Genomic DNA, 143,405 nt, shown 5'->3' with positions numbered 1-143,405 from the left:
TTAAAAACTAACAGATCTGGGTTTTCCCTCTACCAAGATTGTTTTCAGTACCCCCTGACTCACCAGCCATTTCAGCTTCAAGGAGAACAAGGTGCTAAAGAAAAACATTGTCCAAATCACTGGGCAGATGATGAGACCGAGCCAGAAGATTCTGGCTTCAGCTTCAGTTGAGGCAGCTATTGCAGGCACCTGGAAGAAAAAATTGAGACTATCAGTCACAAAGTCAAAACCCACAATAAATGACAAATTGACAGAAGAGGGAGATTTCACTTATCATATGCACAGAAGAAGATTAACTAAGAAGAGCAGTAGCTCGTGCCCAGTTTCCTTCCTGATGCCCTACTGTACACAGCATTTTCATCCATAGGGATTTATCTGTTGTTTCTAGTTCAGAGTGGAATTCTTAGAAAAGTGCACATTTCTATACATTTTCATAAAAAGATTCTGTATCTTAATTTGTATCTTGCATAAGCTTATTTTCCTATTATACAAACTATTATATATTCCTATTATATAAATCCTTGGTTTTGCTTCTGAACTCTGCTGACATTCCATGAATTAAGAACCATGGCTTTGAAAATGCCTCTTGTGTCATGCTGGAGTTGAGCACACTGTAACTGCAAGGGGCAGCCTTATGGTCTGTGCTCTGTCTGTTCTTCAGGGAGAGCAGAAACTTCAGAGCAGGCTGCAAAGCCCTGCTTACAGATTTCTTCAGGTCAACACAACTCACATGTTTCTATGTACACTGAAGGGCTCATCACACTTAAGAAAGAACAAAAAAAACCCCTTAAAGTAAGAGAATTGTTCAGAAGGCTCTGATCTTTCCAAAATTTCACTCCAACCCTCAGACCAATTGATGACCACTAATGCCAACTTCTGAAACAGAAGCATCACAATTGGAAAAGAAAACCCTCTGGACTCTTCCACTCTGAAAAGCATTTTTAGTTAATTTTCAGTATATTGAATTTTCCATGTATTCTGTCCTGCAGGGTTTCCTCTATTCTGTCTTCAGGCTTCCCTCAGTCTCACAGGAAGCACATTAATTTATTTGTGTTCTGGCCTCGGGGCACCCCGGAGCCACGGCCAGGGCTGCAGGGGGCACTGCAGAGGACACTGCAGAGGGCACTGCAGGGGGCAGAGGATACTGCAGAGAGCACTGCAAGGGCACTGCAGAGAGCACTGCAGGGGGACAGCAGCAGTGGCACAGCTGGCCAGGCTGGGGACACAGCTGGAGGGCTCCAGAGAATGTCCCTGTGAGAAGCCCCGGGTGCTGCTCTGCCAGGCTCAGTGGGCTGCACAGAGAATGTCAGCAAGTGAAAGCAAAACCAAGTCTTGACTCTGGCAGTGATGCCAAATGCCATTCTATTGTGCTTCTTTCCCTCCAATTCAGTGTGTCTGGGGGGCACTGGCAGTATCAGAATGCTCTGTGATCAAGGTTCTCTTTCCCACCATATTCCATGAAGGTGAATAAAATATTAACTTCAAAATACTAAATTTGAACTATTCAGCATTACTTTCCTCAAGAGGATTCTGTGTTGGGATTATCTATGGAAAGATGTGTTTATTATGAGATATTCTCGCTAGAAAATAAAATAGAACTACCAGAAACATTTCATACCATGCTATGAATATTTATTCTGCTATTCCATATGCTGACAATGTTGTGAGTCCTGTTTTGCCCTGAATGTTTCCTGGATGTGACAAACAGTGCTTGCACCTGAATACTGACATTGTTTTCTATGGAAGCTGGATAAAAAGTAACTGTTACAAAGGTACTCTATTTGTTACTATGTTTGACTTGGTACCGGCTTTACAAATTTCCTGTGAATTCTGTTTGCCTTGTGCCTGCTTCTATTAATATATTTACCCTTTTTGCTTCAAACACCCAGTGACTTTTTCCATCTTCATCAATCTGGTTCCACCAACGCAAACCAACCAAGAGTCTTCCTGTCACATTCTAGTGATGAAACCATTATTTGCATTAATCAGTAGCACAAGTCACTTGTCAGTATAACAGTTAAAAATAGAAAAAATTTAAAAGACAAGCATGTTCAAAAATCATCTTTTATCTAATACAAAAATTACTTCTAAAAGCTGTTCCAGCTTGAGTACAACAGCCATTAATGATGGGTGAAGTTACAAATTTAGAGGCCTCTTCTCTTTCAATTTGATAATAAGCACAATAGCACTTACTTAGACAAGAAATTATAGGTTGTATCTTTTTCAAGTCAATTATTGGGTGCCTGTTGGACAAGCACCCAATAAACAAATTTATTCAGTAAAAGAGGAATACTAATAACAGAAACACACTGGAAAATGGGAGATTAATGACAAGCAAATAAGCTGTGTAGGATCAGGGAAACAAACCAAGAAAATATTTCAGCACCTGGATGAACCAGAAGCTTTCAGAATACTGGAGGTGCATCAATGCTTCACTTCTACAGAACAAAAGCCTTGCTGAAAACATGGAACCCCTGGATCCTGGACTGGCCTGACCCACCTGCCTGCAAGGGATTAGGGCACCAGAGCTATAGCTGGGCTCTCAGGAGACTTCTGCAGCCCCTGCTGTGGGGTCTGGGCACAAGGCTGCAGATCCTGACATTCTAGGGCATCCATTGCTGAAAGCCAGTATTATTTTAATTTTTTAATTTATTTTTATGGGGGGAAGCATACAAACAAATTACCTATGGCAAAGCAATTTTCTCACCATATTAGTAGACCTTTGTAGTCAGCCATAGAAAACATGGTGCTAAATAACTAACATATGTGAACATCCTCATTAAAATGGGCTAGACATTTAATAAATAAACAGACTGCAATATTTTTGTCACTTCTGTCATTATACATATTTCAATTTTTTTGTTTTAATTAATGACAAAATACTTCCCAAGGTAATTACTATTCAGGGTCATCTTACCTTGACAGACCAAAAGTCAAAGGATAGAAGGAGGAGAATAGTGACAAAACAGGCAACAAAGCTGTTGCTGAACCAGTCACAGAACAAGTAGGTGACAATAGCACTCACTCGGAAAAACAGGTGGAAAAAGGTGGCCAGTGGGTGCCTAGAAAAAACAGAGCATAAATGAGGTTATGGGACAGGAGGGAATGTTACAGTGCTGGCTGACAATGTAGCACAGCACAGGTATTTCAAGTTTATAATGGTATTTTGGTTTGCAGCTGCTATTATTTCAGTGTTGGTGTACATCTTCATTAGCAAACAATGGTATTTTCAATAGCCAAGCTTCAGTCTAAATCTAAAATACAAATGTGGCGTTCCTGTCAAAACTTTCTCAAAGACAGAACAAAATATGGAGCCTTTCACCAGATTCTTTGGACCTGTGTGAAGGAATTTAGTGGCTGTGTGCAACACAGTACCATAAAATCTTTGTTGTTTTATTAAATGAATCAACATTGCAAAGCACAAAAGAATTGAGAGAGCTCTTATGCCTTTCAGAACAGCTTTGAAAACAAAATATTAACTCTAAAAAAAAATGTAGCTGTTTGCTATAAGACAAAATGAACTTTCATATTTAATGTCTAAACCAAACACTTCCTTTTAGGCAGAATGATTTGGGAATCTAACAGTTCTTCTGAATTACTGCTTATTAATTTCACTAGTATTTACGCTTTGCTCATTGAACAAATTTTTATCTGTAAAAAAATAAAGAGAAATTTCAGTGAAAGAAGCATGTGACATGAAATACTGGCCTGCACAGTAGGGTGGGGGCCTGGAGAATGCTGTAGTGAGCAAAGCACAATTTGCAGGGTAATATGCCAAGTAAAAATTTTACCCTGTGCAACTGTTTGTGTTAATTAGTTGAAAGTGAGAATTAACTACAGGCTCTTGCAGCTAAGTAACTTCTTCCTTGAAGCTTAGAGAATAAAATATCTGAAAAAGATATTTAAGTCAACAATTGTCTCCTTAAGCTCCTATGCCTCTGTGACCAATTAACAGTAGAACAGCCAATTAACAAAAATATGGCCTAGGGCGTAATCAACTATTTAACTATTAAATGTTATTCTGTTATTGTGTTTAATAAAATGAGACATGTAATATATACAAAATTGCTTACTATAAAATTATAGCTATATAAGAATAATAACTTTTATAACTTCAATATCCTTGTTGTTATATTATTTCTCTATAGCTGTTTAACTGTTCTGGTGTTTCTCTTTCTCCAGTGGTAATACTGTGTTTGTAGTACTACACATATGACTGGGGAGGGAAGGATGATGCACAGGTGAAGTTTATATTTACTCCTGGTCATGCCCATGTGAACTTCAAACTTTCCAAAAACTTCTTCTGACTTAGAACTGAACATGTGACATTTCAAGCAAAGGGGCTTTTTCTGCCATAAGCAGCCAGGCGGGTGGAGTAGGGATTGTGAACTGGCTAAATCAGGGCCTTGCTGCTTCCAGCCTTGATCTTGGTCAAGAAGATGCAAGAGTCAATGATGGAAGTGGTGCCCTTAGCAGCTTTCATAAAAGCTTGTGATCACAAAAGGTTGTGATCTATGAAAGCCCAGAGCACCTTTCATAGATCACAACCCCAAAGCACACCAGGGTTGCCTGAGCTTTTCTAATGGATCAGTGCTTCAAATGTGGCAGTAACTTTGGAGAATTCATGTTTCATTTTGGAAGGCAGATTCAGCAGTATGACTGGATTACAACAGGATTACTGTTTGGATGCTGAATTTGTTGCAATGTCAAACATTGAAGGGTATTTACTAAAATACAAACAAAACAAAACCCATGAGCAAGAAGCTGTCATTTATTTCAGTGCTGAGCACTTACTGAGACTCTGAAAAGGATAAAGGAAACTGCAACTCTACAATTGCTCAGCTTGGCATAAATTTGCTCCTGAAAGGACAAAAATCCACTTGCTTGGCCTTCTTGTTTTCCTGTTTCAGCTAAACATCCATGTGATGCACAACTGGAGCCTCCAGGCTCAGTGATTGCCATGAACCTTGTTACAATAACCTCTGTTCAGTCTGGGAGCATGATGCCTGTTAGGACAGGAATGAGCTGTAATCAATTTAGTTGCATCCCATGTTAAAGAATCAAATTTGGGTCAGGCCTAAACTGTTCCAGTGAACTACAGGAAAATCATTCCAGGTGCCTGCTCAGAAGTGCCACAGCAGTACTCTACATGCTGGCTTTTTTTTTTCCTCCTGTCTGATACTTCAAAATGTATTGAGGAAAATTTTGAATAAATGAGCTCTCTTTTCTCCTTGATCACTGTGTTTCCTGGCTGATTTGTAAAAGAAGCAATCATATGCTCCCTACTTCCAGATCCACAGTCCTGGTACTGCAATCTTTTTCCAATTTCTTAGGAAAGAGTAAGAATTTCTGATTTCCAGAACTTACCTATTTCCAGTTTCTTAGAAAAGTAGCCACTAACCTTTTGCTTCTAAGGAGCCCTTTTGCACATACCTCAGAGAATCACAAAAGCACAATTTGTCATAGCCATGCTAATTATAACCAAGTTCAAGATATATGAAATTGGAATAAAGACAAATGACTGGAACACCTTGTTATGCCCTTTAATATGATAACAAAATTTTGCAGCACCTAGGTGACTTCCAGGCTCATTTGCACAAGATTCTTCAGAAATATAAAAAACAAACATGTGTGAGCAGTGTAAGCAGTTTCAATTCTGCATTCTATAGCAGATGAATTTTCAATTTATCATCTTTTAATATTGTCTTGAGGGCCAGAAAGAAGAGCTGTCTCTAATGAAGCCACTGTCTACACAAAGTGGATCACAGAACAGTACAGTTTGCTGATACTTTACCTGTGCTGTACTACTGAGTAGCATGAATCAGGAAGAATCTCTAAGATCTCTAGAGTAAAGTGCTGCGTGCTGTAACCTTCTATAAACATTCCAGGGTGGTTTCACTTCATGCTACATGTAGACTGGTCCTTCAGAACCTGTGGCTTGTGTGATCAAGGTACTTCTAAGCTGTACTTCCCAGCTTAGTTGAATCCTTGAAGCTGTGTTCTCCAAGACTGCACCAAAATATAAACCTTCATTTAAAATGTGTGCTGTTGCTAAGGTGTAAAACCAAGGCAATTCTGGGAAGGTTAATCTTATGTCAGGGCTGACTAAGTAGTGACAAAGTACGAAGCACTGCTTCACCAGACACTTGTAAAAGTAATTATATTGTAAAGCTACATGATTGCTTTTTATCTCAGATAATGTTGTGTCAGGTTTAACATCTATTATATTTCTTTGTTTACACCTACAGGAAATATTATCATTGGAATGGACCAGACTAAACTGGGGCAAGGCAGAGAAAGCAATCGAAATCAAACCTGACTATATATATTATTGATCAGTGCATGCCTAATTCCTTTTGACATAAAACCTTCCCTTTCACAACTTTTGATTGGAGATTCTTCAAAAGCCACTGATTGAACAGCTCTGTCACCTGAGACCTCTGTGTGGCCAGAGCTGCAGAGTGACACCTCTAGTGAGGAATCCAAGCTTAGCCTGACACGAGATGGGTTAAGGCGTTGGATTTTCTAAGATAATGTCTACAAACATAAGATATTTTATATTCCACACAGCATCACATCCCGTGGTAGGAAATCATGACAGTTTTATCGCAGCTATCTGGCTGTTCAGCCAGGTGCCCACTGCAGTGCCTGAGCACTGCTGCACAGCGGGCTTTGCTGGAGCCCAGCAAAGCTGAGCACTACTCCAGCTCTAACTAAAGCACTGTTTGTTTGGGGTTTGGGGTGTTGGACGTGTCAGGTTTTCAGTTCCAGTGACCGGGTGATGCCGGGCAGCGGGGCCCGGCCTCGCCTGCTCCAGCCCGAGCATCTCCCGGACAGAGGCGCCCCAGCCTCCCCGGGCAGCCTGTTCCAGCGCTTGACCACCCTCCCTGTAAAAAACGGGAATGAAGTGTTTAAATGGAGTTTTCTGTACAGCGGAACAGCCAGGGCCGCCCGGGTCCGGGCGCCGCGATGCTGCGGCCTCCGCGCCGTTACCTGATCCGCGCTTTCCGCAGCGCCAGCTCCTCCTCGCTCCCGAAATCCAGGGACACATCCTCGGTGTCGTCCACCAGCGCCTGCTGCGGGAGCCCGTCAGCGCGCAGGGCCCGGGGAAGCCGCGCCCCGCCCGCAGCGCCCGCCGTCCCTACCTGCTTCATCCCGGCCCGCGGCTCCAGGCCCGCAGCTGGCCCCGGGAAAAGGGGCCGGGCTCCGGCCGGCCCTGCGCGCCTGGAGCGGGGCTGCCCCTCGCCACAGCCCGCGGCGGCTGCGCCTGACCGGGCACCGCCCGGGAGACCCCGGGGACATCTGCTCCTCCCTGCGGCCCTGCAGCGGGGTGCCTGTGGCCGGGGCCAGAGCGGCCGGGCGGGCTTTAGCAGCGTGAGGGGCCACCAGAGCCCCGGCCGGGCGGGCTTTAGCAGTGTGAGGGGCCTCAGGAGCCCCGGCCGGCCGCCCCTGGCCCTCAGCGCGGTCAGCTATCCGCCCCGCGGGCTCGCCACACGCACCGGCCGGGTCAGGGCCGCTGGGGTCTCATGCTGAATACAAACCCTGAAAGGAAGAAGGAGTAGAGGGAAAGGTGAACGAAGGTGTAAAATATGAGAGCACAGCTGCGTGTCACCGGCCCCCAGCCGGCCGGTGCTGTCCCCGCTGCCCGCGGCTCTGTGCCAGTGTGGGGGCCAGCTGTGAGGGCAGGGGTGGCTCCACAGCACCGCGCGTGTGCCCCTGGCTCAGTGCAGGTAACGCGGACCCTGAGGGCGGCTGAGGTCACTCGGCTCGTTCAGCCTGGAGGAGCTGAGCGAGCACCACAGTGTGGTCTTCAACATCCTCACAAGAGGAAGGAACGGGCAGACACCGATCCCTTCTCTGTGGTGATCAGTGACAGGACCCGAGCGAATGGCCTGGAGTTGTGTCAGGGGAGATTTAGCTTGGATATTAGGAAAAGGTTCTTCCTCGAGAGGGTGGCTGGGCACAGAAGAGGCTCCCCAGGGCACTGGTCACAGCACCAAGCCTGACAGACCTCAAGAAGTGTTTGGACAAAATTCTGAGGGTGTGACCTTGGGCTGTCCTGTGCAGGGCCAAGAGTTGGACTCAATAATCCTTGTGGGTCACTACTAACTCAGGATATTCTATGATTCCATGATAAATATTTTTCGTGCCTTAATTTAAAATGCACGTGGATTATGCAGCAGAGATAAAGAAGTGAAACAAGACAACCAAACTTCAGGATAGGGGTAAGGGTTTCACAATAATGGGGGGAAATATTCTGGACAGCTTAGTATTAAGTGGAGAGTCAAGGAAGATCTGATTAATCACAGCCACGTGTAGATCCGACTAGCTACTAGCATTAAATAAGCCTGGAAATAATAACTTCCTAGTCTTTTCCAAAACATCTAACTAAATAGGTTCTTGAGTCAGTACAGAAGCTACTGAGGTGAACTTTTCAAAAATATCAACTGGAAAGCAGTTTTGCACAAGACTTACTGGAACAAAGCAATACCTAATAGGTAAGAAAAACTGACACACTGTTCTTAGTAGGATTATAATTGTAAAGCAGGAAAGGTGTACTGACTAATGATGTTAATATGTTGATTGTCATATTTTGGCCTTGGTAGTGTTAAAACCACTTGTACAGTGTGCTAGTAAGTACAGTAGACTGCCACTAAAAAACTGAATAGGCACCTGCAATTTGATGGTATGGCTCACGATAGCCTGCAATATTAAAATACTGAAGTGAGCTTTCACACTCCAAGGAGATATGAAGAGAGAGCTCCCTTTGAGAGCTCTCATGAGATACAGTTATTAAATCTGTGCATACCTGAAGCTGATCCTGACTTCATTTCCTGTATCAACTGCACTTCTGCTTCCAAGCCATGAATTAACAGTAACTCAAACAGAGCTGGCTTCTGACTCAGAAGCAGCTCCCAGAAGTCACTGACAGAAGCCTCAGCAGTGCTGGGAGGTCTCACATCCTCCTGCCTGCCAGATCATTGACCTCAGCTCCTGCAGCAGCTCCTCTTGCACCTCTCAGGGCAGTTCTGCCAGCAAAACTGATCCTTTGAATTTAGTAATTCTGTAATGTTGCTGTATTGTCCAAGCCATTGCATTTTCATTCTAAGGCACCAGAAAATAACTGTGTCCTGTGTCCCTTATCACGTAAAACAGCACCTCTGTGGGAGAAGGGACAAATAGCCCGTCACAGCATTAGGTGTCTGATTTACTATACTGATTTCATGAGTGATGAAATAACTGGAAGCAAAACCTGCATTTTGTGTTTTGATTTTAAAACAGATAGATGTTTCCTTAGTTTTCTCTCCTTCCAGTGCCTATCTCCCCTGGCTCACTATAGGGATTATCTGCTTTCCTAACAAACTCTACTAGATAATCCCACAGGAGACTGTTACTGTACCATGCAAATAGTTTTGGTAAATTCTCTAAGAAGCTATATGAAATTATGCTGTGTGATTATTCAAGGTGTTGTATGGCTCATCATTTTCTTTTAGAGCAAATTGAGGGCTAGAAAGAATCCTTGGTCTCTAGAGGAATCATTGGTCAAATGAATTTCTTTCTTTGGGGTTTGCTAGAAAATTCTTCCTTGTTTTAAAATTAATGCATCAAAGTGAAACCTCATTAGAAGCTTACAGTGTTTTTTAGGATTTTACAGAACAAACTGTCCTATTTGCAACACTTTTTCTGAGTTGTAGCTTAACTACAAATTGTTTGAACATTGGAAATATTAGCAACACCCTAAAGATGATGTAAGTCCTCAAATACTGCTTCAGCAGCCCCAGACAAAGAAAACATTACACTGAATTTATGAATTATAGTTTGGTTTTCAGGTTTTTGCCCAGGAAAACCTAGACCATTTATTAAATATATTAAGATTTCACTTAATTGCTGACAGAAATATATAGCATAAAATAGTTCAAAAATACATCACATGCTGCTGTGTCCTTGCCATTACCTTACAGGGAATTCCCTCCCCACAATAAATAGTGACATTTCTATTTTAGAACACTATCAGAGTCTTGATATGAATATCTGAAAAATCTCTCCCGTTCTCTAATTCAAGAACAAATAGAGCTTCCTCTAAGATTAATATGGTGCTTTATTCACCCGATTACTGGGAAGTCAGCTGATTTCTCTTTCTCCTTGGAACACTCCCTAGAATCTTGCAGAGACTTATCAGAGTCTTCCCCTGTAAACTGCCTAAGGATATTGTGAGTAACTTGATTGGTTTTGCTGTGCTTTAGACCTTTCAGTGGCGTTTGTAGTTTAGTATTCTATTCCCCTGAATATTGGAAAATGTTGTTAATCCAGTAATAACTTTTACCTCACTTTCATTCATCAGAGATACACTTCAAAGTTTCGTTGGTGCTTCAATAAAATGTTTATATTAGGGTGTGATAGGGCAAATCAGAGAAGGCACTAAATAGATAAATTTCTAAAAGCATCACTTTATAATTCATTTGTCAAAGATGATTTCCTGCTTTGGCCCAGAACCAATTTCTATAGATTTTTTTGGCTGTACATACACAAATTGTTGAAATTGGCAGCTCAGTATTAACAAGGGAGAAGCCACAAGATTTACTTGAGGGATCAGGACAATTTCTTTTATATATAACAATACACTCTCAGTAGAGATCAAGTTCTGCCATCAGTAAGAAATGGGTAACAGAAAAATATGTCAAAGCTGAGGAAGTTTAGGCCCTAAATATAAATGGGGATTAAAAAAAATTATTGATCCTTCATTTAGTTATGCCCAAAAAGGTGAAAAATAATTTTTGAGTATGTGAAGAAAGGAGTATAAATTCCCATTATTGCACAGTAACTGGTTTTGATTCTAAGTGCAATAGCACTTGTATTCCTTCCAGTTAGGGAAAAACCAAGGAAACATTACATATTTTATTAAATACCTCATTTTATCCTCTGTAATACCTGTGTGGCTTTAAGGCCTTATTTAACTCATGCTGTAGAAATCTCTAGTGCAGTCACCCAGGAAATGAAAGGCTTTGAAATTATTACTGAGTTTACTTCAGCGTCATTTTCCTGCTTAGACTGTTCAGTGGTCACTTAGACACATCAAAACAAGGGCACACCAAGGCAAAGTCACCAGCTCTCTTCCAGCCTGGGGGGCGTTCCCAGCATTTGGATGCAGATTTTTCAATGGGTTTAGCTTTATATATCTCCTGATGTGTTCAAAGCTTCAGTCACTCTCAGCTGCACTTCTTGGTATTTGTTAATTTTGCAAGTCATTGGTCATTTCTCATATTGGGAACTCCAAAAATAAGGAACTTGGGCTGTCAAAAGTTTGGTTTAAACAACTTCATAGATCTACTGCAGTAAGCAGAGCTTATCCCCTTCCATTTCCCAAATCCATTTCCCAGAGTGGAAGTGATTTCATCAGAAAAGGTGCTTAGAGTTCCTTCCCTTCTTTGCTACATGAACTTAAAATACCTGTACATTCTCACACAAGTATCCAATAGCTCTCTTGCCTTAAGCCTCTATAATCTTACTGAGAAAAATAATAATAATAATAATAATATCTTAACCTATTAAATAAAAGACCCTAATGGCTATAAAAAATTGAGAAGCTTAGTAGAATAGGAGGTTGATAAATTGAGCACGGTTTCTTCTACTGGTTTATCTGCAGAAATAAAACTTAAGTTTGCTTATGAAAGCTCTAAGTTGCTTATTCATTAGATTTTTTACATGTTTCCTTTTTCTTTTGTTCCCTGTGAGTGCTAGTAGTACCTACACAGCCTCTCAGCTCCCTGAGAATCTTGCTGGACAGTTTTTCAACCACAATGACTGGCAATTTCCACTCCATCTTTTGTTGTGGAGGCTGTGGCTAAGCAGCTCTTGCCATACTTGCTTGCACTTGTTTTTCTTGTTTGTTCTAAACTGACATGAATAAAGGGAATTACTTTATCAGAAAAAATTCAAAGAGAATATAGACAAAACACAAAGTAAGAAAGGGTTTCTAATCTGGTGATGCAATGAAATTAAAAACCTGTACCTACAATTCTTAATTCTGTGAATTTTTCTGTGAGCATGTGAATTTTTCTGAAGCAGCCTGTGATGCCTACTTCTATAGCATTATTGTTTAATAGTATATTTCCTAATTTATTAATACTTCTTTTTCTAGTTCACCAAATAGCTTCAGCTTCCTGATATTCCTTGTACTCCTCAGTACATGGAGAACTTGAGGGGTTATCTGAGGTATTAAAGTTCACAAAATCCATACTATTTCTGTAGGTTTGAATGGTACAAAGAAGAGGAGGTGCTCTGGATTGGTCTGTAGGTCCCTAGATCCCCCAGATAAGCTGTAGGGACAGTAAGTGCTTTGAATGGGATCTACCACATTTACTGGTTGTTCTTTACAAGATGCACCAGGTGCTGCTGGACATAACTCTGAACCTCTCCTAGAGGCAGGGGCCTGATCTTTTGGCAAAACTGAAAGCAAAGTTCATGTCTGTGGCCTATGACCCCCTTTTACACCCAAGGCCATGATTTAAGAGACCACAATTTCCTCTATGGCCTGAAAGGTGACAAGCCTCAACCTCGCAGCCTCGAAGAGGAGGAAGTTCCAGGCTGTGCTGGACATCTCCACAGCTGTTCCCATGAAAACTGTTCTGCCTGACTTCCCAGCTGGAGAGTGTTTCTCCTGTGACTGGGCCTGAATTCATGAGGCACACACCTCTAAAATCTATAAATAATCACCAGTTTAAAATACTGAAATAAAGCTTGGATGAAGGGCAAGAACCCAAACCTGTTGGTTTCTCAGAGAATGCACTGTCTGATTTTCATCCTTCAAGCAGGGCAGAGCAGCTTCAGCAGAAGGGTGGGAGAGCTCTCCTTCTCCAAGTCAGAGCAGCCCAGAGACCACACTGCAGAACTGTGGCAACATGGATCTGAAGCTCCTGAAAAAGAAGATGGTGTGACCTTTCTGTGATACCACAATCACTTTGTGCAGTTACAGTAACAGGACAACCACTGGAATGAGGGTCATGGTAAGTGCTCCTTCATTCAACTGACTGATGGTAGAGCTGCTGTGTCTGGTGTGTGTTTTAGTTGACAAAGATCAGAAACGCTCTAGGGAAGCCCCTAAAATATGTGGTTTCTTCAACTGTCATTTTATTATTTTTACCCATTTTTTTTTGCTGCAATCTGAAACTTGACACAGGCTGTGGTTTTTTGCAAGCATCCTTTTCCTTGTTAGCTGGAGTTTGCATTTGTATGCCATTTCCCATTCTTGCTCTATTTTATTTCAGTGTAAGGGAAATTGCAGGGGGTTTATGTCACATGCTCCAGTGTACCAGTGTACTGGACTACTTGTATGAATTCCACTGGTGGTGAAAGGAAATGTACAAATTTCTTTTATTTTCTTTTTTTTTTCCTCTTAATAGCTCTTAGCTACAGATAAATGAGAAGTTCTGTCAAAAAGATGAATTCTGTTGTGCACTGCCTGTTCCAACACTAATGATAAGGGATTTGTGCATTTGTGATGTTCACAGACTACTTGAAAACCAGAGGAAGGCGTGAGAGGTTTTCTCAATGTCTTCTCCTCCATCTACAGGCCAGGCAGCTGCCAGCTGCTGGTGGAAATGCTTGCTCAGAGCTCCAGGACATGTGACACTGTGAGGGGGTACACTAATGGGAGAATGGTGGGCTGCTTGTGGAGAAAGAGCTCCTCTCCGTAGGATAGTTCCCTCCAGAAGCAGACAACAAACTGAGCAAACAGCTTGTGGTACATGATTGCCACTTAAACATGAGAAAAGCAGATTTTCTGCAAGTTTCACCCTTCAAGCAATTTCCACCTTCAAATGGTCCCAGGCAGTGCTCATCATGACCAGATTATATGCTTTTCAACAGAAACAACGGATTGTTTTCTCTGTTATGTCTAGATTGGAGACAGATCAAAAGCAAGATGGACTTTGAATGGGTGTTAAGATATAAAGATTTCAAGTTTGTTCCTGTTTTACTCTTCCCATGTGTTCTAAGTATTCCTGAAGAGTTTTCCAACAAGAGCTATAAGATCATAACAAGGAGGTAGCCTTGTTTCTATAGAGCTGTCCTTGGCTTTTGCTGGGCTATAGACAAACCAAGCAATAACGTGCCAAAACTACTCTGCTTTTGAACCCAAAGCTGATTATCTTGTAACTGAGGCCAGAATAAGGGAAAGGGGACTAGAGAGGCTTAAGCTTTGGTTCAAGTTCTGCTGCTACAGTCCTAATTTGCAATAATTAAATGTGATTTCTATTTCTGGTTTTGTTTTTGCATTTGTAGAAACAAAAAAATTTTCTTACCGTCTTGACACCAAAATCCACCATGGTTTATGACATACCCAAATGCCATTGTGCTGAAGGACATGATGTGGCCTACATTGGTACACTTTCATCTACCTCACTGCCCCTGGGAAAATAGTGCCATTAATTACTGACATTTTACTAATATAATCTGGGTTCCAAAATTAGCTGTAGACTTTACGCAGCACCGTATTTACTTAGAAGTGATACTTCCCTTCAATGCAGAGAAATCAAAAGCACAAGTTCTCCTTTTCAACTCACTTTCCTCTTTATAATGTGTCACAGCACAAACAATGTGTGTGAAAAAGAGAACTAAGTTGGGCCATACATTTTTACTGTTTGGTGTTTCTTATGTAGCTATTGCTTAGCAATAGCTAAGACATTTCCATAGCTAAGACCTGTATTTTCTTTTGGATTTTGAGAACACTACCATGACAATCCCTAAGAGAGACACAGTTGATGTGAAATATCTGTCTTATCTTCAAAAGCTGCATGTGAGTTAAAGAGAATCCATAGAACAGGAAGGGAAGTCATGCAGAAAAGCAAAGCAGTGAACTGCTGATGTCTATGTATTGTGCAGCTTGAATCATTATAATCAGAAAATAGGGAAATTTGTTAAATAAACTTTTCAGTCTATGAGAAATTGTTCAACCAGCAGTACCTCAAAGCTATTCACCCTGGACAGAAGGAATCCTGAACAAAAATTCTGCTGTGGATACCAATTTTTGGCCAGAGAGCTCAAAGACGGTAGCTGACTGAAAAGTCAGAGCTCAGATACAGAGCCAACATGAAAGGAATTTTCAAGGAAGCACAGTTCTGTGTTCATAATACAGTATTGAAATCCATAGGGACTTTGCAGCAATGTCCATGGGCTTTAGAGAACATGGCCCTCAGTGAATAAGCAACAGCCCATTCCTGTACTGTGCAAAGCAGGACTGCAGGAACATACTGTGGATGAGTCTCAGGAGCCTTTGGTTACCAATGTTGTGCCTTCCATCACTCTTACACATTCACACAGGATTTTCTCAGCAACTCCACCAAGGCTTGCAGCTCTTAATGCAAACGTTTCTATGTCTATTATGAAGCTGACTTCCTGTAGGTAAGTAAAGCTGTGATATTTTGAAAGTTGTTTTGAACAGAAAAGCTCAGTCTTTTAGATTGCAAGGGTGGGTTTTTTTCTCTAGAGCTTTTTTTAAAAGCTGTCTGATCAAACCTTTTCCTTGCTTGCCCACCTCAGAAACTAGCTTTGCTTCAAAGTCCTCCAGCATCCATCCACACCTACATTTCTAGTATCACCCACCATATTTCTTCCCAAATGCTATGAGGAGCCTCTGTAATGCAGCATGTACACTGCAGGTGAGACACACCAAGATAACACTCTGCAATGCTACTGGTCACACCTGCAGCTTCCTCAGAAGGTCATTTTTGTAAGTGAAGTTAGGAATTCAGAAGGTTCAGAATTTCCAATCTAGTAGATGCAAAGACAGATTATGGCTTCAAATATTTGCGGTCATTCAGAATTTCACCGGACTTTGGACAAACATTCTCAGAGAGCTGAGGGAGCAAGACTCAAAAGGACAGAAAGACTGAGCATACAGAATAATTAGTATGAGAAGTGAGGGAATCTTTCAACTAATAGAGGATGGAATACAAATTAATAAGAAATCTATGTAACTTGTAGCCAATGAACAATCACGCCTTTGTTTGCCAAAATGTATTAATAATGAAAAGTTCTAATAGCTGTGGTGCTGGTTTTGTGAATTTGCCACCCAGCCTCCCTTTCTGTGCAGAACTGTAAATAAACCAAATATCTTGACTCTGTGTAGGGATTGGCCTCACTAACACCAGATGAAAAGAACATTTTGGGACAGCAAAGGCATGGATGAAAATACAGGAGGAAATCCTCAGGATACAAATTAAGATAGTTCATGTGAGGGCAAAATACTGACCTCTATCATTACACACATTCAAATTAAGGCCAGGAATTCATATTTTAAATGTAGAAAACCATAGAACGTGGCCTGGTATCACTTATGCCAGTGCTTCCAATACTACTGAGCGTGTTCTGTCCCCTCCTTTGGCAGTAGGGTAGTGTCCCAGTCAACATCAAAGCAGAAGCTGATGGTCACCTGAAAAGCTTAGGCAGTTCTCAGCTGTCTCACAGCCTCTTCTTTTCCAGTCTGCTTTTCTCTTGAAGATCACCTTTATAGACTACTCCACTAGATGAGATATGATTTGCTCCAGCAATTCCTTTCTTTCCAAGCACCCATGGATGTTGTACAAAAAGTGGACAACCAGTCTTTGCTGCAGTCATGAACTGGAATCACAGTAATAAGCTGAACTCTTGTTCCCCAAACTTTTGTTCTTGATGTGTATAGGGATTGCCTCATTTCAGCCTCAGAAGCTGCTAGAGATCTGCCTGCAGGGCTGCTGAAGGAGTTTATCACCCGAGGGGTTGTGCTGCACATTGGAATAGAGCTAACAAAAAGCCATGTGAAATTTTGTACAGATTTCTTATGCAGTGATTATTTTATTGTCTACTGTCAAAACAGACCACTAAAATACAGAATCTGTATTTGTGCAGCCTTTCATTATTTTCTGTGTTGTTAGTAACATAGTGCTGTTATTCTGAGATGTTGCTTTTCTTCAAAAGTGGACGGAGGAGCTCCAATATAGCCTGGGTGTGGGAGAGCCTGAAGAGGGTGATGCCCTGCAGCACAGATCAGGCCCCATGTCTGTAAGTGCTGCAAAGAGATCAGCTGCTCCCAGGGAGGAAACAACTTTGTCTCTTCTCAGTGAGCATATTACCATGGAACCTGGTAGAAGTGGATTTCCTCTGCAAAGAGAAAATTCTTATACAGGTCAGCAACTGCTTTGCTTATAGGAACTGCTGTCTTGTGCAGGAGCCATTTCTTACTGACAGCTGATAAAAACCTTGCAGTCTGAAGCGGGGAGTCTGGATGTCATTGTGTTTATAAAATCCTATTGCCTTTCTCCTTCAGCCTCTGGTGGAACTTTTCTTAAAAGCTATAGCCAGTGGAATAATAGTACAAGAAGTATCTGTTCACTCTGGAGTACAGTCTCCTTTAAAATTAATTTCTAATTTGTGTAGGTCTATGCATGATTAAAAATAGAAAACTAAGCAAATAAGCTTGCAGATCACCACAAAAGCAGCTATAGGCATCATGAGAGGAAGCTCGTGAATGAACTTGGTTTTCAAAAGGTTGTTTGTCTTAACACCAAGTAGGCATGGCAAGGTAAGTGATGATTAGATGAACAAACATTCTGTCGGATGCTGCTACAAGCAAACTGTGAACACCATGTGCAAGCCAAGCAAGCTCCTGTTTTATAGAACATCCTACTTGTCATTTTGGGCCAATGGCAAGAGACCTTGCCTGAGATGCAAAACTTACTTTGTGTAGACAGAGTCTGTGAACATGTGAGAGACATACTTTCACTTCTGATGCACCAAGTGGAGCTGCAAGGTAAGTGCCCACATGCTGCTGCCTTTATTCTTACTGATGGACTGTTTAACAGCATGGCTTTGGGACAGATTTGAACTGGAATGGAAAAGGAGAGGAAGAATTTGGGAAGCAATGAAAATTGTTACTGCCAGCTCTCATCCAGTTCTGGTTTCCAACCAAATAAATTGATCTTTTCCTAATTAGTGACAAGATCAAACTCTTCTTATCAGGGACAAATGACCACTGAAGGTATCACTGCTTCTTATACTGGGGCTGCTAGAAGGGAGGTTCCTCTTGGTTTTCCTCTTTGGAATTCCCCCTCTGAGTGTTCTGGTCTTTCTTATTTCCTCCTTTCTGCTGTCACTTTCTCTTAGCCCTGGACAGGGCTGTAAGTTCTCATCATTTTTTGGTACTGAATCCAGAGTGAAAGAGCAGGAGCTGTCCAGTTTCTTAAGGTCAGTTTTTCTTCAACCCTTGAATGCATGCTCTTTTTCAGGGTAAATTCATCTTATCTTGCTTTTTGTACATATTTGTAATTGCAGTGTGTCAGTATCGACTTGTGTTGCTTCAAATATTAGTGGGATGATGTCTAAATGTGGGTGAAATTTTAGAGAATTTTTTGTGATTTTGTTTTGTGGCTGGCCGTGCTACTTGCTCAAAGGGTTGCTGTAGTTTGTTTAAGACTTTGTTAAAAATATTCTTTTCTTGTATAAACGTTGTGCCTATGGAAAGTGAAACTGAGAATCACTGAAAAAAAAACTGGCTTATTTCCATTTTTTCACAACTCTGGCAAAACAACCTAGAACTTTACTTTCCCATTGAGGAGGGCTGAAATCCTGTCCTGAAGAAAGCCATTGAGTTAAAATGTAGACAAGTGTCTGCTGTGATCTTTACTTTATCTCATAGCTGGGATGAGAGAGCTGGGCACAGCTGTGACACAGGAGGTGATACTGGACATGAAAGGCAAGTTCTGCTCTAAATCACAACTCTGACACCTGCAGGGCACTTGTTAGCTCTGCCTGAACTTGTCCATCTCCTACACCAGACAAGTAATATTGTTGGTTCTGAGCTAAGCTCATTGAAAGGCAAAAGCTTCTTTTACCTGATATTTATGCTTTATTAAACTCTTTTTAACTCATCTCTAACAGACACAAAGGATAACAGGTTCAGATCGGGTTCTTTATCAGCTTCATCTCTGGTTTTCTTTCATTTTAGAGTATAAATTCTGTGGAAAGTAACACCATTCCATCAGAAAGATAAAGACTCTCAGGAAAAGTAGTATCTCTTCTTGAGCTGGGTAATACAATGGAAAAAGTTAAACTGGCTTTTAAACTGTTAGTTAAACTGTAAGTTTTTCACAGATCTGAAAGAGAAACTAAAACTTCAAAGCTAAATATAAATTGAGCTCCATTACTTGCATTTTACAAATAATCTGGGCATTTCTGAAAGGAAAAATCTGTGTGGTACCTGTAAAGCAGAGGAATTGTTACTCATTTATTTGGGAAGAGGAAAAGGATATAAGTGATTGGAACGTGGAGAGAATTTCATCCTTGCCCACCTCCCAGATAAGCTGGTCCCAAAACACTGTCTGCAGCAAAAGCCAGGAAACAGCTCTGCCTTTGGGGGAGTGCTTTGTACACCTTGACATAACCTTGGGGCGGGGGGGCACAGAAGATGAGAGAAAACTTTCTAAAGTTGGTGTAAGAAAACAAGGCTATAAAATTGTGGCCAGCAATATTGAGCTTTTCAATCAAAGTGCTTTTAAATCAAAGTACTGGTGTTTCACGGGACTCCTTTTTTACAGCTTCATATAACCTGCTGTTTGTCAGCTTGTTTCACTCAGACTCATGTGTAGCACTTAATGGGTCTGGGGTGTTGCAGGAAAATAGCATCTGTTCAGCAATCTTTGTATGTCATTTTTCAACTTCCTGTCTTCACAGAAGTCCCACTGTTCCATTTTTCTGAATTCTAGGAGTTGGAATGTTATGCGAGACTTGGATGTTATGTCATCCTCTGGTTAACAAGTGTGTGATTTGCATGGCACTACTACTCTTTTCTATGAATTATCCTCAGCTTCCTAAACTGGTCCAAAAGTTAAATTAGAGGGGGATTTCCTCTGTTCCTAAAATGACTTTATAAATTTTCATTTTCTTAGCCTCTGTACTCATGTGGGAGACTTATTGCCTGTTAGTTCATATGTCAACAGAGGTTTAGGAAGGAAAGCCCCTAACAGCTCTCCTCAAATCTTCTCTCCTTTACATTATTATTGGAGTAAATGTTGCGTTTTGGCCTTTATAATCCTTTGTTCTCTAAGATAACATTTGATTTAAATTAGTAGCAGACCCTATTGCCTGGAATTTTTAATATGTTGACCCTTTAAAATATAAGGCACAATGAAATCAGATTATTTGGGGAAAACGATGAATCAAAATGACCTCCATTGCCTTTAGAAATCTAAAATGCCCCATCTAACTCTTATGATTAATATGTGATTTAAATGAACACCTACTCCTTCTTTGTCCTTTTACAGTGATGGTCACTGTTTCTTTCACTGCTTTTCCAGCATTTTTAATTCATATATCACTTGAACTCTAAAAGAGCACTGAAAAAAAGCATTGTGAGTCTTGGAAGTGAACCATATTGTCATGCCATGTGTGCAGGATGCAGAGCTGAACCAAATGCATCCTGAGTAGAGACCTGGCAGTATCAGGTGTGCCCAGAATCACTGCCGAGGTGTCACAAAGGGCACACAGGGTGCCAGGTGTGGCTGTGCAGCTGGAGCATATCGGCTGCTGGGGAAAGGAGGTGTTATTTAAGGATTTAAAGAACAATATTTGTCTTAACCAGTGTCCGAACCACAAAGGATTGAGCTCTCTGAATGGCATGGAAGTACATTTGGAAGTCTGTCCTTCCTCGCCCCCACGCAGCTCATGCCCTTTGTGCGTGGCAGCCTCGCAGGTGGCCCTGGGGACTCCTGTCCTGCAGGTCCCTGCAAGCTCTGCCTTGCTCCTGCTGAGAGCTGCCACTGGCCTTCACAGCCCTAACACAGAAATCATCACAAAAGTTGTTATTCCTCTGGCATGAGACTGCCAAATACCCATTTTGACAGCATTGGGTCTCATGAGACCCCAAAGGGAATGTAATATCAGTAAATGAGATTAAAAATAATATCAGTAAATGAGGTTAAAATAATGTATGAAACAACAGAGGAAGTGCTGAGCAGTACAGAGCTTATTCACCCTTTACCTCAGACAGGACGGCCGGGATGCTGTGACAAAAAAGGGGAAGCTCTGGGAAAGGAGTTGCTGCTGTAAACAAGTTTGGTAAAGGTCTGGTTTCATTTTGTGTCCTTCAGTTGCAATATGCAGCAGAACACTTGCTGTCCCTGATGTGTAGTTTTCCTTGCCTCTGCCTCCTCTCCATGTAGAAATTTCCATTATTCAAAAACTTGCTTCATAATTCACAGTATATTTTCCATGGTGGCACCATATTTTTAATGCAGCAGAATACAGCTGTTATTAAAAATGTTTCAGTTCAGATTAGAAAGAAATCCCAGGATCCTAAATCCAATGTAGTCAATAGAGAGACATTGATACAAAGATTTGTGTCAAAACTAAAACAATGAAGAAAACATACCAGAGTAGGGTGAGGGCCTTTCAGACTGGTGTAGCAAATAAAGGCAAGCAAACAAGTTTTTCATTTTTGAAAGAGTGGCAATCTTCATCTTGTTAAGGTAGAAAAGTGTTCCTCTGTGCACCTGAGATGTACCATCTTTTACATTCTAGTTTTAAGCTCTGCAGCCAGACTTGGCACTGCCAAGACTTTCCCTTGGTTGTTTCCTGACTTCTTGACCATTGTAACATAAAACATTTTTGCATTTCTTATGTGTTTATCCATAGAGAAATGCTATTGAAAGAAAAGTTTAAAGATGGAAAAGCTCTTATGACTATAAATTAATTAAAGCTTGGTATTTCCATGAAGATTAAGTAGGCCTACTCCAATCTCCTTCCCTAGGACATACTCTTCTCTAGGTGCTGTAATCATGCAGTTTGCCAATCACTGAACTTGGAGTGATAGATTTGTCTGGTTTGCATTCCCCTTAAGCCTTCTGCCCAATTTCTTCTCTGACTCTAACCCCAAAATTATATTGACTCAGGGGTAGTTTTTCAACAGCTTTATTCACAAAGTCTGGCAGCTTGGCCTTTTGAAAGGCCCTATTTAGATTTTCTGTTAATTTAACAAATGGAAGGGGCAAAACAAAGTGTTGCAACAAACTGAAAATTAATCTGGTGTGTTTATAACCTCATTCTTGGTTCTCAGGCAGGTTTCTCAACTTCTGCTTTCCATTTATAGCTGCCAGGCAATAATATCAAATTTTTGTACTCTTGGTAGTGTAGCAAGGCCATAAAACATGAAAAAGGAGAACTATCTTAGTGCAGGCTACTCCTGTTTATGGATCCACACCATGTTCCCCTACTTTTCGAAGTCCTGGCTCTAGATTTTGGCATTTTCTGCAGCAAATGCAGAAATACCCATTTCCAAGCTATTCAGAGGGACAACCCCATGGAGGGGTAAGAGGAATGAAGATGAGTTTAAAACAAGCAGCACGTGGTATTGTGTGATGAGGTCTGCTCTGCCTTCTTTCATCACAGCTGCAGTGTTGGTTGTTGTTGATTTTTCCCTGTTGCAGGCAGGTTTTGTGGTACAGCAGTTGCTCTCTGTTTGCACTCCTCAGGAACAGAGATGGATGCAAATAGGGACATCAGTGGTCTTCTGCTAAGGGCAGAGTATTTGAGAGCCATTTATTAGATATTCTTCACTGAAAAATATGCTGTTTGATGCCAAGCTGAAGCTTTCCATGGTTGTGGAGTGTGGACACCTATTTTAACAGGATAGAGTCTGAAAATTTTGCTGGTTGTTCTTTTCATCCTGGTATTTCAGTATTATGCTGGAGTAAATAATTTAGATCACCAGCTCAGGTGGCATTTACACCAGTGATCTATAAACACTGAAGAGCCAATATTTGGGTTTGAAATAATTTGATAGAGATGATGAATAAGTAACACATAGTGTTATTCTATACTTGTGGAATATCCAGGAAGAATGTTTAAACGGATTCTAGTGTCTGCTGCAGTAACTGGACAGAAATAGAAGGGAATTTACAATTATGTGGAGGAAGAGATAAACTTTATGAACAGATGTGGCTTCTGGATTCTCCCATCATATTCACTGCAGTCTTCTAATTTCCCTGATACCTGCTGGATTTGTGCATCATTTATATCCTGATAAGATACCAGGGTTGCCACTTATTCAATACTTGGCAGTTTTGGTTTGGTCCAGGTGGTCAGACTGCAGTATCCCACTCCTCTCCCTGGAGTAACCGATAGGTGAGTCTCACTGCAAGCTGTCTCTGGATCTCTAAGTAACTCAGGGTTATAACTCAATGCAGGTCTTGGTAAGAAATGCCAGCTTTCCAGCCTCAAGATCTGGGTCTTGTCAACAGAAAGCCACAGTGCAGGACTTGTGGATTTGACTGACGAAAGCTGTGGCTGTGTTATAGCTAACTGCTGTGCAATTTGATTTCAGACAAAGAGACAAACCATGGATTCAGTATTTGTGCCTGAAAATGGCTACCTTGATTTACTGCACAGTGATATTGACCCAGTGCATCTGTGTACTTTCTTTGATCCTAAGTCATCTGGAGATGAAGAAGGTGACTTCTCTACAGGTTAGTAAAACACTAAAAAAATACTTGACTGGTTTATTCCTCACACTGTAAGTTATTGCCATCTCCTCTCAGCTCCAAAGCCACCTCATGGCTGTTTATCATGGGGACTGATACAAGCACTTTGATGGTAGGATGTGGTTAAGCTTGTCTGTACACACAGTGACTGCTTCCAGAAACTGTCATGTTTTTAAATTGTACATATTTATAGCATCCTGCTCAGTCAGTCTAACAAAACACACTGTACTGTCCCTCATCAGGGCATGACAGTGTCTTTCATTTGGATATCATTCCTGGAAGTAGTTTATTTGCAAATGTTCCTGTCATAAGCTGGCCAAGTGTAATTGTCAACACCTCTGTGGCTTGAAGCCAAAAGTTTTGCTAAACAGAGACTTTTAGATGAGTTTGTGATGAACGCAGTCCCTGAGCAAACAGCTTTACATTCTGAGATCCTAAGGCACCAAAACAATGGAGTTTCATTACCAGGTGTCATTTTCCAGCTTTTTGGGACACAGTGATTTTATAATTCCATTACAAATGAGAAAGCAGAAGGGCAAGAGTATAAAGTTGATAATTTCTTGCAATTCAGTTCCTACAAGTAATCAGATCAGGAGGTTGCCCTGGATCTCAAACTTTGTGCTCCTGAATTTGTGTGGAAATTGTGGACTGATCTGCTCTCCCTTCCCTGAGTGTTCTGTTATGAAAGTATGAAAGTCTATCTGTGGTATGGAGCATTAGCTGAGCTTATGTTAAACAAATGAGCTGGACCATGGATTGAGAATGGCAATGAGAGGAGAAGAGCTAGTGTATGCCAGGCATGAAGTCTCACAGCTCTGTGCCAAATAGGTGGAAAATATTACCAATTTGGAGCAGTGTGACTTTCATGAGTGACCAATGCCAGTAGGCACATGGGCAAATCAGTGGAGAATTGAGCACCAGAATTATCTTTATGATTGATCATTTCCCAGGCTGGACTTCTCCCTCTCAGTTTCTGACTGTTAAAAACCGCTGCAGGAGTGTTCCTTACCCCATGGCCTCACATGCTCAGTGACTGAAAGTAGGATGAATTAGGGGTCAGGCACTGACTCATGCTATCACATGTTTCACTGATTGGAATACTTTTGAGCCTTGACAATGTCTGAGATGATGCAGGTAAATCAAACATCATCAGGACATGGCACCAGTCACTGGAAGCTGGGCATCTCTGCTGCGAAGGTGTTAGCATGGTCCCTGGCCAACTGGCAGCTTCACAGGCAATTTGCAGTGCAATTCAGGGGTTAGCATGAACACAGCATTGTTCTGAACAGGGCATCTGGGTGATACCACCATATCCTGAAGGATAAGAAGGTTTAATAAGCTGTATGAGTCTGGGCTTGATCATCATAGAATACACTCAGGAAGTATTTTGTTTACTAGGAGAGATGAGGTCTCAGAGTTCAGCAAAAGAAAAGTGCTGATTTCCAGGTGACTGTGAATTACTGAGAGTTCAGTTCTGTTCCTTCTTAGCCAACACACAATGAAAAGCCAAAGCCTTCTGCTGAAGTTACAAATCTGCCTGTTCTGCATGTCCTGCTATCTGCTTTTTTATGCTTGGTTATGGCATTCATTGAGCCAATGCATATTCCTCATTAACTCTAGATCTTGAAGTTGATGCCAGCAACTATGAACAGTTAAATAATATGGATTTCCCATATGAAAATGGAGATGGGTTCTACCCCTGTTGCAACACCACGGATGCTTATGCTAAAATAGGTATGAAAGCAATTTTTGGTTTTTAAATCATTATTTTACAATCATTTGCTATAGCTATTTCTTATAAACTCTATTCTCAATCTAAAGCCATGGTATTTACTCAAGTAGCCTTTCCCTCATGTGTGATAGATCTGATTTAGAGTATCTGAACCTGTGCATTGGGGGGAAACTGATTAACAGTAGCTTGTGGTTGTTGGGGGAAAATCTCTCTATTAATGTCTCCTTCTGCTTAATACTTCCTTTCTCTACTTCTCTTTTCTTGTGATCTTTATTTCCTGAACAACAACTTACAAGAAAAACTTAATTTAACTCCTCCATTTTACTTACACTGCAGAGTTCTGTTAATGAGGATAAGCTAACTAGTCGTTTGCTGTGACATTTACTGCATCATTACTGTGTTCCTCTTTTGTTTTTTTCTTTTGTTGCTAGCTGAATTAGTAGAATATGTGCTCAAGGATCAGCAAGAGAAGCAGGTTGAAGACATTTTTGGTAAGATTGATATGGCTAAGAGTAACTTTCTCCATGATGGTGTTCTGTCTAACATGTGCTTCATCCCCACCGTTTGAACACTAGTAAAGCTTCTCTACCTCTGGTATCTTCTTCTTTCCCCCTGGGTACAGTGTCCTAGGATTTTCTTGGAAAACTTGAGGATTTTATGCATTTTTGCAGGCCTTTCTCACAGATGGCCGTTTTGTCTCTGACCAAGCTGCTGATCATGTCGCCATGCCCATAGAATATGCACAGCTTCACTGTCAAGGGCATTAATAGCCTCAAGTAGCATCACACTTACCCTGAGCACAGCAGGGATGATACACATAAGTCACCAGAGCACTTTGCATGTGTATAAATACAGTTTACACACACTGATTTCTGTCAGGATGCACAGAGCTGCCTGAGGAAGCGTATCAAGTTTTACTTCTCACCCTGAGTAATGCAGCAATGCTTATGTGTATGTAGTGATTCATTCTTTCATCCATTCTTGACTGGAGACATTGCTTGGCTTGTGGTACCAAATCATTGTTTTGGTGGCAGCACAAATGCTGCTATTTACTATTCCAGAACAGATATATCAATAGGTGGCTGTTGAGAAATCCATAGAACCAGAAGGTTCACAGAATATCTGTATATCCTATTTTATGTTTGAGCAAAATAATTGGGACTAATTTTCCATAGGTCAGTATTTCCCTAGAATAATTCTAGCTGCAGGAAGCTTATATGGCTTTTCAAATGTTATATACTGCTTCCTCATGTGTTTATAATTTGCACCCAATTGCAATATTTTTATTGGTTTTACAAAAAAACAGAATGCAATATTAGTTCTTAAGTATTTTCCGGTAGAAGTATGGTGTGGATGACTTCACAGTTCTTGCAGCACAGAATATAAAATCTTTTTAGAACCCTTTATTCTGTCTCTTAAAGAATCTAATCCCTTTAGTACATAAATTGAGTAGTACTGAGATCACACTGTGACACAGCTGCAATATTTTATCCTTTGCTCATCATTAGAGCATTGAGAAGTACTTATGGTTTATTAGCCACTGCCAGTAGATTAATAGTTTGCAGTTCAGAAATTAACACAGGGTGACAAAGTCTGCACTCAGAGCTCTGTGGGCTTTTTAAGTCATATGGATCTGGGTACATCTTTTATCACATTATTTGGTTTTTGTGTTTTATTTGGAGCATATTTCATCTTTGCTTTCTGTTGGTGTGTTTCCCTTGCTTTTACTCCTCTCTGTAATTTTTTTAGGAGAACAAAGTTTGACATTGGACCATATTTCATATTTTTAGCAGGGAACCTTATTTTGGATGACATAGCTGCTGAAAACACTGAGAAATTTCCTGACATAAAGATGCAGTCATGTCTTAAACGAAGTAAGTGTAAGCAGTGAGAATATGAAAGGCTTTGTGCCTGAGTTCTAAACTTGCATTCCAGCCCCTTGGCTTTAGCACAGCCCCAGTGCATTTGTCATGCAGCTCTTCAGTGACACCAGACAAGCTTCCTCTCCCTTGGTTCAGTTTTGTGGGCAGGAACTGAAAGCAGCTCTTCCAAGCGTAGAATTTACAGTTCGCGGAATTTGTTTTCCTGTAACACAACATTAAATTAATGTTATATTTCTTTGCATTTTTGTCATCCTCATGGCAGTATTGACTTTGTTTTCAGTGTATCTATAGCTCAGTGAGCATTGGCTGAACAGTTGCCTTTTTAATTGCAAGAACAACAGCAAACATCTTTAGCACAATAATCTGCAGCCTAAATAAAACTTCACAGAGCAAAATAACATGAGGCTTTTCACCTTCATTTTTATACATTGGGCCTGTACAGTTCTGAAATAGCTGAATTGAAACTGGCAACACCCCCTTCTATTTAAAATTAGTTTCATGGGGTAAATTTGAAGTTACCAAAATGTTACCACTTACTATGACCTTGCTTTCTTTCAGCTTTCTTAGGCTCTGCAGCAGAGAGTTACTGTGATGCTTCAGAACCCAAATATAAGAAAATTGGTAAGTCATTGGCTGAATAAGAAAAGGTTATTGAACATATATTGTCTCATGTTCCAAAGTCTCATCCTCTGTTAGGTACTGTAACTCTACCTTCCAGAAAAGTTTGCTCTCATAGATTTGGTGATTTTGATCATCATGCATTTTCATGTTTCTGCAAAAATCACACTTTTAGATTCCTCTGACTAATTTATGGTATAAAAAAATCCATGTCCTCTTATCCATAGCTATTAAATTGTGGAACTTAGGATGAGCTATGTGGTAGCCTAAGAACACTTGGATCCTTATGTTTCAAAAGTACATCTTCCTGCCAGGTGACAGGAAAATTGCTTGCTTAACATCAGCAGAGGCACAGTTGACCTTTTCTAAATCCACAGGAGAGAAGAAAGAAAAATAATGGAGACCTGGGTCAGTGCCAAATTCTGTAAATTTTATCACGTACACCTTTTTTTTTTTTCACTGGATTTTTGGAAGATGTCTCACTTAGAACAAAAAGGATCAAACCCAGGAAATGCAGAGCTATGACCTGAGTCATATTACCCATCAAGTCATAGCTCCACATGCCCTAGGTTTGATCCTCTTTCTTCCAAGTGTGACATCTTCCAAAAGTCCAGTGAAACATCCTAGTGAAAATAATAACTGTGAAGAGATGATTTCTTGGCCTAGTCCATGCTATAAAATCTTTTAAACCAAAGAAAGAAAGGGAGAAAGGGAAATTTCTAGGTTTTGCACATTGTTAGACCATCTACAAGACAACACCTGGGGCCAGCAGGCAGGCTGGAACTTGTCCCCCTGGTGTAAACTGGTGCTAATGTTCTCACCCAACTGTAGCCTTAAGGGGTATCTCAGGCAGAGCTAAACCAGCAAAATACTCTTCCAAAATCCAGGTGAGAACAACCTGTTTTAGCAGCAATAGTTTTAACTATTTTCTATTGTGTTTTGAATGGACATCTGGCTCATTTTATATCAGCACACCTCCCAAGGCTCCTAAGGGGACTCTGGGTGTCCCAAAGCCCAGGGCCATGTACATATTGGGGGGTGGCCAAACCAGTGTATAACCTAGAGTCCCATCCAGAGTTCTGGGATCTGGGACTGCACCTCAGCACAGTGCAGGTAAGGAGCTGGCACAGACTGCCTGAAAGTCTGAGAGAATATACGTGTACACCATGACTGCCATCCAAGCTGGTTTTCCAGTGCTCTTGTGGAGTTCTGAGGGAGTGGGGAGGGAGAACTGAGCAGAAAAAACATGTTTGCTAGCTCTGGGAATGATATCAGAGTTTCTACTGAACTGGTACCTGCTGACTGTAGTTTTTTGGACACAGGTGAAGTTCCTGGCAGTTAGTAGCCGTTAAAGGTGGATTCCTTTCTATTTGCTTAAGTTCCTTTACAGATTCGGCACTTTTAAAAGCCTATATTTATGTCACTCTAATAATAACAGTTTGCCATAAGGAAATGGCACGTCAGTTCCAAGTGCCTCACCCTACAGAATCTGCATTCCAGATGAAAGGATCATCACAGAGCTAATAGGTGCTTTGTGAAGCTGCACCCATCCTTTTGCTGGAAGTCCTCAGAATATTATCAGTTTTTCTACTGTCCTTGACCCAGTGAAGGTGCTGAGACATATACATAAGACAGTATAAGTGCTGTGTAGAAAAATCTAATTGACAAAAATATGGGCTACTTGACAAAATCAGGAGTTTCTTTAACCTGTCACGGGTGTCACAGTATGATCCTGCAAAGGCAAATGCATAGCTCTTCAGAAGTGCAAGACTACCTACAGCAAAGAGAATAATGTGTACTAAAGTTTAAAGTCAGCCAAGGATGAGATTCTTTCAAAGGAATTATATGAAATAGTGGCACAAACCTCAGACAAGTTTGTAGCTCCTAATAAAAACATCAGACCACAGAAAGTGATGAATTACAGACTTACTTGTTGCAGCTAGACAGGAGAGGGAAGGAAAAAGCAAAACCAACTCTGAGAATAGGGGTGTTGTAAAACCAATGAAACTAACAGACTAATTCAAATAAGCAGGTGTGTCTTACTTCATCTGTAGGAGTCTTTTGATAAGATGAAATTGTACAATGCATAAACATCTCACTCCATTTGTTCTATTCTTGGAGGGAAAAAATATGCTGCAGAAGAGATGCATCTTTAAAAGCTCTGGTGTTTGTGTCTGTTCTTTGGAGAACTTAACACACACTCTTTGTCCTTACAAGCACTGGAGTGTCTAAGTAGGGAGTCAAGGTTCCCAGTTTATTTCTTGTGGGCCTCTCTGCTTTTGTGCAATATTGAGACAGCAAACTGTGCTTGGGAAATCAGTGCAGCCAATGTAAGACATTGTTATGTCTTATCTGTCAGCCATCCATGTGTAGGGTCATGTACATCTAGATACATCTGAAAATAAGTGAGGCCAGGAAAGATGAAGAAAAAGAAAATTTAAAGAGAAACTACTAAGAAGAAAAAGTGATCTACTACAGAATTTAATAAATACATTTTAGATTTTAAGAGCTAAATTGTTTTCAGAAAGCTGTTGTGAATTGTTCTTGTTTTCGGAAAATCAAAACACAGCTGATCAGAATCAAGTGGTTTATCTTATCCACTGAGACCTCTTCTTTGGTTCCTTTAAATTCTATCAATGAGATAACTTTCGCCTTTTGTTTTGCTATTTTATTTTAAAGTGGAAGTCCCTGCAGCTTCTGCGGGGAGTGGCAGTTTCTTTGCTATGCCTCTCAACAGCCATCCAGTGAGCTGCACCTCCCTAACTAACCAGCACATGTCCTGTTCTGTTCCTGCTGCCCATGGGCTGGAAAGGAGCCTCATCATTCCTGGTAGGTAGAGTACAGCTGTAGTTGTGCAGCTGTACACAGGCTGTTTTACACATGGGGAAAACCCTCTTATCAATCTTGTCTTTGACTATGAGCAATGGCAGGAAAATGGCAGGTAAGGCAGCTCCTAAAGGTGTGGTACTCACTAAAAGAATGAAAAATATTCAAGGGAAATTAAGAGGGCATTGCTCCTAATTGATTAAAATGAATCTTTTATTTAATTGGTGCAGGTTATAAACAGTTATTTACTGTTCTGTTATAACCTAAGTAATGCTGTTATGCTAACCTAAGTAATTACTTACTTGTCTTAAGAATAGGAAGTCACAAAATTTTTCATTATTAAACTTTAATTTAGTTCCAATTTCTTTTTCATCCAGAGATTTGTAAAGGACTGAGGGATAATTACATTTGCAGCAGTAGAGCAAAATCTAGGCTATGATTTAGCTCATGAAAAGTGAGCAGTAATCCCACTGATGGGCTGTGCAGGCACCTGGCCTGGGCCATGCTGGGTAGCAGAAGATGCTCATGGTACCCTGAGGAGTGCCAATGACAAAGGCACAGTTCCACACCTTTCACTGTTAAGTCTGTGCTGGAAAGGAACCAAAACCAGTGTGTAAGTTGGGAGTCTTGAAGTACCTCATGCGAGCTGAAGCAGCATAAAGTAGCAGAAGAAATTCTGTTCCACTTACAGAAACTCAGAGCTATGGCTGATTAAATTGCAAGCACTGAATCATCAAAAAACTTTCCCAGTGTGGGTTGAGAGGGAGGGTGCTTGTACAACCTGCATGATGTGCAGTTATTTGGGAAGGATGTAGTGCAAGGAAGGTAAATTTAATGCAGATACATACTATTTACACATTTTCTCTTCTCTGGATGTTTGAGTATATGTTTACCGACTTTGCCTAAAACACTTCTCCTTATGATAATAGAATTTCTCTTTAGACTGTTGAAAACAGTGGCTGCTAAAAGCTGGGTAATCCCTTGTATTTCATGCTAATCATACCTTGTAAGAGTTCTTTTTTAATGGGTTCTGTGGACCTCATGTAATCCTGTGAATTCTCCACTGGGAAGATTTGCCTATGAGCTGCCAGAAAGTACTGTTAGAAAGCTTTTTCTCTCTGATAAAGCTTTAGAAAGCAGAACCCTTTAAAAACAGAAGAGTAATTCTTCTGCATTCATTTCAGGATTGTCGGAACCTTTGACCTCAGAGTACCTACCAGTCAATGTGAAAGGGTACCAAGAGAATCCAGGCTTGGCAGGTGCTCCTCAGCAGATATTTAACTTTGTTCTTGAAAATGGCACATCTGATGTTGTAGTATATCCAGGTAAGAGCAATAACTTTTTATCCCCATAAAGAGGCATAAAGTGCTAAAAAAATCAATGCTGCCAACAGCAGCATTGATTAAATTCAGTTACTGATAGTTATGATATGCTGAAAACTATACTTTGTTTCTTGCCAGTGCTGCCATCTTCCATGGAAACATTCATGTCTCCAAGTTTTCCAGTTAATTTATGTGGTAAGTAGAAAATTGGGATTTATTGGGGCAGTAGTAGAAAATTGGGGTACAGCACTTGGAACTGGGAGAGAAACCATATCGCTTCTACTCAAAGCCAGTTCTCCCCTCCAGGCTTTACCCATATTGACCTTAAAAAACCAAAAATGGATGGTATTTACTTTTTTGTGTTGATTGCTGGCAGCTTACTCTGATCCAAAATGTACAGATAGGGGAGTTGTAGAGCTTCAGGTTCAGCAGCCAGTCCCCTGTGTTTGCTATGACATCCAGTTTCTGGAAGAAGTCAGGTTTAGTTAAAACAATGCAAAGCCCAGGGTGCTGGAGCACCCTTAGAAAGTGGGAGATGATCTGATGCTGGCATGGTCTGAGCATCTAAATGCTCATTGCTGGCAGCCAGACTGCAGCCAGCTCCCATGGAAGTCCCAAAACCAACATGAAAGCTCCCATGGAAGCCCCAAAACCAACTTATTTAACTAAGCAATACTGAAAGCTAATGCAAAGAATGGTTTATAATGAAATCAGAGCCTTGGTCAGGATTTAACAGTCCTACTTCAGGTAACAAACTTTCCTGAGACACTTTCCTTGCAGCCCTCAGAGGGCTGTTGGAACCCAGAGTTTGATATCAGTGTTGTTGCTGGTCCCAGTGCCCAGTGCAGGAGTTTGTTGCCCTCTGGTGGCTTCCATTACCCCAAAAGCAAAAGTATAACATGGAGATTAAGAGGCAAATATCCCTAGGTGTGGGGGAGTCTTTGTAAATGGTATTTACTTTTTGTGTAAATAAACAATGCCAGTAATTCCAACTGATTTACTGCAGCACAACATACATATGCCACAAGCCCTGGAATTCCAGATGCAGCAGCAGCAGGTAAATTAGCATGTAAGATACCAAGCCAGTTTCTTTTTCTTTTTTAAAAGTTCTGAACTCCTACCTGCTTTGAACAGTTTCCCATCTAAATGTCTCATTATAGTGTTTTTTCTGTTCTTCCACGGTGTTTTCTTATTTAATAAAATAAACAGTAAATCAAAAACAGATCCTTGCCCAACCCTTCTTTATGTAGTATCTTTCTTACTGGAAGCCTGTGGTGCTTCCCTTTTAGAAGCAATTCTGAACTCAAACTATTTTGAAGGTTGCTGGCATGCAGGGTAGGAATTACTTTCCAGATCTCTGAAATGGTAAGATTTGTATTTCTTTTAGATCACATTCTACATCAATATGATCAAGATGATATTCTGGTATGAAAAACATTTGTGCATATTTAGGGAGATTAATCTGTTTTGGTTTAGGTAATTTTTTGCACATTCTGCTGTGTGAGGTTGAGTTTGTTACAGCCTTTGTCAATTTAAATTCTGTCTTGCATCTGCAAAGCTTTTCCTACCAAAGGTTTTGTCAAAACTGATACTCTGCAATTACCAATCTGTAGAAAATGTGTTCTCTCTGAAAAATTCCCAATTCCTTTGTGTAAAGGAGACACTGTTCACCTGGCCCAACTGCAGAAGTCTGCAGTAGTTTGAAAGCAAACAGGTGAAAAGAAAGAAAATTGGACAGCAATGGGACTTTGTCAGGGAGAGTAATGGGTAAACACTGGTACCAAGAGTCACTTCTCTGGGACATTCATCTTTACTGCTTGGTTACAAGGTGTAGAATAAAAAAAAAGACATAGAGAAGAAGACATAGAGAAGCACTATGTGTGAACATAGTGCTTTTGAAGACATAGAGAAGCACTATGTGTGAGCATGAATTTATGCAAAACACCAACAGTTGAAAAGAACAGTGAATGTCACCTGGAAATGGTAAATCTGCTTCCCACAACTGTCAGAACAGCTGTGGTCTTGTTTGATGCCATTCTGCCTCTAACACTGTACATCAGCAGAATTCTACTTGTGGGAGAATTTTATTCATTTTCCTTGTAAAATGAACAAAATATCTCTTACTCTGAATATGTGCTACAATGAACTTGGAAATTTGCATTAATCTTGTTAAAATTAGTAAAGCTGAATCAGTGATTATCTGGGTGTCTTTGTCAAGTACATTGTTTTGTTTCTCCAGATTTAGAGAAATTTCAAGAAGTTCAAGATTCCATAATTCCTTCTGAAGAACCTTTCAAAAGACCAGGTGAGTTTAGAACTCTTGAACTTAAACCTTCCAGTATTTTTGGAAAAAAGATTCTGTGTTTCTTTCCATACAGAGAAGCTCCTTGTAGGAATCATTCAACAATTTGTGAAGCTGTTCTGAGGGTCTGAGCACAATTCCTGGTTTCAAGATATTAGACTTGGCTTCCTGTAGATATCTAGCTGTAGTACCTGCTTAGCAGCTTAGTGTACTTCAGTGATTTTATCATCTGTACAGAGAGCTCCACAATTATTCAGTTGATGGATGTGAAAGTGTCTGTTGTGCCTGCACTTCTCAGCTGCAGTAGCCTGGGGTAAATCCAGCCCTATGGGCTTTATGGGAATGCCTGTGCTTTCACCATATTGCAATCAGGCACTTGAGCCACCATGAAATGATGTTGTAATTTGTGGACTGGTTCCTTCAGTTTGTGTGTGCTCTTTTTTCTCTAGAGCAAGTGGAAACTTTCTGTTCATCCCTTAAGGATTATTTCCGAGACACGTGCAAATCTGTGACCATGGAGCGGGAAGTAAATCTGGATCACCTGTTCATTGATGGGACACTTGTTCAAAGTCAAACTGAAACCAAGACTGGAAAGACCAGTGCAAAAGCAATGGAAAAGGAGCTGGTAACCTGCAGCCTGCAAGAGAAGGAAAAGACAGCCATTGATAGAAGCCAAATATTTCAAATCCCACAGCGTAAAGACTTAGAGACTAAAGTGATTGCTGTGCTGGGAAAAGCAGGAATGGGAAAAAGCATTCTCATTCAGAAGATCTGCCAGGACTGGTGCAATGGAGAGTTTTCTCAGTTTGAATTTGTATTTTGGTTTGACTGCAAACAAATAAGCTTGCCTGAGAAGCAATACAGCCTGAAGGAACTGCTGCTTGAATTTTTTTTAAAACCTCAAGAGGGAAGCAAAGAGATCTTTGAGTATATGTTGCAAAATCCTGATAAAGTCCTTCTGATTTTTGATGGTTTTAAAGGGTTGCATGATCATGAGAATTTTCCTCGTTGCTCAGGCAGCCAGCCTGAAAAGGATTTGTGCAGCATAAAGGAGCTGCTTTCAGGACTCATCCAAAAAAAGATACTCAATGGCTGTACTTTGTTATTTACAGCAAGACCAAAAGACAAACTGTACCAGTTCGTGTCCAAAGTGGATAAGACTATTGAAATTGTAGGATTTTCCCCTCAGCAGAGAGAATTGTACATAACCAAATACTTTGAAGAATCACTCTACTGTGATTGTGCACTGAAATTAATCAAAGGGTGTGAGTACTTGTTCAGTCATTGTTACAGTCCTCTTATGTGTAGATTTGTTTGTTTTCTCTGTGAGACAGTGCTTGAAATGGGAGAGAAAAATCTTCCTTCAACTCTTACAGAGCTCTTCCTGAAATTTTTTCAGCAAAAGATAATGTTTATGGAAACAGATGTTACCACCACAGAAAATCAAGAGAATCTTGCTACCCTAGCTCGTGTAGCCTGGTGTTTTGGAGAAAAGCACCAAAGTGCCATGAAAAGTGATCTTATTCCTTCTAAGGAAGTTAAAGAGTTTGCTCTGAAGTATGGGTTTTTCCTGCCCTTTGCATTCCCCAGACATTCAGATAGTGAAGAAGAGGAATTTGGGTGCACATTCTCTGATTTTGTCATTCAGAATTTCTTGTGTGCGCTTCACCTTTTGTTAGCAGAAGAGCTCAAGGATAAAAATCTAACAAAGTACCTGTCTTTTCTATCCAAGAAGAAAAAACCTTATAACTGGTTAGATTTAATGCCTCGATTTTTGGCTGGTTTGATGTTTCTCCAGGATGACCCCTCCTTCTGCTTTCTTTCAAATGAGGATGAAAAACAATCAACCAAGAAGCAGAAGACACTCTTGAAATACATTAGAAGGCTGCAGATTAATACTCTCTGTCCAGAGAGGTTGCTGGAGCTTTTATGTTGTGTTTATGAAACACAGAACAATTATCTCCTGCAGCATGTGGCCTTAAGACTCGAGCCAAAGTTGTCTTTTCTGGGCATAGCTCTTACACCACCTGATGTCCATGTACTGCACTCTATTTTGAAAAGGTCAAGAAAAGAGTTTTCCTTGGATTTGCAGAACAGCAGCATTGACATGCAAGGGCTGCAGGCCTTGGTCAGCCTGAGGAATGTGACATCGTTCAGGTTGGTCACTCTCTGTACCCCACAGCACTGTGTGTAGATGACACTTTCATGCAACAACAGCAGTCACATCTGTTGGTTTTGCATGTTTTGTCACTTCACAGGGCTTCCCTCAGTGACACAGTCAGGCTCTGGAAATCTTTAGAACAGACAAAAGACTACGAACTGCTGAAAGCGTCCACAGAGAAATTTGTTCTTGATCCCTTTAAGGCAAAGACAATGAAGGACATCAGTGACCTCTCCGACCTTGTAGAGATGCAGGAGAAGATGGTGAATTGGTAGGATCATTTATGATCAAAACTCCTCTTATACCAATTGATACCAATAGCAGTTTATGAAAACAGGGTTTCACCACCAGTGCTGGACAATGGAGTTGTCTGCTTGTCCAGAGGAGAAGTAACTAATGCAGTGCAAACTCCTGGGTCATCTCAGGGGGTTCTCCCACCCCCATGGGAGGTGGCTGTCATGGCAGGGATGAGCAATGACAGCACTGTGCAGAGCAGTCACCAAAACTGCCACTGAAAAAGCCAGCTGTCATTTCTCTCTAATCTCTGAGTATGCCCTCTTCCAATTGCTTTCAGTTACAGAACTTGGGCTGATTCTTTCTCCCTGTAGCACCTGGGCATAAATGAAAGCCTGTTTTGCACTGGTCCCAAATGGCCTGAGTCAGTCCTTTAGCCCAGGAGATAAAATCTTGTGTTACATGGCCTAGAAACCCTGTGCTCCATTCCTGCTGCTGATGTAGCTGGGGGATTGATTGCAATTCAAAACATGCAGAAGTAAAATTTCGTTGTTTGTTTTGGGGTTTTTTTAAATGATGACTTCTATTTTAACATGGGTGGAGTATTTTGATTAAAATATAGACAAAATAGTTTTATGTTTGACAGAAAATAGTTGATTTAGAAAAATGTATTTTCAAGTTCTATTGGAAAAAGAGCAAACAATTGCACTATGAAAGGCAATTATTGGATTAGTCAGTTGAAGAAAGGTTGAAGGAGAAGTACTCTGAAGTTTCCTGGTTCCTCAGTTAACGCAACAGTGGTTTATTTTCTGTAAAAGTTTGCTAACAAATTGTTTTTAAAGCACTCTTTTGGCTGCTAAAATATTTATCATACTCTGATTCTACTGTGATTTATTTAGTGTGCAAGAAGCATCTGGTTGCACCAGCTATGAAATTCCTGCCATCAGAAACCTCAGAAAACTGGAATTTGCGTAAGTGCTGGACTTCTACTGATTGAGGTGCTCCTGTTTAAGGAGGAGCAGTCATGGGTGCTGGCCACAGCCATTGCACTGATGTACAGTCAGTTTAAAGCATTAAATAAACCCCATTTATTGCTATCTTGCTTTTCTCTAACTAGATTTTTTAACTTATGGCCAAAACTCAAAGAATATTATTTCTGGTTCCTGCAGCAATACAGATCAACAGGGCTCTACCATTTTTTTTTTTGTTTTTGTTTTAGTACAAGTTACCTCCTGACCACAAGGTACTGATCTTGTGCCACAGGGCATAAAATATTTTGACTGTGATACAACTACCTGGGAAATATTTTTTCCCCCAGAAATGCTGAACTTTTCTATCTGAGTCTTCTGACGTAATTTTCTACCCTATCAGAGCTAAGGCCATGAGAGGATTACATCAGAAAATGCCTCCCAAATAAATTATTTAGCACCCTTTTCCTGGAAGATGGAAGGTTGACTTGGTAACACTACTTTAAAAGTGAGGTTTTAGTAACACTTTTTTTCCCCAAACTGTAAGCAGCCTCCAAGGCTATTCTATTGCTCAAAATATCCTGCCATAGCATGTGAATTCATTTGGGCAGAAACTGCAGCAGTGCAATGAAGAATTCTCATCAGGTGTTCTCACCTGTTTCCTGCTCTGTAAATCTAACCCAACCTGGGACAGCTATGCTTGGCCTCACTTCTGATTTTATGCTGCTTTCTCTTCTAATTTCCTCTTCCTATTTCCCTTTATTTAAATTTTTGTTTAAAATGCTAATCCTTTTAAATAACTGAACTTGTTCTGATACCAAAGAAACTCCATATAGGATATGAGAGACAAATGCTTGGAGCATGAATATCAAAGTGCAGTTTATGCTTTAAGCTGCAGTAAAATGTTGATCTTAAGTTAGACTGAATTGTTATTAGTTGGGGGGAAATAACTTTGTTTCCATTTCTCAGTTATACTGAGACAGATGTGTATTTCATCTCAAGATTATACTTACAGTCAAAAACCTGAAAAAGATAGAGAACAGAAATATAAGAATCTAAAACAAGTGAGATAAGTCTTGCAGAGAGGAACAAAAAGTGGCAAATGTATCAATGCTGCTGTGCAAGCTCTGTCCTGCCTGGCCTTAGCCTTGTTGGTCCTCATCTGGAGGCTTCACAGCAGAATTCCTTGGTGCAGGTGGTAGGGAATGGCTGCTTCTGAGGAGTGTAAACTAGCTTGTATTGGGGGCTGCAGGGAAAGAAATCAAAAATTCTTGAGTTTTGCTGCTTATGAGCCTGTGAAAAACCTGCTGCATGTCTGTATTTTCTTCCAGGCTGGGTCCAGCATGTGGCCTTCAAGGACTGCTAAAACTCGTGAAAATTCTTGCAGCATTTCCATCACTTCAGCATTTAGAGTGAGTTCTGCTAAAGATTAACTTTGCTAACATTTCTCCTCAGCAGCCCTTGATGATGGAGAAGCTCTTGTACCCAAGAAACATTTTATTTGCCAACAAGACTCCTTGTTTGATGACCAAACTGACCAGCAGGAACATTCCCAAACTGTAACAGCGCCCTAAAAGCTGACACTTCCCTGGAGACAGCTGGTGTTGGTTTGTGCAGAGCCCTGAGTCCCTTCCTGGGATGTTCCTGGGTGGGTAAAGGTTCAGTACAGAGCCCCTGGGGCCCCCTCTTCCTGCCCCACCACTGACAACTGCCTGCAGTCACTTCTGACTTCACTGGAGCTCCAGAACATCCATGACAAACCAACTCTCTCTTAGATTTGAGCTTCTTTGCACTAGAAACAGTGTAGCAGCAGTAGTCAGGGGTGTGCATGGCACCTGTGGGAAGGTTCCTGGGCTTTGGGAGGGCCTTTGGCCTTACACAGCCATTGGCCATTTGTCTGTGTTGTAGCTGCCCAATATTTCAGGATAACAATAAAATATGAAATATATCCAATATATTCCAGCATTATCTGTCAGATTAGAATGGGATCCAGTATCTGAAATTCCAGTATCTGACTAGATATGAGGAAAACTTCATTTTTAATACTCCCTCTCTGGAGAAGGAGAGGTTTAGGCAAGGATTTACAGCCTCTGCTGGATTTTGTCAGTTCTGTATTTTTGTGTGCACAGGAAATCTCCTTTCAGCTTAGCTGGAACACAGCTATTTCATAACTATTTTAATAATCTTGCATATCAAAGGAAATGGGTCAAGGCATTCAACTAGTAAAAAAAAATTCTTATGCTTTAAATTTGGGCAGCAGAAAGCTGCTTATTAGAGAAGCTGTAATTTGTGTGATGCTTCATGCTGATTGAGGCTACTGCAGAGAAGCTTTTCAAGATAGATAGAATGGTCTCTGAGGTGAATGGACCACAAAAATTTAGATTAAAAGGGAAGCTAATTCTCTCTTTGTCATCACACAGCCTTGATGCTCTGAGTGAAAATGGCATAGGAGATGAAGGAGCAAAGAGTCTATCTGAAGTCTTTCCAATCTTGACATCACTGGAAACATTAAAGTAAGTGCATTAAAGCAACATTAAAGCAAGGTTAACAGTTCAGGGAAATTTTGAGAAGAAACAGATTAAACCTAGAGACTTAAGGGACTGTCTGTTAACAATTATGGGCAAAAGGATCCCATGGGCATGGAAGACCAATGAACCTGTGGAGATACTTAATCAGTACATTCATTAGACAAATAGATTAATCCTTCCTGACTTCTCTTCAAGGGCTCTATCTTGCCTTTTTCTCTGCATTTGGTGTAAACAGACTGTCCAAATTATATTTTTTAAAAATTGAAAATTAATTTCCCCCACATTGTAATAAATTATAATAAATGCGCTCAACTAACAAAGTGATCTCACTTACTGTAGTTTATCACAGAATAAAATAACAGACCTGGGTGCAGAGAGCCTCGCTGCAGCTCTCCCTTCCTTGTCTTCCTTAAAAACACTAAGGTGAGTAGTTGTATCCTGTTGTTTTGAAAACATACCTTGCTGTCTCTGTCAGAAACCACTGAACAGGGAACAAAGAGGTAACACTGTGCAGCAGCCAAGATTTTCACTTCATTTTTGCATAAAGTCTTCAGGAAGAAAGGAGAAGAAGTATGACAGACGTACAGAGGATATCTGGGAATAGAGCAAGGACTGGGCTGATGTTTAAATCCAGTCCATAATACTCACTTATGAATCATGCCCTGCACAGATGTGCACCACATCTGCTGCAAACCCAAAGCTGTCTGGTTTTGCTGATATGGGGACCATGGTCCATCCCACAGCACTGGGAAATCTGGCACAGGCCTGAGGGAAGCAGGAAATGCAAGGAACTCTGGTATGCAATTCTGGAGTAGTTTGGTAATGTGGAAATCTTTTGAATGCTGTACTCCAAATCTTTGAGCTTGATTTATTTGGCAGATTTTTCATTTGATCTGTGTGGACAGAAATGTTCTTATTATCCATAGAATAATAGAATCTAGACCTTTTTTGCTGTACCTGTGCTAGGTGAAGAAGGATGTGGCCATTTGCCTTACTTGCTACAGGAAATATGAATGTGTGTTTTAAATTTCAACTGCAAATAAGGATAAAATTAAAGTTAAGGTGTACTTACCATATTTGAAAACCCTTGATCTAATATCTGTGTACATTATCCATCATTCAATTGTGACTCTTCTGGTTTGGTTTTCTGCAGCTTGTACAATAACAACATTTGTGATTTTGGAGCAGAAAATCTGGCAAAGGTTCTTCCTGCCATGACATCTTTAAGAGTGCTAGAGTGAGTATGAAATCTTTTGAGATGGCCCAGGAAAGCTTACTTCATTGGAGACTCAAAATACAAATGTTCCATGTTTGGTTTTGGAGGAGACAGAAACTGAGGAAGATTTTGGGAAAATTTCACAGGGGAAATGTGCTTCTGCAGAGTCCAGATAGTCAGTGATTGGAAAGGATTAAGGAACAGTTCACCATAAACCCAGAAATATTATTGTAAAAGTGGGAGAAAAGGCTCACAGGGGAGCTAGAAAATGACCTCAGGAACATGGAGAAAGGAATCCCTCAGATGAATTAACATAATGAAGTTCCCATTCAACCTTCTGAGTATATTATTACAGGTTTTTTGAATTGACAATCTGTTTTGGGGTTTTTCCTTTTTCTTTCTTACCCCATCTGCAGATTAACCTATATAGGATTTTTTATTTTGAATAAAATGTTTGATTACACCATTTGATTTGGATTAACAAAGTTGTTTTTATTCCTCAGTGTTCAGTATAACAAAATAACTGGTGTTGGAGCCCAGCAGCTGACTGACAGCCTACGACAATGTCCCCATATGAAGAACCTGGTGTAAGTCTCTTGACAAGCTGTTTGCTGTACCTTCATCCTGTAAAAGTGGGTTAGCAATCGTGCTAAAGCTGCCTTCTGGATTTGTCAGATTTAAAAGAGGCACAAACAAAGACATCAGCAAAATACAAAAGCAGAGATGTTAAAAAATGTTGTCTCTGGCTTCAGCTGCATTAATTCCCAGTGGTCCCAGGCAATCGAGCTTGTCTTGACTGAAACAGTTTCCACTGAGCCTGTCTTTGTTAATCTTCTACCCTCCCAGAGAACCAGACCTACTCTGTGCTGCCCACTTGTGTTTGAGGGATAAACAATGAGCAGCCATCATTGGAGGTTAAATAGACTGAAGCTGCCAGTACACTTTCAGAGGAAGGCAGTTTGATGGAAGGTTAAAAAACAGAGACAGGAGTGCAGTTGTGTAACCAGAGTCAGCAAGATTATGGAGCACTGAACTGCTTTTTTTTCTAAATCAAAATGCATTTTCCTTTGCTCCATAGCTTACATACTTTCATAGCATGACAGTCAAAAGGAAGGACAACTTAAAAAAAAAAAACCACCAAAAACCAACCCAACAGCAGCAACAACCAGAAAAAGGCACAAACACCAAGCAGACCAAAAGATGGTAAAGCAAATTACACTTCTTAAAATCTCTTTCCTTTCTGAATTTGCCCTTACAGGATGTGGAATCCCACCATTCCCTATGGAGTTCTTGAACATCTTCACCAGCTGGACCCCAGGATCAGTGTGTAGATTCAGAGGATTCCATAAAGGTAACAAACTTTGGCTCCCTGAGAAAACCAGGTTGGTTTCTGTGGGAGCTGTTAATTCCAGGCTCACTGGCAGCAGGCACAGTAACAGCATCCATGTGTCCATGGGCAAGTTTGGAGATGGTGCCCTAGAATGGCACAGATAAGTGTCACATCAGGCCCCCTTTCCCTGCACTCACCTTGCACCCCCCTCCTCCCAGGACCTGCCCTAGCAGACTGCAAGTGCTTTATTAAGAAAAATGGACCTCTAGAACTCCCAGTCCAGTTCAGTTCAGTGACTGGCAGCTGCCTTGCTTACCTTCTCTTTTTTTGGGGGGGAAGACTAAAGCTCTGTGTACTTCTCATGTTTAATAGATGAGTTCTGTACTCCTCAGAACTTGTTTTGTGTTGGTTTTTAGTAAGTCCTTTCACTTTTCCTTTGTTGAATACAAATCCTCAACAGCTGCTTGTCTGACTGTGCAGCTGTAGCTAGACTATACTCAAAGCAAAACACTCCCTCCTACATTCCTTGTTCTCAGTGTCATTGTGTGGTTTAGCCACTGGCAGCCACTTTTACTTCATTGCCTGCGCAGTTTCAAGGATCCTTGAAGTAATTGCAGCAGTGAAGAATTGTGGTGCTCCTTACTAGCTTACAGTCAACTAAATCTTTGTCCTGTTGAACAACCCTACCTTCCTGAGAAAGGAGACACCAGGGATATGATCACTGTGAGGAAACCTGCATTAGCTCTGAGGATAAAGAGCAGCAGGAACTCTGGATCCTGTCTCCCAGCCTTGAACCATTCAGCATCCACCAGCCACTGTTGTGTGTTTACACAAATCATTAAATCTATGATTTTTGTAATTTTAATGGTGGTAATCTGACAGGTGTACATCTAATGTTCTATTTTCATCATTTCACAGGTGTCATAAAGAAGAAGGGAGGGTGTCCTCTGTCCTTTCCTGTCTTCTTGCTGCTTTATGAATTGGTGTTCTCATGTTTGTTGCAAAAAATAACATTTCTAAGTGATGCTTAAATTGGATGAATTATAGAGTTTTAAAATGCTATTCAAAGACCCAGCAGTATTTCTACTTAAATAGTAAAAGTTAAGCAACATCAGAGATGAAAAGAGCTTTTGAATACTGTGACCACCATTAAAGGAGACCAGGAAGCACAAGGATATTGTAAGTATAAAATTCCATCAAGTTATCGAAGAGCAAACTGAAAGCTGCTCAACCTGCAACATCTGAAGCACTGACAGATCAAATCTGATTGTTTATTTCATGGTGCCAATGGTAACTGCCATCAAATTTGGTCTGATGATTTTGGACTTCCAAAGCTCAGTGTTACACATTTCACCTCTCTGTATGGACTGATTGGAAGCACTAGGGTGAGGAGCATAAAAAAGAGTCATCAGCCCTAGAAAATGTTCTGATAAGATTATCCACAAGATTCTAGAAGTTGCTATTTTCTTCGCTAGTAATCAGTGCTGCTTTAAGGGATAGAAACATATCTTCTATGACTTGTTACAGAATCCTTCAAAAAGATTTGGAAAAAAAAAGTAATGAGAAGAAAGAAATTGAAAGTGTAAAATGATGAAGTATTCTTCTAAAATTATTGCAGAAATCCAAATAGATAAAAATAGCCAGTTTATTGCACACAAATCCTCAAACAATCTTTGAAGGCTTTTACTTTGTCTCAAATGGAACTCTGAATTCATATACCTGGATTGGTGCTGCAGCTGGCAGCATAAATGTTTACAAGCACCAGTTTTATACTTGACAGTGGTATCACTACTGTGTGTGGTTTATGTGGCCTTCTGGCTCAGAGTTATAAGTAACCAGGCAATCAACAAAAGCACATCTCAAAGTACTATCATGTCTGTGCTGCTGGTCTCAGTCATATGTAGCCCAAATATTCATCCTGCTGACTGCAACAGCAAACCATTTGTCTCTTTTATGCTTTTATTTCTGCTCTGTGAACATGAAGAGAACTTAAAATTCTGCAGAGGCAATTGTCAGGTCATGAACATCATTCTGGTTTCCTATTCAGATACAGTCTGAGACAGAACAACAAAAAGGGATGGAAAAAGCTAGGAATGCTCAAAATGCTACAAATTGGGAAGTCTTCACTTCACAGTTAGCTCAGGGTTAGTTCAACAACCTCTTTGAAATCTCTTCTGCTAGGAAGCACTGACAATACTGACCCAAGTATCTGTGCAAACTAGAATCTCTCAACTAACCTCTCAAATACTCTGTTTCTTGGTCTTTAAAAATGCACAGATTTAAACAGTTCAAAATCACAACATTCATTTTCTTTCCAGCAAGTTCTACTCCTCTGCTTAAGTTTCAGTGCCTGTAGAATCTTGACAGCAGGGATGTGGACAAATTAGAGAGTGGACAAATTAAAGAAAGAAGGGAGAAAGGAAGATCTGAGAAAGGAAGAAGCAGGGAATCAGACATAAGGTGTAGAGGAACAGAGAGCAAGGAGGAAAAACCCTGTGGAGAATATGATTGTAATTAGAATGTGGTATTTTTCTTAACTATCTGCATGGTTCTTCTCTGTAGCCAAACTCTAGCCAGAGCCATGGATAAAAATCTTATTTATCTTCTCCTCTTGGAGCTGCTTGAATGGGAGGTAGTTTGAGCCAAATGTGGTATGATATTCCCATCAGCCTGTGGCACTCCAGCCATGCACATCCTTGTCTTGACCTCTCCTAGCTAAGCTTTGGATGACAAATGCCCTTTAGGGATATATTCTGCAGCTGCACTTTACCACGACTGAGTCTGAGAATGTGCTAAGTATTCCACAGGCAGCTGAATGCTACAGGATGCTGTCTGGACTACTAAAATCATGTTGGGTGTACTGCTGTTCTCTGAGTTAGTGGGAATGTATGTTTATAATGTACAGGTTGTAAATTTTGATACAGTGTTTTGTTGTCTTTACACATCTTTTTTAAAGTATTAATAAAAGTAAGTATTCTGTTTAACAGTACTTTCTAGTACCCATTGAAATTTTGATTTTTCTCTTGGAAACACTATGAAACCACACAGCAACTGCTGGCTTCTGCCACAGTAACAGGGGTTTGGGGCTTTGTATTGCAGGCTAATGGAAAGCACTGTGTATGAGGGAGACAAATTGGACAGAACAGTTCAGTGGGCTGGAAATGGAGAAATAATTCTTTCTTAACAGGAACAAGTTCTTGCAATTCCAACTGACAGATTTTAAGTTCAGGATTAGGAGATACAAATGTGCTGACTGAAGCCACCTGCTAATAAAAGCAAAAAGAGGTTTTCATCCTTTCTCAATCTTTGCAGTTAAAAGTTCTAAACTTAATCTGGGTTGCAAGTCTGGATATTCTTATGGCACTGAGCTCCTCCAAAATGTTTTTGTCAAATGAGTGCCTTGTGTATAGAAACTGAATTCACTGGCTACCTTCTAAGAAGCTGTTGTGATCAAATCTCTATTCTAAAAAAATCTTCTAGAATGAGAAAAATGCTGGTCTCTTTATGTCCATCTCTTTTTGTTGTCAAAGGAGCCTTGCTAAAATGCCAAGGATTGTGTTACCATGGTAGTCAGAGCCAATAACACTCTCCCCATCCTTTAAATGCATGAAGCTGAGCTGTTCTGAGAGATCAGGAATCTTGGTCTAAGATTCAGAATCTCCAAAGTGACTGACTCAGGGAAATTTGTATTGTTTTATTGTGCACTGTGTGGCACAAACCCACTGCAGAGAATTTATTACAAACTCCTAGGTACTGCAGTAAGTACCAAAAGTGACAAACTGAACCATGTTCTTAAAAAGGCATTTGTGGGACCCTGAAAAACTAGTGAAGCCTCCTCTATGAACACTATGAATTAATAATTACAGAGGCAGCTGGAATGCCCCCTGCATTAGCAAAATTCAGCCTTTACTGTGTTACTACCAAATGGGCTTGACAAGTTTGTAAACCTGGTTATTCTTTCCATAGGTACCTAAATGGGGACTTGTCTTCCCTACATGTATCTTTATGTGTTAGAATATTGTGCCTTAAGTGACTTTATTTCTGAATTGCTGTCCAGGGACTGTGTGGAACAAAACACTTGTCAGTGTTTAAAGGTCCTGAACTGCATCTGATGAAACCTATCTTGGAGAAATGCTATTTGGTTCGGTGTCAGTGCTTCCCCTCCTGCAGGAGCAGCTGAAAATTGCATTAGGAGCACAGAATTTTGGGAACTGGGAGATAATTTCTACTGCCTAGGAGCTAAAATGTGCTATTGGAATGCAACACACCGGGAGTATCAGGATACACAAGTTTGTCATTGTTTCATGGGGGATCTAAGCCATCATCCTCTTGTTCCTCATACTGGCTGAAAAGAGACTCCTGACACCATCTGTCTGCAGCAGGGAGCCCACGCTGGGAGCAGATGGCAGACACAGACTGCAGAGGACAGGCATCAAGCAGAGAGTGTCAGCAGAATTGTTTTCAATTCTGCTTTGTCCAAAATGTTCTTGATACATCAACTCAATTTAAAAATATCATAGTTACAAAAACCAGACTTTTCTAAAAAGTATAATGACAATAAATCAAAACCAGTCTAATGCCTGCCCTAATAACATGTGGGTTACCCCCCCTTCCCCACACACAGTGCCTGATGTTTCAGTTCAGGCCTGATTTTTTAAGTAGCTGTTCATGAGAAGGATTTCCTATCTGCTGGCCATCTCAGCAATCTGGAACTACTTGCAGGTACCTACAGGAAAACTAGAATTTCCTTGAAAGCATATTTCAATTATTTTCTTTTCAAACTGAAGAACAACTCCAACACAACTGCTTCATTTTTCATGGAAAAGGTCAGTCTTTATTGTATTGCTTTCACATCTGTACATAGGAACGTGAGCTTAAACAATCTGCAAAGAATCCTGTGTTAAATAATGAATCCACCTGACTTATATAAAATTCACTCTCTGATCTATTTCAAAACTCTCTTTTTAAATAAAATACCTTACTAGCACAGTTCTTGCCATTATACTCCCTGAACAGAACCTCCTTCAGTCACTCCTGCATATTTTCCCCTGAGAAAGCACTGCTTTTGAACTACTGGCTGGTAGAATTTTCAACATGTGATTGTAAAACTTGCTTAAGCTATATGTAGAGTGTGTCCATTTGGGTGACATGGTATTCATTCAAAAGTATCAAATCTGGGTAACATCTTGATTTTCTGTTACAATGGAACATAGTTTATCTTTTTTTTTCATATAGTCCATCCCAGAATTACCCATGGAAGCCCAGTATGGTGCATGAATCACTGCAGTAAGTGCACACACAAGAGGCAAAGACCCTGAAGAGAAGTCACAACTGACAAGGTCTGATGACAACTCTTCTTCTGGTTCTCTTGTTCTTATTTTCATCTCTATGTTTCAGAGTACAGTTTCTTTCCAGGACTTGATCCATTGGCCTGGTCATAATCCATTTCAGGTGTTTAATGAATCTGTTTAAAAGAAAACACATAAATACAGAGTAACCCTCCATACCTAAAATGAACAGAAGTCACTGAGTATGTGACATACAGCACCATGTTGATGACTTATTAGAAAAAAAATTAAAAATCAAACCCTTTTGTGACTCTAGGTAATAATTCTTTGAGAAGTAAAGACCTGCACAACCTTTCAGAAAAATCAGTGTCACAGTCTCTGTTCATGTCAGGGCACACCAGTCCTTAGGAATTTTAACAGAGCCATGAAGATACCAGTGTGAGTAGCATGAGAGTAAGAACCACAGTGCATCACATCAATTACTAGGGGTTGTTCTTAAGAGTAAAAACAACTGTGACATACAGTGGCATAACCTATTTCATCCAGATTTGGTGTCATTAGACCTACTAATTAAAGCTGGTGTTTGAACTGGCTACATTATCTTGACTAGATGCTGTTCATTAGAGTGTTTTTATTGTTTGGATCATGGTGTTAATTAAGTATTGCCTACAATTGATGTAGTCTCTGATTTTGGTCACTTTCTTTTCTACTTCAGAGTTGCATTGTTCCAACTATTTTGGATCCACTGGTAAGTAGTTACAGAACTAAAGAACATTTTGGGGTAACTTCTTGGTCCTAGTGCCAAGAATAAATTACTGTTATATTGCTTTATCCCAATTTATCTAATTTGCCTTGACTGACTCAAAGTATCCCACTGCTATTAGGAGGTGATTGTTTACAATCATCAGGGGTAAATGCAAGGCTGAGAAGATTCCTTTAAGTAGACCCAGAGCTGTGGATTACAAAGGTGCTGGGCACTAGTGGCAGAATTCATCTGGTCTTGTGATTTTAGAGAAGGCTAATTAGTGTAGTGTAGAATGGTGCAGCTCTGAGAGGGGGCTGGCATGAGCCTGTGCTGAGCAGGAGTTGAGGTACAGAGGACCATGAGCAGGTCCCCTGGCTGCCTGCAGCTCAGGACATTCCTGTGTTGTGTGCAGCAAGTCTCTGAGTGGACAGCTCCTCCCTCCTTCCCCTTTCTGGGCCTGAATGAAGAATGAAATCTGATGTCACACATTCTGCATGAGCTTGGACAGACACAGCAACACTGTCATTAACACAGGTGTTACAGGAGGCCAAAAGCAAACAGGTTGATACAGGACTGGGGAAAGGTTCTTTTATAGATTGAAAGCAGATTAAAAGATTGGAAGCAAAGAATAAAACTTGGTAGGAAAGAACTTAGTAGCAGAGTATACCAGGGACCAATTTTTATTCATCACCATTACTGACTCAAAGAACAGGATGAATAGAGAAATCTTCCAGACTGCAGAAAATAAGCTCTTTCAAGTATTCAGATCATGTACTGATATGAAGGAAATCCAGAGGGATTTCATAACACAGAGTGGGCAAAGGGTGGTGGGTTTGGAAAGCATTTGCTAAAGGGCTGGGCAGCAATGTGCCATCCAGCATCCTGCATTCTGCCTTGGAAAGAACAGAGAGCAGCCTGCAGATTTTGGTCAGGGACATGAGCTCTCCCAGAGGTGAACACAGGGCTGTGAGATCGTGGTCTGACTCATCACAATACTTCCATGTTCCTGTGTGCCACTTACTGCAGATACTGGGTCAGAAACAAGAAGCACTTTTGTGTCCAGTGAGGCATTTCTGTCAAATGTCTGTCAGCTACAGTACCTGCTAACAGAACACACTGCTCAAAATCCTTTCTCTCAAAATGAGGACATGAAAAGGGGGAACAGCAGCTCTACCAGGTTACTCATTTCATGTTTATCTGATTGCTTTCCGAGTGGAACTAAAAACTGATCTAGAGCACACAGTGCAGTGTGGTTGTTAGTATTCTGCACTGTAGATCAGATTCTAGGCTGACTTAAAAATAGCCCAGCAAAATGTATTGGGCCTCCAAAGCAAAGGGTAAAGCTGTCTAATGGTAGTTCCAAACACTGCTGTAGGGCTGCTATTCCAAGACTGTAATTTGTTGTGGCAGATATTAAATGGGGTGTAAATTATACAATTGGCCAGGATATTCAATCCTGCCTTTCTAATTTTCAGATTAGAAATCTGTCCCTCAAATGTCATGAGAACCTATTTTTAACAGAAAACTTCAAAAATTTCAGAAAACTGGAAAATGGAGAGGTAGAAAATATTTTAAAATATTTTTTACATCTCAGAACTAGAACTTTCAATAGCCTAGAACATACCTGCAAGCACTGAACAGTGTGGCTGTAGGATGACTCTAGCATTAACAGCTCAGTCACGATACCTTTGTTAATTCTGCCTTTGAAGTTACTGTTCCTCACAATGCAGGCTGGAGCTAAGGACACATGGTGTGACTGTTTCACATCCTGACACTGTCTGCTTTCTGTTTCCTCACTTTCTGCAGCAGTGTTTCAGCTCTTGTGGCCTATTTAGGCTCCACTGCCTGAGCAACCCTTGGGTCCTTCTTTCTGGCCCTACAAAAGAGTATTTAGCCTTAAGTCTGTGAACTGACCTGGAGGTTCCCCAGCAATCCATCACTCAGTGCACATCATCATTTTCCATTATATCATTGTACAATTATACCATACATGGCTCCTATTTGTCTTTGGCCTTCTCATCATTTATATTAGACACATGCTTGTGTCTTCAGAGAGCATCATTCAAACTATTCAGCTATTTTTTCTTTCCTATTCTGTAGCCAAAGTAATAAAATTCAATTGTGAAAAGAAAGATAGTCAGACAGTTTCCCTGAGCAACTGGAAAGATTTAGCAACTTGTGCATATTTAATCCTTTGGGATAGTTGTACTCCTTATAAGCTAGGATCATTATGAGGGGCAAATGCGAGGAGTTAGAGACTAAATGTCTCTAAACAAATTATTCTTTTCTTCTATTTTAGGATTTATAGTTATTAGCTGAACTATAGTGTCACTTTGTCCCTCCTCCAGAGGAGGGAGAATTAAATTGGATGAACATGAAGAATTAAATTGGATTTGTTTCTTAATTCCTTTGACAGCTTAAAAGTAATAATTGGCTATTGCCACCTCTTGAAGCAAGTTTATTACAGAAAGCTTGATTTTTATGGGAAAGAACCACAGACTGTTAAAAAATTATTCTTTAAAGTTACTTGTGGCCGAGGCTTTTAATCCATGCAATACTCAGGCCTAAACTATGTTTATCAAAAATTGAACGTCTCTCTAATTTCTGTGCCTCATTTTAATTCACATTATTAACAGCACCATTTGGAAACGAAAAATCTGCTTACTCTCTTGACATTATACAAATAAATGTATTTGGTACATAATCATTTAGAACTGTCCATGGCTGTGGTTAATGAGTCTGTATGGACAGCTGAACAATTAACCTTGATTTTGTCTTCCCTCCATCTAGAATGGAATTCCTGTTAAGTACACATTTCTTTAAAGCAGAGCTGTCAGGTGAGTTTGAACGCTGGACTTCTATTAATTTTTGTAACAGCTAAAAATTCAAAACATGGTTCTAAAAATCAGAGCAATTGCTCTTAATCCTGATGCTACTGTAACTCATAAAACAGCCAACTGATCTGTATCATGGAGTCAACAAATCACCTTGGTGATCTCTACCAAAAGGGGAAAAACTGTGAAAAATGGCAAGGTAAATTAAGTAACAAACCACTCTGCTCATTATTTTTAATATTTAAAGTCTGAAAAGACAGAAGTCAGGAAGTAGAATCTGATACATTTAAATGTATCCTGTCAGTGCTAGTGACATCATTCTTCTGATCTGTCCTTTGCAGTACATCTCTGCTTCAGAACAGAGGCACAGGGGGTGGCTGTCTCACAGACCCTGAGCCTGCAGTTCTAATTGGCACTATATTGATGAGCTGGAGAGTTAAGCTATGTGGGTGTTTTTTTGATTCAGAATTTAGATGCTGGCACTCATTGGAGTGCTGAGTCACAGGTTTTTGAGTGCTGGATTCTGCTCACTGAAGATATTCATCATAATTCATCTTTTGAAAAAATACAGGTAAAGCATGTACTGCAAGATTACATAAATTTAGTCTTCTTATTCAGTTTTCATTATTGATTACTTTTGCCCATTTCCTTTCTGATGAGTCACATCTGATTTTATAGAAGTATGAGAATGGTCATATGACCTTATTCCAGGGGCTTCAAATACATAGTAAATAACCTGGCACACTCACACAAAAAGAGTAGATGACACAAACAAGCTCAATTCTGTTCAGTTTGCACAGATTAATTTCTTCATTTGAATAAGCCAGGAAACATTTTTCAGCTGCTTACTTATCTGTCTGCCTTCAATCTCTGCCACTAATTTTGCTCAGGAACTTGAACATCATTTTGCTTCTATTGAGTTTATTCAAGTGAGGGGTTTGCTGCCAGAGAGCACAGAGCTGTTCTGATCCATGTGTTCTTTTATTTTTACATCTAAATCAGCCTTTCCTCACACTGCAGAAAGGTCTCCTGGGATTTGCCCCCTCTGTTTTCCTGGCACACGTCACTCACGCAGGGTGCGAGGCACCGAGGACGCTGCAAGGTTTCAGCTCAGGATAATCACAGCTCTCTGGCTGTTCTCAGAAATCAATGGTGAGTCACATCAAGAACCCTGCTCTTTAATGCAAAGAGTAGGCCTACGTATTCTTCATCACTGCAGGCAAAACAGACCCATTCTTCCTGCAGTGTCTTGTGAATCCTCAGCACTTCTGGGTGCAAGGGAAACCTTCCTGGGCCAGGAGGGCAGGGGTTAACACTCACACAGAACTCGGGTCACTGCAGGCAAGGCACCACAAGAATCTAAATCTTCCCTTTCAGGGCCTTAGTGCTACTCCCAAACCAGAAAACACAGCTCCAAATTAGGGCCCTCTTCTGCCTGCTTTGCTGCTATAGAACTGCTGAGGAGGAATGGCACAGAGCAGTGAAGAAACCTGTAAGAGGATATGAACTCAAATCCCTCATCATGGTGGTAACACTGTGTCTTTGCCTGGTAGCTAAATAATTATGCAATTTGTGGCCTGGTTGCTATGTCTGTAAGTATAATTAAATATATAAATAGATGAAACACAGTAAATTTTTTGCTGCCTAAGAAGTGATCAAACTTTTGGGATTTGTGATTTGATTCTCAGTGGCAACCACCATCTACTGTGACAGCTTCCAAAAGCTGAAAGGTCAAGGGTGGAGCTGGTACCTGTGCAGAGCTCCATGAGCTCTTGGTGGGTAAAAGTAGAGCCTTACTTCTGAGCTCTGAGAAAACCTCTGCATTTTGATTTCTGCATATGGAGGGGTTTATAGTTAGAATATCAAGAAGTTTCCAGAGCTGCTTGTCTTATTAATAAGAAAGAAAATTTTAAGAAGCCAAATAATCCACATGGAACTGAATGTGCTCATAACAAATATTATTTGTATAGTAGGAATTTTTTTTTCCCACTGAGGAAAATTGTGTCTGATGCTCTCCTTGGGTCTTCCTGAAAACTAGACACAACTAATCAAAACAAAAAGTTATTTAAAAAATAGACAGAAGAAAAAGTTATTTTAAAAAAGTATTTTTAATCCCTCTACTAAATAGCATTGGAGCACTAAGACTTGGGAGTTTAGGGAAAGGTATTTTGGGGAAGAAAATTGGATAGAGTTTTTAGCACCAAAGATTTTGCTTGAATTACCATTAATTTTTAGGAATTTCTTTCCTGGAATACAGAGCATGTGTATTATTTGTCCAGCTGAAGAAGGAGACAACCACAAAAATAGTCAATGGTGTTCTGGGGTGAATAGTCAATGGAGAGGATTGTTCTGCTCCACACTTTCTATTCTAGCAGAAGTGATTCTCATCCAGTTGCTTGGGATGGACCACCAAATGTAGGCATAGACACTTCCATTTGCAGTGACTATATGCAGTGAGATTTCTTCAGTAGCAACAAAATCTGTTCATTCCCTCGTTAGGCTCCCACATGCCTTTGGCCAAGCCTTGTTCAGCTGTGTTTGTGCAATCAATGTTACTCCAACACCAAAAATGTCCAATTTTTCCTTCTAAATTACTGACCAAAATCAGCTAATATTACTTTAAACAGAATCTGACTATAAATATTCAGGAGATAATTTTAAGCTATATGAGGACAGAACTACAGGAAAGGTTTGTTTGGGTTTGTTAAACTAGAAGACTGGTTGGAATAGTTTGATATTAACTGGTATTTGTGTAGTGTGGTCACCGAGTTCATACTTGTAACCTTATAACTGAATTTCCTATTTCCATCATTTCAAACAGAAAAATAAAGATATCCTGAACTGGTTTTCAGATTTACAGACAATATTTTGCTAAAAAAATCTGCTGGCAGATTTGCTAACACATTTTAATTTAAACTGTGAATGTTTTCATTAACATACATTTGGCACAGAAAGTCCTAGCTAGAAATAGTGATTTTTCTTCCCAAATGCATTTCAGTGTTTTAAAATGCTAAATCCTTACATTTCCAGAGTTTTAGAATCACTCAAAACTACAAAAAAAAAAAAAAAAAAACCTGAACAAGCAAAACCCTCGTGCTACAATTAAAATGGTGAGCTGGGTAGTTTGTCATTATCCAAGAGAGTGGTTTTAAAGAGCAGCAAATTAAGACGTATTTCTGGCTCGAGGAAGGTCTCTGAATTGTAATAAATATTAACCAGGATGCTCGTTTCGATTCAGGGCTGCTTTCAGGACCGGATCAGCAAAGTTACTGCCCGGCTGTACAGGCAGCCCCCCCTGCAGAGCTGCAGTGGCTCGGAGGATGAGTCCCGGGGAGAGGGGTCGCTGTCCCCGGGCGCTGCCGGGCGGGGGAAGCGCCGGGGGCGGCCCCGGTGCGTTGCCCGCAGCGCTCGCCCGTGCCGGGAGCTGCGGCGGAGCGTGTCCCCGGCGCTGTGCCCGGCCGGACGCGTGTCCCCGGCGCTGTGCCCGGCCGGACGCGTGTCCCCGGCGCTGTGCCCGCTGTGCCCGGCCGGACACTAAGGAATTACTTACTTCCCTGGCGAACCCTCTGCCTCTCCGCGGGCCTGCCCGGCGGCAGCGGGTCCCGGCTGCTCCTCTGGCCCCTGCACCGGCGGGGCGGGTGCCATTTGAAAGGGAAGATGTTCCGCAGAAGGAGGCGCGACGGGGTCGCGCAGCGGGGCCGCGGCGGTCCCCGGGCCATGCGGGCACGCCGGGCCCCTGCCCCGGGCCAGGCGGCGGCGGCGGAGCTCAGTCGCTTTGGAGCGCCCTGGGGCGTCACTCCAAGTACCCGTCAAACACATCCAGCTCGCTGTCCGTCTCGTAGAGCACGGAGCCAGGGTCGGAAAGCATCCCCAGATCCACCAGAGCCTGGTCCATATCCTCGGGCAGGAAAACGATGCCCACATTGAGGACGATGTACTCCATCAGGAAGGCATAGTACAGGATCAGCACATTGACAAAGAACAAGCCCACGTAAAACATATAGGGCAGCACCAGCAGCGCATGGAAGGCCCAGGACTCCACCGAATCCAGACGTGCGGAGACCGCGGCGGTCATGCAGCCGTGGGGGCTGCGGGGGCAGCGGGCACCGACCCGCGCGGCCGGCGCGGGGGGGCGGACGGCAGCGGCGGAGCTGGGAGCGGGGCAGGACTGTACGCCGCAGCCCCGGTGGCAGCAAAGGGCAGAATCTCTGAGGAGCCGGATCCGGACTCCGGGGAGAGGCGAGCCCCGCAGGGGCGCGGAGCGGCCGGCTCGCTCCCTTCAGTCCCCGGAGGAAGAGGCGCCCGGCGGGCGGGCGAGCGGCCAGCGCGGGTTCAGCGGCGCTGCCGCAGCCCCGCCGCTGGCAGGAGGCTGTTCAGCGGCATCTCCAGCTCGGCTACTGCAGTCCCGCCGCGGCTCCCTCCTCCTCCTCCTGCCGCCCGCAAACTTTGCGGAAGGAGCCCGCAGGCGCGTTGGGAGCTGGGCTCGGAGCACCTGCCAGCGAGGCCGGCCTGCGCGGCAGGACCGCGCTGCCCGCCCGCCCCTCGTTCCCCGCCCCGCCGCACGCCGCCGTTGTTTACCAGCGCCGCGCTGCTGCTGGCACGGGGCGGCCGTGACGGGCGCCGGCGCCTCCGCCGCGTAGGCGGCACTGGGGTCCCGCTGTGGCTGCACGGGGGCTGCAGGGGACGGGGGCCGCTTGCGCGACCCTCGGCTGCGCGCTCCTGCCTGCCGAGCTCTGCCGCAGCCGCAGCCTGCAGAGCGGGGCAGCGCGGGCAGGTTGGCTGTGCCTTCGCCCCTGGAAGTTGTTTCACGACCTCTGCTGTGACCGAGGCCCGCCTGGAGCAGCACTGCGGGCCCGGCCCCTCTCGGCTGCGGTGCAGGTGCTTCTTTGCTGACCAAGGCTTTACCTATACCAAAATATAACCGAAGGCGGGATTTTCAACTCGGTGCATTTTTGATACTGCCTGACAAACTCTTTAGCTTTTACATAGATTTAGTTTATTTCTCTAGCTAAAGCGAAAAAAAAATTTAAAAATCCAAAACTAGGTCAACACAGTCAAGGGTCCCCTTCTCTTTGTTCTTAATTTTTAGGCCGATTTAAAATCCTTACTGAAAGAACCTCAGCAAGGGGAATTCCAGCAGCTGAATTTCTGACGCTGCGTCTTGCAGCACAGGAGTGACCACACAGAACAGCTTCGTTTGGGTTATGGAAGCCGAACAAGGAATGTCAGGGGCCAGATTTTACCTAAAATTACAACACATTTAGGACGTACACGCACACGTTTAAAGTGGGGGGGGGGTTTCTGGTTCGGGTTCCGTTTACTCTCTTATGTTGTTCTAAGCGAGCTGGCCCCAGAGCGCGCCCGGCGCAGGCCCCGCCCCGCCCGTGTGAGGGCTTGGCCCCGCCCCCCGCGGTGCTCCCTGGGACTCGCAGTCCGCGGGCCGGGGGCGGGGCCGGGCCGGCGCTTTCCGGCGTGCCCTGGCCGCGCATGCCCCGTTCGCGCCGGTTCCGCCGCCGAGGCTCCGGGCCGGTCCCCGCCCGCCGGTCGCCCGCTCCCCCCCGCGGGGCTATGAGGCCGTAGGGCCCGCGGCCCGGAGCAGCCTTCCGCCGTCAGCATGTTCGGCCGCTCCCGCAGCTGGGTGGGCGGCGGGCACGGGAAGGCCTCCCGCAGCATCCACTCCTTGGACCATCTCAAGTGAGCGAGGGGCGGCCGCGGGCTCGGGGCGGCGGTGAGGGCGGAGGGTGGCGGGGCCGTGAGGGGGCTCGGAGGGGGCGGTTGCGGCCGGGCTCTGTCCGCAGCGCTGCTTGGGGCAGGTTTCGTGGCAGGTTTCCCTCGGAGCCGGCTGCGGGGCCGGGAGAGGAGAGCGCGGCTCGGCAGACGGCGCTCCCCAGGCGCTCGCTGCCCTCGCCGGGGCGTTTTGCCGCAGCTCTCCTGAGGGGAAAGCGCCCGTAGCAGTCCCCGGTGGCGGAGGCTCTGTGGTCTGGTGTCCGCCTCACGGAAACCGGCCTCTCCGTCCGAGAAAGTCTTCAGGGCAGACGTAGTTCGTCATGTAGTGTCACACTCCGGGCTGCCATACGTGTTTGTTTTGTTTTTAGTAATGTCACAGAATCTTCGGTGGAGTAGAGTGCGAGGCGTGATAAATACAAGAAATACCGCATTCCTCGTGAGGGAGAACTTTGTTTGTTTCCTGGTGGCGGCTGAGGCGAGGGGCTGGTACCGGGGTGTGAGCAGGGCAGCTCCCGGGTGTGAGGGGAGGTCCGTAGGCAGCCGTGAGTCACGGCGGGCCGGGATGTGCCCTGCGCTGCAGGACGCAGCAGCTGCTGCGGAAGGAAAGCTTCGAGCTTGAGCTGTAACGTGTTCTGCAGCCCCACAGGCGTGTGTTACTGCTGCCTGCAGAAGGTGGAATAGTTTTTTCCCAGCTCTGCCCCTGGAGAGTTGAAAGGGTGGCAAGGGATAAAAAATTTAATTTCCCTGTTCCATTTTAAGTGTTCCACTCTTGCAAGAAAAATGAGAACCACTTTGATAGCTTCTCTTTGTACTGAACGAGAAAAGGAGGTCATTGAGAGATGAAACACTTTCTAAATGAAATCACTGTGACTATGTGGCTCATTGAGAAAAAGTGCCTAGTAGTTTTCAGTCACCTTACAAGGAGGACATGAATGGGTTCTGACAGTAACAAGCAGGATGCCCTGTACAAGATTTGGATCTTGCAGTTGCTTTATCAAGGTGATTTATGGATTCTGGTCTTTGTATCTAAACTGGAAAAATGTTTAAAATGAGCAAGACTATCTGAAATGCAATGCTTTTTACCAAAGTCACAGAAATCAAGCCCATGAATAAAAAACTAATGAGGCAGTAGCATTGCAGAACTAATTTTGAAAGCATTGTAGGTCAGACTAGCAAGTCAGTGTAGTCTGGTTTTACAGGAAAAAGGGGAAAAGTCATGCTCAGATGTAAACATAGAAATGTTCTTATATGTTGAACATATAAGGAGTAGTTATTGTGTACTACTCAGCATTAGGGGAGCTTTGGCTCTGTCTGGCTTTGATATTTGACTTGAAGATAGAGCAAGAATGCTGATGTGTGACGAAATTTGAAAAAACTGAATTTAAGTTTAGGAAAAAAGAAGAGTGAGACTTGAGACTTACTTTCACATGTCAGAAAAATGTGTCTGTATGATCTGTTGGGGCCACAGAGAATAGAAAAATGACACCCTACCTCTTTTGCAGCAGTGGGGAATTGGGCTGTAAGTGCTGTGCCTTATTATCAGAGAGTTGAAGTATATATTTATCTACTGAAGTACGAGCTTTAGTCTGTTTGCATGTGATTTCTGTAATTATGAATCTGAAATGGTTGTATGTAAAGGACAGATGAGACCTTTGATCTCTTTATACTATGTATATTTTAAGTGTTTGTTTATCCAGGCTGTGTGAATTTCAGCTTCTAGCTAGATGCCAACAGGAATAGTGAAATTTTGGTCTTTTCCAAGTGTTGAAGTGGGTAAAGTAATAGAAGGAAAAAGGTCAGAGTGCCTTTGTTTTGGGGTCATGAAAGAAAGTCTCAGTAAGCTCATTTGATAAGCTGTTTATCTTCTCATCTTTTCAACTCATCAAAGCCTCATTTTGTGTTCCATATGAAGGAGCTGAGTACAACACACCTGCCTTGCCATTACAGGTTAGCTTAGCCTGTAAAAGGTACATTATGCTGTGTTACAGGGGTGAAATCAGTCTGGACTAGCCGTGTGGGAACGTTTTTATTTTTAAACTTGCATAAGGGAGAGTTTAGTCTAAATTGTAAACCATCCACGTGCTTAGTGATACCAGCAGCATTACTGCTTTTTGTCAGTTAGTGCTGGATCTTTCCATCAGCTTTAATGTAGTTCGTTTGAGGTTTGCTTTTGAAATTTTGCTATTCAGTCTTCCTGCAAACATGCCAGAGAATGGATTAGCTGAAGGAAAATCGTGAGACTGTTTGCATTGGGTGTTTTTATAGTCTCTTGATCTAGGGAAAACAGTTAAAATTTAATCCAACTTCTGAAATGCGATCTAGAGAAGGATGACACAGTGCTACTCACTGCCTGGGTACTTCTCAGAGAACTTGATCTTTTTGTGTGTCTTTGTTTCTAAGTCAGACTTTCCCCCCTATTTTTCTATGGTATTTTACACAGCCCTGTTGTTACTGTCAAGCACATTTCCCATGGCTGCTTCTGCACTTGGTATTTTAATTGCATGGTGATTGCACAAAGGTTCCATGCCATTAAAATTGGGTGCTGAGCATTTCCCATGCCTTGGTCAGATGCAGTGTCCGTAAAGGTGTGCTTGAAGTCCTTTTTCATGGGTGATTCATTTCCTGAGGCACTGTCTGTGCTATGCATCAGGTGTCCTTTGTGAGAACCATATGCAATTACCTGATTACAGGCAATGGGAAGGAGCAAGCTTGTCATGGTCAGGTCTGGGCTTTTAAAATTTGAGCGTTTGACTTCTTAAACTCTTACCTGTTTTAGTGTATTTTTGTAAGTAATAAGTAGAAAAGTCATTAATACGCACTTACAATATTAATGAGTTACTATGTTACCCCTTTGGGCATAGGTTCTAACCAGAAAATGTTCAGAATTTTGTTTGGTTTAAGCAACATCTCCCACTGATTCTGGTGGTATTGAGTGCTTTGGCACTTCCTGCATGGTGTGGTTTTGTTTAAACCCAGTCTTCAGATATAGAGAAGACAAAAGTCTCCTCTTTGCTAGTTTTGTGTTTTGAAGCACAAACTTGATCCCTCTGTAATCAACATTTAGAGACAGCCTTTAAGGACTTATCTAAATACAAAAATATTGGGTTTGTGTGATACTTCATGTTCTCATAATACGGTATTTCACGTGTCTGTAAAGAGAAGCAAGTATGTGCATGCTTCCTTGTGCATTTTCAAGCAAATAGGATAAATAAAAAATGAAATAAAAAGGAATAGCTTGTGAAACCCAAGTTTCCTTTAAGTGCATCAGTGCCTTACCAGAATAAGAAATTTGCAGTAATGCTGCTGCTAAGTAAATACATTTGGAGATAATGTATTCCTGATTATTAAATGCTTCTTGCTTTTTGTGTTTGTAATGCTTTATATTCCATAGGCTCCCAAAATGAAATAATATCTTGTTATTCTTCCCACTGCATCCCATACCCAAAATTCTACTGCTGGAGCAAACTTTAATCCCAAGTTTGTATAATGTAACTTATTAATGAAAAATACGTGTTCACAGATGCAATAATTTCTATGTGACTTCAAATTAATAGTCTGAAATATGTAAAGTAATATAGTATTAATTACTAACTGTTTCAGGAAGTTGTTGAAATTATTGTGGAATGAAGTGATCTAATTGCCATCTCTTCTCTGTTCTCTGCTCCATTAACTGCTGCATCCTCAGAGCAGGGACTGAGTTTGTGCTCTGTATTTTGATTCACTGTCCTGATGATGCACCAGGTGCCCTAATGGGAAGTTTTTCCAGGGTTTGTGTGCAATGTGCTGTTTTAGAAACCCCAGGAATTCTCACAGGTGATCAGCCTTAAACTCTCACCTCTTCACTGTGAGCCATCCCACTGTCAGTCTGCACAGACGGAATCTTGAACTGTGATCCTCAGATTAGTGGAAGAGGATTTCCAGGTGCTCTCTCCTTGCTGTTTAATGACTATTATGGTACAGCACATGACCAGGCAGTTGTGACTGTAGGACACAGCTGAGAATCAACTTTTCCTAGAGTGGTTTCAGTGTGATCAGTGACTGGTTTGGATTTGAAAATGAGTGTTGATTTAGGAGGGGGGAAAGAAAACACCATGAAGAGGGAGAGAATTTTTTTTACTGAAGAGAAGGATTAAGAAGAGACAATTCCCCCTCTACCTCTCCTCCCCCACCACCTATTCCCTTTTTCCTCCTCTTGGCTGGCTGGTGATATATATAATATGGTAATGGCTTTGGGAATGTAGTGCAGGCTTTGTCACTTTGCTGATTAGGGGAGTGAGGGAAGGGAGCATGTGGTTTCAAGTTTGTGAAAGCTGTGAGCTCCTGAGGCTGTTTACCTCTTGGGTCCTTGTGCAGTACTCAACACAGCAGAATTGTTGTTTGAGGGTGAAGTAATATCAAGAACAGTGAGCACACAGTGTTTTACCCTGAGCTTCTCTGAAATAGCACCTGTTCCCTGCATGGCTTGTGAGGACAGACTTTCTTGCTGCAAGTCCTGTGAAACTCTGCCCAACTCTGGCAGCTCACTGGTTGAAGGCTCCCAAAACCAAATTTGACAGATTTTTAATTAATTGTAAATATGATCAAAGTTCTTCTGTGCTTGTGAGAGATTTTTTGAGTTCAAGCAAAAAGTTCTGAAACTGGGTAATATTTTGTCTTGTCTTTGTAAGTCTGATAAATATTTGGAGCAGCCTCACATGAGTATTCAGGTAAATGGCATTTTAGTCTCTGGCTGCATGCTTGCCCAGTGCAATGATTCAGTTTTTTAGTGTTGATAAAATTGATGGGGATCCTGTTTTTTGAAATACAATTTCAAGTCTGTTTTTTGACCTAAACATCTTACTTTAAGCCATAAACCAGACACCCCAAGATTTATTTTTAGAAACACGCTGTGTTTTTTGGAACCTTACAGAAGCTTGGCAAAATTCTACTAATGAGATTCCTAAAATTTTAGTCTGAATCACTGAACAAACTCTCATGGAATCCAAAACAATAAGGAAGGCTGCCCCAGAATCAGGACAGAGGCTATTTTCACAGAATTAGATCCTGGAAGTTTGATTAACTCCACTATTCATGACAAGATTAATGATATGGGAAATCTGTCGTCCTTTCCAAACACTTAGGAGTATTTGCACAGAAATGCTGAGGTGTTACTTCTGGTTTTCAGTACAATCACAGCAAAATAATATAGGAGCTGTGTTTAGGAATCCAAACTTGTGCAGTTTGAAAATGACATGAAATTTCCCTCATGTTTTTTAATTTATTTTCAAAATTGCACACCTTTCTTATATTTACCTTTTTTTAAATCAGTATATAAAAAAAAAAAAAGAGGCAGAAAAGCAGTGGTGATTTTTGTGCTTTTATTAGAATTTGGTCCCACCCCATCTTTTTTTTTTTTGTGGGACATAAGAAAATAACAAGACAAAAGTAAGTTGGTACTTTGATGTAACAACTTACTTGGGGGAAAAAGAAGTGCTTCCTTGAAGATTTTAAGCTTTACTAGACAGTCTTAAACTCTTGCCTTTTGAAAGGATAAAGCTGGACTTTACCCCCTTTCCATTCAGTGTTTCTGGGAAATACTGATTTCTGGGAGTGCTCAAAGGACCAGACACCTGGTGAAGCTTTGCCAAGGTGAATGATTAGTCTTTGAGGGTCCTGATACTAAACATCAAAATTGATGTGAGTCTGTGGGGGGCTCTGCAGGCAAGAGAAGGGATTGAACTCATGAGCCACTCAAGAGAAGGGTTAGACCTCATTGTCACTTTTCCATATCAGCTACTGCATGCTTACCTGCTTCTTCTGTTCCTATTTCTCTTGCTCATCATTCCTTTGACTTCAACATATTCCAAAGAAATTCACAGAAGAAGCACCTTGGGACCAGTTGCACACTTTCTAGTTCTATGTTAACATCTGCATAAGCACTCAGAACTCACCTAGCTGGGGGATATTTGTTCCCTTTGTCACTCTGTTTAACAATTACGTTTCTCTCTGCATCAGTATTAGAAGGAAATTTTAGGTTTTTAAAGTTGTACAACTCTTAGTCTTGGTGTGTGCCTATATGTGTGTCTGCATTGGTACAGTGGTGAAAGACAAACATGGTGCATGTGGAAGTGGCAGGATAGCTGATTACTTGTGCTTCTTTTCTCTTTTAGGTACATGTATCATATTTTGAGTAAAAACACGATTGTAACGGATCACAACCGCAACCTGCTGGTGGAGACCATTCGTTCCATAACAGAGATCCTGATCTGGGGGGATCAGAATGACAGCTCAGTGTTTGAGTGAGTATCCTGAGCCAGTTCTCTCTGAAACTCTGCTTTCGTGCTTGAAGAACACTTGGAGTTGTACAGAGTTCTGTTCCTGTTAACTCCTCCAAGACTGTATTTCATGACTATATGTAAAAAGATGTGTCCTGTAGTGGATGTGTCAGCAGGTTCATATTCATGTCATACAGGAATTTCCTGCTTCTAAAAAGTGTTTGGATTCCAGAGCCCCTTTCAAGTACTGCTTTTGTTTGACTCTCCATTCTTTTGATATAAATACAAACTCTAACCTATTTTAGGGTCCAGATTTACTCAGTACATCTATTAATATCACATTGCTTCAATTTACCTAAGATGCCACAAATTCTAACTGTGGTACTAAGAGCTGCCTGATAAATTGAATATACTAAAAATACAGTAAGAAAGGCCCTGATTACTTGATACCTTTTTTCCTGCATAATTTGAATTTTTAAGCCCTCTTGTTTAAATTCTAAGGTTTTTGAAAGATATTCTTTTGTTATACAGATGCAACTTTGCAAAGTAATTAGTCATAAAAGCAAAACATGCTGTTTGTCAAAGTTGCCTTGAATCATCCGTGCTCCTAGCCAAATTATGTTCCTGTTACTTACAGCATGTGACTTAATGGCACCTTTATTTTCTTTCAGCTTTTTCTTGGAGAAGAATATGTTTGAGTTCTTCCTGAACATCTTGCGTCAAAAGTCAGGTCGTTATGTGTGTGTGCAGCTGCTGCAGACTCTGAACATCCTTTTTGAGAACATCAGCCATGAAACATCCCTGTGTAAGGACACACTTCCAAACTGCTTAGGATGAAGTGATCTAGATTTGATTGGATTCCCTTTCATTCAATGAAATTTAGTCCTAGTAGCCCTGCACAGAACTATGAATTGCTAACAGTCTTTTAAATTGAACACTACCAAAAATATGGTGTAAACCGATTCCACAACATCTTTGAATGTAAATTTTCAGTGGTGCAAAAGCTGTTTTTTGGTACAACAAGCATTTACCACATTCCAAGGGATTCCTTAAGTCAAAATAGTTGTGATCTGAAATGTTCACTTGCTGCCACAGGTCATGTGGCGAAACTCTGGTGTGTAATTTGTACTGTAACTGTTCTGACATCATTGGTGCTGGCAGTCAGCCACAGGAGGTTCCTTCAAGGTTTTTGGCAGAATACATAGAGGATGGAGAATAAATAATTTGAAGTATTCCTCAACTGTTATGAAAGTCATCATCAAGCCTTGGAGAGTTGGGAGTTGGGGAGGAAAAGAGTTAAGTGCTATTAGCTGCAGAGCTTACCTGGATTGAGGAAGATGAAGTATATTCTCAGTTGTCTTGGTCTTGGGAGCAAAGACCTTTGTGGGATGCAGATCCTTTATATTAAGGCTCAAAGGCACCACTTGTTTGGCTCAAAATTGTGATCTTCAAGCATCAGGTTGTTGCTTTCTAGCTGGCACTTTATATACAGCCTGTTACCGCAGCAATCTTTTTTGTTAACCTGTGTAAATACTTTTTTTTTTCAGACTACCTGCTCTCTAATAACCATGTGAATTCTATTATTGTCCACAAATTTGACTTTTCTGATGAGGAGATCATGGCATATTACATATCGTTTTTGAAAACTCTTTCCCTGAAACTCAATAATCATACTGTACATTTCTTTTATAATGAGGTAAGTAAAGAAAGTTGCAGTATAATGATAAGAGGACTTGAATTAGAAATTGATAGGAGTGTGGCACATACTCTGCTTAGTCTTTTGTCTCATAACGTCTTGCTTTTATAATGGCCATACCAGTGGTTGTGAATTTGTTTGTGAGGATCTCTGCACGAGCATGGCTTTGTCCTCTTACAACTATAATAAACTAAAAATCTGGAAGTTAGTGTTATAATGGATCATTTCAGTAGTTTTCAAGTCTGCTTCTTTGAGAATTCAGCTTGTTTATGCTTTCTTTTCTAGTGCTTTCATAAACAGGATCTTTTTTATTGCATCACTTGGTTCTGAGAGGTTTTAGTCAAAGTCCAAAAAGCTGAGTCAAAGGGCAAAGTTGAGCTGAGTTTTTCCTCTCTACACTCTGCTTTCTGCCAGAAGAGGGCATGAAAGCACTGGCTATGTGTGCAGCTATCCTGGGAAGCTCTGGTGCTTAAAGCAGCTCATTTTAATGCAGAGCTACACATGCAGCTGAATGTGCGTTCTAAAATCATTTTGATTACTTAAGTAGAAGGTAAAGATGCCAAGTTAATATAGGGAAAACATAATTTATACAGAATCCCAAGCCATATTCTGTACATGTTTAATGAATATATATTTTCTTTCCTCTTGTTGCAGCACACTAATGATTTTGCTTTGTACACTGAAGCCATTAAATTTTTTAACCACCCCGAAAGCATGGTCAGGATTGCTGTTAGGACTATAACCTTAAATGTCTACAAAGGTATGCTTTTTGTATATTAAAAAAGGTATGTGTGCAAATCTTGTTTCATTGTAGTTTAATTTTCACTTATTTATCTTTGAGGGTTTTCTGTCTGTTTTGTGAGACTGAAAAGCTTAGCATTTTGACAAGTTTCAGATACACATTTTTTACTTTTGTGACAACTATCCCAAACCTGCAGTATGTACTTGTAAATAGTATTATTTTCTCACCAATGAAAGTAGTTTTAAAAAAAAACCCCAAGTGTCAGGTATACACGAGGAACTTTAGCTTCCCTTCCAAGAGAGGTCAGAATGTGACTGTATTTAACAAGTAAACAAACAAAAACCTGAAAACCAGAGAGTTTTAAGAATATAAATTATCTTTTACTCATGAAACTGAGCTTTCTGGTGTATGAAGCAGTAACCAGCATCACTCCCTTTTGGATTGGTAGTGCATTAAAATGACTGTAGAACTGATAGGTGCTGCTGTCGCTCCAGTCTCAAGAGGAGCTGGACCATTCCCAGAGGTGCTCAGTGAAGGCCAGGAGGCTGCAGCCTCAAACTCCTCTGCTGGGCATTCCAGTAGGACATAAAGAAAAAACCTAAAACTTCACTGTGAGAGTAGTTGAGCACTGCCACGAGTTTTCCAGAGGAACTGAGGCATCTCTGTTGTTGGAGCTCAAAACTCAGCAGGGACCTCAGTAACGTGGCTGAACTTTGAAGTTAGCCCTGCTTTAAGAATGTCTGCTCTAAACCCAATGTCCAAAAGTCACTTCCCCCTAAATTTTTCTTGGGATATTTAATATTTTTAATAAACTGTTCACGGTATTCTCTGTAAAGAAATCATTTATTTCAAACTTCTATCTCTGAAATCAGCATGCTATAAGGCAATATGTATTATGCAATATGTTCATGCAGGATTTCTTGTTCTTTAGTCCATCTTAAGTTAAATTACATGTTGAATTTACACAATCTTCTGTCAGTGAGGAGAAGTGGTTTGACAGTCTTCATAGAAACATGAGGTCTTTCTTAAAACAATGAACTGTTTACTTTGCAAATGACTGGATAGCCTGCATAACAAATAGGGTCTTTACAGTATTGGCTGCAACACTTTTTCTTGTATAAGAAATCAGCACTTGGTACTTGCCTTCTACTTCAAGGAACTGTAAGTGCAAATATGAGCTCAAAAAAGAGTAGATTATAGGCTTCATATCCTATTTGTGGTATATTTATGCAACTAAGTATTTTTTTTTAATTACGTTTCTAGAATTTTCATTGAATGTTGTAGTGATATAATGGTTAGAGTTGAAAAGGCAGAGCTCAGATGTTCAGGTTTGATAATTTTCTGACTACCTGTTTGCATATATTCTGCTCTAACTGCTACCCCATAAGTTTTAGTTTAGATGCTTTGTGCTTTAGCATTTTAAACCCTTTTAGAGGATGTCACTATCCCAGTTCCTAATCCTGTTAACTGTTGTCTGTTTCTTTTGCCCTCCCTTCACTGATGATTCCTGTGTTCCTTAATGCAGTGTCATGTAAGTCTAACTAGCTTGACTCTCAGCATTACTGCTTTATTCTTGCGCTTCTCTCTTCTTTTCAATAAATAATGTGCTAAAAGAACCTTTCTGAATTCCACTAGATTTATTTTCAGACATCTGTAAATATATCAACATTAGGCTCATTCAAGCTAGATAAGAATTGATGTGATATTTTTGTAGATTTCCATTTCATGCCTAAGAATGTGTCAGGTGTATACTCATATGGAAAACTAGCATGTAATCAAATTCAAAAGATATTTTATTGTATTTCTTAAAAAGCAATACAAAATATTGGCATCTGATTTTTTCTTTTTAATGATTTCTCTTCAGTGGACAACCAGCCTATGCTGCATTACATTCGAGATAAAACTGCAGTTCCTTATTTCTCCAACCTCGTCTGGTTTATTGGCAGCCACGTGATAGAGCTGGATAACTGTGTGCAGACTGATGAAGAGTAAGTTTTTACAATGCTGCCTGTTGAATGCAAATGCTTTTCTCAGATGTCAGTGGTGTCCTTATTTTGTCTGTAGTAGTCCAGTTAAGGTAGTTTCTAGATGTGTTCCCATGTAGACAGTTCAGACTTTTCATTCTTCAAAGTTTTTTAGTGATTCTTCAAGGAAACAGTGCTGTGTGCCTGATCTGTGCTGCAATCCCTACAAGTAAATTAGTGTTTGCGACAAGCCTTTTCTTGTCTTTGTTTTGTTCTGCTAAAAACAGCAGATAACCACAAGACACAACAGGCATTTGTGCTTCTCAATCTTATAAACTTTGTCTTTCTAACATCCTCTTTTCTTTGTGTCATGTCATTAGAAGAGCTTTCTGAAAAGGTTCTAGGAAAATAGATTTAAACTAGAAAGATTATGAACTGTCAGACCTGACATGACAGTGTAATATTCCACTATCAACTACAGAAATACTTTGTTGATTCAGGTTGTTCTTGATTTGTCTTGCCACCCCACCGTAGAGTGGCCGTGTGTTTCTTGCTTTCCTAAAGTGAAGAGGTAGGTGTTAAATACAGCACCTAATTCTTCTGTCATTTTTGGAAAAAAAACCTTCTCATTTTTGTAGTTGGCTTGTGAAAAGACTGGCAATGGAAGCAAAGCTTTGTAGAAACAGGTCTTGTGAAAAGTTGGGGCAAAAACTTGATGTGTGCATCCTAAAGAAAATACAGGCAACTGTTTAACAGTTGCATTAGTTGACTTCACTGAAACATCTGCTTTGGGCAGTCTGCCTGAGCCAGCTGATCCGTGGCAGGGATGTACATTAATTTTTTCCCTATCACAATTGATCACATATAATTTTTTATTTCTGCTCTCTTTTCAGGCACAGAAATAGGGGCAAACTGAGCGACCTGGTAGCAGAACATCTTGATCATTTGCATTACCTTAATGATATCCTTATCATTAACTGTGAATTTTTAAATGATGTGCTGACAGACCACCTACTTAATAGGCTCTTTCTTCCCCTCTACGTGTATTCATTAGTAAATCAAGACAAGGTAAGCTAATACCTGCAAACAGTTCATTCTCAAAGGTGCTGCTTGCTTTCAGTGTGCAGTGTGATTTGGGCAGTAGGTATATGATGTGTGGTTTACATGAAACAGCTTAAATAAGGTGGCTGTAGAGGAAATAGCCTGAAATGCAATTCAAGAGCATAGCACAGCATTCAAGAGCACACCAAAGAAATGCTGCTTTGGGTGACATGGTGGTTAAAAGCTCACAGTAGTGGAGACCAAGAAGAACTGCAAATTTGGAACAGGGTTTAAATTTCTGTGACACTGGGAGATGTGTGATTTCCTTTTCTGATAAGCGAACTTGTCTTCTGGCAAAAGCAGAAAAAGCAAATTTGCCATGATCTAAAAATCTATCCATGTAGAAAATACAGGCTTCAGGGTTTGATACTAATTTCTTCTATTTGTAGAGAAGCTGTGTTTTAATGTGATGTAGCTGAATTTACATTTAAAGTATAGCCTTTATATTAAGTGGTGGTTTCACTAAAACTGGTTTTTAGTGAAATAGAAAGTATTTTTTTAAACCTGCACAGGTTCCTGCATTCATTTGTCTGTTGTGGGTAATATTTCATGCAATCTGAATAGCTAATTAGCAGTCTTTAATGAATGTTAACTGAGAAGAATTTTTGAACTAATATTAGCATAGTGAAAACCAAAGTCCTTCTCAAATGCTCACCTGTTTAAGTTACTGAAGTGACCATGAGAGACAGTAACTAATTGCAGTTTTTTAATCACGGAAGACTGAGGGCTATGCTTATTCAGAGTCTCCATTTCAAATAGTTTACAAGTAGTGAATGTTAAAGAGCTTGATGCTTTCTGAATATTTTTCAGCAGAATATGGAACAACGCACGTTTCATTTAAAATAAAACATTAAACCATATAAATTCTTTGTAAAATAAGCATTTTTCATCACTTTTTCTGTAGGGTGGAGAGCGTCCAAAAATAAGTCTCCAGGTTTCTCTCTATCTTCTTTCTCAAGTAAGTATTTTAATATTTGTCCTGTTTCAGAACAAACTTTGCAGTACTCTTGTGGTTATAAAACAGTGTGTTTTCATCATTTTGGCAAAACCATAAAAGAAAATTCATCAAAACAAATTTCTAACCTTTCAGTTTTCATTAAGAAAAAGAAAGTAAAACATTTTTGGCAGACAATTTGAGTTAATGTCATTTTTCTGTGGATCCCATCGCCCAGGGTAACCTTTAGAGCATTTCAAATTGCGTACATGCCCTGACAAATAAAGTATAATAGACATGCAACATGCTGGGTCAGAACTTGGTACAATGGCAGAGGAAATTTACCTAGATGCTGTATTGCATTTTGAATCTGCTTAAGCTATGGAAAATCTCGGGTTTGAATTTTCCTCTTTGAAAACCCAAACCCCAAAAACCACCACTACCAAAATCTCACTTTCTCACAATTCACAATATGAATTTCATTATGCCTATAGCTTAAATCTGTAATTAAGTACTTACTTCTTACTCATATCAGTTCCACCTCCTTTTCCTTCTGGAATTCATTTTCAGATTAAGAATTCTACAGTAGATTTTTTTGTTTTGTAGGGAAAATTCATCTGTTGTCCCTGTAGTCTTCAGTGCATTACTATGAGATTGATTTTCTTAAATTACATTGTCTGAAAATAGTTTTGACTTATGTTCATAGAATTTGTACTTCTTTTTCTTTATCTTAGAATTTTTTTAGTACTCATTTTATTGTGATCTGGCCCATAATTTCATCTTTTTGTTAGAAGCATGGGGTTGGAGATTTTTTCCTAGGAAAATATACTTTGATGCTCCTTAATTTAAACCTAAAATATTGTGGTGGTGTGAGGGTTATTTACCACAGATAAAACTGTGGGAGCAGCAGCTTCTTGTAACCAAAGGGATCTGCATTATACAGTTGTGACCTCTTTTAAAGTCTTTGCTTTCCGTGGAAGTATCAACAAGGTATCACTTCAGGATTTGTATCTATGTTCTTCATTCTCTTTAAAGAAGAAAATGGAAGTAGTCATAAAGAACTGAGAACAAATTTTGTGTATCAGAATGGGATGTGATAGAGAAAATGAAGCGACTGTTTCTGTGACTGGCAGAAAAACATCTTCTCCCACTTCTTTTAACCAGGAGTTCGTCTGTGGTGGGGTGGGATCTGCCAGACCTGCTGACTGTTTCTGTTTCTGACACCAGGCATGTGCTCTAGGCACTGCTCTTATATTAGACACAAGTGCTTGAGAGACTGATGCCAGCACCTGGAAATGCACTGCTGGGATTTCTCAGCCACTGTGACAAAAGGAGCATGTGCTGTTCTTGAACCAGAACAGGCCTGTGCACAGTCAAGCAACACTTGCTGAATTGGCGGAAGCTCGAGTGATTTGGAGGTTGTTCAAAGCACTTTTGAAGTGTGTTGTGACTTTAAAGTTGTATGTAGATCTCCACTACATGCTAATAATCACTTCCCTTTTGGAGGTCTGGAATTCTTCTGACTTTAATCAGAAAACCTGTGGAGAACATTTAGCTAAATATTTTCAAAGCAGTGATTAGGTTTAATGACTTAGGAATGATTTGGGAATTTTACAGCTAGAACCACTGATAAGGGATCCAGCCTTGATATTCCTGTGAAGGGAATGGATATAAGCTGACAGAAAGCTATTGCAGTTGGACCTGAGCTGGTCTGTCCAGGAGCCAGTTGTTTGCTGGCCCAGACTTGTAAGCCTTGGCTCAAAATGGAGGAGTCAGTGTAAACACAGAACTCTGGTAAAGCACCAAAGCACTTGTGGTCAAATGCTTCAATGCTCCAGGCATTATGGGCCTTACTCCTGTGTTCTGCAGCCATTGTGTAGCTGACACTGATTTGCTGCAATTTCAGAGCCAGAAAAGCTGCTTCTGATCCAGCTCAGCCTGGTGCATGGCCTTTAGTCATGGATCACTGCACAGTGATTGTGTGCACAGAAGTTTCTGGAGTCTGGCCAGTTGTTGGCACACAGGAAGGTCTGGGGATGCTGTGCACCATAATCAGTTTGTTGTTTCTAAAAAAAAAATTAAATTTCTGGAATGATTTTGATGAGTTTCTTGCTAGAGTATCACACAACTTTCCTTTCAAAGGTGTTGAAGAGAAAGAATTTACACTTCTCAGGAGGAAAGAATATAAAGCATTAGTAAAACTAGGTAGCTTCAAAGGTAGAGAAAGATCAGATACCCTTGTCTCCTTTGTTTTAAAGTCAATTTATTGAGCTCTCTGTTATCAGTTGTACTTATATGTAAACTAAATATAGCACTTAACAAGGTCTAAAGTATGTTCAGCTAGTGAAATTGTGAAACTGTATTCTATAAATATGTCTGATGTTTTTTCTGCTCTTCTTTCAATAGGTTTTTCTGATTATACATTATGCTCCTTTGGTGAACTCCTTGGCTGAGGTTATACTCAATGGGGACCTCTCAGTGTTTTCTTCTAAGGTTGAGCAAGATATACAGAAAAACTCAGTAAGTGGCCAACTGTTTGAATTTTTTTTTTTTAAGGCAAGGAAGATTTTTGAAAAATAAAAGCAGGTATCTGGAAATTGGTAAGCCAAGGTGTTTGTGCTTAGGAGATGAGAGCAGCAGCAGACTTTTTGTTGTTGGACCATCATTTTGATGGGAGACTTCTGTAATCCAGTCTTCTGTGTTCAGTTTTTATCTGCCCTTTGGTAGTGAAATAAAAATTATTCAGCACACCTTTCCTGTGAAATTTCCTCGTGCAACTTATAGTAGAAATGGGAGACTTAAAAAAAATACCAGGCTTAGGATTTTCATCTGAATATTCCCAGTGTTTTAGCAGTAAAACTGATCATCTCTGGAAGCTGTGTGTCCGTGAGCATGTGAGAAGAGAGACCAGCCACAGAGAGAAGGGAGAGTGTTACTCTGTCATTGTCCTTCTACCTTCACATTTAACCATGGGGAGATGTTGCTAGATGCTGATGCTATTGTTACTGGTTTTCTAGGTGTCATGTTTTTAATATTTTCCCTTTTGTTGTGGCTTTCACAGTTTGTGTAATGCTTGTTACCTTTTAGAGGCCTATTTTGGGCATGGTAACGAGTAGGGGGGCATGACCTTACTGTAACAGACCTCTGACTGTAGTTCTGTCCAAAAATTGAATGTGTCCCCTACTGGCTGACTGGCCAGCAGTTGCTGACTGAATGTTTAATTTATAACAAGCAATAGATTGGTTCTTACTCACCTCCTTCCTAGCAGTAGCTGTATCTCTGGGAGTTTCAAGGAGGGAGATATGTTTCAACTCCTCCAAGATACATCAGCTTTTCCAGATTTCTTCCCACTGGGCGTTGGAAACTGTGTGGACTGATCTTAGCTGGTAGCTTTTGGGCTCTGGTGTTTTGTTCTGTTGACCTTGGTGTTTAGAATCTAACCTTTTTTAGAAAAAACTATGGTAGAATCATAGAATTGGCTGATTGCTTTAAGATAAAGCAATCTCTTAGTTATGTTAGCAGAATGTCAGACATTTCCTAAGTGCATACTGAATGTTGTGTGTCACTTGTGCAGAAAAAGCTTTGTTCCTCGGAAATTTGTGGCAAGAGGGTGGAGTACCAGTTGTTACAGAAGTGAGATTTTTTTTCCTGTCATGGTTACTGTACAGAGTTACAAAATACCTATAGCATGTGTTTGTGTGCTTGCACTTATGTTAGGAATATTAGGGGTTTCCTATAGTCTGCTGTTCATCTCTTAATTTTGTAATACTATTTAGGTTGCTGCTTCTTACTGGCCTTTAAGATGTGTCCTCTTAACGTGTAAACTGGGGGTTCTGTTGTACCTGAACAGGTACTAAACAGGAGAGGTGTTGTCCTCCTGCAGTAGACCCTTGGAGAAGCTGCCAGAGGTGGAGCTGTGTTCCAGGGAGTGCAGAGCAGTGGGTAAAGGGAGAAACTTCCATGGGAGAAGCCTTAATTTGTAGTAACTCAACCATATTGTTCAGTGAAACCATGGAGGGGAAAGCCCAGAAGCCCACTGGTGGAGGTTGGTTTGTGTGCAGGAGTGGGGTGCAATGTCCAGCAGAAGAGCTCCATGGCTTCCAGGGAGGGGAGCCACAGAGGGAGCTGCTCTGCAGGGCTGTGTGGGAACTGCTGCTTGGGCTTCCCTGCTGATACAGCTCAGTGCAGGGGGGCTCAGGTCAGCTGTACATGAAGGCACATCAGGGATCCTTGCAGGGTTATTGCTGTGGTATCTTCTGTTGCAAAGAAATTGCAAACTTCTGTTGAATACTGAAAGCTACTTCAGAAGTTAATTTAGAATTGTTAAATAGAAGTGATGAGCAATTTTTAAAATTTATTTTAAGTCTGAATGTAGAATTTTTTTTTATTAAATCGGATCCACATTTATCATTTACTGCTTCCTTTGTGTTCTAATTTATCTTGATAACTGTTCTGATACTGTCCTAAGCTTGTTGTTGTGGGGATGTCTGTGTATTGTGGTGAACTGCAGCTATTTCTAAACCCTCGCTCTGTACCTATCACTGCTCATCTGTTGTAACTGACATGTCTTGATATGCTTAAGTTGAAATGTAACTGTCAGTTTCTAACTAGCACATAGTTTCTAAACCCAGAAGTGAGTAGAACCTCATATCTATAGTCATCTTTCTAATAAGATAAATTAAAGTGGAATGAGATATGGAGTAAGGACTGAGTTCATTACACACAGAGTCCTCTTGCTGGGACACTGAGTAAAGAAAACTTCACAAAAATAAAAGCTGAGAAGCATCACAGTTGCTGTGTATAAATGCAAAATACCCTGAGTTATTTAGGGCAGAGAGCAGTGGTAGTTCTCACGAGAGGAACAAGTGATACTGTTTACTGTAAATCAATTTATGGAAAAAATGACCAGCAGTTGTAACTGGTGATATCTTAAGAATTGGCAATAACCTACCCACGGAGATCTGCTGAACGTCACTGGCAGTAGTGATTGCCCAGGCTCCATTGAACAAGTTCTCCGCATCATTCCATATTTTTTCACTGTATTTCTGGTTTTGGGCATCATCAGAAAAAATACAAACCCTTATGTCACAATGAGAGCTGAATATGTATAGACAGCAGAATGTATTTAAAGTTGTCAGATATCACACTAAGGTTTACCTTACTTCCTGTGAGATCTGTTTTCCTGCATCACTCACATGTGGGCCACTTCTACCTAGTGCATGTTTCTTCTTTAACCTACTTTCTCCTTCCCGTAAAAGGTGTTACTGGTATTGCCTTATTTTACCATCACACATTGCACAAGATAAACCATTATTGAAAATGTGGTTAAAAGACATTTTAAAGATAAACTAACAGTACCTCAACCTGTATAATCAACTTATAAACCAAATGCTATCTAAAATAATTTTAAGTCTGATTTTAGAATGTTTTAATGATACAGCCTTGTTGCCTTTAGCAGAACAGAATATTTCTGTAGGGTTTTTTCTACAGCATTCCTTCTTGGAGCAAACTATAGCTCAGTGTGTACAAACACATCACTGTCTGCTGGTGTCTTGTGGTATTTTGCTCTTGTGACTGACAGCACATGAGAAATGCAAGGTTGTTAAGTACATGCTTCATAAAGAAGTAGCTACAAGATTCTAGGAAGCAATGCAGAAGTAAGAAGTGAATGCAGAAAGGGGAAAATGTGTTATGCAAGTTGCTTGCTACTTTTCTGGTTTTCCCCTAAATAACAGGACTTAAGGTGCTCTTCCCTTTTCTTATGACTTTTCTGGCCAGAAGCCATCAATAAAGGTAACCTGGTCATTTTATAACCTTTCTGTGTTGCAGTTGGATCACACAAAAAATGCATCCAAGAGGTTATAGAGGGATATAAGTGTAGTAAATTTTGTATTATGGGGATTTTTTGGTATTGTAAAATAGTCTTCCCACTATGTGGTTTGTTTCAGTGCCAAGTGTAAATTCACTTATGCAATATTTCTATAAAGCATTTGCAAAATATCAGAAGATTCAGAGAATCATTTTGGCCTTTTAACTTGGAGACAGCTTCTTCTCTGATATTTTCCTAATCTCTTATGTATAGATGTTCCTAACTAGGCGAAGGGAAGGATTTTTTCAGACTTTTCCCCAGAGTTTCTTTGATGCAGTCATCTTGAGTGCTTGTTGTACTGAGTCACCTAAGGCAAAGACTGTAATCTGTTTGGTATTTACTCTAGTCTTACTTCTTTCTCTTGCTTGCACTTAAGTTTTTAACCCTTTAGGCAGTGAGAGCTGAATCTTTTTGAGGTTTTGAGCTCTGGAAGGTAATGGGGTTTCTGTAACTGTCCTGTTTAGTGCAAACCTGGCAGAAAGCTCCAAACCATGTGTTTCACTTCTCAGTAACAGAGAGGTTTGGCTGATTAGTGCTTATTTTGTACTCTGGTGATCAGTTGGCAGGCAGAGGGGAGCTCAAACAGCACAGCTTAGGAACAAGCTGCAATTTTAACTGAATTGTTAAAAACCAAATTTGTTACTCCTTCTATTTGCAGAGCTTCTTGTAGCATCTTGGTCACTTTCTATAAGAATCCATTGTTCTGTGTTGTTAGGATAACACATTATTGGAAATACTTCATTTCTTCTGGGAGAAATTTGTTATCTAAATTTATTTTCTTGTTCTATAAATTTATACTTAGGAAAATGAGGTGTTGGCTTGCTATCCTATCCTGTGATAACTTTGTGTAGAACACAAGTAAATTAAGTCTAATAAATGAAGTTGAGTTTTCCAGACTTGATAAGTCAATGTCTGGAGGCCCAAAAAAGGTTAATGACTGTTATTTGATCCTGGTTGATACAGGAATTAGTTTGATATTGAGGGAAGCATAAGACTTCAAAAAAAGCAACCAACCCAAAATCTCACAGCACAGAGCATTCGATTTTGTCCTTGCTGCTTTAAAAAAGTCCTTGCACCTTTAAAAGGGGTGTATTTCCTATTAATAGCTGCTCTCAACACACATGTAGGATTTTGCTGCCTTTATCCTTTTTACAAAAGGTGTCTGAATTTTATGTGTAATATGTCTCACGCCTTCCATTTAAAATTTCTGGTGATGAATTAGGTAGTTCTTGCATTGTCTTGTCTCAAGAAGGCCTACTTTTTAATGATAGATCTTTGAGGTATGTTACTTTGGGGATAGCTGTGCTACTGATGATTTGGTATTAATTTTTTGTATTTTAAAATGGATTTTATATTTGTGGGTAGTGTGCTGATTTACATTTTATATAAACTGAAGTTTCTTTATCAATTACAGTTAAAAATGCTGTGCTGTAACTCAGTATACACTCTTCAAATTTACAGGCAAAGTCAAGTATCAGATGTTTCATAAAACCCACAGAAACACTTGAGAGGTCTCTGGAAATTAACAAACAGAAAGGGAAGAAGAGGGTGCAGAAAAGACCCAACTATAAAAATGTTGGTGAAGAAGATGAAGAGGAGAGAGGATCTGAAGATAACCAAGATGACCTTGATAAAAGTAGAGGTACAGAAACAAGTTCAAAGGGTGTAAGAACAAGCACTGAAAATGAAGGTGAGTATTCCAGCAAGAAAAGGGTGCTTACAATTTAGTACTTTTGTTTACTGATGGAGCTGGCTGTGATTAGTTCCATGATTTGTTCTCTTGCTGCACTAGGTGAGCATGGGACTATGACATTTGTTTAAGGCTTTGGCTGGATTTTTTTCTCATGTTAAGTCAAGCTGTGAGAATGTACTTCTAATCTCATTAAAGCTATGGAAGTGTGTTCATATCTGCCTGTAGGCCTTGGCCCTTATCACAATGCATACCTTGCACCTCAGTGTTCATGGCTTGATAAGCAAGCTTGACAGCTTTGTAACTTGTCCTTTTGTGGTAAGGGAGAGCTGTAGCCACTTCACCTTTGCAAGATAATCAGCAGTATTTTATGTATGTTTCAATGATAAAATTTAACTAGTGTGCTAGAAGTGACAGTACATGATGGAAGATGATATTAAATAGTTCAAAATTGAAAAGATCTTTGACTCTTAGATTTTTTTTACTTGGACTTTTTCTGCATTTTTGTTGTAGCACAAACCTAAGAACTGCTTTTATAGGATGAGTGGTCTTCTAGCATATTATAACTGTTTATTTTATGGTTACTAACTTTTAGAAGGATAATAAGTCCTAGTACTTTATATTAAACATAAATTGAGAAAAATGTGGCAGGATTGCCTGCAAGCAATTGAAAGAAGGGGTGTTATGCTTTGACAGTCCTGTCCAAACATGACTGAGTTTAGATTTAGGTAAACAGTCTTTTTGAGAAAGCTTTCCTTAAATGGTGTCAAATAACTGATGGTGTATTTTCCTCCATGATTTGAAGAAAATCTGAAATAATCTACTGTTTAAACTGGTGCATTTAGTTATAATCTTTGTCCAAATTCCCAAGGGAACGCAAGATTTGTTTGTTCTGCTGAAACTCAGTGGGTGAGATGCACTGGGGACCAGGTGTCCTGTTTGCTGCAGTTGTGGAGGCTGTTTACACCCTCAGTGAAACTTGATGTCCACCATGCCCCAGTCTCACCAGCTTTTTCACAAATCTTTTTTTCAGAAAGATGTTCTGTGGCTTTTCTTCCTGTGGTTTGTGTGGGAAGGGAGCTGACTGTGGCTTATTTGCCAAAATGATATGTATATTTTCTTTACATATTTTATGTATATGTATACATTTTTTGTAGTGTTACATTCCTAAAAGAAATGTAAGCCAGGTTCTTGGCTTTACTGGGGAGAAAATTTGCCCACATCTGCTCATTAACCTTTCTGAAGTAATAGTTATACCTCTTACATATAGATGTGTGAGATGCTTTTAATACCAAACAGAAAATACAGACGAACTTGTGATAATCTTGTTGCAAATACCAAATTTTGGTGGTATGTTTTGTTTTTTTAGAAATAGAGATGGTAATCATGGAGAGGTGTAAGCTGTCAGAGCTGTCGATCTCTGCTGTGACAGAACAGAATACAACAGATGAAGAAAAGAGTGCAGCTGCTTCTGGGAGTGACATGACAAACTGGAACAGGTATAAAGGAAAAGATGTTGCTGAATTGTTTCCTTACCTATCCTCCCCTTAAATCTTTTGCTTTTCCTAAAGAGATGTTTCAAATCTGCTTCAAGTTAAAATTACAGAGTTTTTTTCTGGTTCACAAGTGAGTGAATCAATACAAAAGTGAGGTGTAGTCTCTCTATTGCTCAGTTTTGGAAATGATCCTGTTCATTTTTAGTTTGTGCTTTCCTTTAGGCAGTTGTGATGCATTAAGTTGGTAAAGTTAAATTACAGAATGTTAACATGACATAAATAGAATATAAATCTTTCCATTCTGTAATTTTCTAAACCTCTAAATTAAGGTGGAAGTTTTATTAATTATATTTATAGTTGCATTTGTCCATTTTTGTATGAACTTATAAGGGAAAAACAAGGAAAATTCTTCAGTTCAGGGATGAGTTTGGCGGAATATTAGTAACAGTAGTTACAGGCAAACCCTTGTAACCTTTTATTGTCTTCAGGGTCCATTATTATGTTTTAGGGTTATTGGAAACTTCTACTGGAAATACAGTTCATAAGTGTTTCTGGGAGCAGAAATTGCCCTGACTTCAAAATTTAAGCTTGGGTGTAATGAATATCCCTAAGACACCTTCTCACTAGAGATTTTGCATTCCTTTTAATAGAATGTTAAGAAACCAAATGTGCCTAACACAAAAGTAATTGCAAATGTGTCCACTGGGGAAACGCACATGTTTGATAGGATTTAAAATTTATTTTTAAACTTGGGAAATGCTGCCTGGTATTCCCAGAATTTCATTCTGTCTCCATTATAGCTTTGTAGTTTAGATTACATTCATTAATAAAGATAACATTTAATTTCATTGTAAAAGTGAAATTGAACCTTGACTTGAACTGGCTTTAAAACACACTGTTCTAGATTATTGATAATTTGACTAAAATACGTGCCAAATGGCTTTTAGAAAGAAATTGGCAGTGAGTGCATGGAATACTAAAGTGACTGGGATGCTTGGGTCTTGAAAAGTGCAGAATGCTTAGAAGTGAGTTGCCAGTGCATTTGGCAAATGTCTGCAGTTCAGGCCTCTCTTGATCTGCAGATGTGGTCTCACAGAATTCTGCATCTTTTCTAAAAATAAACAACATCAAAGAATGTGCAGAACTAAAAATAGTTTTAAAATAAGGATATATCTTGTATAGGGCAATTCTGGCCTTTGTTTTATATGTGATTTTTTTTTTTTTTGAAATGTCGGTGAAGATTAGCTGCTACAGCTTAAGATGTTGTATTATTATGCCAAGTATGGTATTTGAAGCAGCAGCTAAATTTCTCAAGAGACTTGCTTCAGTATGTGTAGTTTCTGTCCTACACTGGTTGGAATCATTGATCTTTGTGGATAAGGCACCACGTGGGAGTGGAAAATGCAGGGACCTCTGTGCCGTACTGGAACTGAAGCTTCCACACCTGCAATAGTCATTAATGCTTGGGATGACAGTGGTTCCTAGTGGGTTGCAGTTTTCAGTTGTGGACATTCTCCACAAGAATAAATAATTTGAGGAACACTTGTATGGCATTTGATCTGCTGCTTCTATCAAGCCCTTAGTAAAAGACGAGTAAAGGAAGCAAAGGCTTACCGAGTTAAGAAATACATTTGAAAATACTTGCCATATAGCCTTTACTGTGAAAACTGTTTGGTTCTTTTTAAAACAGTCCAATAGTTGTTGAAAAATAAATGGAAAACAGCACAGATGGCAGTTTAAAATCTGCAGCTGTAAAAGCTAAGTCAAGCTTTTAATTTCCCTTAGCCCTTTTCCTACTGTGAAAAACAAAAGAAAAAGCTTAAGTATTTTAGGTGTTATTTTATTTTGATAGGCCTCACTACTGGAAAGTTTAAGCTTAAAGACGTGTTTTAAATTAGCTTTATTTTATGAAATGCTGCACAGCAAAGCTTTTTTCCAAAGCATGTCAAATCCTCATGCTATGTTGTGGCTTCTGTTGCTATTTTCTTAGGCTGAAGTTTTCTGGGTCTGTTGTGTATTTAGTCTAAATGAGGAACATTGGTGAGGGGGATTCTTGGAAGCTGTTTCAGCCTCAGATTATTGTGGCTGAGACAGACAATGCCGATAAGATACTGTGAAGAAGCATCTGGAATGAAAATGGTATCTCTTGCTGCTCTGTAATGAATTTTTTTCAAGTTTCATAATTTCATTAATCTAATTAGTATGTGGGGGAAAACAATGAAAAATGCATTAGGCATCAGAGGAGTCATTTAATACTGTGTAATATTGGTGTTAATGGAACAACTACTGATACCTCAGCAGCTTTGACCTGGTAAAACTTTGGCTTTAATGAAATTATATTAAATAGTACTTTTATAGTTTAGGGTTTAGGTTGTTTACTGTTCTTTTAATGTATTTTTTAATATAGTTTAGATAATGTAAGGATATTTTTCCTTTCACTGTTAAAATATAGTTTAACAGATAGGAATAAACCCTTTCCACTCGGGCTTCCACACACAGTGTCATCTCCTGATGACTGTGACACTACCCTGACAAATCATTTGTTTAGCTAGGCCAGTTGTGAAAATATATTTAGTTTTTGCGGCTCTGAACTTGAGCTACTGACTGGATGCAAGCCATACTAAGACCAGAAGTGAAGCTGTCTTGCCATCAGGCCTGTGCTAATATCAGGTTAATCTCAGCAGTATCTGATTTGTCCAAATGCCTTCTGGATTACACTAATTTTTGTTGTCTTTCCAAGGTACAGGTAAAGAAAAGGTGAACTTAGCACTGTTTTAACTTCCTGTGTATGTGTCATAGGTCACAAGTGTTTAAACTCAGGAAAACAAAACCCATCTACAATCCAAAGCTTTTTTTTTCTCTTCAGATATTCCCTCCTAGTTAATATTTCTTTCCTATAACTGTTGAACAGTAAAACTCTTGTTTTAGAAAAACCTAGCTTCCTCCAAACTTCTGGTAAAAATGCTTACTTGTAATAGTAAGAACTTTTCAATTCTGTTTAGCACATGAGTTTTAAAGGAGTCTGTTTTATACAACAGTGATAGCAGCTCCTTAAATTTACTTGGGTATGCACTTAAAGCAAGCTCTGCAATGATTCTGTGTACTTACTAAACAGGCTACAAACAACCCAGTAAGTGTTTGAACAAGCAGTTCTTGGGAAAGTATTATGTAATGAATCCAGTTAAAACTCGGAATTATTGTCAGTATGTAAATACAAAGCATGGCTGTAATCTGAGTATTCTGCAGCAGAAACTCTGTAACAGAACTCTTTTGTTATAATGTGCATTACTGTGAATTTGCCTCTTCCATTAGCTACATGTACAATAAGATAGTTACCCATTTTCCTATAGATTTTTTTTTAACTGTTTCTAAATTACTCCTTTCCACAGGCCTTTTCTTGATATGGTCTATAATGCACTGGACTGTCCTGAAGATGATTACTATGCCCTCTTTGTGCTCTGTCTTTTATATGCAATGTCACACAACAAAGGTAAGTGCTGTTATGTGGAGGTAACTGCAAGGCCAGCATTGGAAGAACCTCAATAGAGTCATCTTCTGATTTATGGGGTTGTTTATTGCTGTTCTTTAGAATGGGATGGGAAGATCCCCACAGTCCATAATTGTGTATTGTTCTGAGAGGTCTCCCAGCAAACCAGCCTTTCCTGAGAAAGAACTTAGATATTTTAGAGGAATATATTAAAGAAATATAAGGAAACTAATACCATCTAACAAGTCAGCGAAAATTCTATTTGTGTTGGGGAGGATACTAAACAGGGCTACTACAAAATAAAATTCCTATTTAGTTTAAGCATATATGAGCAGATTACTTAACTAACTACCAAAGCCGAATTTAAAATCAGACTTTGATCTTCTCCCCTTTAGCCATTATGCTCTCCAGATGTATGACTTGACTTTGATTTGATTTAGATACAAACAAATAATCTGAGAATTTCAGAAACAGCAAAATCATTTGCATTTCACCAACCACTTTGAGATTTGAGTGTTGCCACCCAGTAGGCTCCATTTAAGGCTGAGAATTTTCAGGCATTCATCAATGTGTTTGGTCTTTGTTGTTCCTCCTGTTCCTTATCATACAAAGTCAAAACTATCTTGCTTAGTTTCCTATTGCTAATTGTTCTCTTCTGAGAAAACTGCTGTGGTCTATTAAATGCTTGCCTCAGAGCACACTCCTGTTTTCTAATTTGCATTTTTTTCTTTCACCCCCATGAAAGGACTTGACTCAGTCAAGTTGGAGAGAATTCAACTTCCAGCTCAAAATGCTGAAGAGAGAAATTCGTACAATCATGTCCTTGCAGAAGGGCTTATCAGGATAATGAATTATGCTGCACAACCAGGTATTGCTTTTCCAGGGTTTGTTTTTCTTTCCGAGGTGCAATTTTTGAAGATAGAAAAAAGCTACCTAGCCTCTTGTCTTTGAGGAGAAAGTGACTGTTCAGCATGCTGTTTGACGAGCAGTATGTAGATATGGTTTGTGAAAGACAACTATTGTCTTTTCCTTGGTTGGTGAGGAATTAGAAATTCTGGATCTGTGCTGAGTAGTTGTTTTTATGCTCAGAACTATACAAGGATCTGTTGTCTTAATTCCTACTTTCTGCACTTTTGAAGAAACAAAAATTGAGATTTTGAGGGGTTTTATGTTAATGAATTTCATCCTGAAAATATGATCTATCTCACCTTTGCTTGTAGAAATAATTTCAGTTGAGAAATAATCTTGAAAACTATGGTGGTGTGCGTTGCTCATAGCAGTCCTTTGTCTGTCAGCTCTAGGTGGTAGCAAATTTTCTCAAAGTTTTTTTTTATTTCAGGTTGCATTTTCAGTTCTGTGCTGTTCTGTAGAAAACGTGGGGTTTTTTCTTCCTTTGTTTTTTGTAAAATGAGGGTTACAATATTCCATGACCTATTCCATGAAAATGATTTTGGTTCAAGCCACACCTCTCCTCCTTGCCCTTGCCCCCTTAAACCTTTAAATGGGTAGAACTGGTTTTCCCCAGAAACTGACACACTATCAAATTTTTGAATGTCTGTAGAATAAAAATCTGTTTGTTTGACTTGCAAAACTGCTCTACAGCATATTGACTTGTGCTGATGTGTCAGAGATGAAAAACATGTTTATATATGAAGAGTTGGTACCTGCAGCAGCAGGAAGGAGTGCAAGTGAGGATATGTATTTATTTAAATAAATTTATTTAAATAAAGGCATGTCTGAGGAGGGAGGTGCTGGGGAAGGATGGAAATAGGGGAATTTTTATTCAACTTGCTACATACTGTGTAGAACATCTCCTTTTCTCCTTTCAAGGGAAAGCTGTGCCTTATTAGTGTACTATATACAAAGCTTCCTTTCACCTTGTAACCTCATCCATTCCAAATGTCGGTGATCCTTTTGTAATTTTAGAGTAATTCAACTTGTGCAGCAGATTGATAAAGTCAGCAAAATCCAGTGTTTGGGCTTACTGTTCAATAGTATTAATCTTTGCCTTCTTATTGAATGGTTCTGCTTTAAATTTTCTCCTGCTTTAAATTACTCTTCCAGTTTTTCCTTTATAGCCATCAGCGTAGTGAGGCAGCACCAGCACTCATCCCTGTCTGATGGGGCCGTGACAGAGGAGCAAAGTTTGACGATTGCAGGAGGAGTAGAAACATTTAAGAACATGGAATGATTACAAGAGCTGTAACTAGACTGCTACATTTTTGGATGTTGAAATTTCTTTTCACAGATGGAAAAATTCGTTTGGCAACTTTAGAACTTGGCTGCCTATTGCTGAAGCAGCTTGTGTTTTCCAAAAATGGCAGGATCATAAAAAGTGTTCACCTTGATTGTCTTGAGGTGAGTATTTTCTTTCAAATTCCCTGTCACTGCATTACTGGTGTCTCTGTCTTGGAGTATAGTTGAATAAATTTGTTTCATTTCTGATTGCAATCAGCCTTAATGTGAAATTTGAGCTTCTAGAACATCTTTGCATTGGTAGCTCTGTGCTGTGAACATCGTAACTTATGCTCTGTTCTCATCTCTGCTATTTTAACTTGTAAGTTCTCCAGCACTTTCTTGTTTCATTGTCTCTCTGATACTTGTATGTTATCCATCTCAATAATGTAAAGAAAAGTGCCTTTGAAATAATAAATAATAAACTCAAATAAGCTGCATTTTCATAGGTGCAAGAACTGTATTCTATCAAATTCCGGGATTAAGGCCATGAATTATTAGACAGTCTGTTCTGTATGAGTGTTTGGGTGGGTTTTGTATGTGACTAATAAGTAAGTGTATTCCCTGAAATGCATTTTCTCTTTCCTAGGGTGCAAGGGAGGAAAGTGTTCATCTGCTTCGCCGTTTCTATAAGGTAAATATGCAACTTGCTGTAAGAAAAAAGTCCTTTACATATGGGGAATATCTGCAGCCCAGTCTTTACATAGTGACCAAAGAAGCACCTTTTTTAAGATGGAAATTCCAAGTGTGTGGTAGAGAAGGAAGTGTTTTCTTGGGGAATTCCTCTCCTTTCCACCCTTCCCATACCACCCTGACCTATGTCACAAAGGGCTGTTGGAATACTCAGAGGGTTTGTACTGGAGATCAAGTTTATCATTGACACTAATGTGGAATAAGTTTGATTTTGACATTACTTTTTGTTTGTATCATATCTGAAATGAAGATCTAAAGTTTTGTCTAATTTTTTTCTTATTGGAAACCCTTGCAGCTTTTTACTTTTACATGTGTGTTGTAAACTGTGAAAGAAATTAAATTTTTTAGCCCTAGGCATTAACTTCTATATAAGGAGCAGTAAATCCGTGACAGATTTCAAGTGTCTGAAATATCTTCCTGTTTTTCTTAGAATTCTCTTGAAGGATGTTTGCTCAATAATAAGTAACTTGTGGTGGGTTGACCTTAGCTGCCTGCTAGAGGTCCACTCAGCTGCTCTCTCACTGCCCTTCCTCAACAGGATGGAGGGAGAATAGAATATCATGTCAAGATAAAGAACAGGGAGGTCACTTGCCAATTACAGTCTTGGGCAAAACAGTCTCAGCTTCACAGAAATTAATTATTACCAAGAAAAATAAATTTAGATAGTGAGAAACCAAGATTAAAACACTGCTGTCCCCCAGCTCTCCCTTTTCCCAGGCTCAGCTTCATTCCTGGCTCTCCAACCTTCTTCTCCTGTGAGTGGTGCAGGGGCAGTGGGAAGTAGGGATTTGGTGTCAGCCCAGAACAGCTTCTGTCTGTTGTTCCTTCCTCCTCACACCTTCCTCTGCCCCAATGTGGGTCCTTCAGAGCACATCTGCCTGCTGTAGTGTTGGTACCTGCTCCGCCATGATCCTGCAGGGGCTGCAGAGAAATCTCTCCCTTTGCTAAATGTGTTTTCCCAGAGGTGTTTGCAGTGCTGCTGAAGGGCTCAGCAGTGCCCTGCAGCCCTGGCCTCCCTTCACAGATACTGTACAGAACAAACCTGACAGAGCCCCAAACAGCAAGGCTCATGGCATGTCCATGTTCTTTCCTTTGGAAGGGAGAAGAAATCTTTCTGGATATGTTTGAAGATGAATACAGGACTATGACAGTAAGTGAGATCTCTTCTGCCCTGGCAAATCCTTAAACCCAGATACAGCAGAGGAATAAGAAAAAGTGCTAATAGCTGCTGAGCACACTGGGGTCCTTATTGCTGGCAGTAGGATAACAAAATGTGGGTGGTGTTTTTGTCTCTGAGAAGTTGTGTGTGTACTTACATAAATTATTTATGTGAAGCTTCACCGCTCTTTATTTAATAAAATTGCATTACTTATAAAATTGAGTATACAAAAATTGTTTCAGCCTACTAAATGGGACACTGGATTTATTATTTTTCCCTAAACAATATGAAAATCTTGTTATACCTGTCTGAAGCTCAGCATGTTCTCTCTTTGGAGAAAGTTCCTTTTGGAGAGAAAAAGTTATGAGAAACTTCCTTGTGATTGAAGTAACCACAAATTTAAGTCAAAACTTGAAATCAAACCTGGCAGAATTTTGTTTTTAGTATTTGCAAATACCTTTTCTGTAATCTTCTGGAGTTTTTCCTGTGTTTTATTTGTATGAAAACTTTGACAGTGTGTCTGGGAACAATGAGAGAGATTGCATGGAGTTAAATGAAAGATTGCATGTAAGGCCCTTAAATAAGACACAGTATTAAAAATTCTCAGAATTTTAAAATACACAGCAATGAGTTATATTTGTAACTAGAGGCAAATGCTTTTTGTTCCATATACTAACCAGTGCTGAAATACTTCTGTAGATGAAACCTATGAATGTAGAATACTTGATGATGGATGCCTCAATCTTGCTGCCCCCAACGGGGACTCCTCTGACCGGGATTGATTTTGTGAAGAGGTTGCCTTGTGGGGATGTAGAAAGAACACGAAGAGTGAGTAAGACTGTTTTCCTTCCATCTGCTCGTGACAAAGTGATGCCAAAATCATTGAGCAATTCTAGGAATACAAATGCTTTTCTTTGAAAACTGCTTGATTGGAAGCTTCATCCATAAAATCATAAAAGCTTGCTGAAGACAGATCTGTGTAGAGTATCTATAATAACTACCTCCCCCAGTGGAGAAACTTTTTCTCTGATTTTTTGTGTCTAGTCAACACAACATGTTCTTGCACTGGGGTTTAAATTTTCAGACCATACAGAAAGCTACATACAAAGGCATTTTGATGACACTCAATATATTGTCAGCTTCTTTTGTGATCTGCTATCTCAATTATATTCCTATAGTAAGAATCTCCATGGAAGACTGACTGGCTTTGTATTGCTCATATTTCTAGACGTGGCAAAAAATTTAATTTTACTTGGGAGTTCATCTTGCCAGGGTAATTTGTCATAGAGATTTTAGAATTAAGAGAGAACCAGCAAAGTATCTATTTTTGTGACTGACACAATCTGTAGAGGTGATACTGACCTGAATGACAACATCCTCATTTCCATTCTTGGTTAATCAGTTCTTGGCCTTTATCTGGGTGTGTCCCGGAAGCCTTGCACTCTCAGTAAATCTGAGATATGTTTTTTCCTTCAAGGGTACTTGAATATACTTAGATAATACAATTATATGAATGCAAAGAAACTTAGAGAACAGCACTTCCCAAATAATGATTTTATGCGGTAACATATTTCCAGCAATCTTCTGAGAAGGTTTGTTTTCATTGCTTAGAAGCCACGAATCTTTTGTTATCACAATAAATTGTTGGATAGAATACAGTGAGTCATTTTGAAAAGTATTATTCTTAGAAAGCAGAAATGCTTCCTGAAATTCTCTGAGGCATTAAACAGAAAGATACTTAGAAATGCACATTAGTGGGAAATGACTGTTCTGGGATTTTCATGTGCTAAATAAGGAATAGCTTAAATTCTCTTGGTGGAAATAAAAAAATCAATACAAATAATCCTGTTGATCCTTTGGGATGACAGGGTCTCTGTCATGATCAAGAATTCCCAGAATGATTCTTTGTTGGTGCTCCTTCCCCGGTCACATTGCTCTCAGGGTTTGGTATCTCCTCGTTTCCTGTGCTGCTGCCGCTCAACCTGCTGAGGTTCTAAGGATGGTTTCAAATGGAAAAATATTTGATTCTGAGCATGCTCTGACACGATTAAAAAAAGTTCTCAAGTTTTATTTCACTAGCAAATGAACTTTGATTATGAGTTCTGAACTGTTAGGATGTTACTTCCTTGCTGTGGAAAGTCCCTGTGGCAGCTCTTCTCCTCTTTAACAACTTTAGGAGAAGCCCTCAAAAATCTCACTTTGCGAGAAGTTTTTGAATTACTAAGAACACTTTCTTTGGAATATAATAAGATAGTGGTAGGCTTCCCTGCAAATTGCTGTTTCTTTGCACATAGAACATGCATATAGATGAGGAAATCAGCATCATAGTGAATAATACTTTAATGTAGGTAGAAATCCATCTTTATTCCAAGTTATCCAAAAAACCGAAAGTCAGCCAAAAAAATTCTAGGCCACAGAACTTTTCCTTTGTTTTGTTGAGATCTGATAAAATATGTTAGGCACAATATATTGATATTGGTAACCGACTGTGGGCTGTCAGTATTGTAGGAAGCACAGCACAGTTTCCATTTCATCTGATGTTCTTGTTCATTTTGGTTTTTTTTGCAAAGGCTAAAGTTCTAATTTTATTTTCTGCTCCTGTACTTTATTCTGAACTAAATGTGATTACATGTTTGGAGATGAGCGTCATCAGTTTTGTAGGAAATGAATGTGATAAAAATTAATGCAGTCTTGGAGGAAGAGGTTTGAGGGGGCAGACAAGTGAAAGTTGAGTGATAATTGCCCTCCAAATTAAAAAAAAACAAACCCAAACAAAAACCTTGTTGGGTTTAATATTTGGGTTACCAAAAATGGCAAGATTTTCCTGTTCGTGATTGAATTTGGCAAATATTAAACGAAATATTCTGAATTCTTCTTGAAGCACTTGGTAGGGAAACTGCTTTATAGTAATCCTGTATAATTTCAGTAAATCCACAATACATTAGAATGCAGCCTGCCTAAATGGGAGTGATCATCTCACATTCTAAAGTGACTCTGTTCTCATGAATTAAATAGTATTATCATCATATTTTTGTTAGATAGCCTTGATGTCCTTTGCTCCACATAATGATATTGCCCTGTTAAATTTCAACTGCATCCCAAAGCCATTGCTTTGGGGGTCATTTCATGGAAGAGCCTGATACATGGCTTCCCTCTCTTCATCCATTTTCTGCCAGAAATTCCTGGAAGCACTGCCAGTAGAGAGCTCAAACACTCACAGTTCTACTTCACAGGAGCCACTGTTCTGTTGATTTTAAAAATAGAGGAGTGAAGAGTTTTCCCTTAAAGCACTTTAGATTTGTTTTTCCTAGTACTTCCTGCAATCTGGGAGTTTCTGGGCACTGCAGCTGTTCATGAATTCAATGCTGTTACTGTAAAGCAGCAGTTAATTTACAGTACACCACAGAATTACTGTGTAGGAAACTCTTAAAAAGCAGAACACCGGAAGTAATAAAAAATGATTTTTCATTTGCTGTACTGAAAATGCAGTTCTTGTAGGGAAAGAGGATTATAAATGGTGCCTTTCAAAATGTGGCTAATAAAATGATTGTTCTTTGACACTCTGGGTCTTTGCATACCATATGTCATGAATTTGTAAATCAAAACTAGCATGTTCATTTCACAGAGCAGCTGTTGAAAGTTTCTTGGGACTGTTACAGCTTTCAGAATGCTTTGCCCTGATGAAGACCTTCTGAGAATATAAATTGAGTGCTCTGAGAAAGTTACATGTGGCTAGTTTTAGTGAGAACAGCAAATTAAAATGCAGAAATCCCCTCTGTTTCTCTCTTAACTGTAGACATGTTAGCTAGACTTGGCCAGAAAAGTTATTACTGTTTTAAGTTCCCAATATGAGAGTCTCTGAAGATTGGTTGTGTAGGTGTCTATAGCATAGAAGTATTGCAAATACAATCAGTCTTAAATAATGATTAAATAAAAATATTCCAAGATTGTTTTTTGCTTAAACAGCTCCTGTAATTGTTTCCCTGTCAGTCACAATTTGTGTAAGTGTGCCAGTGAGACAAAGGCTCTGCTGCTTCTTCTTCACTGAAAATAAATGGCATGTTTCAGCTTCTTTCATGTCTTCTTTTTAACTAGGTTGGAAATTACATTCTACTTTTCCAATGTAAAAGGTATTAAAATTTTAATTTCAATTTTAAATATATTAAAAAGATTTACTACAGGACAGCAAACTTGGGAGTTGTAAAAGCCAGTATATGTTTGTAAGATTCTGTTAAAGTATGTAGCATTGGGTGTAAAAATATTCTGATAATATTTTCTTTAATTTCTCAAGGCAATCAGAGTTTTCTTTATGCTCCGTTCACTGTCACTGCACTTGCAAGGTGAGCTGGAAACTCAGCTACCACTCACGAGGGAGGGAGATCTGATAAAGGCAGATGATGTTCTGGATTTGAGTAAGTAGCCCCTCAATTTCCTAAATAGTCTGATACAAAAATTACTGACTTTTTTTTCTCCTGAACTGCTTGTTCCTGCTGTTCTTACTTAAACTACCTGAATTGAAGTAGCACGGTGTTGAGGTTCAACTGTGTGTTGTAGCATAAAAATGTATTTTGCAGTTGGAGTCTTTGCCCAAGCAACAGAGACAGGAGAATATCAGCATTTTGGCACGAAGCACACAGGGTGCACATGATTGCATAGGTGCCATACCTTGGGAGGAGACTGTGCAGTGGGCAAAGCATGACCCAAAAAATTACATTTGTGTGTCTTTTTTAAATATCACTTTGGAGGTGTTGTTGATTTAACAAATTTTCCTCAATCTCTATTAATACAAGGCTTTTAAAATTCTTGGGAACATTAAGATGCCTTCAGTGTTTATGCTTGTTTGTATACAAATCATTTCAAGAGGGGAGTGGAGGTTAAGATGATCCAGTAATGGTTTCAGCTACTGTTTTGATTTGGAAAAATCCCACAAAACTGTATCAAAATAGCTCTTTTTTTCCTTTTGCCTGAATGTAATGATGATGTTTTATGTGAGCTTGATGAGGGAGATCCAAGTTTCTTGTAAAGAAACATTTTTAATATTTTGATGCACATATGTTGAATGTGAACCTTTAGGTGTAGTTACAAGGCTGTCAGCAGTATATATGAATATATATAAATGTATGAACAGAGAGTCAGGTAATTCCACAAAAGGTTCATTCCATACTGCTGGATATGCTGTCACCAGTATTACAGCTACTGTTACTTTGCAGTGTTTTTCTACTGTCAGTAGTTTTGAAGCAATTCCATATTTTGTGGTAACTGTCTCACTTAGACTGCCTGTGAAGCTGGAGGTGTTTTCAGTCTCGTTTAGCAGCTCACTGTGTGAAGTCCCTGGCAGCTCAAATTAACAGCCTCAGTGCTTGGTTTCAGGTGGTAACAGGATTCTGTTCATGTTTTGAATGCCATGGCCAAGAGGTAAATGAGGATATATTTAAAGCTGTTATTTCTTTGCTGAAACAGAAAAAAGTAACATTATAGTTAACTTTCTTTGCATACTTGGCAGACAGAGTGAGCAGGCTTTAAAAGGCCATCATAGTCAATGTTTTTTAAAAAAGATTTTAGAAAAGTTTACGATGGAATAATTGAGGTTGTAAGGAACTTCAGTAGATCATCCAGTCTAACCCCCCTGCTCAAAGCGCGGTCAGCTAAAAAAGCTGTCCAGGACAGTTTGTCATATTTGTGGCAAAGAGAGTAACCCAGAATGTGGTACAGATGTATAACCAGGGGCACATCCTCTAACTTGAACTAAATGTACTTCATGGGAACAAGGTGGATCCATGACTGGTTGGTTTCTTGTTTAGTAAAGCTGGATATCATCCCAGAAGGGCTGCCTGCTGTTGGGAAGAGTTCTTCCTGTGGAGTGGGAGGTGCTGCATTCACTATTTCCAGCCTAATGCTTATCTTGGGCTGCCAGCTGTGCATACAAAGGGCTAAAAGTTTTCTGTAAGAGCTTTTAATGTCTGCAGATAATTTCTGGTATTGGGATGACTGGAAATTATAAAATCATTAAAGATCAAGCCCCAAGGCAGATCAGGTGCATTTAGACCATATTGAGTAGCTGTTATATTCATAAAGATTTCTTACAATACAGTCTTTTCAGGCAAATATTTTTATAAACACAGACAACTATTTTCCCTGAATTTACATCTTCAGCACTGCAAGCAGCTGAGGTCTGTGAACTCTCCTTCCTTGGCTGTATTTCCTAAAACTTGGGTTTTTCTTGGAGGAAGTTCACAGAAATTTTGGATCCAAGTAATGGAGGTGTAGTGTCCAAACTGGTTACAAGCTTCATTTTGCATGAGGAGAAATTAGCCATTGCTGTTAATCTCAGAAGAGGCACTCCAGTTCTCTGCAGCAGTGTCACACCAGGAAGCCATTCAGCCTGTGGTTCACTGTAATCAGACCAAATTAGAATAGTACTGAAGTTTACTGGGCTTGATATTTTCATCTGAATGTGGTTGGGTTTCTCTAGCTGTTTTATAGCATAGCTGTAAGTATTCTTATACCAGTTCACTGAAAATGTGTTTAACCACACTTTCTCTTCTGTTTTGTCATCAAGGATGACAGTTTGACTCTTCAGCAGCTGTGAACTAGAAACAGTCATGTAAATGGACTACATTCGGTTGTATAGGCTCAAAGGATTCCTGTAACAGTTGCCTAGTAAATGAGTAACTTTCCTTTCTGTTTCATTTAAAGACTTTTACAGTAATGCCTTACATCAAGGTGTTGTCAGGTCTAAAATAAAAACTTTCTGTTCTGGAAAGCATTCTGCCCTTGGAGTTCCTGAAGTAGGGCATTTTTGTATGTGGGCAGTTGAATTTGTACAGCAGGTATTTTAACCTGCTTAGTGTTGCACTAAAAACTTCGTAAATACTGGTCAAAAACTAGTGTTTGAGAACTCCACAACTCCATTTGGTGTTGTGGCCTGTTAGTTGAGAATCTCCCAAAAGAGTCATCAGCCTGACATCTCCTGTTTGAAGGAGTCCCAGACCAAGCATTTCATGTCTTGAGAAGAGCAGGACTGCTCCAGAAATTCAAGTCAACAGAAATAACTGTGTTGATGGATTAATTTGGTTAAAGAATAAAAGAGGCAAGCAATAAAGCATACCAAAATAAGAAATACCCAGTTCTGCCTGGTGTCACAGCTCCTTCTCTAAACAGGAATAAATCCTCCACAGGTTCTTACAGTAATATTTGCCAATCCTTTATGGATTTCTTGATCCTTCCAGGGCTGTGAGAAGGTTAATGCAATCAATTCTCATGGTAACTGAATCATGTCCTGTATGTATTGCGTTTATTGATTAAACTTGTTTTCTCAGATTTCAAAAGCTAACAGTAGATTCACACTGGTTAGCATTAATTATCCTCTTAATTGTGTTAGGGTTCTGTATTTCATGCCTTTCTTTCCTACCACCCAGTGAATTTTGAATGGATCCTGCTGGTAAAGGGTAATTGGTAGCTTCATAGAAATGTTAGTTGGAAAGGATCTCTCACTTGTGTTTTGGGGGTTTTTTTGTGGGGAAGAGGAAGTTGGTTTGATTTTTGAAGCCTGAAAAGCTTTGGTGATGTAAATTCCGCAACATCTCCGGGTAATCTGCTGCACAAAAAAATTTCTTCCACCTTCTGACCGTAATTTATGGCTGTTTATAGTTATATGACCTGCCACTGTGAAGAGCTGTACACTTCCGCTTGTAGTTTATCCTGCAGATGTTTCTAGTATGAAAAATGGTGTTAAATGCTTGTTTAGAAAGCTGGATAAGTTCTACTGTTTTGTATAGCCTTCACAGTATTTTACTTGCTGTAAGTTGTACTAGATGAGAGAGAGGAAAAGACCTGTGTGCATCAAAAATATGAATGAAAGTATCAGTATGAAGCAAAGGAAAAAGCAACTCTTTAGTAGAGTTAGCAGAGCTCTGCTAGGGGTTGGCACTGCCAGTTTAAGGGCTGCTTGGTATATTTCAGCTGGTGAGAACAGGGTAATTTAGTCCCTTTTCATTAATAGTGGGTTTGAACTGGAACAGGCAGTGAGGAAATAGTGGAGAATGTATTTTGGGGTTTGTTGGAGGGGTTCCTGGAGTAAGGGGGGCCATGTTTGTTCAGTATAAGTCAATGAAATATCAAACATTGTCGAAACACTGCTACAATTTAACTGGAGAGTCCAAATAATCTTGAAATTGAAGTGTGTCCAAGAGCCAGCATAGGTTTCAGACCTGTAGAAAAGGAGCTTGTGTCAGGAGACAAAGTTTGTTACAAGGTAGAAGTCATGGCCTGCAGTGGTGTTGGGGTCTGGCTGTGGTTGTTAACAAGATTTCTTGAGACTTCACATAGTGAGAGACATCAGCACTCTTGCAATTCCACTCTGAGATAAATGGAGCTTTTTTCTGAAAGATAACGAAGGTAGTAAGAGAAAGCAAGGTGTATATAGTACCCATCTTCTATTTAACTTGTATGTCTGAACCACTGTTGTTAAAATCTCTCCTGCCCTTTCTATGTAACTATGATAGGGAAGTTAAAATATCTATTAAAAATGTGAATAGAAGCTTTAAGCTTTAATGTGTTGTCAAGGTTGTTATATTTTTATATGTTAACATGTTCTGTTATGTAGAATACCCACGCCCTGGAATCCTGAACTTCAGTGTTATGTAACCTTTTTCCTTCCTTCCTTCCTTCCTTTAGATAACAGCGATCTGATTGCCTGTACAGTCGTAACAAAGGATGGGGGTCAAGTTCAAAGATTCCTGGCTGTGGATATTTACCAGATGAGTTTGGTTGAACCAGATGTTGCCAGACTTGGATGGGGAGTAGTTAAGTTTGCAGGCCTTCTGCAGGTAAGGGAAGTTATAGTTTGGGTGGCCAGCTTTTCTGAGCTGAAAATCTACGTTTTATGTTGGATAAATAGTAATACCAGTATTAGCTTATATAGTTAAGCTCTGTACCATGCTTCCTTGTTTCTTTGGTCTTTTTTCTGCTTCCTGCCTTTTAAAACAATTCTGATTTTCTGAAGAATTTTAGGTAGCTAACCAGAGACACAATTGCAGATGGGGTAACTTCCTTAACATCTGTTGGGCTGTGCTCGTATGAACCCTGAAGTCACATCTGGTTAGGATTGTGTTCCAAGCACTTTACTCAAGTAGCACATTAATGAGCTCACTTAGCGTTTTGATATTCCTACACAGGTAGAGAAGGTGACAGGTTGTAATTTCGAAATGATTTGTGCTTATCTAAGGAAGTTTTTCTCATTTGTCTCTTTCTTGATGTAACCTTTGCTATTTGTCTTTCCTGAAAATTTGCTGTGCTCAAATAATTTAACTCAATCTCTGTGAATACAGATTTCTGAAGAAGTAAATCCAAGTTGTACAACTTGCAGAGACTGGTTTAGTTTTATTTTGTTGGGCTTTTTGACACGGAAACTGTCTTAAGAGCTTTAATGGAACATTATCATAGTATTTTCTTTCAATGTTAACATTAAATCTGTTGTTTAGAAAAGCTTACTTTAACTATTTGCGTTGTGCTTCTCTTTAGGATATGCAGGTGACCGGAGTAGAGGATGACAGCAGAGCCCTGAACATAATAATCCACAAGCCTGCCTCCAGCCCTCACTCGAAGCCCTTCCCCATCCTGCAGGCCACGTTCATCTTTGCGGATCACATTCGCTGCATCATCGCCAAGCAGCGCCTGGCCAAGGGCCGCATCCAGGCCCGGCGCACCAAAATGCAGAGAATAGCAGGTGAGTGATGTCCTGAAATGGCTCTGGGAGGCACCGCTTGGCTGTCATGGCAAGTCACTCTGTAACGTCAGGCTGAGACACACTGAGGAGTGGTGGGCCACAGAAGGCTCTAAAACAGGGCTGAGTTTCCAAGGAATAGATTTACTTCCATATTTAACTTAGAATTTATAAAGTGGGTATGTCACACTGCTATGACTTGCTTCGTGTAAAAAAAAAATCAAAGCAAGTTTGAGGATATTACAATCTACTTGATATTAAAAATTTTAGGTTGAATGTAATGCAGAGGCATTTATTTTCCATCTTAAAGCCAATTGTCTCTTTAAATGGCTTTCTGCAGTGTTCTGTTGTAACTAATGAATTGTTTTATTTCTGCAGGGAAAAACAAAAGGGGTTTTTTATTGTTAATAACTCCTATAGTTTTTTAGTTAAAGGGGCTTCTTGTAGTCCTGGGGTTTTTTTCTTCTCCGCTGAAATTTTGAGGTTTCCCTAGTGTGAATGTGGTGTAGACAGCAATGTAGAAAAGGTTGCCAGAAGCCCTGACTCTTTAGTTTATCAGTGCATTTGTAACCATAATTAAGAGGCAAATGAAAGCAAGTTACGTTAAAATCTAGTTTAGTCTTAGGTCCTGAGCAAACTATCAATTTTCTTGTCACTTCTTTTTCCTTTTATGTATTTGAGTAACAAAAACTATCAATTGTGATTAAACATAGCTCTCCTGGATCTTCCTGTTCAGCCTTCAACTGAAGTTATGGGTTTTGGACACAGCTCTGGAGCTGCAGCCCAGCACCTCCCATTTAGATTCTATGACCAGTCCCGGCGTGGGAGCAGTGACCCAACAGTGCAGCGCTCTGTCTTTGCATCTGTTGACAAAGTCCCAGGTAAGATTAGCATTCATTAACAAGCAGGTTTTGCTTTGTGGTTTCTGTCTGCAAAAACTGTACTGTAACTTGTACAAGCAGTGAAAAGCTTTTTGTGGTGTGTTCCTGAGCACACAACTCCAGGATGAGGGTTATGGCAAAATTTACTCTTGAGAGAAACAAATAATACCTGGGTGTGTGTTCTGGATATGTTGTGAGCAATACTTCCATGGCAATTTCCCAGATGTCTTAATACCTTGCCTTCCTTACAAATCAAGTTAGTTTAAATCATGCTTTGCATAGTCAGTATTTATGCAACACATCTGGATCTTCCTGTTCAGCCTTCAACTGAAGTTATAGGTTTTGGACACAGCTCTGGAGCTGCAGCCCAGCACATCCCATTTAGATTCTATGAGCAGTCCCAGTCAGTTGTGTGTATTTCCTCCTTTAATTTGGTTATGAATGTTTTCATGCTGGATTGTGAAAACAGCTGGAATGTTGTGCACTGCCTCATTTCCCTCAGAGTGAGCAAGACAGAAAAGGGCCACAGCTACTCCTAAAACATTAGCTTGGAAATGGGATTAAAGGAATGATTCTAAATCAATGAGCTCTTTGCTTTTTTATCTCTTTATTGTCTTGTTTCACAAATTGACTTCTCTGCAGAAATTCTTTTCCAGATGATGTTTTTCCTTTTGGGTTGAGTCATTTTAAAGGCAAATCTCATGCTGCTTGAAAGTACTTAATTGTGCTGTATTATACAAAAGATTTCATTACCACTTACTGCCAGTCATTTCACAGAACTCAGCATTTCTCTTTAAATGTGATTCAGAATTCAAATGCACAGAATTCAAATTACTTAGAATGCAGATGTTTTACTGCTTTAGAATTGGAGCTCAGTTACCTGAGTCCTGACTGGGGAACAGAAATTATAAAACCATAGGTATTGTCAGTCAGGTGTTTCAGAGGCAAATGTATGTTGTGTGAGGGGAGTGTTTTCCTTATTTGACCAGACTTCCATGGAAAAGGTGTGGTTGTAAAGAGTCCAGTGTTACTGTTTCAGCTTTCTCTAAGAATGCACTTGTGTTCCTAATTAATGACTTCACCTACTAATTTGAAGGGGAATACTGGGGATGATGCAACATAGTCGTTTGTTCAAGCAATTACATCCTTTATTTGATCCAGGAAATGTAGACTTCCACTTGCAGATCCAGAGGGAAAAGTATTTTGAAGCTTTTATTTGATACAAAGCATAAGAAATGAGGCACGCAACTTGAAGTATTTCAAGTACAGCATCTTTGAAGTGCATTTTATGACAGGTAGTAATATAATAAAAATGGATTGATATCCTGTTTTTACATCTGATTACAAAACCAGTATCAAATATGCACTTGTTATCTTATCTTTGCTGAGGAATGAATAAGCTTTCCTTGTTCCTAATGATTTTTATAGGAATCTGTTTGTGTTTATCCCTTAATCAGGCTTGCAATGATTTTTACTTCAAGAGGAGAATTTTGTGGCTTTGAAAAAATTACTGAACGAGTTGCAGTTAAATTACTGGCTTCATGTTTGTGTTTCTTAACTGTTACAGCTCCAACTGGTGTTTGAGTTCTGCAGAGCTCGCACAGTCAGTTAATTTGGTTGTACTTTTTATACTCAAATTATGCTTTCCCTTGGTGATGATGTCCTTTGTAGATTTAAAACAGAGGTGTTTTTCTGGCAACATTTTTAGAAGACTAATTACTACTTTTGTTAGGACCATGTTGGCTGTCAGTGCTGTACAATCCAGCATGGTTTTTAAGAAATTAACACTCATATCAATGTTTTCATTCCTCCTGCGAGTTTCAGTCTGTGAACTTTGATACAGCTGTTCAGTTCCCTAATTCCTATTGTCAATGAATTTAGAATTTTCAAGAACACTCATTGCAGTTGTCTGGTTCAGTTTCTCTTGTGATGCCTACATAAAGCTCTGCATATGTCACTAGAGAGCCTGCAGTTAACTTCTGTGTTCCCTTATTGTTGTCAAACTGGGCTTTCATTTTCGTTGTTCCACAGTGCAAAGTTAAATCTTGGTGTCTGGGGGAAAGAGGGTGAGGATTGTTATAGCTTGAAACTGGATTTTGTGCAGGACAAGTGAAAGGTGATGAGAATGTCACAGACCATGCTTGAGAACATCCCCCCCATGAAAAGTGCAGGGACATGCTGTGATCATCTGCTGGACTGGACAGTTCTCAATAGAGAACGACGTAAGCAAAATCCCTCACTTGATCAATTTTACCATCATGAAGTCGTGGCTCTGAGTATACTCCAAGGTCTATTTTAAGTTTCTGACCTTTGCTAGAATGTTAGAGCATTTTAGAGATAGTGTAGCTGGCTGGACTGTTCACTATCTCATCTATTAGCTATGTATGAACATATTGTACTTCTGAAGCGATCTGTGTAAATGAAGAACACTGTTTTTAAAGAAACCAGCAGATTTGGTAGGGGCCCTGTGAACAAAGGTCTTCTATTGAAAATAAATAAATAATGACTTCCTCTTCAAGCAAACTCAAGAATTAGTTTCAAGTATCAGCTCTATTCTGAGATTTATATGCCCAACATGTCTTAAGGGAAATGTTAACGATTTCCAGCAAAAGGTACATCTAAATATTTTAACAAGTGTGGTTGCTTACCTACTAAGTAAATTTATTTTGAAAAGCAAAAGATTCAAAAATCAATAGATTTCTCTTACTATTTTATCCATTGTTAACATCTTAGTCGATGATAATAAGGTTTTGAGAGGAAAAAAGTAGGAGAAAAACTTGTTAACATTAGCGTGGCAAGCAAGTTATAACCATCTTCATTTTAAAGTCTGAAGGAAAAAATCATCCATAGGTTTGGAACCCTTTGTGTAATATGAACTAACATTCTTGTCATCAGCAGATAAACCTCCTGACTGTTATTTTGCTTCCTATAGCTATGATTAATTCTGCTCACATTTTCTTTGCAGGTATTTCCTACAGGAGTTTCCTGATAAGAATTTTTTTTCTTGGTCAGTAGTTTCCCAGTTACAGTATTTTGAATTATTTAGGCTTACCTTTCCTTCCTATCTAAATTAGCTTCCATTAGCACACTTAAAATTCTTCCTTTGCAGTTGTTTGGGGAGAGAAAATACATTGAGGTCATTTTGAAGCAAATAGTCCTGTGTAAGGACATGAATCCATGAATGCTGTTTTGCAGAAGCTTTGGGCTGGCAATCCTGCTAAATCAGACCAGTTTCCCTATGACAGTCATGGGAGACCTTGTTTACCATTTTCTGCTGTTCTGGTGAGGGTGGAAGGTCTCTTCTCCCTTGTAGTGCAAACTCTGTGGATATAGAATTCTTTGGATGGGTGCAGCTTTTACCAGCACTGTAAGGGAAGTTAAATATCTTGATGTAAGGTCTTCTGTACCAGGGGCTTTAGGGACTGTTCTTAATTTCATTCATATTAACAGCTGGCTTTGCCTCACTTCTGTGGTCGCAAGTCCACTGGTTATTCCTTGTTTCCCCATCCTAACTGGTATTTCAAACTATGAACTGTGTATGAAAAATCTAATATACATTTTTTGTGATTAAAAGCTATAGCACTCAGGTCCCGTGGTACATATGGAAGACTTTCACATTTGAGGTGGTTCAGTTTGTGGTTAACTTTTTGCAGACTGTCAGGCATCACTGTGTAAATTCAGTTTAATTTGCCTAAATGATTGTAGATCGATCAGTTTGGTTTCTGAAATAAAATGCATGGATTTATTTACATTTATAGGACAATTAGCTCCTTACCAAATACTTTGTTTTTCACTGAAGGAGATCTCTGCTGCCTTGGTAGTGATTTAGTTCTTTCAAGCGGTGTTCATCTTGAACATAAAGAATGTAATTTAACTTGGTAAAAATGACATTTAGATACCTATCTAAAGCTATGCTGCAGTGCTACAGAAATTCAGGTGGCATTGTGTTTCTGCAAGTGGTTTTGAGTCTAATTCTTGGGTAAGCGTGGGAGGTAGAATGTAGGAGGTGGGACTACAGATCAAGTAACATTATTAACAGGACAGATGTTTGTGAGCTTTCTTCTGTGCTTTCCTCACTGTTGTTTTCACGTGCAGCACAGCCTGTCAGTGTGTTGCTGCTAACAGCATTTTCCTGACTTGGCATATCTATGTTTCAGAGCTTTCAGAGCTTCTTGTAACGTGTCCATTTAAGCTGAGTTTTGGGTGGCTGTGTCCTGTATGGCACCAGCACCTTCCACATATAGGAGATTCTTTGAGTGAATCATCCATTCACTGCCAAGGGAGATTCCCTGTATAAAAGGATAAAGAAGTGTGTGGTGTGTTTTCAGTCTTACCTGACTGTCAGATACTTTCCCTTTCAGTGTTGACTGTTCAGTGAAGGTAGCAACTAGAGTATTGTGAGGTGTTTTGTAGTCCACATTGTGGCTACTTTCAGTAATTCACAGGACTGCAAAAAAAAACTTGTGCATTAGCACTTTCCCATGGGAGAGAGGGAGGAGAGCTACAGAAGCAGAAATGTGCTGTACCTGACCTACAGCCTGTGGTGAAGACACTTCTTTTGCTGTAAAAAGTGCATCAACTTCTGAAAAGCTGCTTGCTAGCAAAACCTGAAGAGGTGGCTATAGGTGTGTACTTACAGAAGGAGAAAGGAATGCATGCAAGGTGGTTAGGAAAGAAAAGGATGCTATACTGCAAAGAGATTGAAGAAGTATTACACTAGAAGCCAGAAAATGACTCATCTAAGAAGTGCCGTCGGACCCTGTATAGACCTTTCCAGTCTTCAGACTGGAAAAAATTTAGTTTGTGAGAGGCTGGATGAAATTCAATGCCAGCATTAGATGTGATTGATTAAAATTTTCTGAAGTTACATCTAGTAAAAAATGTAGGTCTTCTATCCAAGAGGGTTTTTTGTTCGCTTTTGACTTAATTATTTTCCTTATCATGTTAAGGTCTGTGACCTGTGAATATATTGACTATATCAAAAATAGAAGAGTTTTGGTATGTTTTGACTGTTTGTGCAATCCTAAGTTTTAAAATGCTTTGAATCCCTTTAACTCTCTTTCCTTATTCATTGATGAGCACTTGCAGCCTGTTTTCAGTAAGGTACATTCAGACTTTTCTGGTTTCCAGGATGAAGGTGGGAGAGGGCACATCCTCTGGGTCACTACATGAGGTTGGCATCACCTTGATCCAGGATTTGCTTTTACCCTTTCCCAATTTGTTCAACAGCTTAACTCTTCTAAGATTGATATTTAACTTGTGAACTTCACTGTCCTGTTTTGCAGGCTTTGCTGTAGCCCAGTGCATAAATCAGCACAATGCATCCCCACTCTCGTCACCGTCCCCTTCCAGTGGCAGTGGCAGTACAGGGCGCTGTGACTCAGTGACTGCAAGCTCGACATCCACTCCTTCTGCTGCTCAGAGCCCAGCAGGTATTCACTCACCACCTTCAGCCTAGGCACTAAGGGATACAGAGCAGTTCATTGTAAAATTAAGTTGCTGTGTTGTTGGATTCAAAGAGTAGGGCTTTATTGTTTTAGATCACTTAATCAACTAAGGCAATTAAAAGTAAATTGTGGTATAAATTGCAGTGATCTCTTGCGCTTTCTGGAGCTCTAAATACTTGGCTTCTTTCAGTAGAGACTTTAAGTACTGGTGAAATCATGTCCTGCTTGTCTGACTTCTCTCCTAGCACAAGCAGTTTAGAATGTTGAGGGGTTTTTTTTTGTCAGTGGTTTGTTTTAACTGAAGTATTGCTTTGAATAAATCTGTAATGTAAACTGTTAGCCTTCCACCATAGGGGATAAGTTGATTTCCACATGAAGAATCTTTTTTTGAACTGGGTGACATTTGCTTTTGTGTGTTTATCTGATCCTCAGGTTAATTTGTAACAATGGGCCAAACATGAAATATTTGAAAATAATTATTTAGGATGTTAATATTGTCAAGTTTTTGCAATAACGCTCTTGTGGCTGAACACCTCCACATTTCAGGAGGCTGTTTCATTGGTGCAGAAGAGGCTGCAATATAAGCAGACTGACAGTGTAACTTTCACAAATGTAGGTTGCATGTGTTTGCATTGGTCAGTATATTTAGTGGGTCTGCTTAAACTAGAACTTCTTGATGCATTATTCCTCCTTTTTATGTAGTATTTGTAGAGAATCTTGTAGCAGTGTCTGTTCTGAGTGCAATGTTCTGAGTGCAAATTGTGTGAGGCAAAGCCTCAGGCTGGAGAGTAGACAAGGGTGCATCCTGAAATGCTTTCATGCTCAAAGTGACCTACTCTACCTCATTTTGGTTATAAAACAATAGAGGTAACTTGATTCTCAAGACCTCTTCAAGCAAGCCCTCATTTTAATGGTCACTTCTGATGTTGATCATTCCTTAGAGGGCTGTTCTGGCTATCCCTTCTAAGACACGCCATTTTGCCTTTATTTGGAAGGCCCATCTATATCTAAAATTTGTTGCAGTCCTACAGGAAATGATGCAACTTTTTTAGGTATTGAGTGTTTTTAGGTTTCACTGAACAGTGTCAGCAGACCAACGTGCATTACATGATTAAAGTGAGTGTCCCTGCAAGAAATACTGCTGGAAAGGGTAATGAAAGGGTGCTGATGAAGTTAAGGAACAAGAAATATTTAAAGCATTCTAGCAGCCAGACTCTAGATTAAAAAGCATCTGTTACCTTGAGAGACTACCATATAGTCAAAATAGTCCCGCAATATGTGTAATTTCAGAATAAAATTTGGATTTTTTTTTAATATACCATCTATTCAAAAATATATTTTCTCTGTTGGCAAGTGATTGCTGTTACCTAGTCTCTCCATGGCCCAGGTAATATGTAGTCATTGCACAGAGAAGTGCTGTCATTTGTCAGAACTCTCAGGCTGCATTGGCACTATAAGAAAACATGAATTTGATGACATGTTTCTCCTTAGCAGTGTAAAAAGGCTCATGTACAGTGTCCTCTGCTGTATTTGAATCCTCTATGGTCAGAAAGAGAAATGCAGCTAAAGGTTCTTACCAAGAGTGGCTAAGAGAAAACTAGTAAAGGAAATGAAAATAAAGAATCTATATTATTTCTGTAGGTATAAGCAATTCAAGCTAGTTCACAAAAATGAAGCAAGACTTCAAGCAAGACTATGCTTTGTTTCAGACTGAGGTCTTTCAAGCACACATAATGTGGCTTCTATGAAAAAATGCATAGATCCAGAACATACAATTACTCATCAAATATAAAAAGATAGTGAATTATTGAAGTATCATCACAGACTGTAGTTAACAAAATTGCAGTCTGCTTACACAGTATCTTGGCATTTGTGTAACATAAAATTGTTTGGTTTTTCTGCATTTTAAAAAGCTTGATGACAGGAGGCTGCTCATTGATTTCCAAAAAAAAAAAAAAAACAACAGTAAACACCAAACTCTTCCCTACCCTCCTCACCCCAAAAAATAAAGATAAAAATAATGAAAAAAAACAAAACCAGAGGAAAAGTATTTTGGAGTGCTTGGTTTCAGTATGCACTTTGCCAGTTAGGTTGCATGAACTGCCCACCTTGACCTTCATTGTGACTTAATCATAAAGTATGTGCAAAATGTCACGTGTCATGCAGGAAAACTCTCTTTGGGTGTGCTTTGATTTATTTATTTTTATGTGATGCTCTAGCAAATGTAGCTGTGGGGATCCAGTTCTGGGTCCTACCGCTGGGCCCAGTCCCCTTCAGCCAAGTCAGAGGAAATTTACCTGACAATGTGCAGCAGCTGCTCCAGTCCCAGATCAGCAACTTGCACTAACCTGCTGCTGGGATGACTTTTGTTCTCTTCAGAGGGCAGTTACAGAGAGGAAGACAGTGGCTTTATGTGCATGAGCAGGTATTTTATTGCAGTAGAATAATGCACAGTTGGTACTGAGGTGTATGCATGTGGCTTAGGGATTTTGCTGGACCATATTTGCTCTGACCTTTAGGACCAAGAATCCCTGCCATGTATGTGGCTGTTCAAAGGACCAGTGGTCAGGTCAGACTAATATGTTGGCTATTAGTGTTGGAAGTGTATTTGGTGCATAGTTGCAGCATATCTTATAGTTTAGTTCTTTCTAAAAGAATCTCATTAATGCACAGAAACTGTTCCTAAAATCAGACTAAAGCAGTAAGTGTACATAATTCTTCAAAGCTGCTGCCCTGGTCTGTACCAAACTGCTTCATGTAGTTGCAGGCAATAATGAACACAAGTGGTTTAAAACCTGTGGCTGAGTGTCTGATGGTGTCTCAGTGTCCTAATTACAGACTAGTGAGAATTCTGAACTCCCTGGAGCTAGGTCTTTTGGGAGGTGTGAATGTAGGAAGGGTTTTCTCCAACCTCCTGAGCTCTTTTGACACTTTTTGCCAATCTCAGTGTCTGTTCTGTAGTGTCATTCTTGGGATCAGTGTCTCTGCATTAACTGATTGACCAGTTTACTGTGAGTTTGGAGTATTCTCCCTTTTGTAGAGCTTACATGGAATTGTGATCTGTAGTGGAAACTTGCCAGGGATGTGGCATGAAAGTGGCCTCTGTTTGGCACATGCAGGTGGCTGTTCTGTGGGCTTGTGCATGAACAGAATTCTGCTGAAGGAGGTGACAGTGCCATGAGCACAGTCTGTGTTATATCAGGTCTTGCTGACCACTTAGCTGGGATATGGAAACAGCTGTTGGAATTCACCCACTTCTGTGTAAAGCAGTGGTTTTCCCTTAGCTTAACCACTTGGGGACAGTTGAAGCTAAAATGCCTTTCCTCTTCTGCTTCTCAGCAGTGACTTGCATGATGTGAAGTAGCTCCTTTGGGGAGGAAGTAACCAGTCTGTGATGAGCAGCAAGCAGTTACCAAAATCTGTTTTATGTCCCACGGTAGCCCCTGAATGCTGCTGCCATCTGTCACATTTGACTCTGTCTCATTTCCCATTCCATTTTGAACACACACACAAATGTCTGTGCCCCTCTCTGCCCCTCCTTCCCTGCTCCCCTATTTGTTCTGGCACCTGCTCAAGCTGTTGAGCATGAAAAGCATCCTGGGTTGCTCTGGAACTTCAGACAAGAAGGCCAGACTAGATAAAGGGGAGATGCCTATCTGGACTTCAAGGAAACTACCTCAACTTAAGAGCAACATCTTAAACCACACAGCTTTTTATACTGTGAACTTGTGATTATAGTATCCTAAGTTACAGTCTGTTGACAGATTTAAACTGGTCAGGGTTTAATATATTTGAGATGATACTTGTAAATCTTCACAGAGTTGTCTCCGGAAATAAGACTTGGAACATAGACACCAATTTTTACATAAAACAGTGATAGATGAGAACAAAATAAACACAAATTGCATGGTCATTAAGAGAAAATGTTACAACATAGAGGATATATTGATATTTAAACAGCAAAAGAGCTTTCAAAAATGTGTCACAGGGAAAAGTTATGTTAGTTCAATGTTTTGTAAAAATAATTTACTTGTTATCACTCATACCTGCATCAAACAGTCCCACAGCATTGCATCAGTTGCTTTGACATGAGTGAAATAAAGTCCTATGATTCCCAAGTTCATTGGCTATTCTACCTAGTAGTTGTCAACCTGCTTTATGGCACAGATATTTTAAAGGCTGGCAACTCCCCTGTTTGCAGTGTTTGGGGATTAAACTTAGTCCTTTACAAGATTATTGTTCTTTAAAATTGAAAAAGCAGAAATCATTTCTTAAAGAAAACAGAATGCTTAGCAAGAGAGAAAAATCAGTGTCGGGTTCTGCAAGTGCTGCTATCAGGTTGGTTTTTTCTTTGTATTTACTTTTTTTTTTACTGTCATGTGCTTTTGAAATGTTGCTATGCATAAGATAGAAATGTTCTCGTTAGGCAGATTTCAATCATCAAGTTTCAGAGCTTAGAATGCAGTCATGTCTTGGCTACTCCTGCTGGAACTGTACACTTCTTTCAAGTGCTTATTTTCATATATGCCAAGGATTAGATATAGAAGCTCTCTTACTGTAAGTTAGCAGTCTTCCAGAATTATGAATGTATTAATGTCATCTGTGCTGTATTTTATTACTTTTTAAGCTATCTCAAGTTTTAAAAAGCAATTGGCTTCAGTACTTAAGAAAATGTTTACATCAGAGCAATAGGTAATGAGGACTTCACAAGGCACTGATCTGTGCTGCTTAAGCTGTATTTTGTGCTTCTGGCAGGTATTGATGATAAAAGATCTAAAATAAGTACCAAGAACTATCCCTTGTTGCAGAGAACATATTGGATTCCAGTCTCTGAAATTAAATTTCCATTCCAAGGAGAGGGTGATTAATCAAGCTTGGAGAGCTTAGAAGAGCAGTGCCTGCCTTCCTGTTGAAACCATCTCTGTCTCTTCCCTCTATAATCAGTAATGTAAATGTGGTTTGACCTCCTGTTCTGTGAAGCTCTAGTAATTTTCTGACTAGGTGAGGAAGTACTTTTGTTCTTAGAAAGTTTCTTTTCTAGGAACTTTCTATGCATCAAGCATCATCATCTGAACTGCTGTTATCTTTTCAAACCCTGTGTTTGGCTTTATCATAAACCAAATGTAAATGCTACTGTTGGGTTTCAGAATAGTAGGGCTGAGTGCTCTGAAGTGTTGTCACCTGCACAGTACTGCACTGCATGTAATTCATGGCCAGGGGAAAGGAGAATAATTCTGTGTCACCAGAATTTGTGGTAAAGAACTTCTCTCAAAGTTTCTAAAGCAGGTGAGTAGATTGTAATGTAAATAAATACCTGCCAGCCCTCCTTGATGTAAGTGCTGTTGGTATTGCCAGACATAGCCCAAACTTATAAACATTTTCAGATAGGAAGCAAAGCATTAAATTCATATAAACTCATTTTTCTAAAGAATGAATACTTCCTGCTTCAGAAGTATTTCCCAAGCGTAGAAGGCTCTTCGTGTGGAGTCAAATTGTATTCAAGATACCAGCAGTTATGGGTGTGTCCTTGTCACTTATTCTTGTTGCTGCTCTAACATTTATCCTTTGTCTCCATTCCAGTTTCCCTCCCCTGTGTCATTGTTGAAGGCTCTGTATGATTTCTGGCTGTGTTTCCCTCTAGTAAGGTCTGGCAGGAAAGGACGCCGGCGGGTGTTTAGTCTGTCGGAGGCTGACAGTCACGGTGGACACTGGGTTTAGGCCTTCCAGCAGCAGCTGCAGCAGAAACTCCCGCAATACCCACTCAGGCAGGTTCCTCCATAAGCCTTCACAAGCCCATAATAATCAGTAGAACATATTTGCTTTCCATGCTGACAGCAGTGACAGTGAGGTAGGAAACTGAAGAAAGCACTGTAATATTTGTCTCTACATTTTGTTTTGGGAGAACTGTAAATCAATAAGGATCTGTTCCTGAAAGCCTTGTCTGCAGCTTCTCCCATGTCTCTGGGCACTCGTGCCAAAGGTGGAAATTGTGCTATCAAGCCTCCAGCTTCAAAGCAGCCATGTCTTCATTTGCACAGGGCAGCCCTGGCTGTAGTGAAATTGAGTAAACACAGGCTCCTGAATGGACAGTAATGCAGGTCCTTGGCCAGCAACAAGAAATCTCTTTATAGCACAGGTCAAATGGACAGGCATTCAGCATAAGACTGTCCCTGGACTCTGATGGCACAAGCTTAATATTTCTGTGATCATCAGATTCTGGCAGATGACTTTATGGACTGTCCTTACCTGAGGAGGTGAGGAGGAGGAGCAGATGCAAAAAAATATGGAAATACACTCCAGATGACCTTTGTTATATAATCTGTTTAAACTTGTATCTGATTTTCTTTTCTTTTGTTACTGTCATGGCATGAAGATATTTTACTCTGCTAATATTTTATAAACACCCTTTTTCATCTTTACAGATTTAATTTGCAACTTTTTGCCGAATGTCTTGTAATTTGTATTTTTGTTATCCTTTCATAGTATGTTGCTATGCAGCTTAGGACACTTTTCTGTGGATGATATTCTTTCCTTTTTCTGTTCTTTTCTAAGTTCTTTCACAATAACCCTTCTAAACATAAGTTAATATAACAAGTTGAGTGTTTTAGTTGGTTTTTTTGCTGTAACAGTAATCTTGGTAGCATTAAAGAAGTGCTGAAAAACTTGTAAGGCTCTGCATCGAAAGAGAGCTAATAATACCCCAAACTTGCAAAATTACACCTTGTTTTCAATAAGTATAATAAGTTTGGAGGTATGGAAGGCTGTTTGTTAGAGCTCAGTATTAAAATCAAAACTATTTTAAGAAACTGACTTCTCTCTCCCTGGTTTTGTTGCAGATTTGGCATATATTTTGTGCCAGAACACACTTGCCTAAGTACATCGAGGCTGGGGAGAGATAAATAGAAATGCTGTTTTCTAGTATTAGGTGATAACCTTTTGATATTTAAGAGCAGAGCATATCTCAGTGACTGGTGGTTATATCCAGGGAAAAATTACAAATTTTATTTCTATCCAAAAGTCAAACTGGAACAAAATGTTGGGAGTTTGGGTTTTTTGAAAGCCAGTTAGTATTTTTATATATAGTATAAAGGGAAATTCCAGATAATAAGTAGAGAAATTAATCTGTAAACATGATGAGTATGTGAAACTCTTTAGAACCAAGAGCTTGGTACCTGCTTAAAGACAGACATTCTTGTGAGCCCTAGACAATGTTCAGAACCCTCCCTCCTCCACCCTTTTGTGTGTTGGGATTTGCTTTCTGATCATTTTGGCAGTAGTGCCTCCCTGGGTTACAGCAATTGGCCACTGTTCCCTGAAATTCAGTGCCACAGTGATGGAAACCAGGCTGGCAGTGACTAAAGGCATCCTGAGAGGAGAGAGACTGGCTTCTAGCAACATAAATAACAGCTGGAGGGAAGCAGAGGAGAGCTCTGATCTTGTATTCTCTACAAATGCTGCCACTGAAATACTGGGCAGCATATTCTGCTTATGGTTTTTGATGTTTTTATCTTTATTCTTAACATTTTTTGAGACTTTTGTGTAGAAAGTTTGGACTTCTTAACTCCAGATACTTTTTAATGAAGACTTTTTCCAAATACTTTTTGTTTGTGGCATTGAGATGGGAGTCACTTTAGCATTAACTTAGAACCTACCTGTAAAGATTTGGGAACCAAAACATGCAGCATAACAAAAGAATATAATGTCTTTCATCATTTCAGTAAATGCAATATTAAGAAAAGACATTGATATTCTACTGGGAGAGGGGAAGGAATGATTTAAGAAATGAAGTGTGGATTCAGAAGTTAAATAGAAATGTGCTGTATACAACATTCTGAGCAGAATGCCATTGGTTGATAATACCAGAACGCCTCAGGTTTCTGAATCCTGAATTTGGGTGACTACTCATGCTGTAGTATAAGTAAGATTCAAAAGTTATCTTGGCAAAGAACATTTGATGTCATTTTAAGATTGTATAGATTCAAAAAGCAGATACTCACTGTTCTGTGCATACTGAAATGTTAGTGTTTAGCTTGGAATTCAGAGAAATGAGCCTGTATTTCATTGTTTTAGCAGTTCATTTTCCATGTGATTCTTGCATCACTTCCTCTGTTATCAGTTGCTACACTCTCACTAAAGCTTCTTGACAGATGAAGAATCTTCAGGGTTACTTTGAATCTGTCCTTATAGTTCAAAAATAACCACTGATGTCTCTTTTATTTAATAGTAGACTTTTTTACCATCTAAAAATCTTGTTTTTGTCAAAGCTGGAAGCTTTAGCCACCAATTCAGCAAAAAGTACATGTGAATGGTTTTTGGAATGAGAATACACCATTGTTTGGGTTATCTTACCAGAAAGGTAAAAAAAAATCAGTCATTTTAGTGTTATCCGCTGATACCTTACTGATACTGATACCCATTCCATTCTCTACTTTGCTTTTCCTTTTTGTTTTTTTATCCCCCCTTTGTCTTACGTTCATGCTTTCTGTTCTTTTCCAGGACTAATTGGAATCATAATGAAACGGAAATATTTTTAAGGTCACTGTGTATTAAAACCATAACTTAATTCTTAGCTTCTGTATTCACTACATTGCCTTGTAAGCTTTTCTGCAGATTCCTGTACACTTGAACACATGCTGTTTCTTACAAAAGCTTTAAAACTGGTCTGTCTTGAAGCTGGATACCTGTTACTTTAATGGCATCTATTATTGTAGTCTGAAAAGAAAAAAACCTGACTTTTCTGGGCATACTTGATCTAAGGCTGTATCACCTCATCCTGTCCATTCCCTCTCCATCCTGAGCCAAATGAACAGCTTGCTTGACAGTTCACTAGGATTTTTAGGGGGAAAAGACAGCACAAATAGCTACCATTAATGTTGGAGGGTTTTTTCATAAAGTAGGAGGTGCAGCAGCATATCAGTTTTCTGTAGCATTTATGCTTATTCTCAATTTTGAGTTTTGGATGCTCCTTGCTTAGGAGGATGAGACCCCCCATGTCTCAGAAGGCTGTGCAAAGCAGGCCTCTTGCAGCACCTTTCAGTAGCAGTAAGGAAATGATCCTCCTTCCTCTTCTGCCAGAATTCTGCTTTCTGTGGTTGAGGTGTCACTTAAATGTCAGTCTGGAGGATGAATTAAGAGAATGGCTTCCAAATTTTTGTAAGAAACAGGCCACCTTTTGGGATGGCTGGCTGTAGAGTGGTTCTTTAGTTTTTTCTTTTATTTCTAAAGATCTTCCTGGTAAGGGGTAGCGGGTTCATTTTAGTTCATACTAAATACTGGAGAGGTTTTCTTTCCCTCAACTTGCTCTCTCTAAGAATATTTCTAATATTGATACATATTCTAATACTAAATGGTTCCTAATTAGAGCATAATCCTACTGGCATTTTAGGTTATGCCTTTATAATATTTTGGTTTATTTCTAATTACTAAAATGTGGATGTGTAAGCATAGTGCTTCACAGAACTGTATTTTCTACCCAGTTTTTCTTGAATAATGGTGTATTGTTGGTCCTAATGTGCATACTGCCTTGAGTATTGATTGTTCTTGGTGTTTTCTTTTCTCAGATGATGCTTCAGCTCCAGAGCAGCCTCTGACGGCCAGTTCCGGTCAGACGATGTTGAGTGATGAAACTCTTTCAGCTGTTTGCAAGTCCAGCAGAAATGCTGTAAAACCCAGTGACACAGAAACAGCCAACCTGTCTCCCAGCCTGATTCCTGCACAGCAGCCCACAATATCCTTACTCACAGATGACAGCACGGACACGCTGAGCGTGGAGTCGCTCACACTGGTGCCACCAGTGGATCCACACAGCATCCGAACATTCAGCTGCATCCCTCAGGCCTCTTTGCAGCCTCAAGTTGAGGTTGACAAGGTAAAAGAGGTAGAGGATGAAGGTTCTGACTAAAGCCACCATGCAGACTGTAATAAACAGTGAGGGGAGTGCAACCAAATTGTGATTTTTTTTCCTCTGGGAGTGCAGATACTTCTGGAGGCCTGAGAGGCCTCAGGTCCACGTGAAGGGACCAAGTGGTGACAGAGAATGTCAGCAGTTTTTAGAGCCAACATCGGATACTCAGCATATCTGAACTGGGGAAGAGAGAAAAAACCAATCCAGATTCACAAGTTTGGGGTTTTCCTACCAGTTTCTGTTATACAAGAACATGAACGTGTTTCAGAGGACCTGCTGCCTTTCTAATAGGAACTAATTAATTGTAAAAGGTCTACAGTATTATGGCAAAGTGAAGAGACTTTTGGATACCCAGCTTCATGGTACTGCATTGTTATGTCTCTGAAATGGGAGACATGCCATTGACCAGAAAAAAAATTATATATTATAGGACAGAGGTAAAACTTCCATTTGAGTCAGGATGTGGTTTTTCAGTTTGGTGTTTGGTTTGGGGTCTTATTTGTGGAAGAGGGGTTTTGGGGTTTTATTTGGTTTTTTTTTGGTTGGTTGGTTTTTTTTTTAATCCTAATCTTGTTCATCTTTTGGAGGTCTGCACAATACCAGCAGGCTTGGCCACATTCAGTATTGTCTTTGTAGGACTCCAGACTTAAATATTATGTTTTCCATATGTAATATTTATTTCAAGATTTGATTCAAAGTTAAAACACAATGCTCGTTCAAATTAACATAAGGGATTTTTGAGACTACTTTAGTCTTTGTTTAGCTGCCTAGAAAGGAATGTAAAATGTTTTAAAAGATTGCTATAGCTTGTTTGTTCACTTCTGACAGTCAAATTGCTACACATCTGAGGAGTGGTGATATCCCTGCAACTAAAAGACAACTTCAAGAAGCAGACAGAAGCAGTTTTACTCTAAAGAGGTTTTTCACATTTTTCATAGTCATGTAGGAAGAAGGTCACCATATCTAACTGATAATTCCTTTGCAAGTCTGATCTCAAAAGGTATTGTTTATTTTTTTTTTCCTGTCTGGGATAGTATCTCAGTTAAACAACATTAAACATACATAAAAGTGATTCTGAGTTAACATTACTTCCTAGATCCTGACACCAAGCTGACAGAAAAGGGAAAGATGTTTCTTAAAGTTTGGAATGTTTTTTGCTGATTTGATACATAGTTTAACACGAAAGGAATTTAAGATTTTTCATCAATTTCCAAGTAAGTTCATTTAAGTTAATAGTAAATTGAGTAGCTTGTCATTGCTGTTCTGTTCTTAACACTGAGTTGGCAATTCCTCAGAGGAGGGCTGCTGTTTACTTGGTGTTGATTTCAGTCACCACTGCACTCTACTGGCATTGAGTTCTTACCAAATGGGTGAATCTGCAAAGTTTTTACCCACTTCCCAGTTGCTTATTGTACCTTTTCCTGGCTGTCATATATATATATGTGTATATACATATAGGTATATATATGAGATTGACTAATTCACAGGTACCACTTTTCTCACTTTTTCTGTCTTCTCCTTCACATAATAATTGAATCTTTGCCAACTGGGTATATGAGGTGTCTGCTACTGAATGCCAGTAATTTTTCCCCCTATTAACTTTTTCATGCAGTTTTGATTTCTGTGACTTCTACTTTATCTCAAATTGAATTAACGGATACTCTGCCCCTTGCAGAGTGGTCCAAACTCTAAATGAACTCACAGTTAGGTGTCCTCAGCACTGCAGTGGATTTTGTGTGAAAATCTGGCATAACTGGAATAAGAACCCACTTTTTGGGTTTTTTGTCTCATGCTTAGGATAAATTTGCACTCGTGCAGTCACTGTTGCAGCTAATGTGCATGTACCTGAACAAGCCTAGGCACATCAGTAGCAATCTGGGCACAAGAACCACATGAATTTTTATTAGCTGAACTGATTGCAGTCTAGACTTTCTCTAAAATGGTGCAGCATTACACTGTAGTCTCAGTAACATTCTGAAGACCATTATAAAAAATGCCTCACTTAATTAGAAAGCATTTTATGTTAGTTATTAACCTTAGATTCTTGACCTAGATTACAGAAAATATGACCGTGCAGGCTGAGTTCCCTTAAATAGAAGTAATTTTAGACTGGGAAACCCTGATCTTAATTTATCTTATTTCAAATTCAGTTTTAGCAAGATTAGGCCCATGCACAAGGAGTCTCTTCAATGCATATGAATAATCTCACCCCTGAACTGTGCTGCACAGGAAATGGGGCAAAGGGAAAGAAAGTTGACTTTGTGCTTTTTATTACCTTTGAGTGGCTTTTAAATCTCATGGTCACTTGTCTAGTGAGAGCTTCACAGGAAATTACTTAGATACTGTTATTAGGAAAATAGAAGAATAGGTCTGCTGTTAATTTGTGATTACTTCAAGCAATCCAGGAATTCAGTAATTGCCCTGGAACTGAGTGTCATTTCACTAGCAGTAAAATAAACTTCATGCTTGAAGACATAGGTAAGCTATCAGACAAGCAGGTTAAACTGAGTGTGTAAGGATGAAGCCACCTCCTAAGAGTATAAATTTCCCTGCTGTGCTGTCAGTCACTCTGGGGTGCTGCTGTCAGTCACTCTGGGGTGCTGCTGTCAGTCCTGCAGGAGACAGGGAGCTGCAGAACAGCCTCAGGAGCAGGGGCACTCACCACCAGGGAACAGTGGTGAGAAAACCCACACCAAGCTAAACATTCTGCCCTTGTCTGCACTAACCAGCTGAAGTGAAACTTGTTTTTATAAGAGCATTGCCCAGGCAGGCAGCTGCTGTCTGGGAAAAGAAATGGTTTACTCCTGTAGTTGGATCAGAGATCTGCAGGGAGATCAAGGCCTTTTGCCTCCAAGGTAATTGGTCTTCTTCTTTCAGACAGCCTGATGTAGCCATCTAAATATATGTTGAAAATTCCCTTCTTAACTGCTACTGTCCTTCTTGAAAGGGTTTTTTGGTGTGTCCCTGGTTTACCACCACTGACCTACCTTAGGATATCACTCACCTGGGCACTGCTCTTCTATTATCTAGCAATCTTTGGAGAAGTTCTCCTGTGCTTGCCTGCTGTGTTTCTCTTGACCTTTCCCAGCATTTGCAGCATGAATTAGAAACAAATAGAATAACTCTTCCCATCTCCTATTGGATTCTGAAAAGCAGAGGGTGATCCAAGCAGGGCTTGCTAGGGTGGGATGTTTTTAGGGGTTGGGAGGGGAGTAGTTCTTGGGGGTTTTTCTGCTGCTCAATACTTGAGCAGCAACAAAGACATAGGAGATGCAGTTCTTGACTGAGTCTCAAACAGAGGGTTCTTTCATATGGAAGCATATTTTTATATTACATTTGTACAGAATTTTCCCTATTTTGATCTCCCAGCATTTTTAGATTTGCACGTTGCTCAGTTTCGATTTCTTTTGCAAGGTGTTATAAAAATATATATTTTGTGTTTGTTAATGTATTATAAATGTAAAGCTAAATTTTGGTTGTCTAATAAATGTGCACTGTGGTGGTATCTGGTTTATTGTTTTGTTGACTTGAATTGATTGGTTCTTAATATGAAAAGGAAAAACTTGTCATTGTTGGGGCTGTCTTGTTAGCATAAATAAATGTGTGGAGTGCATTTATTTTAAAAGTAACTAAAAATGGCTTAAGCAGGTAATGACTAAGAATACTTGATACAAAAGTTAAGGTCCAGACTAGTTCACAGGATTCTTTTAAGATCATAATCTGAAGATTCAGGAGATTTTTTTTTATCTTGTTTCCCATTACTTTTGGTTATGGATACTCATACTAAAGTGAGTTTAAGACACAGTAATTGCAATCTTGATAGTATTTATGAGATCTGAGGGTTAGTGTTTGGCTGCATTTAAGGACTAACTGTGGCAAAAGTATTTACAATGAACATGAAGATAATTTTTTTAAAGATTGAGAATACATTTAAGTGTGCAAATTTATAGACTATTACAATGTTTAGGAGCTTTGTTTTGCCCAGGGACAGCACTAACTATACATTGTCACAATTTCAGGAAACCCTCTGGAAGCATTACAAACTTTAGACAGTAATTTTAGGCATCTCCACTTGTAAATAGCTGTGTTGTTATTTTTGTTGCAAACTTTTTCCTTCATTTTTAGCTGCTTTGTAAGTTTCATTGTTTTCAGTGCAAAGAGGTAGAAATGTATTTTTCTAGAAGAATGAATGTACCTGGGATTTAAGCACTACAAAAAGCATTTAATGAACACGGACTGTCCTCCTATGAAATATATTTCAGTAAAGTTGTCTGAAATGTAGTTCATTTGAGGAAAAAAGTCCTGAACATGTGCATACATTTACATGGAAAAAAAGCCCAAACATGGTGTGAATTGAATTCTGAAATGTCTTTCTACAGGCAATAAGTATTAATTATTTAATGTAAGTTATGTTAGACACTTGGAGTTATGTGATATCTTACGTTAATTTAAAGAACAATGTAACTAAGCATCTGGGAAGGGAGTGGAATTAGAAAATATTGGTGTATGTTTCTGAAATCCAGACTTCTGAGTCTGTATTTGCTGGCATTGAGAATTTGTTGTGGCTATTGACAACCTGGACAAGAACAAGGAACAGACCTTTCTTTGTAAATGGAACTTGGCAATAAAAATGGTGTTACTAAGAAAACTTCTTCTCTTTCATGTGCTGCTGCATGCATTTGATACACAAGGACATCCACGAGCAGTGAAAGGCAAAATTTGCAGAACCTTGCTTTTATTTAGAAGAATGTTGTGCATATGTGACTGTTAGGCATTTTCATCTTTAAGTCAGGGTAATTTGCATTGTGTATGCATGAAAGAGATAGCAGGAGGGGGAGCAGAAACAGGCCTGGAAGGGTAATGGAAAGAAGATGAGACCAAGGGTTAAGAGAGCCTAGGCAACATTTAAAATATCTATGAACCACTTTGAAAGTGCCTGTCGTGTGTGATTTCTTCCCCAAATACATGCTTGCACCCTCTGCCTCCTTCTCTGGTGCATGTTACCAGTTCAGTATGTGGATTAAATCCAACCAAGTTATTAGTTAGGTTCTTGTTAATTAGCCTCTACATCTATAGGAATTCATCACAGTCAATATACATTCCTTGGGAAATGTTATTTCTCAAAATAGTCATTGCTCCAAAAGCTTTCTTTGGAAGAAATTCAATTACATTGTACATCAGATAAGCAAGCTTAGGTATCAGAGATAGGAGACAACACTGTGATTTACTCTAAGATGCAAATATTAAATCATGGTGTATTGTGGAAAATGAGCTAAAATCTGCTCCTGGCAGCTGAACTTCCTAAATTTTGCCAGTAATACTGCTTTAAGGATGCCAGTTTGTGGCCAGGAAGGTCCCTTCCTTCATGTTTGAAACTGCTTTGTGGTTCTGTATCCTGACGCTTCAGAACTCTTGCAACCTTTTGTCATTTTTCCTGTGTCTCTACTAAACCTTTCTAGACTCTAAACCTCTCTAGAGTCAGATTGAGCCTCTTGACTTGAGTTAATAATGATCAGAGAGGGAATGAAAACACAGCCTCCAAACCCCTTCTCATGCTGACTGGATTGAAAATTACCTGGACAGAAATGCACTGCTGCATTAGTCCACTCTTAGTCCCCAGAAACATCTACATGTGGCAACTTGAACAGTCCTATAGTGGGTGAATCCACATCTTTATCAGCAAGATCATTTCAGCATAGTTATAAAAATAAGTGAAACTCTGTCAATACATATGTCTTTGTCAAAGTAATTCTTGGCTAAATAAAGATACAGCATTTGGAGATTCTCTTTGTTCTTTGACACTTAACCTTTATTTCCATGTCAAGGAGGGAGTTCTTTGTGACTTCATGGATGCAGCTGTTGGGACATCCATGAAGTCACAAAGTTGGGGCAGAAGAAACCGCATTTCTATTCTGCTGTGTTAGAGTTTATGTGAAGACAAAAGCTGTCTTGGTACTTTCTGGTGATCTTGAATATGTGCTGCATACAACTGGCAATAAGAGATGGCTGTTTATATGAGTGTGTTCCCTGAAAATTCAATTGAATTTTAAACCCATACATTTAATCTCTCACATAAGGAGAAATAGAGGGAGTTACAGCACATGGAGTTGCAAATTTCCAGTAGAAAAATTGGAAGAAAGCTTTCAGACAAGTGTTCACACGCAGTTAAGGCATTTGAGCTGATGGGGAGTAAGGCAGTCTGGTTGGGTGGTGCTCAATTGTGTGTCTCTGTAGGGGGATAGAATATAAGAAACTAAAGATAGTGTAGAAAGTGATCTCACCCCTAAGGAGTTGCAGCTGGGCCAATTATCAAAGGTTAGGAGCAGGCCTGACTTTAACAGGCCACAGCTGTAAGCAATGAGAAGAGTGCTAGAAAAGAGTGGGGTGGGCCCTTGGGAAGGTAACTGGAGTCAGTTGGCTGCTTTGTGAAGAAGAAAGAGTCAGTGCTCTGAGGAGCTGCCCACAAGAAAACACCAAGAAGGTATGGAACTTTTGTGATAAGGAGACAACAGCATAGAACACCTGCAATAAGATGATAGCATGTCTGCTTTTAGCTGAAGGATTTTACCATCAGGTTATCTGCAAATATGTCTTTATTACTGATGTTTGATGCCAGTTCCCTAGTGGATTTTATAAGGTGAAGTTTTTGATTATTAAGTGCCTTATTATTGAGATTGAGATTTTCTGAAATAAGTTGAAAGTTGCATGTCCTCAGACACTCAACTCTACAAAGCTGAGAAGTGTTGTGCTTGTTGAGTGGAAAATACTGATCTCAGGATTCCATTCTCACTGTCTTGTCCCCAAATGAAGGTTTATATTTCATGTAGGCCACAGTTTAATTTTTTTTTTTTTGCCTGTTTGGATGACTGCTAAGGACAGATAAATTCTTGCTCCCTGCTTCTTAGTTCCACAACATTTTTCTCAGCTTTAGTATGGAATAAACATCGTGACACCGGATGGGAAAACAAGCTGTTATTTTACTACAGAAACAAATTTTGTCTTTTGGTTAATTGACTGAAGACATCTTTGTGTAAATTTGTCCTCATTCAGGGATCATTTATTTGAAGCACTTTTAAGCAGCTGCTTGAAACTGCATTGTTGATGGACCAGTGCATTGAGAAGGAAGAGAGCAAGACTGGGTCACCACTACAGAGGTGCTCAGAGCTGTTTCTGCCTCAGCAGCCAGAGCTACCAGAGATAGAAAAAGGAGTTTCTGAAGGAGGAGAGAGGCAGATAACCATAATGTCTTAGGAAAAAGAATTTCTAGTCTGCAGAGAGAGATGGGGTCTGCAAAGGAGGAAAGTAGTCTCGCTATTTCTAACAGCTAATTTGGGGGACAAGAGAGAAGAAACATCATTTTATAGTGTTTTATATGAGATCATGACCTCTGTTCAGAATATCAGTTACTTAACTGATACTACAAAAGGCTCATCACCTGTAAGAATATCAGATACAACTGTCCATAGCCACACCTTGTTTAGGTCTTACTCTTTCTCCACCACCATATTATCCTATGCAAATGCAGTTGCTGATGTGAGAGGGGCGTAGCTAATTCCAGAGTTCTTGGGAACAAGATGTGAGCAGCTTTGCTTTGCTACTTCTCCACCATGCAGTTCACTTGAATTTGCTTATCAGAGTTTATCAGCTTCAAGGCTTTCCTGCGAAAGTGGTGTTGGTAACCGCTGTCTGTTAGATAACTTGTCATTCTTACAGCTGCCAAAGTGCTTTGGAGGGAGATAGGCTCACTCAGCTCACTAAATTTCGGTGAAAAAAGGTCTTGCAAGCCTCGTAGAGATTTTCTGAACAGATCTTCAGATGAGATGTTTTGTGAGGGAAGGATACTTCTTAAATTTTGTCAAACCACAGATCTCTTTGAAGGACAATCTTGGAGCTAAGCTTCCTCTTGTTTTGTCTGAATGTGCAGAGAAAGCCAGACCTGTTACAGGAAATCAGAGGTGCGTTTTGCCTTGCTGTGTTCAGGTCAGCTCACACTGCACACTGTGTCTCAGGCTGGTATCAGCGGGCTTCACTTGGGCTTCAGCTTAACAGGACGTTGGACAGGTCCTTCCTGTTACTGAGTTCACCCTTTTTAAACAGATTAGTGGTGTACTTGGGAAGCCTAATTCATGTTTGTAAAGGGCTTTGAGGTTGATGTTAAGCATTAATCTTTTTATCACCTTGTCATAAAGAAATGTCATTAAAAACATAATTCCAGTCCTACTGCTTGCTCCAGTAAATGTAGTTCCTGCTGAATACTTGTAACTTTCAAAGCAAATACTTTTTAGTTTTTTGTTTGCACTATATCTCTGTGTCATCTGAACAACTTAAAACTATAAGAAAAGTAGTATTTTGTTGTATGGTAGCTTCTAGGAATGTTTGATTTAGGATTTGCTAATAATTTGCAATTGTTCGCTATTGTCCAGAATGATTAGTTCACAGGAATGGGTTTGTCTGAAAAGAAGCCTGGTTTCTTTTAAATTTAGAAAAAAAAAAAAACAACAAAGGGGGGAAGGTCAGTATATTTAAACCTTTTCAATCTTTTCTGCTTCATAGCAATGATGGTAAGGAAATTACTAACTCTCTTAGAAATCAAGTTGAATGTGTGAGTCAGTCTTAGAATGTTGAAACTGTTTTAAGCATCTATTCATTTATACGTAGGCTAAAAGAAATGCAAGACTTAAGAAAGAGAAAGAAATTTATAAGAAAAGCAAGAAAGTGAAGAGTTTGCCTTCAATTTAATCATAGCAATATGATGTACAGACCACCTCTGTAAAAGTCTCAGGTATTAGTAGCACACTTATTTGGGGGGAAAAATGCAAGAATGGCATCATTTAAGACATGACAGTAAAATGTCAAGTCATTAAAAAGGAACACTTTTCATCTGCTTCAGTGGCAGCCTGGTGTCTTATCTGAAACTGATAGGAAGTGTAATCTGAAATAATGTGGAGGGGTTAGTGTAGGTGAGTAGAAGTTCCCTTTTGCCATCTCTGAATTGGGACATGACAAGCTTTTCTCCTTTGCTCTGTTAGAGGGAAGTGTTATGTGTTAGTAGTCATGAAGAAGTTCTTAACTGCTTGAGTTATCAGTTACACCACTGAAAACAAGGTATCTGTGTGCCAAAGAACCTCCAACAAAGGTCAAACACAATATAGAACTGTTTATCAGAATAATTCAACAATCCCAGTTGGTCTGTCTCTTGCACAGAGGATCTGTCAAAAACCATAGGAAGCTTGGTTTTGGTACAATTTTTCATATGGAGCCTGTTTGTTAGAAAAAGATTTATTAGGAACTAGCTGAGAACAACTGGAATGGGAATAGAAAGTCTGTATGCAGAAAGAAACAGATAATTCCTTCTGAAGCTTTTTTAGCTATCCCAAAATGAAGAACCAGAAGTGGCCAGTAGTGTGGGTCCTATAAGGCACTACAATGAGACCTAACCAAGACTCACTCATTAAGTATTTCTTATAACAGTAAATTAAATATTGCCTGAGTGAATGAAGGGAATGTATCTGAGGGAAACTGTTGATTTCTCAGTGTTTGCAAGAAAACAAACACAGAAATCACTGAATCCTGGTGCTAGAATGTACCCTTGGTAGGATTTCCTCAGCTCCCTGGTTGATGATGTACCATTCATTCTGGAAACTGAAATTTCTGAGTAGTCCTGTGACTAACCTTGTTAATGTGAAACACTGAATGATGTATTTTTTTTAATTACTTACTGACTCTGAATTGGGTAACCAGAAGTTGATTCAAGAGCTCCTCATTCCCCACCATGGTATGTCACAGATATCCCTGCTCACACTGAAAATGCAACCAAGAGCCAGATGTGAATTGAGTCAAACCCTGTTACAATGAGTTTACAGTGTGTAGGGATGACTTGTGTGTAGGGCAGGTGTGTGACTTGTGCAAGGCAGTGGCACTGTTTCTCTGTTAGAGATAAGAAAAGCATGTCACACACTGATGGCTCAGAATGTAGGTGGAGTCTGTGGATGACTCAAGAACTGAACACAAAGCCTTTACTGATGACTGGTTTGAATTTCCAGTGGCAAGAGTGATTATATATAATATCTGATCTTAAAATACATCTTCTAGACAAGATCTTTTTACTAGTATGTATCAGGAGACTTTTCCATGTAATGCTAGTCCTCAGAATAATGTGATGACTAAAGAGATGTTTTAAGAAAAGTAATAGGACAAACCCAGAATGATTGTTCAGCTAGTCTGGATGAGAATCATCTGGAATATTGCCTCAGCTGTCAACAAGAACTGATAAAAGAGCAGTTTTGCATGGTTTGGTTACATGTGAACTATGTAAACCGACAAAATTTTGGGGACATTACATGAAAAAACTCTGATTTCAAGCCTTTTCATAAGAGAAAATGGGAATGAAAAAATTATATTTCAGATTTTTTAATGGGAATATTTAATTCAAAAGTGCATTAACAAATTTCCATGCAAGCCTTCCTTAGCCAAAATTACTAGAAATTTTGCAAGAAGTTATCTCTTCTGCCCAAGCAAGCAGAGACACAAGGTGTCTTTCAGAGTTCAGTAGGATGCACTTTTCCTCTGCAGAGCTAGTTCAGGGGAAAGGCCGCAGACACGCAGATTTAGTGCCGACTGGGGATTTGTCTCTGTTAGCTCTTACTATTCTGCTTTACCCAAGAAGCTCTGATGTTTCTGAATTGCTTCTAGATTAAGGAAGCAATAGGAAAGAAAACCGCAGTATTTCTCAACTCTCAGAAATAAAGTTCCTCAAATGGGCAATTTTCAGACGTTGCAGTGCGAATACTCCACCTTTGTCCGTGTTTGAGATGTACCTTGAGCTGGAGTTGTGGGGCAGTTATTAATTTACCATTGTGATGGTTTTTGTTGTTTTGGTTTGGCTTTTTTATTCTCATTGTGAGAAAGAGAACTTAAAAACATAACCTATCCCACCTGAAAGCAGAAGCTGTGACACTCTTTGAGCTGGTCCTTGCAAAGACACTCCTGTGCTCTGGGGTTTGGATCTGCAGCTGTGTCCAGCTTCAGTCTGCCTGGAAAAGGAATCTTGCACCTCTTCACTCGGACAATCCTTTGTCAGAGTGAGCCCATGGTGTGGCGCAATTCCCAATCTGTGCACAGTACCATTTCCTTGTAAGACGTTTTATTTTGAGGTGGTAGATCCAGTACACTTCTGTATGGTGAACCCAGAGGATCTCTATGAAGTCTAACCTGACAGGCAAATGTGGGAGCAGCTGCTCCTTGTTTTCTTAGCTTTCCTCCTCCATTCCAGGAGGCTTGGGAGGATGGATTCTCAGCTCAGTGTGCAGTGTGAAATCCTATTCTTTATATTAAAACAGGCTGTGAAGAAAGAGAATAAGTGGGAATCTAATTCAGCCTGGTTGAGCCAAGACAGCAAACCAAAGCCTGGATGTGCAAGGCATGAAATAAGTGAGGGGCCCTCAATGAACTTTGCAATCTTGGAGCAAAGCAAACAGCTTGTTGCTCCCTGCTGCTTCCAGAGTCAGTTTGGAACACGTGGCAGTGGGAGGTGGTTGGGAGCTCTGCTCTCTGAACAGTGTGCAGTGGCTGGTTTGTAAAATGAGAGGAAATCCTTCCCTGTGCAAGAGTTACCACAGTGCTGAGCAGCATTGCAGCAAGGAAGAGGCATCCTGAATTGTACTACCTACCCTGCCAGGCAATTCCCGGACTTTTCTGCTGCCTCTTTGGTTCTGCAGTTTCCAAGCTCTGTGGCTGACAGATAATCTTGTTTATAGCTCTGCTGATTACAGTATCTAAATTAGGTTCTGTGAGTGAAAGTGCAAAGTACTAAGTATGTAAAAAAGTACTTTGCTGTCTCTTTTCCTTCACTGAAGATTTGTTGCCTGCCACAGAGCAGCATATTTGGAGTGGTCCAGCCATACTGGAACTGCAGAACCACATTCCTGCTTCCATGGTTTGGTTACTGGCCTCCAGAGTGAGATCTAGGTGTAAGATTTTTGTGGGAACATTAATTTTGACAGTTTTATTAATAGAGACCATTTATTTGTGCTTATATTAGTGCACTAACTTGAATAGCACTTAGATTTTTGCCTGGGGGTTGTGTATCATTTGGTGCTTGCAGGAAAATCTGCACAGCTGCTTCCAGTAAAAAACTGGGGTTTTTTAAGAAGTAGATTAATTAGGATGAGCCTCAGTACATGTATGCATATGGACTCAGGAATATTCACTTTGTATCTCTGACCCCATGTTAATTCAACAAGAGCTAAAGTAGAAAGCCAAGAGAGGAAGTGGAGCATTACCTGGTGCAGGTGTTGGTTACAGAACACCACTGGCCTGGTTCTGGTTCTCACTGCAGAATGGAGACCTGTGGGACTGATCTGGGAGCCTGTTCTGCCTGCACAGCCACTCTGGAGTCTCCTTGGTTTCCCTTGTGCTGCTCCAGCTCCTCTAGGATGTGGTTAATTCTCCAGTGTTGCAGTGCGGCTGCAGGGCAATTGCTATTTGTGTGAAACTGGAGAGAAATGGGTGGTTAGGTCTGCCTCAGATGTAATTAAGTCTGAAATGTCTCAGTGGTCACATTAGAAACACTAATTTTAAACTCTCTTATTGGTTTAGACCATAGCCATTTGTTATACAAAGAGGCAAAGGATTTTTTTTTGTCCTTCAAATGATTTTCTGTGGGAACGTGAAAAAAACCAGAGTTCTTCAAAGCATCAAGACAGTAATACCCACTACAGACTCCTTGGCCTGCCAAAATAAATTAGTTAAGAAACCTCAAACCATTTTTTCAATGGAAAAAATATCCTTTTTAGTCCATTGGTGAAACAAACTATGCCTGCAAACTCATCCTATGGGTGACTGTTTCACTATCTGTGGTCCAGAGTTGGAATTTTAATATCAAGTTAGTCATGCAAAAGCTTAAATTGCTTGCTCTCAGGACTGTATCATTCAAATATATTTTTCCATGCAGAAAATGGTCTAAGAAGTCATTTGCTTCTGCCTTTCTCCTGTAAATTTCTATGTCCTTGTTTATATTGATGCAATTCATTTTGGGTTGCATGTGTTGCAACCAGTTTTGATTAAATGAGATGGATTTGAAAGTACCAAAACATAAAATATACTAGATGGGGGGTGAAAAAGGTAGAAGTAGCTAATATGAAATTGTTGATAGGAGTATTTTTGCCATATTTGGTCCACTAGTGAGAACACAGAAATAAATTTAGGTTAAATAGGTGAAACTGTGTCCAGAACTAAAATATCATAATTTCTGTGTTTTGAAGGAGGACCAGAGCAGGGGGAAGTCTGACTTATGTATTCCTGGTCTTTGGACACAGTGCTTATGTGTCAGGAACGTGCTGGCTCCTGGGAATGTTTGAGGATTCCTCAGGGGGTAAGCAGTCCTTGACAGACTGCAGGAGAGCTACGGGTAAAGAGAGCATTTCTGAGAAACAGAAACTGAGCTCCTCCCTTCCACTGGCACGGCAGAACCAAAAGTGAAACTACCACTGTCCCTTCAGGGATTTCAACATGGTATAGAACAGCAGTTTGGGGTGTTACCCGAATTGGAACTCTGATCTGGCTCAACTTTCACAGCTGGTTATTTAATTCTTCCAGCTCTGGCTCCCTGCTAATGCACCAGGTGAGGACCCTGAACACAGGAAAAACAGATGGTAAAAACCTGTCTGCAGACTGGGCTCTTGCATGCCCACCACTGAAAATAGGTGAGGCTTTTCAAAGTTAGCTCAGTTCAAAGTTGGGGTTTTCCTTGTACCACCTATAAAAAGGTATTAAAACATATATTCCTTTTTAAAGTGGTATTTGAATACCCTACCAGCTAGACAGGGGCCTTTTATCCTGGAGGGGTTAGGCTGATGCAATTAAGCAGTCTAATTTCCTCTTCCTTGCAGCCTTTGCATTAGTTACTTTGACTTTTATATTACTCTGTATCCTGATGTGGTGATACCAAAATATCCATTTAACACATGTTACGGAAGTAAACAGAGCTTACTGTTAAAATATACAGAGTTGAGTTGCAATAAACAGAGTTGAGTTAATAATGGTCCAGCTAAAAGAAGGACAGCCCTACAAGGTATCTGTTAAGCCCAGGTCTGTAATGTTGCAAATACCTTCAAGAGATTAATCACTCAGGTGGTGGCAGCTTCTGTTTCCCTTCTTTGTCAAAATGGAAAAAAACTACTGAATGTACTTCTAAGAAGACAGCACTACCAAAAAAGAGTGAGATAGCAAGTAAAATGAATGATAAATAATTTGAAGGGTGTAAGGGCACAATCAATACAGCAAAAGTCAGGAACTGTGTCCACAAAACTGTCCCTGGAGTTACTAATTTCCACAGTGTTCTGCACACCCGTGCCATTGCTTTTCCTGTAGTTCTCCTGTGGATCCCACACACAATTCCTCAAACTTCTGACAAGTTTGGGTGACAGGACGGGCAGTGGGGCTGGCTTTGTTTTCCCCTCACCCTGTATTCACAGGGTTAACTCCCTGAATTTGGCAGAGTAGAAGCAAAGACTTCATGGAAGAAAGTTTAAGGAATTAGTGATTTTAATTGGAAACTAGATTGATTGATTGCAAGGAAAATTTCTTATTTGGGGTTGTTTTTCTGGAAATTTTCCTACAAATGCTTGCAATCAGATGGCTGAATGAGCATTCAGTCAGCTGATAAGTCAAATTAAAGACATGTCTTCAATGTAACTTCCAGAAGCTGAGAGAAGAGCATTTTTAGCTATTGAGAGGGTTTAGATAATGAATATCTGAGAAATCTAGCAAACAGATATATTAATACCCAGTATCGTCCCCCTTTCCACCAGCATTAAGCTTTTTTGGAAACTGAAACCGCAAAGTAAAGGAAGCCAACTAAAGTCTGAAGCCAGAAGAACAACTGTTGCAGGTTTTTGGAAAACAGCCCTTTGATAGCTCTCATGTCCCTGAGATGTCCTCTGCAACTGTTCTCACTGATCACCATCTTACTTCAGCTGCTTGGTTTTCTGTGCTCTCACTTCTGTTAGCTAATGCATTGACATGGTTTCACAGAAAGGATTTAATCCTAAAACCAGAGTGCTTGGAGCACGTGGGCACTGTCACATGGATACAGACCTGCTTGTCTTGTGCCCCTTCCCCAGCCCAAGGCTTTTCTCTGCTGGGGTGGGACATGCTGCTACAGCAGCTGCTCTGGCCTGTGGTGGTTTGGGGCCTTGGTCCTGCTCCAGGAAACAGAGCTCTGAGTGACTGGGGGGAGGGGATAGCCTGGAATGGAGAAGAATGGAACTTTCATTTCTCTTTGATTTTTTGCAGGTTTGTGGGTTTGGAGTGGTAATGCAGGAAAGGGAGAGAACAGAGTGAGGGAACTGTGGACTTCAGGGCAAACAAGGGAGGAAGCAGAACAGCAGGATTTAAAAAAACAATGTCTTATTGATATATGCCAGCCAGGATGTGCAGATTAGTGTTGGAAGCATCCTCCTGTATGTATGATCAGTGTGCCCAGAAAAGAGAGGAGTGCCTGTTTATGCATGCCCAACACATGCTCTTTGAGTCAACTCTCAGTTTGTTTTCTAGTCACTGAAGATAGGTCACAGCATTCTTGGGAGAGTAACATGCATGACATATACAACTTTCATCACTGAAGGGAAAGGCTTAATAGCAGTGGGAATAGTTAAACATATTAAATTCCCTTCTAGGAGTAGAGTTCATTCAGCTTCTTACCCAGGAAAAGTTCATTTATGCTATTTGCTCAGGCAGGCACCCCCTGAGTGCACAGTTTCAGCTGACCTGTGTAACCAATTACATGCCATTCTCTGACAGCATTTGTTCTTTATCAGCCCATTAAGTGTGGGCTTTCAGCCAGTGAAAACATTGGATATTTGGCAAAGCATTTATAATTAGTAAATGTTGTGGCAGAATAATGGAATCTGAGGTCTCAGAAATGATCAAGTGTGTCTGTTTCCAGCCAATAATCCCATGGAGAGAACAAAACGGAAAGTGAAGAATACCAGATTGAAGGAGGTAGTATGCAGCGTTTGGATTTACTGCAGATCTACCCAGACTCTTTGCAGAGTTTGATAGTGCCTGAAGACCTTGCAGAGAAGGATGTTCTCTCCCCCTCCCTTGCCTGTTTAACAGGCATTGCCAAGCCATCTTGCCTGTACCATTTGTGGCCTTCCTAGTGCAGAACACTTTTGTGTGTTGACAAGAGGTCACTTAGGGAACACACTTCCATAGTCTTGAAATGGTTTGTTATGGAGGACACAGTCACATTGCTCGGAAGAGAGGCTGACACAGAGGCTTGAAGTACACTTTCTCCAGGTGTGGCTGAGCAGATTTCTACTCAGCCTCACCATTTATAAAGTGGGAATGTCCTTCATTTATTTTGGCTGATGATCTAGGATGTTTGTAGCCATCAACCACTCTCTGCTCTCAGGCAGGAGCATCAAGACATGATTGCTTTCTGTCAACCATATTTTTGTTTTCCTCTCTCTTTACATGCATTTGACAAGCATAATTTGGCATCTTCCATGTCTTACAGCTTGTTTCCTAGGAACTGGCTTCCAAGCTTTTGACATTTTCTGGCTAGATGTCATCTTCCCATAGCAGAAATTCTTCTCCCCTCATGTCAGTGTCCATTTGGTATTGAAAGCCAACCTGTACAGCCCAGATGAAAAGCTTTTCTGCACTCAAACTGGTGAGTCTAAAGATAAAATGTTCCAGTGGTTCACATGATTACTGCCAAGTGGGTTGGCAGTGTTTGAGATTTTTTTTATACTTTTTCTAGAAGGTTGCAAAGTACTGAGGTGAGGAGTTTGTGAACTTGTTTACTAGCAAATAGTGCTCATGTGACTGTGATGAGGGAAATAATCTGTCTGAACTCTAACTGGAAGAAATAAAGTTCCAAATACTTAGTTTCTTCTTTCTTTGCCAGACATTTTTGTTACAGAGCCACAAGAGCTCTACTGCTGGCACAAGAGAGAGGTGGGGAGGGAGGGACAGGCACAGGACCACAGCCTCCAGTCTGAAATTCACTTAAACTTCCATGAAATTTTACTCAAAGCTCTCAGCATGTCCCAAGTCAAGTGCCAGGCGTGTGCTTTCTCTGAGCTACAGTCTTTGCTGCTACTGCTCTCTGCTGCCTTCTTATCTCTATAATAAAGCCAGTCATTCACCTTGTGACTCCTTCATCTGTGTACAGTTCAAAGGAAACCCTTCAGAAGTATGATTTAACCCTTGTCAGGACTTGGTATGTGCAGCAGTACTGTGGGCTGTAGCTTCCTTTTGGTTTTATCTATTATACAAATATCTGTATAGAAAGGAAGAGGTAATCCTGTTCTGTTCTTAGTCTGAAGTGCTGAGTGAAAGGTGCTGAGCAGATCTGTGGGATTTGCACTGAGGGATCAAAACTGTATTTGCAAGCAGTCCTCAATGCCATGATCACAGGGTCCTTTCCATTTAAAATGAGGGCTCAGAACATGTAAATTTCTTCTAAATGCCTAGGAGGGGGACTGAGAAAAGCAAAACATCTTATTTTTGAATCACTGTATCCAGCATTGGAGCCAGCAGAGTCTATATTCTTCTGCTCTTTCCGGTTTGTTTCCTTCTTTGGAGCATGAGGGATGGTCTGGGGAGGGAAGACAGTGGCCCAGATACAGGGTTTGTGGTCCAGGGGCTCAGTTCCAAGTGCAAAAATCATCTGTTCTCAAATGCTCATTTCCGCACTAACATAAGAGATGTGACTGGGCTGTGCAGCTCCATTCAGGCTTTTCCCTCTGTAGTCTGAGCAGTGTCCCTGGGTGTGTTGGCCACAGAGTACAGGCCCAGGGCATGAAGTGTGCTGGGTTGCAGAGCACCCCTATGCCGTGCTGCCAGTACATGGGCACTAGAGATGTCTGGCAGGTCATAACAAGTATTTTGCAAAACTAAATGCAGGAGTGGCAATATGGGCACATCAGTAATGCATGTGCTACTGATTAGAGGCCAGGCTTTTACTAAACCACTGTGCCCATAAATCACACTTTGTCCTCTTTTTGTTCCAAATGGGGTGAAGCTCTTCCCCCAGTGAGTACTTGGCCCCATCCTAGGTGTTGTGATCTGTAGTGCTGTTTTATTTCCAGGACTCCTGGCAGACTGGTATTGGCACACACAGTGGGAAGGCAGTGTTGAACAAGAGGGAATTGCAGGAGTTTTTAGCAGAGTAGTTTCAGTACAGGCCCTTGGGCAGCCTCAGTACAAACCATATCCATGGAAATTTGCCAGACTGATTTTGCTGCAGCTGAACTGATCTCAGTGTTGGAGACTTTTTTGTCCAACCCTCTTTTCTCCCTCAGCACCCAGCAAGGCTGCTTCTATGCAGAAGTTTTTCCCAAAACTGAGGGGAGAATTGTTTTTCCAAGTGTTTTCTTCCTTACCTACTGATTAATTTAAGGTGTATCTTTGTGTCACCACTGAAGTGTCTTACAGCAGCTTTGGGGTGGGAAGCCATGTGAACTCCTTTGCAGCTGTTCAGAGCTGTGACAGTGTTCTAGTAAATGTCCCAGGTTATGTTAGACCCTGAGATAAGGTAGCTCAGTGGAGTCAGGTGACATTTTATGAGACTGTTTCACTTTCAGGTTCATGGATTTACTGCTTTTCCCCGATGCAGTGAATGCATCTGCGAAATTGAAATATAACTTTTATTCTCCAGTTTTGAAACAGAAGTAGTAATCCTAATTTTTTCAGTTTAGTTTAAATAAATAAAAACTTTCATGAAAGATAAAGATGGACTTCTTCTGAGTTCAGCATGAACATTGTATTTTTTTTTTCTTTTAAAGTTTAGAAATATCCACTGCTGTGGTATTTTCCAACTGACTCAGAATTTAAACAAACTTTTGTAGCCTTTTATTTCCCAATAGAAAATTTCTGAATAAACTTTGCTTTGTCTGTGGTCCATCTCCCACTCTTCCTTTTCCCTGCTGAAAGGTATAGTCTCCTTCAATCTCCTTGAGGGAATGGATGGAAATACTGATATCTTCATAGTTGTGGGAGAAGGCAAATGGAGAACACAGAGACAGAAGCAGAGACAACTTCATCAAGAGAAGGCAGTAGATAACCTTTGACATAAACAATGACACATAAATTACTGATAGGATATGGGGCAAAGGCTTGTTTGAATAGGGACAACCTTTTGGAAAATGGTTGATGTAGGATGGATCACAGGAGATCAAGTGCGCCAGAGAAATAAATCCACTGGTGCCTAACTATAAACAATCACCCTCTGCTAGACTGACAGCGCTAGCAATAATTCAGAACTCTCTTATAATCCCACCCTCAGAACCACATCCAAAGCCAGCGTGCTGTCTGGAGAGTATTTAAGTCTTTGGCAATAAACCCAAAAGTGCTCTCTGGAGTTAAGAGAATCTCCAGAGCCCAAAAATTGCTCAGCAGAATCGCACATTTGTGAGCACAGTTTTGAATTTAGGAACCCAAAATCTGCCATAATCTTCTTTCATAAACCTATATTTCTTATCCAGCTTGCTGGGGGGAGGGTTCTAAATGTCTTATGAAAATGAAAACCTCATCCTGTGGAAGAAAAACATGGACATAAATTATGTAAGAATTCTGATTTTTCAAGTATAAGCCAGGAAAGAGCAATTATGTGAATTTTATTCTAAGACAAAGTAAGATGATATTACTACCCATCTCCATGCTTTTTTTTTCCTTTTCAGTTTTAACATATTTTGGGACAAGGTTAAATTAATATCTGTATAACATGTAACTGAAGAACAGTAGGGAAGTAGCTGGAGAACTTAACCTTATTCTGTAATGGTCTATCAACAGCAAACAGGAAAGGTAATTGTGAATTTTCTGTGTATTCAGGTATTTTTTCCTCTCCATTAATTTTTGTTACCCTGGTAAAGTGAGGAACTACAGAATGAGGCAGTCTTTTAAAAGTGTACAATTCTTCTGACAGTGATGCATTGGTATTTATGCAGGAACTATTTTACCAGAAATACATATGATGGGGAGGGAGGGATACATGCTATATTATTCCCTCACAGAAAAGAAAATCAATCAATTCTCATAAATAATATACAAAATTCTCAGGCAGATCTAAATTGAATACACTTAAGATGTCACCAGGGTTCTAAGCCTCACTGGCCAAAGAGCTGGCTAGGGAAGAGCTTTATTCAGTTCAAATACTAGCAAAATCTGGGTGGACCTGATCACCCTCACTGTCCATCACAGCCTCTGGAGAGAGGACAGCTCTTTTCCCTGGCTAACTGAACAATCAGTGCAATTTGCTGCAGTAAAACATTTGCAGTGGGCAGGGGGGTGCTCCTACCTCTAGGAGGTTAAGCAGCACAGCCAGGGGCATGGACTCTAGTTGTAGATTTTCCACCTTCAACTGAAATTATGTCAGACTTGTGTAAATGCAGGAATTGCCTGGTTTAATTCAAGAGTTTACATTGTTGTCATTTACTTAACCCTAAAAGAAGTTTAATGTGCCAAGAGTTTTAGTGTTCAAAGCAAAAATTATTTCAGATCTTGTTTACTGGGGTTTGGAGCTTTTACCTTGCAAATCCAATGTCATTTGTCATTGTCATCCAATGTCATCCCTCTTTTATATCTGCCTTTCCACTTTTCCTCTATATTTGTAGAGCTACAGATTGTTATGTAAAGGCCATATACAATTACTATATTTAGTTGTTTTAGACTTGAGTACATTGAGATGACAAAATGTTGACATTTTGCTTCTCCTGGATTATCAGAAATTTCACTGATTGCTCCATTGCCTTGTTTCTGATGTTTGCTTTTAGCTTGCCTTCTAATGTTGTAAAAACCTAGCAGTTTAAATCCAGCAATAGAGAGGAAGTCAGTACATCATAGGCCTTCCATCACTTGTAGTTAGATTAACGTTTCTACTGATTCTATGGCTAATGGCCTGTGATGGCAAACTGGGAGCACGTGGGCTCCCTGTGATCTGTGAGTTCAGGTGTTCCTGACACATCCTCCTTTCAGCACTGTCCTGTTTGATGGTTTGGTCGTTCATGATTGCTGAACTAAGATTTTTGCTGTTGGTGCTGGTCCCTGAATGGTTAATCTATTGTTTGTGAGCAGAAGTTGTAACACAGCCAAGGTGACGGGTCATTAACTTTTCAGGGCTAATTAAGAAAGAGACTGGGCCTCTGCCTTTTGAGTGATGAGTGCAGTGGGAGAGCAGCTCAGCTATTAACAGAAGTCCTTACACAATTGCATATTTCTGTGACTTTGTCCTGCAGTTCTGAGCTACTCCTTAGGTCATGTATAAATTCCTTCACAGATGTATTTTTAACTCCCTTCCTGTCAGTATGTGGTGGCCAAACCTCCACCTTCTTTTATTTCACCTGCTCACAGGGCAGGGAGCAGCACATCCTGTCTTGCCTCCCAGGTAGGAGATGGGTCGTCTCAGACAAATCTAAGTGGAGCTGTTTGTACTTTTTCCTCTGAGATTAGATGAGCAGAGAAAATGAAAGTAGTTTCTCCTCTCTTCTCAACTGTGCATATTCAGAGGGCTGGAGAAAGTGGGTAATTGATGTTTCAAGGTTTGTAGCAAATTGGATTAGAATCAACCAATCTATTGAAGCCTTCATGGCAGGAATAGGAGGCAGAAGAGGCACATGAACATGAACTGTATTTTCTTGAAAAATCAAGACAAAAGCCGGTGTGCTTTGAGATAATTCTTCTATGTGCATCAGCAGCTGCTGGATTTAAAGCAAGGAGCTGTTCCACTGAAATTTCCTGGCTGTCCCTGGAACCACAATTCTGCTTCCACTGTATTCTACTCCAGCTGCTTTTCTATCCTAGGCATTCTTTCTAAAGTAAGCTAACACTTCCCTCCTCAGTCCCCTCCCAAAAAAAACCAAAGCAAACAAATCCTCCATCATTTTCTAGAAGCAAGTACACTGCAGGTGATCTAAATACTAAGCGTCCTTCTATTTAGAAATTAAAGCCTTTTCCTTATCTCTGGGCTGACAAACCTTTGACTAATGGACCTTTTTTCCTATAATAGAAGGTTTTTAAAACTATTCAAAAAGACTTTGGCAACTATTTCTCTGTCAGGCAGTAATTGAATAAAGTCTCAAGATGCTTGATGCTGCCCCTCCCTTTTCTCCCGAGGTTTTGTATGCATTGCTTTTTGCCTATAAATAACACAGAGATATCTGAAAAGGGAAACCTCTTTTTGAGAGGAGATATTGTCATCTGGCTGCTACCCAGTAAGGCCCTATTGGCTGTAAGTCAATGCTGAGCTTCCCTAAGAACAAGTCTAATGTTAGTTTAGGCAAAAAACCAAATCAACAACAAAAAAACCAAACACACTCAAAACCTCACTGTATTGTGTTTGCTGTTTAAAGGGAAAGGAACAGAGAATTGTTTATCTTCCTGTATAAACAGGCATGGACAGGCTTTAATGCTGCAGCCATAAATACTTCTCAATCCCTTTTATCCACTGTAAAGCTGAGGATGGTCCTTTCTGGCAGGTACCTGAGAGCCAAGCACCAGCAGCCAGAGCACAGTGCCAGGTTTTTGTCTGTGCAGGGAGCTCCAGGTGCTGGGACTAAGAACTTCTCATCTGCAGAGCCTAAGCCTGCCTCTTCCTTGGCTCAGTGCTTCAGCTGCACCACCACACTTAGAATGAGGAGCCCAGTAGGCCAGGGAGTTTTGTGGTGTTCACCTATGGGATATGTCTGTCATGCCATTGTAACTGTGCTCAAAAATAATACAGCAGAAAACTCGTGTGCCTGTCTGCAAACCACAGAATGTTGGTGAGTGTGTGTTGATGGCATGGTTGAAAACATAGCTGGTCAGCTCACTGCCACTAGTTATCTTTACTTGCCCATGCCTAGGAACTGAAATTGTGCAAAAGTCTGTTCTGGCCAGCTAGGCATCCAAAAAACAATGCCTACTTCCCACATCTTGTCCTGTTGATTTCTTTGTTGCATTCATGCTATTTTTCTAAAACAGCCTGATCTGGTTAGTATTACTTCATCACATATTAGGATGTGATATTAGGGTCATAAAAATAGTCTTTTTAAAGACTCTTGAGTTCCAAAACTCCAAATTAGACAGAAACGGTCACAATAACTTCATGTAAATGGCCTCCTTACAGCTTAAAAAGTTAAAAGATGAAGTACCAAAGTTAATTACATCTTTGCCAGGTGGGTTTTTTCCCTCTTCTCTGTCTAAATATAATTCAGTGGTACTAGCACTTAAACAGCCATAGAGTTTATATGTAAGTTATTGAGTTTGACACCTCTGACCTCTCCTTGTTACATGGAAGCTTATCTTGGATTTTCAGTTACATATCACCATAGATATTCAAAGCTGGTTTTTCTGTTGTTACTTAAAAAAATGTGCAAGAAACAAATAGTTCAAACCTACTCTCCAGTTTAGACAGGATTCCAGCCTGAAAAAAACTTTGTAGTTTGGATATAGCCTAAATTTCCTTGTAAACTTAGATAATAGTTTCTGTGCTTCTGGAAACGAAAGGAAACAACCTTGAAATGAAATGCTAAACATTAAGTTGATAGTTAGGGTTTAATCAGATTTGAGCATAGTCAAACAGCAGTCCTTGTTAGAACTTGAGCCCCTCGTTCTCTGCCCCATATTAAACCTCAGAAATCTGAAGCACAAATCATCATATGCATATACTGACCTGATTTTCATGTGCATGCTTCATGTTATTTATGGCCCAGTTCAAAACGTTCATGAGCTCTGTAAAGCTGATTTCCAGATGCCCCCTTCTGTAGCTATCCAGAGCTGTATGAGGAGCTGCCTCCTTTCTCCCAGCTATAACTTTGATCAGCTTTGGACTGTACCAAAGCCACTCATACTTTGCCTATATCTTGAACACAGCAAGAAGATGTACCCCAGGTTCTTTTACAATGTATTTTCCCACTTCTGGTTTGGAGCAGGGGAGAAGGTTCAGCAGTCAGGTGACCTGGAAGAAGGAAATAATAGACTGTGATGAGAAGTGTGTGGAGAAAGGCAGGCTCATCCTCATACCCAGAAACTAAATCTATTTTAGGAGATGGTTTGGCTGTCACTTGGTGAGACTTCAACATAAAAATACAGAGGTTTTCATTATTTCAAAATTGAATCATTGCTGCTGCTTCCTCTTTTCTGGTTAATATCACCAAAATTTCCTAGGAAATGTTTCACAAAGAAGGACTATCTGGTTTCTGTTTCTGGTCATTGTTTTCCTTCAATGAAATAAGCAGTTACTTAGTTGCTCAACTGAAGCATTTGGAACCATGCAAGTAATATCTGATTCATCAGAAGGTGAAATTTGCTTTTCTTAATTGCTGTTGTGCAATAAAAAGTGACTGTTAAAGTCTTTGTAAGCAAATCCCATTCCAGGATAAGCAAATGGGGGAAGGCCAGGGAATTGTTGGAGGTTTAGGCTGTCTTTTCCTGGAATGATAAGGAAATAGTTTTCTTGTTAAAGCTGGTACCGCTTAGGGGTTTGTAATGGTTCATGACATGGTAAGGACAGTGCTGAGACAGAACCACGGAACAGGTCAGGCTGGTAGGGAGCACAGAGCTCATCTCTCCTTCCCTGCTCAGGCAGGGTCATTCCAGAGCACGCAGCACAGGATTGTGTCCAGACGGTTCTGGAATATCTCCAGAGAGGGAGACTCCACAACCTCTCTAGACAGTCTGTCCCAGGGCTCGATCACTCACACGAGAAGTTCTTCCTCGTGCTCAGGTGGAACTTCGCAGGCATCAGTTCCTGCCCGTTCCTCCTGGTCCATTGCTGGGCCAGGGAGCAGAGCCCAGTCCCTGCTCTGAGCCCTCCCTGCTCACACTGACAGGCACTGCTGAAGTCTCCTCTCAGCCATCTCCTCTGGAGGCTGAAGAGCCCCAGCTCCTTCAGCCTTTCCTCACGAGAGATGCTCCAGTCCCCTCATTCTCTTTGTCACCCTCTGCTCCCGGAGCTCCGTGTCCCTTTTGTCCTGAGGTGCCCAGAACTGGACCCAGCACTCCACTGAGCAGAGGGGCAGGGTCACCTCCCTGACCTGCTGGCAGTGCTCTTCCTGATGCACTCCCAGATCCCAAGGCTGAGCTCAGTGTAAGCATTGTGACTAAAGGAGGAGAAGAGTTCCAGTTCTTCACAAAACAAATGAAAATGCTCTGAGTATGTTACAGTTCCCTTCAGGATCTTCCTGACTCCAATAACCTTCTGTGTTTGTTATGGAGTGATCTTCCTCCCACTGTGTGAGCATTCCTTGGGCTCCCACAGCCCTTTAGTGGCCTCACAAATGCTCATGAGCTGTAATTGCACTTCCAGAGAAAAGAAAGAATGAATTTTGAGGCATGGACCAATTTTCTTCTGATTTTTTCTCTCCCTGCTTATTTTGGATATTGGAAGTAAGCCAGCAGAAATCACAGAGAATAATGCAAAGGATGTTTCTCAATTTGTTTTTATGGGAGAAGCTGTGCCAGAAAGACTGCTGGAGAGTAGAGCATGTCACATCAGCCTACATGAATAGGAGATCTGCATATGTGCACATTTCTCTCTTTTCAACAAAGCATTTTAGCAAAAGCAATGATCAGAAGAGCCACATAAAGTAACTGAGAAATTATTTGACTGTCATCAAGGATAGTTTTACTCTCCTTAACCTTCTTTCCTCAGTATATTAATTGAATAAAAAAATAAACCTACTTCTAACATTCTCTTGAGTAGAAACTGGTGGGTATAAACTACGAAGCAAAGTCAGTGGGCAGCTTGTTGCAGGCTGTATTTTGTGAACTTGATATCCCATATTGTATTGAATTGCTTATCAGGAAGGAGCCTTGAACTTGGCAGCAGTGGTCAAGCTGCTTCTGTTGAAGCTCACAGAAAACTTCCCATGTAGCTTTACTTTCAGTCATGCTAAACGCTGTTAAGTGTCTGAAGGAAGTGAATTCATTCCTGTGAATTCAACAGGAGTTACTTCCCATAAGTGGGAGTTCTGGTATCTTGATAAAGAAATCAGTGCAAACTGTGCAATTCACACTAAGCCAAGATAGCTGGGAAGTTATTTGTGCTGGCCATGGGGCTTCCCCACCCAGCTGAGAGCCCGTGCTTGTGTTCAGCACCCTGCTCAGTAAATTAGTGCTGCTGCTGTATCACCCAGCACCTTGATGATCCTCAGACTGTTATCTCTTATGCTGCAACTGATCTATTAACTTGCCCCAAACCACTCAGTCTGCAGGCATCCTCCAGCAGCTAGTCCTGTATTAAGTCATTGACTAAAAACCAGGAGAGTGTCCAGACAATTCCAAAGAGCCACTGTGCCATTGTTAATAGTGTGCTGATCATGCAGCAGGTCAGTCAGAAATTGTGCTAAGGGGAAAAGGGGATGCTGCATCCTCAGCCAGCTGCTGCCTCACACCTTCCTGCTGCCACACAGCAGCTGTAAGGGATCCCTGCATTCCCAATGACCTACTTTTGTTGAGAGGTGTTTCCCTGGTAAAGAAATTAGCAGATGGATGAAATTCCCCTGGAAACTAGTGAAGCCTGTTATCCAAACATTCATGGATAGCTATAAGATTCTCTATGTACATATTTTTGGGTTCTCAGCCTTGACAGTACCCATAAGTATTTTAACTTAAGTTCATTCTAAAGGTAATTGCATTATTTGGCTCTCTTAGCTTTTGTTGAGAGTCCAGCAGTTTTCTGAGAAGCTTGATGGAATCTTTGGCACCACCATACATTAAATCTGGATATAAAACACTTTGTGGTGTGATATGTAAAATCGTCTGTATGCATTACCATACTGTTTCAATATTCCCCAGATCAGGCTGCATCTGCTCTGCTGGAATTGTATCTGTAGGCATTACCATCCTGTTTCAATATTCCCATATCAGGCTGCTTACAGGTGCTTGCTTTTGGAATTAGCAGGGTTATGTTATATTTACTCTGGTGAGCTGCAGAGCAGGATACACTCCCAGAACAGAATGGAGAAACAGACTGGGTGTGATGCAGATCTTGGGATCCAAAGCTAAAATTCCATGCCAAGCCAAATCAGGGAGACTGCTGTAGGGCAGGTTAAAAAAAAAAAAAGGGTAGTGGGATGGGGGAAATGTCATAAGACAGACAAACTGTTGCTTAAAATGACTGTGTGGAACCACCCCCAGGATGCAGGGTGCCAGAAATACCACATTGAAAGTGGCAGACGATTCAGAGTTACCAAAACAAGTCCAAAACTTTATTGACTAATAACTGTATCCTACAAAAATATTTGGAATCTGTCACTGCTGGAAGCAGTTGTTGCATGGCAGTTGTCTGGGACATCAAACCAGTCCATGATTAATTGGTTCCTTATATTATCTCTGTCTGTCTCTGATAAGAGAGAGCTATCTAGAGCAAGTCTGGAGGTGTGTAACACCCTCAGTACTTTCCATCATATCCACCTTTTCTCAGAGGAACTTTTTCTCAGGCAAACTCATTTCATTCTTAGCATCTTTCTTACTTCTTTACAGTTTATCATATCACTGAAAAGAGTCTTCATCTCCTGGGAAGAAGAAATTTCACTGCATTTCAGACATCTTCATGAGATAATAGTGTATAGCAGATTGAGAGGTGTCATGTCCTACCACCCCAAGAGACTGTATTTTGTGTTACATAGTGCACTAAAAGTGGTGTGAGACCTGACTCACCAGGTTTGTTTATGTCTCCTGAGTGCCTGCTGGATGTTCCTGTCCTGTTAACCTGTTGCCTTCATCTTTTCATTTCTGCCTTCATCCACTTCATGATAGAAGTCACACAACACAGTGCCAAAAAGTGTTGTGGTTTCTAAAGGAAACAAAAGGGATTTTTATCCCTTTATCATCAAATCTAGGAAACTAATGCTCAAATTGTTTAGAAACCTTTGGAAATCACAGAAACCTGGCTGGCTTTCCTGCAGGAGGCAGCACTTTTCTCTTCCCAATGCTGCAACAGGAGACAGATTTTGTGTCCTTGGCTTTTCTGCATTAGCAATCAGTGCTGCCCTTTGCCTGCCACCTGCATGGCCACATTACTCTCCTTCATCCTGGTGTCCTCATGTTCCACTTCCCCCACTCCTTACTCATGGCATCAGAGAGCATCTGCCTCAGTCAAATGTTAGTAAGATGGCCACATTTCTGTTAAAATTCTTGTAGGTTTTTAAGAAGAGTTTGAAGGAACCATAGAACATTCTGATTACTCTTTGAAATTAGACTGAATTACAGAAAAGCTTTTCATTTACTGGTATGGGGCAGCATCAGTGCAGCCACCATAGCCATGCAGGGCTGTAAGGACAGAGCATTGCACAGCCATGGGAAAACCTCCTTGTGTTGAGTAGCATCACACAAAACAAGCATTTTATAGTTTCTTGCCATGGTTTGCTTTATAGCAGTGCAAATGTGAAACCTGAAACATTTCATTTGTGAATGAAACTTTCTGAAGGAGAGGTTTAGAAGTCAATGGAGAACTTTTTTTAACATCTTACACCCAAAACCTGGTAAGTTCTCTGCATCTCAACATAGGTTATATAGGAAAGAGGAGCTTGGGATTACTAGAGAATTGGTACTAAAGAGTTTACTACAGTGCTGAAAAGAGCTACATTAGGTCAAAACCTAAAATACTTACTTGGATTTTTTTGGCATTTTATGGCATCTTCTCAGTACATTTAGTTATATCTCAGTGACAAGTGGTTTATTGTGATATGTGATATCTGTGTGTTGGTGTCAAAAGTTGCTGATGGCCAATGACTGAGCCTTCTGTCTCCAGAAACAAGGGATATGTGACAGCTTAATTGAGAAATTAAAGAGTGGCAGAAGGGACATCCCAGGCTCTGCACAAAAAGGCTGAACCAAGGACAAATCTGGGGCTTTAATTGTGTTTTCCTACTGATTAGTACAGTAAAGGTTCCTGGGGAACAAAAGTCTGATGATTCATTTAATTGCTGACTGGCCTGCAGTGTCTTTGGTCTGCCATGTACCAGTAAGTGGGGATGTAGTGAGAAGCAGTGCATTAATCCCTCCCTGCTCCCTCCTTGCAGCAGGAAGAAGCCAGCAATGTCAGTCATGTTGAGACACTGCAGAGCACAGGTTAAAGAGAAATTGCACAGCAAGTCCTTTGATTCTTGTGCTGCATCTCTCAAAATGTAGCTGCAGAGCACGGTCAGAGCCAAAAGACAGCTTCATCTGAAGAAAGGAGCTGTGTGACAGCTGCAGGCCCCTTCCCGTTGTGTGACAGGGCCAGCACTGACTCAGCCCCTCCCCTGGGAGTTGGGAATGTTTCCAAGGAGAAGTGTGTGGAGCCAGTGCTTAGCTTAGCTGCTCCCATCTGGGAACCTCATCCAAACACAAATGTTGGATCTATATTGGTTTTCCAGGCCAGCAAGTTAGATTTATCCCTGCTCTGATCTGCTTCAGTTGACTGGAGTCATTCAAGGATAAGTCTGACAGCAGCATACCTGGCAGAGCTGAACGGCAGGTTTGGGGATGGGGAAATACAGGGGTGTGGGAAGAAGGGAAGGTTGGGATGGAGCCTTTTCCCTGCAAGTTGTGAGGCTGAAAGTGATCCCCTCCTCAGAAACAGTGAATCAAGGGTTTCCAGGATTACTGAGGCTTCCCTTCCTCCACATTTGACAAGTTAAAGTTCTCATGTTGAGGCATGTACAAATAATGCTATGAATCATTTTTCTTCATCTTACTGTTGTGCTCTTATGGATGTCCCACACTAACAACGTGCTCTCTGCTTTTCTCACTGCCTCAAGGCTTTGAGCCCTGTTGGTGCCTCTGAGCAAGGAAAGCACTGGCCTTGACTGCCAGTCACAATTCCTGCCCAAGTGCAGTGTCTGGGGCAGGGCACAGGATGGTCCTGGTTTCCCTGTGCTTTGCAGTCTGCAAGGAATGGTTCCTTTGTGGCAGATGCAGAAAAGACCAAAAACTCCCTTCTCCTATTTCAAATTAAAAATCTAGCTCTGTACTTTATTTTTTTAATGGATCCAAGCCCAACAAATGAAGATTCTAATCAAGAGGCTGATAATACTCAGTGACCACAAATAAGAGTAGGAACAATACACTCACTAGTAGTCCTCTGTGATACTCAGTCCCAAAAGACTGTGGCTTCTTTCTTATTTTTAACAAGCATATTTATGTGCTCCAGACCTCATCCACAAGAATGAAAACAGCATCAGCTTAAATTCAGGTGGCGTGAGCATTAATGACTTCTTCTAAAAAAAACCAAAACTGTTTAGGTTTCAAAGCATGTTCTACCAGTTGGCTAAAGAAATCTCTCTGGCAGGGGGGAGAGAGAGGAGGCTTCATCATTCCCCACCCCCCCAACACAGGCACAGATCTCCTGTCATGTGAATGAAACAGGCTTGATGCCCTGATGATAGAGATCCCAGCTTTTTCAGGATTTTCTCTTGTGTGAGAAGGGACTTTGAAAGCAGCTATGTTTTTGCAAGGATATGTTATGTCATGAGCAGGGAGAAGAATTCTGTGTTTGTCCAGGCATAACAATGACTTGGCATGGGCTCAGTTCTGCTCAGCTGCTCAGCAGCTTCTTGTCTAGGGCAAGCCTATAAACTCAGGAGCAAAATATCTAATCAGCTGGTCCAACTGCTGTAGGGTGGTTTCTTTTTTAAAACTGCCTTCGTGTTAGAACATGTGATTTATCTTCCAACGAAATAACATCCCCACCCTTAGTTTGTGATTTAAGGACACAGAGACTGCGATGAGCCTTTTATAAATAGCATTCATAAAATCATTTACATGTGTCATAACTGTGCTGGAGGTTGCCAAGGCTTTACCCGCCTCTGGAGAGAAAAGGTATGAGATAGGGTTAGAATGTGTTGGTGTGTTGTTACACCATAAGAGTGTTGATTTGTGGTACATTTTTTGCATCCCAATCACCTGAACAACTGTTGGAACAACTACAAAGCTCC

General features: G+C 40.2%; 4 protein-coding genes across 12 annotated transcripts in view; 2 read left to right on the top strand and 2 right to left on the bottom strand.

Annotated features, from left to right (window-relative positions):
* The window catches only part of TVP23A (trans-golgi network vesicle protein 23 homolog A), a 9,771-nt gene extending 2,485 nt beyond the window's left edge, over positions 1-7,286 (bottom strand). Inside the window, exons 1-5 of one of the 2 annotated variants that reach the window (XM_030958173.1) lie at positions 7,146-7,236; positions 6,994-7,076; positions 2,918-3,062; positions 1,868-1,957; positions 64-189 (exon numbers count right to left, since the gene is read on the bottom strand). In XM_030958173.1, the coding sequence (XP_030814033.1) occupies positions 64-189; positions 1,868-1,957; positions 2,918-3,062; positions 6,994-7,076; positions 7,146-7,154 (453 nt within the window). In that variant the 5' untranslated portion in view covers positions 7,155-7,236. Of the gene's footprint in view, positions 1-63; positions 190-1,867; positions 1,958-2,917; positions 3,063-6,993 lie in introns of both variants that reach the window. The other variant, XM_030958172.1, reaches the window with a different exon arrangement.
* A 16,070-nt stretch (positions 7,287-23,356) lies between these two features.
* CIITA (class II major histocompatibility complex transactivator) lies at positions 23,357-42,628 on the top strand. Its single transcript, XM_030958338.1, has 18 exons — positions 23,357-23,492; positions 25,128-25,241; positions 25,671-25,730; positions 27,030-27,113; positions 27,681-27,743; positions 30,420-30,569; positions 31,751-31,891; positions 32,027-32,083; positions 34,128-34,193; positions 34,640-36,347; positions 36,449-36,622; positions 37,485-37,556; positions 38,885-38,965; positions 39,974-40,066; positions 40,421-40,504; positions 41,235-41,318; positions 41,801-41,884; positions 42,556-42,628. The coding sequence occupies exons 1-18, from the start codon at positions 23,366-23,368 to the stop codon at positions 42,626-42,628; spliced, it is 3,315 nt and encodes a 1,104-aa protein (XP_030814198.1). The 5' UTR covers positions 23,357-23,365.
* A 4,809-nt stretch (positions 42,629-47,437) lies between these two features.
* Positions 47,438-55,900, bottom strand: DEXI (Dexi homolog). The gene is made up of 2 exons (XM_030958332.1): positions 55,045-55,900; positions 47,438-48,091 (listed from the first exon to the last, which is right to left on the bottom strand). Exon 1 carries the CDS (start codon positions 55,567-55,569, stop codon positions 55,288-55,290), a length of 282 nt encoding a protein of 93 aa, XP_030814192.1. The 5' UTR covers positions 55,570-55,900; the 3' UTR covers positions 47,438-48,091; positions 55,045-55,287.
* A 1,099-nt stretch (positions 55,901-56,999) lies between these two features.
* Positions 57,000-117,135, top strand: CLEC16A (C-type lectin domain containing 16A). 8 transcript variants are annotated; one of them, XM_030957938.1, is made up of 25 exons: positions 57,000-57,188; positions 63,371-63,499; positions 64,147-64,280; positions 65,023-65,171; positions 65,826-65,931; positions 67,439-67,444; positions 67,778-67,901; positions 68,771-68,945; positions 69,883-69,936; positions 72,319-72,432; positions 77,243-77,471; positions 78,841-78,970; positions 82,357-82,457; positions 83,200-83,322; positions 84,703-84,812; positions 85,279-85,323; positions 86,482-86,532; positions 87,241-87,369; positions 90,833-90,953; positions 95,218-95,369; positions 96,064-96,268; positions 96,979-97,146; positions 102,432-102,578; positions 108,239-108,358; positions 112,154-117,135. In XM_030957938.1, exons 1-25 carry the CDS (start codon positions 57,109-57,111, stop codon positions 112,492-112,494), a joined length of 3,243 nt encoding a protein of 1,080 aa, XP_030813798.1. In that variant the 5' UTR covers positions 57,000-57,108; the 3' UTR covers positions 112,495-117,135. The 8 variants fall into 8 exon arrangements, with proteins under 8 accessions (XP_030813798.1, XP_030813803.1, XP_030813804.1 ...); XM_030957943.1 differs by having other exon boundaries at positions 108,235-108,358; positions 112,154-112,341; XM_030957944.1 differs by lacking the exon at positions 108,239-108,358 and adding an exon at positions 111,090-111,128 and having other exon boundaries at positions 112,154-112,247.
* The last annotated feature ends 26,270 nt before the right edge of the window (positions 117,136-143,405 follow it).

This window comes from Camarhynchus parvulus, chromosome 14 (assembly GCF_901933205.1).
Source record: "Camarhynchus parvulus chromosome 14, STF_HiC, whole genome shotgun sequence".
In the NCBI taxonomy this organism is placed as follows: domain Eukaryota; kingdom Metazoa; phylum Chordata; class Aves; order Passeriformes; family Thraupidae; genus Camarhynchus; species Camarhynchus parvulus.
This window is presented reverse-complemented; position numbering and strand designations above follow the sequence as displayed.

Coding starts and splice junctions, on each gene's coding strand:
- CIITA (XM_030958338.1), top strand. CDS start 23,366: ATGGATTCAGTATTTGTGCCTGAAAATGGCTACCTTGATTTACTGCAC. Junction 23,493..25,127: donor AGAAGGTGACTTCTCTACAG/GTTAGTAAAACA, acceptor CATTAACTCTAG/ATCTTGAAGTTGATGCCAGC. Junction 25,731..27,029: donor GCAGGTTGAAGACATTTTTG/GTAAGATTGATA, acceptor TCATATTTTTAG/CAGGGAACCTTATTTTGGAT.
- DEXI (XM_030958332.1), bottom strand. CDS start 55,569: ATGACCGCCGCGGTCTCCGCACGTCTGGATTCGGTGGAGTCCTGGGCC.
- CLEC16A (XM_030957938.1), top strand. CDS start 57,109: ATGTTCGGCCGCTCCCGCAGCTGGGTGGGCGGCGGGCACGGGAAGGCC. Junction 78,971..82,356: donor GACATGACAAACTGGAACAG/GTATAAAGGAAA, acceptor TCCTTTCCACAG/GCCTTTTCTTGATATGGTCT. Junction 90,954..95,217: donor AGATGATGTTCTGGATTTGA/GTAAGTAGCCCC, acceptor TCCTTCCTTTAG/ATAACAGCGATCTGATTGCC.